Source organism: Hippoglossus hippoglossus, chromosome 4 (assembly GCF_009819705.1).
Source record: "Hippoglossus hippoglossus isolate fHipHip1 chromosome 4, fHipHip1.pri, whole genome shotgun sequence".
In the NCBI taxonomy this organism is placed as follows: Eukaryota; Metazoa; Chordata; class Actinopteri; order Pleuronectiformes; family Pleuronectidae; genus Hippoglossus; species Hippoglossus hippoglossus.
This window is the reverse complement of record NC_047154.1, coordinates 7,709,484-7,853,662: the sequence shown is the minus strand read 5'-3', so window position 1 is coordinate 7,853,662 and position 144,179 is coordinate 7,709,484. Positions and strand designations below refer to the sequence as shown.

Genomic DNA, 144,179 nt, shown 5'->3' with positions numbered 1-144,179 from the left:
ACTCAGAGCTGCAACAACAGCAGTACTGTGCTGGTCATCCTGTCAACACGATGTGCAACATCAGGAGGAAACGTGAGGCCAGAGAACTGAATGAGGTTATGGCAATTCAAATTCAAAACGTAACTCCACGTAAGGTTAGTCCTGGTTTTTGTCCGGCCTGATTTTTTTTTTTTTACTGTCTGATGAAGGTCATCCAAGAAACAGAGTGACGGTTATTATCAGGCATGTTTTCATCATCATCACCCGTATTCAGTGTTTCCAGCAAACGTCATCATGCTGACAGGTTTAGCTCTCCGCTGTGTAAGAACAGTTCGCTCTGAGCTGCTTTGACCAAGAAACGAGAACGAGGAGAAGAGCAGCATACAGTAAAGCTTTTCTACAAGAGCCTAATACCAGTTGCATGACTGGTACATTTTAGGGGAATTTCAGGGAGTTGGCACTTGCAGAGTGACTCTGATGTTTTCTTCTTCACCCAGTTTGAAACTAGAAACACGTCGTTGCAGCACATTAACCAGATCATGCTCTTTCTCCCAACATCTCAGTATATCTACTCTTTTACATTTGTGGAAAAGACTTTGTTCTACTCCATGTTAGTTAACTGAGCAGTCCTTACTGATTAGTCCACTTGTTCCATCGAACTCAATGTGTTTGACCTGTTTTGTAAAAATAATCAAATAATTACTGCGCAGCAATCTGTCTTATTTTATTTTATTTCAATATCAACACACTCTTCTCTTGAACATTTTTTAACTAAACATTGTAAAATAGTTTTACTACGCTCTAAAATAAGATCTTTGAGATTTAGTTGTTGACAGAAATATTTGCATATTTTATGTTTCAACACTATAAGAAGTGCAATAACCAGGGAGCATAAGGCAGTGATGTAAACCTCGCAATAAATAAATATGAGATGGGCTGTTCTGCATTATGAGTATTTTTACTATTGTTAGTGTTATTTACTGCTTCACAACACTGACTCAAAGTGTTAGTCTCAAAGTTTTCATGATGCAGAATTAGAAGTTAGTAAGTGCCACTGTTGTTTTGTGAATAATCATGTACAACCCCCTCGTATATTTTTATTACAACTGAATTCACTATGTGTAAATCAAAGTTGCCACAAATCATCTCTGGGCTCTCTACCATTCCTACTGTCACAACTAATGTCTCTGTTTGTCTCGAGCAGGTTATGTTTTCACCCGTCTGTCGGTTAGTCAGTAGGATTATGCAAAAACCACTAAACGCGTTTCCATGAAACGTAGTGTTAGGATGGAACATGGACGAAAAAAGAACCCATTATATTTTGGTGTTGATCCAGGGATTTTGTTTTTTTGGTCACTTTCTTTAACAAGGCATATTTTTGACATTTTCTCAGATCTTCCTGGGGAATAATTCTTAGATCTTGGTAAAAAAAAAAAAAATACATATTTAATAGATCTGTGAGTGTCATTTCTATTCTGAAATGGAAAATATGATTTCATGGTCTGTATTGTTTTGTAGGCTTAGCTTTATGGCTTAGATTAAATTTAAGGGGACTGTTTGGCCTTGTGGGAGCTATCAGCTCTGTGGTGTGCCATTCCAGTTGTATCATACATTTTATTTCATGAGTTTTAGCCAAAAGACATTTTGTACTTTGTATATGTAAACATTGGTATGGTTGAAATAGATCCTCAGAGACTGCATACCTCCGCCAAGGCTAACGCCCTATTTCGCCATGTTGAAAAATTCAAGATCCACCCATTTATCCAGATCCTCTACAAAATGTTATGGTTTCTCCTTGGGTCATGTCCCACTTTCCACAAAATGTCATGGAAAATGTTATATAGGCTATATATTCTGTATAATGGTGTTGGTAGAGGCAGTAGTTGTATATGCCAGCAGTGTGGTGTGACAGAGGGAGGGGGTTCAGGTTGTCCCCTTTCGCGCTGGAGTTTAATGTTCCTGAGAGACTCCTCCTGGTTGTTCATCACTCAGCTACATGTGTTGAGTGTTTAATCTGTTTGTAACTCTCTATTGTCACCAGTAAAAGTCCGTGGAAAAGATCCCTGCTAGTCTTCCACACGCCACCGCCACCGCCACCAAAAACCTCACTTAGTTATGGATGTTGTGCTTCTAACGGTGCCTTGTTGGGTTCGGTTGTTTTCTGGATCTGTGAAGATGTTGAAATTTATCTCAATGCTTTTCTGATTAAGTTTGAGAGTAAACCTCAGAGCCATGATTCATGTGCATGAGTTGTTTGGCCAAATCAGTTTGTGGTTTATGGTCGGAGATGGGGAGGCTCAGAGATAAGATAAGACTGTTTGGAATGAGTTGTGGTCAGCTCGCTGTCAAAGCTCATTTTGTTTGTTCGGTCATTTGCCCTTTTATCTGTGTGACCTCTCAACTCCCTTGGGCCAAAGGTCACAGGCCTAGCGTTTAAGGAGATTACACAAGCATCCTCTGTCCTGTTTTAACTTTTGCAAGTTTAAGGGGGGGGCTCTCCAGAATTGGTTGTGCAAATAAATATATATGTAATGATGGACTTTTAGTGTTTTTTTCAAAGCAGGATTCATATGAGAGAGAAAGAAGGAAGTGGAGATACAGTACCTCTAAAAACAAACTGTCTGCACCTCACCGAAGAAGAAAATCTAAAACCGCTCTGTAGCTCCTGCTGGGACTTCATGAGCACAAACACACATATCAAACACCTTCACAGACCATCTCTCTCTGTCCATGTATGGCGAAAATATGTGAGGTGTGTTTTGGAGGTGAGTGATAATTTTTCAAACACATGCTGTGCTCCTCATCTGCACACTTGGATCCACAGATCATTTATCCCTCTTTGCTCTCTCACTTCTATATCTGCACCGCTGCCAGTCTCTGCAGTTATTTCTCTTCCTTCTTCCGCCATCCCCCTCCTCTAGTTTCCCCTGTCAGTCTGGGACTGCAAGGCCTGCATGGTAAGTCTACTTCTACTTGCAGCACAGCTTTGATTTCCGCTGGTCCATTTGTAGGATCCTCAGGAGATCAGCTCACTCTTTTTTTCTGTCCTTACCATGAGTAATTCAATCGCCAGATCATTATGCAAAACTCACACGCATCTCCTCAGCATTGTCCTCCTACTTATCCCTCTCTAAATCCTCTTTTCCTGAAGCCCTGTTCTTAGTTATCTTCCAATAAGTCAAAAACACATCATTTCTAACTTTTTAATTTATTTTGGTGATAAAATATGTGCAGTAGAACATTCTCAGAGGTTTGCGTGGCCTCTGGAGGGGTTGTTCATGGTAAGAAAAAAAGAAGAGTGATCCTATTTCACGTTTCCTGCCAGATATGTGCATGAGAAGTTGATGGCATGGAGGTGAAAGGCCATAAAGTGGGGTAGGTGTGTGATGGTCGTTGGATCGGGGGGAGGTAATAAAGGATATGTGAGTGGAGGTGGCAGCAGGGTTGTTTTTCACCACCTCTCCCTGGGTTGGCCTTCTCTCCGGGGCTCAGCAGGAATATTACACACCCTGTCTGATGATCCACATATCACACATTCCTGTGTGAATAAAGAGAGAGGGGGGAAGATGGAACGGGAAGCGAAGACGAGGAGAGTTTTGATACAGACGGGTGGGCATCATTGACAGGGAAAGAATGAGGCTGGCATGCTGTGCATGAGAACACACAATTCAGCCAAAGAGCCACAAATTAAGCTCCACACTGACATACACACGATGATATATATATATATATATATATATATAGAGATGATGCATCATTCCAAGTGTATATGTGCTCATACAAATTCAGGACCCATATTTAGAGCTATATGTGCAATCCATCTCTCTCTCTCTCTCTCTCTCCCTCTATGTTTATGTTTTAGTTGGCAGAGTTCCCCATAGGCCCACCACTTTGGGGAAATGAGGTCTGGTAACTGGACATATCCCCTCGCATATGAGGTCACAGATGCATAAGATTGAACATCACACAAGTACGTCAGCGTGGACAGACTCACATTACACACCTCACAGGCCAAATTATTTAAGTACATGGTCATGTTTTAGCTTCATTGCCAGAACCACTCATATCTCACTTCAAAGGAATAGTTGGATATTTTTAAAAGTTGGAGATATATTTAATTTGCTTTCTTTAGTTACATGAAAAGCTGAAAGTCAACCATATAGGTTATTACCTAACTTTGGATGTGATCCATACCAGTGTAGGCAGGTGTATGTACAACAAACATACAGTTATAGTTGAGGAAAGGTCATGACTTGGTTAGATTTAGGCACCAAAACATCTTGGTTATATTATGGTTTGGGTAAGACCATAATTCATTGAGGTTAGAGAACTGTCGTCATTATGGTTACAGTAATAAACAGGCAAAGTTAGGGTTAGGGAAAATCATTGATATATTAAAACAATCCTGACTTTTGATTTGAAATGGGAAATAAACAGCAGTCCTGTCAAAGTTCAACATTTTGCAAACCCATCCATTTGCCCTGACCTCCAACTGCGGATATTCTCACTACATCGCCTGACTTCCTAAATTGTTCACATCATAGTTACCTCAGTCTCTTGAAGTTGCGTATCACTATCGGTCGACCAATGCTAATGTTTTTTTGAGGGTGCAGTCTCTTTTGTCTCTTTCCAAAGGTAATGAATTGCTCCTACCGTGAAACACTCTAGTGGTACTTGTTGTTTTTAAAAGGTATTAGCATAGACTGTATAATTAGATGGACAACCCCTCCCCACTTCCTCCTACTATCCAGAAATTAAGGTCAAATATCCAATAGCTGCTCCACGTCATGAGGAGCCAGAGTCCACGCATTACTGATCATAATGTGAAGCTACGGTATCCCATCGATACACACACTCATTGATCACGAGTCAGCCTCATTTGGTCCATGTCCCATCTATTAACATGGAAGAGGCTGGGTGTATGACCTATGTTGCAGCCACTTCTGCTGAGCCATAATGTCGGACATCTTTATATATAGTCTATTGGTGTTATTTAAAGAAAGAGTCAGGGTAGCTGATTCCATTTTTGGCTGTGCTAGGCCATCAACATCTCAACTATTGAAATATGATTATGTTTCAGCACTCGCCCATTTTTATCTTTTTTAATTATCTGCAAAGGTTCATCATGCCTGATGTCAAATATCACTTCCCTCCTTCAGTTTCACACCCATGACCACTGAACGAGAAGGGAAATTCCACTCTAGTTGGTATCATATATGAAGAAATAACTTTTTGGTCAGAGAGGAAAATTGCCTCTGATATTTCATATGGAAAATTTGATGGACGATGAAGAGAGTGGGGGAGGCCAGATGGTTGAGATGAGTGATGAAGAGAGGACATGAAGGAGAGAGCGATAAACTCAGAGAGTGAAGGGGGCCAGTAAGAGAGGTGTTGTGGTGATATCATCCTCCCTGAACTGGATGTCCATCTGAGATCAGAAGGGTATCAGTGGGGGTGATGGAGAGAGTGCGGCCTATCTGCTCGTCTCCCGTCATTAAGACATTTCATTTGAGAGGCTGTTGACGTTATCGGAGGCAGAGAGAAAGACAACACAGACAGACAGGAGGATAAATGAAAAGAATTGCTCAGTCTGACCTGTGACCCCACGTCTCGCTGTGTGCAGGGGCAGGAAGAGGAGCATTCTGTGTGCGTCAGACCTTACACAAAAACTCACTCAACCCCTCCACTGCGCTTATCAGCCCATTTACTAAATGATCCTGTTTCCACAGGAAAAGAGGGAGTCAGAGGGAGGTGTGGGGTGTGGTGAGTCCTGCGAACTAACAAAACTTCAAACCTCAGGTTTTTCACATTGGGTGAACATAATGGAGTGAAAAAGGGTCTTTTAGAATATTGAATTAGAATTTAGATAATCAAAATCTATACTCAGAAAAGGGATAGGGATATTTGCTTCCGGAACCCCACTGAGGGAATTGGAAAAAGTGGAAGGGGAGGAGTTTTCCTATTTGGTTAAATGAGAAAATGAGTGGGGTTTAAGCAGATTAAACGAGTTTCATTTTCTGTTCCGTACAGGAGTGGGTAGATGCTACTGTCATGGAGTAAAGGATCATACATTTGTGTTTGTGGAGGTGGAATAATGAATAATTTACTCAGAACTATTGATAATCTCCTCCTGAGGTGGTGCAATGCAAATAGCATTTAATTTGTACATATAAATTCACACTTAAATCCCAGTAAAAACCATTGCAACAACTAGATTAGAAAGAAACTATGGTTAATGGAAATTTGTTTTTCAAGTCATCGCAACCTTTGAGATGTTTACAAACATGAAAAAGAATGAGAAAGAAATGGATACGCTCACAACATCCAACACTTTTAATATTTGGATCAGGGACTGTGAGAAAAATCAAGGCCACCCCAGTCTCTTCCTATCTTGAATTTCCCATTCCCTGTGTTCTGTTCTGTTGTTATATTAATCCATTAGAAAACATCTAGGGTAAATATGGATTTAATTTAAAGTGTGTAATCCTGATCATGGCTCAGGCTAATGGCTGGACAATGCATGAACTGGTATCAGACAGGATGTAACTCCACCAATGACTCAGATCTGTAAACGTGACTCCTCCAGACTAAAAACGTTTATGAGTAAGAGCAACAATTTCTATATTTTTACATGTCACACCTACACCCACTATAATTCACTATACACACACACACACACACTGTTAAAGTTCACTCTGAAATATGACATGTAGGTTTATTAATAATATGCTGTAAACACCTCACTCATTTTATCCATCTAGTTTTGACTTGTATCTGCTGATCTCATGATCACATATAAATAGATGGACCAGTATCACATTATGTTACCAAACACGTAATTGAATTTTCACTGGAAGATGTGTTTTGCACTCTGGGGACAAATTGGATCAGCTCATAAACACACGTGTCTGCCCATTAGCACTGCATAGTTTAACAACAGTTTGAACAGAGGAGCCTCCAAAGTCCATCCATCGATTGCCACTTACTCTTTGAGTCGTAGGGGAGCTGGAGCCAATCCCAGCTGAGATTAGGTAGGAGGTACAGCCTGGAAAGGTCGTCTGCGTATCACAGGGTCAATATACAGAAACCTAAGGAAATTGGAGTACCCAGAATAAAATATGCAAACTCCACTCAAAAAGAACCTGGCCGATCCGGGAACCTTCTTGCTGTGAGGCTATTCTTTTTTGTCTTATTCCATTGTGCACATATAGGATTATTTTAAAAAAATCACTTTTATTCTCTGTTGCTGCATCTACAGTTAAATCCAAGCTTAAGTACAGTATTTAAAAGAAGTGTAAATCATTTCTGACACTTGCTCTGACTCATTTGATGTAACTGTTCTCATGATTCAGGCAACGCTATGTTCTATGGTCCCAAATTGGGGTCCCAGAAGGGAGGGGAACCGGGTTTTTGAGGGATGGACTCAGATCAAAGTCTTCACAGAATACTGGGTTAGAGATGAGTTAGGATCCTCAGTTTGATTGCTGTGACCAACAGGCTCATGACTCCCAATCAATTTAAAAACCTCCAATGGGGAAAACAGGAACCGCATGCTGTAAACGCAACAAATCCAGAGCTAGCAGAAGTTAGGCTTTACATGCAGTCCTGCCTTTAGACACTCTTACACACTGTTACTCACAAATACCTGCACACGCATCATACATGCTGCAGGCACCTATACAGTACATACACATATATACGAACACATTCTTCCACTGTGTGTTCTGTGAGAGCAGTTGTTGGCAGGATCCTGGTTCCCACAAGCACCGCTCCCCGAAGCCAACCCTGTCCCGGCCTTTATCCGCTCACCGTGAGGAGTCAAGAGGAGAAAGGCTGAAGCTCTTAAGTTTGTTTGAGAACCTCTAAGGCCCCAGACTCTGGTCTGACCCGGTCTCAAATCCTCCTCCAAAACACAAACAACAACACCAGTGGATCTGAGCAAATAAGCGTTAGATTACGAGACAGGGTTCAATCGCAGTTCTCATGAGCTTCACTCACAGAGACAGAGGAAAAGGGGAGGAGTGACTGGGTTGGTGGAATTACAGTAAATGTGGCAATAATTTAGATTCCTCATAATGTTGTCAGATGCACCACAAAACACTTCCAGCTTCAGAGAAAATGCTCCTCACTAGAGTCAGATATTGTCAGTGCCTGGGTTTGTGAGCATTGAGCAGGGGAAACTCTCACAAGGACTTGTTATCACTATTAATCATTAGTATCACATCACTGCTCTTGTTTGATGTTGGATGTTGTGGTTACTTTACCACTATAACCCTTTTACATAAAATCCATTGAGGCACTGGGCACAGTACACTGAGACTGCCAGTGCCGCAACACCCCATCTAGTGGACGTCATTATAATTACACCCAACAACAAGTACTGCTCTGGAGCTATTAGCGCTGTATGGATGAAGGAAGCCATTAGTACGAGGGGAGACTTGGTGTTCAGTAAGGTTTCCGGTCTCTCTAAAGAACCCTGAACAAACTTAATGGAAGGCTTGTTGTTCCGTGCCTGCCATTAAGACTAATGGGAAAACATAGTCTGCTAACTCAGCAGTCCTCGATGAGAAACTGTATTCAGGCTGCATACAGTTAGTGTGGAGCAGAGAGAGATTGAGCTGTAAGGACATGTGTGTTGTAAAAAGCTGAAGGAGTTCCGGTAGAGTTCTCTGTTATGACAGCTATCACTTGAGCTGCAAAGAGCACGCTGTGAGACCATCCACCTGACCCCTGCTGCCAGCATCCTGTCAGGCTAACTCTGTCCCTGCTCCTGACTCACAGCACCCGAACTTCACTGTAGACACACTCCCAGGCTCCCACCTGCAGGGCAGACACACTGTCGCTCCCAGTGCACCAACACCCAGCCAGTCAATGAGGTGAAAGTGTGGTCTTCCCTTCATGGCGGTGGGGGGGGGCATGGGAAGGTCCTTCCAGGAACAATAGACTCATAGAGAGGGTTATTTATAGAGAGGAGGGACATGGCAACGAGATGACCAGTGAAGGCTATCTCATAGTTCCTGGCACTGTGAGCGGGTTTGATGGCTGTGCCAGGTGACTGGCGGGGGTCGCTGATAACATCCTCTTCCTCCTCTCCCTCGATGGTCGACGCAGCTTCCTCTGCACATCTACTTTAGTTTTTCCTGCCATACAGTTTAGTGAGTCATGCTGGATGTGTGGTTTGGGGATATCTGTAGCTGCCACATAAATCAGTTTGTTGTCTGGGAAACATATACATGTAGTTGCTTCCATGGTTGTGTGTTCAGCAGTGAGGCTCTTCACAGTGTACATTCTATCAGGGTTGGAATGTATTTCAAAACCCAGAATTTATCGAACTGGTGAAATTTTAAAGTCATTTCAAAGACAAAGAAGGAAAAAAACCTGACTTTAACCTCCACAATTATTCTGTTCTGTGTTTTAATACCTTTTGCGTTATTTGTCCTCCTTGGCAGAAGGGATGCTGTGTGTCAATGGGACCTTTCTGGTAAATAATGAAAATAAATAAAAATCAGTCTTTGGACTTGAAAATCTTGTTTTGAACAGAACAGCTGTCTTTTAAGCTGGTTGAGAGTAGCTAGTCTGGGTTTTGCACACACACAACACATTTTCAAAGTTGTAAACTTCAGACCCAAACAAAGGACATCCGGTAAAGTACGTATGTAAGTTAAATATGGAATAGCTCCCTCTGGAAACACGTTTTCACATGTGCAGAAGTGTAGACCAGCTCTGTAGATTATTCTTACATGCTATTGTTAGATATCTGATGTACATGGGGCCAACAACTTTTATTAAAGTCCTTTTGGGACCGGTTAAAGTCAAAATGCAAGTCATCATAAAAATACAATTACAATGAATTTGAACATTAGCACTGCTGGAGCTGTCTCTATTGTTCATTCTTCTGGGATTTCACCAATAAAAAAATTGGGACTTGAATGTTTTGGCATTTAAATCTCAAGGAGGCTAATTTATGTCATCAGTATTCAAGTCCAAGCTCAGACTCGAGAGTTACGTTAAATTCAATTTTATTTATAAGTAGCCAAATCATAACAGATTATTATTTGAAGGTACTTTATATCACAAGGTCATGTCCTTACAATATTACAGAGAGAAACCCAACACTTCCGATCATAGCCAATTGCAGTATCCTACAAAAATGTATATAACTTCAGTCCAAGTTTAAATTATGCAGCAAAGAAAAAAAACAGCAAAGTAGTAAATGGTCAAACCTGGATTTTTATAGTGGTTAATTAAGTCTTTATGTTGACATGGAAACTAGAGAATACCTTCATATTCTCTTTCCATTAACTGTGTGCAACTGCCAGGTTGTTGAATCTGAATCAACACTGTATCATATGACACCAGAACAGTGAGAGTGGAAAGAAAGTTTCAGCAAGTTGAAAATAACAAAGCAGGGAGAAAGACATTCATCACCACTGAGTCAGGTGGCTCCATGGCCTGCCAGCAACAAGACCAACACAGTTTCCATTTCTCTCTGATGGACGGACGGACAGACAGACGGACAGACTTATGATTTCTGTCTTAGTGCCCCATGGGGAGAATTGCACTGTGGTCACCTGCTGTATTTCACTCAGCACTTCTTGATGACAAGGCTGATACAGTCGTACAAAGTGTGTGCCCCAGAAAGGTAAGAGCTCGATAAGGTGTACGACACAATCAGGTTGTCGGAGCAGTTCACATGTTTGTGTCCTGACAGAGGACACAGAGGTGGGTGGTCAGTGTATGGGTGTGTGGTATGTCTCTCTGTTTACGAGCAGGAACATATCTCCGCTTGGGATAAACCACAGTGTCTCTCTGGCTCCAACCACAGTGACTAAGACTATTCAAACCACATTCCAGCTGCTCTATATCAACATGTGTATAGTTACAATATTTATGCAAATGCCTGCGAGTGGGTGTGTATACTACGGAAGTGCATTATGTACTTATCTTAATGTTGCTATTGTTCTTCAGGATTCCTCTGCAGCCACTTGCATCACTCCTCTCTCATCTGCTTGCTGTAATTGTCTGCAGACTGTCCCCTGCAGATGTCCCAGATCATTCTCTCCTCACTCTCTGTGCTGTGGATTGTTCCCAGCACAGATGCTGGTTGTTTTCTCTGGTGTCCTGGCCTCGCTGGGTTCTGGATCTGGGAGGCCGGAGGCTCATTGAGTGTTTGGGTAATATTTCTGCACCCCAGAGCGCAGACCATTTGGACAACACCTGATCCGGCCGTATCAGTCTCCAAGTCTTGCTTTCCGTACCATGCGTTGCGCAAATCTGCAAATGATGTTAGATGATTGGACAGCGTTGACAAGGACACTTCAAAGTAGAAAACGCATCCAAGGTTCCTCTTGTAGGATATGTACAGTCTGCTGTGGTTTAACACTCATGCTTATCTTTCATCAAAATCATTTTTAAAGCAAGAAAAAGTTTCTTTGAATCTGACCTGACCTCAGAGCATAAACAACCTTGTGTCTGATCGGCCAACATCCTGAATCCTCAGGGAGGCCTGGCATGCTTAACCATGTGTGTTGGTTATCTGTGTGTGTATATGTGCTGTCCCGCTTTCTGTTTTTCTGGTGTCTTTTTGCTGGGTCCAGAGGGGTTCTCCTAGAAGTGCAGACCTCCCTAAAGAAGTCAAAGATCGAGTCCTGAGAGAGAAGACGAGAGCTGAACGAGGGACAGCGAGGGGTTCTGAGCGCAGGAAGGAGATTAAATAAACAGAGGTGGTGATGGCCGACTGTCATATCCAACAGTCCATTGGGCAAAGTTGTGGCGAGCACCAAGGACCGCAACTGATAGTGCAGAGTGTTAATGGACGAGTTTGAAAAGATGGCGTGTAAGTAGATTGGAAGGTGAGTGACGCGGTTTGTATGAGTGGCTGATTAAAGTTAATGGTGCAAAGCGAAGCTGCTAATGAAGTGCACTTTGACAGAATAGCTGAAGTTCTGCATGCCACAGGACTGTCTCTGAAAGGAACCTCATCCCACAAACAGCTTGTAGAGATTATTCACACAGTGTCAGGCATAGATTATATAGACACCTTGTGATGAATGGGTTCTACATACTTTTCCTCGCAGCAGTGTGCCCTGTAAATCTGTGTCAGCCAGTCAGCATGGACCTCCTGAAAAAGTCCAATGGGAGAGAAGGGAGAGAGCGCTCGTAATATTTCTTTTTTATGGCCGTAAACTCTTAATCGGGCTGTTATCACGGAGAGCAAACACACAGCTGACTTCACCTGCCTCCTGCAGTCTCTGTTGTTCACTGTGGGTTCATTTGTAGACCTGATATTTAGAACATCAGATTTGCCTTTAAAAGAAAGTCAATTATCTGCGTGAAGAGTAAACAGCACGTGAAAATGGAGTCTTAGTCCAGCCTCTGGTGGGTATGAAAAATTGTGCACCAACAGCTGGGACAGATACAGTTACGCTCCAGTGAGTCAGCATTACGAGAACGCATTTTTCTTGGATGAAACGATCAACGCTATAAAGAAAGGCTACTACAGAACAGTACGTGCATAGTTGGGTTGACTAATCAGATTTTTCCCACTGTGAATTACACTCTTGGGTCTACTGAAGCTTGCTGACTGTAAAATATGGTGCCTTGGAGGAAACAGGTTAAAAGTTTACTGGAGGATGAAGTTTTATCCACAGATGTTAAGACAGCAGCCTGGCTCTGTGAAGCACAGCTGACAGATAACGTTAGCATGCAAACATGCTAATATCACGCAAATATGTTAACAATGATTACATCTTAGTTTAAAAAGCATGCAAGATAAAGTAAAGTTCAACTAGTGGTAATGTTATTAATTGATTTTACAGATATTTTACAGCTCTCAAGATGTGTGCTGCAAACCGTTTTCTAATAGCTGTGCTGTACATAGACTTTTGATGGTATATATATATATATATATATATATATAAATATTTCCCACATTTCCCCAAAAGTGTCTGCTTTCACTCCTGGATATGCCTTATCTGAGGGGCCACTGTAATTTTCACTATCAGGACACCAAAAGTAGTTCTCTTATGTTTGAAAAGTTCCCCATCGTTTGTAAGTGAGCTTTGAACTTTAAAAACAATTCTCCTTTATCTTCCCACGTTGTCAGTTGTTACCTTATCTTTCATCTTCCAGTATCCATCACCAATCGTCCATTTCATGTGGAAAGATCTTTACCACTGTCCCCACTAACGTACGTGTGTGTGTGTGCGTGTGTGCGTGCGTGCGTGCGTGCGTGCGTGCGTGCGTGCGTGCGTGCGTGCGTGTGCGGTTCAAAGTGATATGATACACACTTTGGGGTTGCAGCGATATATTGTTTCAATTGTGTCGGGAAGTCTTTAATTCAAACCAGCCTCTAAAACAAGCCACACAAACTGGAAATGTACAAATAACTGTAGTGGCGACTAACACAGCATTCTCACATTATCATAGACTCATTCTGCGTGATTCACAGCTTATAGTTAATGCGATTACTCATTTTTCTGTTGTTCAAAGGACATGGAATCATTCAGATCATGGGGAGCTGCTGATTTCCAAAGAACAAATTATTCTTCTGATGCTGATAAAAAATCTGCTGTGGTGAGTGGGGAGGGGGGGGGGCAGTGGGTGAGGCTGTTGGGGGTAATGCCGGCCTCTTGGGTGATTCAATATATTATCTCAAATATTATATAATCACTTGTCTGTCTGATGTTGTTTCTGATCTTTGAGCCATTGCTGCTCTCAAAGTACTGTCTGGGTTTCAGAGGTTCCTATGACTGCTTTCTTTTGATGATCTTTGTGCAAATTTTAAAGACTAGATTTTTATTATCATACTATTAAGATTTACATTAAACCTTGTACACTTTCCCAAATCCTAACTTTAATTTAATCTATTTTGCATTCATCCCAGGTGCCAATAGCTCTCATACAAACGGAAATGTACTGAAATATATATATATATATATATATATATATATATATATAATAAAGATATCTTTGTATATATTTATATACTATGCATGATTTCTGGAGCAAATGGATCAAAGTAAAACATTTTGGGTTTACTGAGTAACCTCTTTGTTGGATCATGACAGTCTTTGATTGACAGCTGGAGTATGGCATGTCTTGTACAACAACGAACAAAAGTCTACATAGTAATGGTTATGAACCAGTGTGATGCTAACAAATTAGGCTGCCTAATTTCTACTCCAAGTGTGTTGTGATTCCCACGAGACGTTACTGTTGGTCCATGGCATTACCTGTTACAGCTCCTGAGACATTAGCTGCGTTTAAAAATCACGCCCCGTCCGAACTACTACAGCCACTAGTTGCCTTACAATAAAAGGTGACTGTGGTTAAGTTACTTGAAAAGACAATCTATGGACCCTTTTTACAGGGGGCCAATCTCGTATTGAACCGTACAAATGACAGAGCTTGCGCTGTCAATTGAAACAAAATCAACAGAGGCGGGGTACAACGACGACAGAGTTAGTTTCTTAGACCAAATTTCCGAGGCAAAATTCACAATATATAACAGTTAAATAAATAATCATATACACACAATATGGGAACATTACTGATAAGGAACATGAACCCAATATTAACTTTTTTCTTTCTAACTGTAAACTGATAAAGTGTGTATATATGAAACTCAGCAGTTTCATATCAGTGGAGTCACATGAAAACTCTCTTACAGAGTCTGCAATGGTTCATACTCAGCAGTTGGCTTCACATCCAGGTCTCCAGCCTCCTCTGTCACAGCCAGAGTTGAAACAAATTCATTTTCTGTAACTCGAGCCTGTAACTGGATTGTTTTCCCTCCTTTGGTCTCAGCAAAGGAGCACATGCAATTAGCTTGACATGAGGTCAACACTTTAAATATGAAAAACATTTGGATTCAAATTGCAGTTTGGGATTTTTCTTTTGTGTTGGGTGGAATACAACGATGGAGACGTGTGGAGACGGAGGGAGGGGTTCTCAGGTGTGGAGAGGGGAAGACTTGGTTTAGCGATTGGCTGTGGATGGTGAAACATAAAAAAAGATGACGTGAAAAGTCTGCGGGTTATGTGGGTCCTCGTGCCATATTGATGTAAGTGCGGACTGGTGGGAGTTGCCGAGGTTACTGAGCCCAGAGAGGGCCTGCATGTATCTGAGCCAGAGGTACTGGAGCCAGACATGTTGTCGGATCCCTCTCTGAAACATATGGTGGCAATCTTTACAGAAAGGAAAGAGAGGGGGGAAATGGAAGTGAAAGGACATGAGGCAGAAGGAGAAGGACGTTCAGGGGGTAAAAGGATTCAGAGGGGATGTAGAAGGTAAGATTGAAGAGGAAAAAAAGGGGAGAAGGGGGTAATTCACTTCCAAGAAGACGTCTGTTTTACATCCAGATAACTGTTCTGAATTTACCAGAAAGTTAAAGATGAGCTCTATGAAACATTTTACTGCACAAATCATACAGTAAATGATGTGTGTCTATACAAACCACATCTGCAGCGGAAGGTGTATATTATGTACATACTCTGTATTTATTTATTATTTGTTTATTCTATTGCCTTTTTATATTCTTATTCTCTTGTCTACCTCATTCTGACATGCCTGCTGCTGTAACAACAGAATGTCCCCGGTGTGTGAATCAATAAAGTCTTATCATATCAAATCTTAAAAATCCCCCAGCTCAGTGTCCCAACTCCTGATCTTTATTGGGTTAGGATCCTCTGGCTTTTTATTAAATTTTTAAATTGTACTATACACTTGAGCAGATCTCCAATGTGAATAATAGCATTAGTACCATTTTGGGTTACATGACACTGTATACAACTACATTTTTGCAGTGAGGGTCTCTTGATTCAGCTGGAGCCGGTCGACACACCACACCCTGCTCAGCTTGGCTCTCACACATGAAAACAGTCATCAAACTGTCACATTAGAGAGCGCGCAGCATAGCTTAGCCCACATTAATTAGGTGATGTAATGTACAGCATAGGAACCTCAAGCCTGCAGCCATTAAGCTGCACTTAAACTATTCAGACTATATAATTTGACGTCATTCATCTTGCTCCATTAGACTCGTATTCCTCCTTCATGAGGCTGAAGTAAAAAAAATCAATGTGTGCCAGTTAATCGCTGATTTGTCTCGGGTTTAATCAATAAAACTGGATAAAAGCGAATGAACACGATAAGTCTGAAGGCATAAATGTGAAATGAGTATAAAGTATGACGCAGTGCTGTTATATGCAGTCATGTAGGTTCTTTATATGTGAGGTTTTCTCACTTAACTGGAATTCAGGTTGGTGTTACACACACATACAGTATGCTTTATAGCAGTATTAGGCAGAGCTGCAGACAGATGTCGTAAGCTCTCGCAGGGTTGTAAAAACACGAAGCAGAGCGCTGCTCTGGGTTGTGTCGGCGTGTTTTCCCGAGAGCTGCGACAACGGGCACATCAAAGAGCAACACTCCTGGGAGGAAGATTTGTTGCTGTGCTGCGGTTTGGCTGTTTTGTTTGAAGTTGGAGAATCAGGTAGAAAGTGTGTGTGTGTGTGTGTGTGTGTGTGTGTGTGTGTGTGTGTGTGTGTGTGTGTGTGTGTGTGTGTGTGTGTGTGTGTGTGTGTGTGTGTGTGTGTGTGTGGGGGAGGGAGGGAGGGAGGGAGGGAGGAAATTTGGCAGAATAAACTTAGGATGACAAAAGTTCACAACTTGAGTTAATGTAGTAAAATCACTGCTGACTTTTCACATATGCTGTAAATGTTCACCATCATGTTAAGGCTGCTGGGTCAAGAACAGGCTGCACTGATCTGGACAACTTACAGAGGAAGAGAGAAGTTATCGTTAGGTTGTTTTTATATTGACTTTTATTGACATTTAATATACATAAAATACATATGTACTTCATGTGTAATTGATTTGTCAGTGGAAAAGAGCTTTTTCAAAGAAGCTATACTTGATAATTATATATCAACAGAAAATAACATGACTTCTGTTATGTGAATAAATTAAACTAGAACCTCTTTTCCACCAAAATCAAAGGGTATACAGTTTTTTTTTTTTAAAACGAGTTCCCATTGCCTCCAGAGGACTTTGCATTTCAGTTTTTTTTATCATGTTCAACGTCATGAATTCCCCCGAAAAACTGAGGCGCTCTCTCTCATCCGTTTCCGTCACTGCTGATCGGAGCAGGAGTCAAATTAAACTCACATCTACCGCAGAGTCATTTGACGTAATTGGATCCATTCCCATTGCAGACAAAAGCCAGATGGGCATGTTGACCAGTGGAAAGGGGCTTAATAGTGATGAACCTTAACAAGAATCATCACCTCTGTCGTTTCCTTCCTCTTTTCAGTATCTTCCAGCTCATTGTTCTGATTTTCAGACCCACATCTTTATTGTTTTGGTTCACTCACTGTGCTCATCACTGTCTTTTCCACTAGGTAGCTGTTTTCAGTTAAAATGCTGATACACTGACTGGACTGTAATAGTTTTTTTTTACATAGGATGGATTGTTTTTCCAATCTCAAAATGAACAATGTATCAAATATCAGTGTGAAAAGGGGTCGATAGTAGTGATGAACACATGGAAAATTATCACCTGAGTCTGCAGCTCATAGTTTAGCTGTCTGATCACAGCTCGATTGATTTGGTTCACTCTCTCTGCTTTCATACTGTTATTTACAACTGCAACAGGAAGCTGTTTTCTGAAAGAATCCTCCGCACACAACCTGCTAAGCACCCAACAGCAGACAGACACAGTTAGAGACTAGCGTGTAAACACAGTAGAGCATTTAACAGAGACAGATCTTTCTCTTCAGTAACTGGTGGAGACCAAAGACCGAGCCACAGGGAAGCATGTGAATTGTAATGTTCCTCTAACTACTGGATGTGTACAAAAAACTACTGTTTGCTAACCAATTTGAAAGGTAATGATATGTCATGGTCATGCTCACAGCTTGTTTCCATTCCCCCAGGGGCCAAAGAATCGTCATTGCAGGTGTATTTTTCTTGCATTTAAGATATAAACTAAATTTAACAGATCGCTTTTTACTTAAAATACTAACATCATGACCAGTACCAGATTTCTTTCCATGACAGTGCTGATCGAATTAAACCAGCTGGCCTCTCTACATGATGGATATCATTTTTCGAGGTCAGATGAAAATAATAACAACGATGAACCTGACATACGAAAGGCTGCACCACCAGTTGAATCTTTCATTATAAAAAACGCATGTGGAGACCAGTGCAGTGGTTAACCACATACACACTCTCACACACAACCCGAGGAGAGATCCTGCTCCTTTATCCACCTCTGAGCTCCTGTGTAATCAGGCCTCCCAGGAAGAGGCTTTCTGGACAAGAGGAAGACGAAAGCTGGCCAGAGATCTGGAATCAGAAAGAAGCTTCCAAGAGACGTCCTGAGGGCTCGGGGCTGGGGGTCCTCGGTGGGGGTGTGCACCTGTACATGTGTCAGAGGCAATCAACCATTGTCCTAGAGTAATAAAGTGATTTCTGAGAACCACATGAGGAAACTGCCTTCGGGATCCAGCAAAATTTTGCTTTTTGGGGGGGTAAGGGGCACTGATTCCATGCAGAGAGAATGTGTGACTCAGATGCTCTGGCACACTATCATATATACAAAAAAGACACAATTGCAACTGCATGCCAGCACACTTCACTGGATGAGGGCAAACTTGCAGACCCTTTCACACAGCTGTCTCTGGAGGTAGGATATCTGGTAACAGCAGGTGGCCACGTCGCTGACAAACTTGGGTGCACTAATGTTTGTGTAAATTGGACCACGTCAGAGTTCTGAGAAAAGCAAGCGCACCCAAGCTGGTTTAACCTTTCGAATGTAACCTCGGGGGCTTGATTCACACCTACGGGAAATTTTGGGAGTCTGCAGCTCATTGAATCTGCGATTGGGAGGAAATCGGAGCACCAAGAAGGTAACACAAGCCGACACGTGTAGAACATGCAAACTCCACGCAGAAAGATCTGAGCCACCTTTGATAAAAGGTTCATCCATGAGTTAATCCTGTGCTAGGATTGGCTCCACCACGCCTGGTGACCCTGAACAGGATAAGTGAGTATTAAACAATGGATGGACTCGACACAGACACTGTGACAGCTGTGATGCCAGAAGTGAAATCTGACCATATGCTGGATTCAGACGTTGCCGTTTCATGCCAGAGGAATTCGGACACGCCTTGGCTTCGCTCGAGTCAAATTGTTGGCTTCTTTGTCCTTTTCTTTCTGATTGTGGAAAACTGAGTCATGGACCTCTCACCTTTTCATGTTTGTTTTTCTGATAAAGCACATTTCTTTTAACATATGGTATTTTAATTTTTCCTTTGTTTATCCACGCACCAATTTTCTATACAGATTATTCTTTAAGCGTCACAAAGGGGCTGGAGCCAATCACAGCTGATATTGGGCAAGAGCTGGGTTACACCCTGGACATGTGGCCAGCCTGGTCAATTTAGAGTCTCATAAATGTCTATGTCTTAGTAAATGGATGAGGCTGGAGACCCAATATCCATGCAGACATGGGGACCAACGTGCCACTGTACATATGAGTTAAAAAATACCTAAATTATGGATTAGGTGGGAGGTTTTCTTCCCATGGTTTCCTGGTGCAGTGAACACATTATTGTGTTGAGTCAGTTTTGACCCAGTGATCTTTTTGTGTACTTAATATTTCCCAATATCAAAATATGCATCACAAATAAATCTATTCCACAACTATATGAGTCACAGATGGAGAAGACATAATCCGTTTTTAGATATGAATAATGTATGGACTTTATGTTTCACCTATGAAGAATGTAGCAGGAGATTGTCTGTGTCCATCATGTTCACAACAACCGCAAAATGCAGGAGACAGGACATAGGATAACATAAATTCCGCTGTGGAAATCACATGTTTTTGTTTACAGCAGATCTACACCGGCTTCAGTTCTTATTGCCAAAAACTCTCGAATCTCGTAGACATCTTCATCTTTTACATGTACTTCGCCTCTTTTTGATCCTGGGATAATTGTACCGAACAAGAGTGAGGTGAAATATCTGTGACACCTCTCAAGTATTTCTTTTAAATAATATTTAATTTGAGTAAATTATGAGTGCCAAAATGAAAAGGTAGCCGAATTTGCCTTTAATTTTCTCAAAAGGTCTACAGTAGAATTGTTCTGTGTATGTCTAAAAGCAGGTATACAGTATTCCTATGGGTCTACCATCCTACATACAGTATCTCTAACTGAAAATTCAAACCTCTCCTGTAAAAATAGATCCTACCAAGTTTGGCCCTTGGGTGGTAAACCACACTGCAGCAGGCATTATCCTCTTTCAGTCAATGAGCAGAGGGACAGGTGTGTAGTGATACTGTACCGCAGTTGTACCTGCTAACGCTGGCGGTTGGCAGGGTTTGGAGAACTCGTCACTATCATTTATAGCGACCGTGTTTGAGCATCAAAGCATTGCCTGCATTATTGGACCTGGGCCCAGCAGCAAGAGGAGAAGGTGTGCATGCCGCACATGACACCATGCTTTCCTGGATCTGTCTGTTTACTGCCCTCCGAATCAATCCACCTGGATACAATATCACGCCAGCGACCCCGGATTTAAAATCAGCCCCCGAATTCCAGCCACTGATCTGCTGATGTATTTGTGACTTGTGCAGCACAGATGCTTTTATCATGCATTAATACAAAACACTTTTCTTTTCCTCTTTTCTCATGGGGTGACTCACAAAGGAGTTATGAGAGTTCTGTTCCTGTGCCTCACCCCTAGTCGAGCGCCCCTCCTCTCATTCAGACTCTTATGGTTACCATTACACTCATGACACACACACGGAGCAGATGAGGGAAATGGGTGTGTCCGACGCTCTTCATTACGCAGGCATGGACCCTGGATTCCCCTCAGTGATGTGGGATTTGTGATTATTGATTGACACACTTCCAGCCGGGTCAGAGTGGGGTTTGGTGGGCCGAGCTGACTAAAGCCCCAGAGGAGGCCGATCCAAGAGTGACTCGGAGGATTAGAATGCCTTCACTGAATCTGTCCGCCTGCAGACTGTGTTGACTGGCATCCCTCCGCCTTAGAGCGTCTGCAACAGCTGAGCTTGTTGCGCCAGCGAAGCGTGAGTGTGTCTCTGCATCTGTCAATGAGCACAGGAACGCTGGTGTGCGAGTCGGAGCGGGGTCTGCTGAGAATCAACGCAGTTTGCCTTGCATCATCATTAAACCTCATAAACATTTTAGCGGGCCTTTAAACAGTGATTCATACCGTTAGTCTTTTCAGACATAAACTCTGGAGAATGTCAGCACAATTGGGTTTGACTTTCACATATGAACAAGGCAGAAATCTCCAGCGCATTCAGGTTGGGGTGGCGGGCAGAGGCAAGATGTAACGTATTTTGTTTACAGCACATCAACACCAGCATTGGCCCATCCACTCGCTGAAAGCAGCTTTGGTGTGGGATCTTCACATTGTCTGTCGTAATAATAATAATATACATTAATGAATCTGGCATGGCTGCTTCTGTTACGAGTTTGTAACATAGTTCAGAGATGAGTGCCTCGATATTTAAATGATCTGTGACTCCTTTTGCCCACAGAAAAGTTAAAATACTCAGCTCACATCTGACATCGATGTATCATAGTTTGAGGAAGAGTAACTTGTTTGAGAAAGTTTCTGGATCATCACAAGAAAGTCAAATGTTTGACAAATAGGAACAATATACAGGAACATCTGAAAAAGCTGGTTGGACAAGATTTTCCTTTTTATCTCTCTGGCATCTGTGACTGATCACTTTCAAAATAAGAGCGGTTCATGTAGGGTAACATTGTCAGAGGAAATATTTCCCTACAGAGTGTGTTCACTACAGTGTGCATATAGACATCTAGTTGAGCTTGTCATGTATATCGGCCCTTTTTAACTTCAGAGAAGTTTTTGGTTTTTTTCTTTTTTTTTACGCCTAGGTTAATGTAAATGGCAGGAGCATTCCTAATACATGACATGCGTGTTTTTGGTGTGGGAGGAAATGTGAACACATGGAGATTGTGCAGATTCACTTCAACAAGGCCCCATTTGGCCCCGATAGAGTTCAAACAAGGATTTCAATGTGAGGCAACAGCACCAAACAGAGAATGCAGAAGTTTTACGATCAAGTCAGGACTAATTTGGCTCTGTTTTTCTTTTGTTTTTTTAGTGTCTAGAGACTTTGGTGACTACACTATGTTCCGATTTTTTCCCAGTTTCACATTACTCTGCTTTCTAAACAGACTTGTGGAAGCGTATGCAGCAACAGCTATTGGTGTGGAACGCCATCACTGCTGTTGCAAAACGTCTCATTTGGCGATGGCGGCACAGTGGAAGGAGAATGTGCAACTAAACATCCTACTCTGGAATGTCTCATTTGCGTCCTCAGACTTCCTCACTGAGGTTTTATGTTTGGTTTTTCTTTTTTCCCTGTGACTCACACTAAAACAACAAATATTCTCCTCAATTTCCCAACACAAAAACACTGAGGACATAAACCAAATCAAAGCAGGGGAACTCGAATGCTAGCTTATTGTATGTTCAGGTCAAATGTGATGACAGGATGGAGTTCTGCTCATTGTCCGCTTTACCCAGTGCTGCAGCTAAGTGCAATTTGTAGTTCTTTCAGTGTTGTAATTGTGCAGCTTATGTTGACACAAAATGGAACTGGTTGTGTTAATGCAGATAGTTCACACATCCAGCCATAATCCTCAGTTTCAGCCACAAAGCAAGTGTGTCGCCATTTGTGATTTTATAAACTCTCCCCTGACAACCACTCCAGGCCTGTGAGTTATAATCAGAATCATTGATGTGAACAGTTAAAAATCGTGACTGTATTGAGCAGCCTTATCGATTCTGAATCAGCACATTGACAGCTCTTCACTTTCCTGCCTGAGGGTAAACGCTGACTAAGCAGGAGCAAAGCGTGTCTGTGCTCCCTGACGTGATGACGGCTGCATGCATACACAAGCACGTGAACACACACACACACACACCCCAAGTCTTCCATGGGGTACAGGAATAGAAATACAGTTTGAATGCCTGTACACAACAACGGCAATGCAAATTGCAAATAATTTCACTAACTAAATACAGGTTTAAAAACATTCTTAAAATGCAAATTAATCACATGAAAAAAACTTGTCTAGTGTGTAAAGACAATAAAAAACACGCAGTGCACCAGGACATGCTTGTATGCAGAAATGCAGTCCAACATCAGTTTTGGAAAACATATTTCTCAATCTGCTTTTCAAGTGTCCAACTGAAACCTTCAAGTGCCTCCTGCAGGAACACAGAGCTAAAGCTGCACACATACACTTTTTGTGATGTGCTCCCTATAGAAGTCTCTATAGAGGTCCCTATATGAGGAAGTAAGGGTTAGTGAATAAGTGGGGGATCTCAGACATCTCTTTTTATCAGACTGGATAGAGGAGGAAGTTGCTCTTCTTTAACCCCTATGGCTTCAAAGTGTGACGTTGTGGGAAACAAAACCTTTGAAAAATGAACATTGGTCCAAATATATAACTCGTAGAAATCCCGTTATTGAAATCTAAGCTAGCATTGACACGTTCAAGGAATTTTAGATACAAATTGCATGATAAATCGCATCTAAATTCAGTTCTGGAAAATGTCATTCCGAACCTGCTTGTCAAGTATCCAAGTGAAGCCTGTAAGTGCCTGCAAACAACACACTGAAACCATTAGACTGAAAAACACAACACTCATTCCGAACTGAACTGCAAGTGAATTATAGATTTATTGGCAGTGAGGAGGATGACAGTGACAGATGGTTGAGCCAGGCTCCTTTTTCTGCTGCAGCAAATCCATTTGCTGCTTTGGGCTTGATTCTCCAAAGATCCACATAAATGTTGCTACAGGTCTGAAAAGAAGGGTGACGGGGGGGGGGTCACAGCGGAGTCAAGATGAACATGTTGTAAGTCTCAAAATAGAGATACAGACCTGAGAGTCACGCTCATTGGTTGATCCAGCTCCTGTCAGAAACAGAAAATAAGTGCTTCAGAAATGATATCTGTTTTTGTCTTTTTAGAAACTCACAAGCAAACAGGAAGTCACTCTGCATGTGGCTTCTGCAGTTTCCATGGAAAGGAGTGGCTAACCAGGAGGCATGGGAAGATTCCCTGGGGACCAAGTTGCTTGTTGACAAGTTTGGTAAACACAGTAACTTTGTAAATAGAGGATCACGCAACAGCTTTTATAGTAATACAACTTAACCATGACCACCATGTGACTCGTGAACTCTGAAGCATGATGACGTAGAATGTATTATTTTACTTACACCACAGATGCAATGTGAGCAGATGCGAGAGATAAATTAAGGGATTAAGGATATTTTCACAGCTGAAAGTCTGGATTATGGTTTGATCAGAGACACCTTTCACATCTATTATTTTGGTACGGACTAAACTTAAAAGTCCAATGTTTTGGACCAAACAAAGTAGATTTGAAAGCGCCCTAAAAAGGCAAGATGGAGATAGAAATGGACTCAAAAAGATAAGAGTTAAAAGTGAAAAACTAAGTGGATAGAACAAGGTGAGTAGACAAGTATGTATGCTAGTTACAGTCTCTCATAATGCTTTGTAAACTATTCCTCAGCCAATAGACTATTGTGGTGCTGGCGGTTGTGAACTAAAGTGATTTGGGGTGAGACATCAAACTCACGAGCTGAAAAGGAATCCCACTCCAGCCCTGCTCCCAAAGCTCAGGTTGTGACCTCATCACCTTTGACCTCTGCCCTTTCAACCAGTGGAGACCATTAGGATGTGAAGTTTGTATAAGAGTAGCATATATCACTAAACACATGTCACTAAACTGAACACTTTCATATTTGTAAAGCAGCATTGACACATGGTAAAGTAATGACAGGGTGTTTTATTTCCCTCAGAGGCTGAGAGGTGGTGAGTATATCATCATCAGTGCCTGAAGATTTAATTAGAGAAATATAAGAAGCAAACACACTCAATTGCCTGTCAACACATCAGCAGGGGGGAAATTAGGGGACTCGTTTTCATACTTGGCAAGAAAAATAAAGAGTCATGTAGACACCAAACAAACACCTGAAATAATACCCAGGAGAGAGGAGCGCTGGATGGCCCTGCTTTGGTCTACGTCCAGAGACATTTAGCAAAAGACTGAACTGATTTTAAATTGAACGCAGCTTTTGTTTCATGTCACAAAGCAGCCACTGTGCTATCTCCACACTCTCGTCCTCCGAGCTCTGTTCCGGCCTATCAGAGGTTCCAGGCTGCCCATAAAGCCAGAGGTCACTGGTTAATGGCTCAATAATGTGAGGACTGTTGTGGTGGTGGTTGGGGGGGGTCAGCATGGGGCCTGAGCCAGCGGGTGATGCAGTGATCACTCTGATTAGGAGATACAAAATGGGATCTTTGTCAGGAGGAGGAAAGGAGAGGAAAGGAGAGGAGGAGATCATGCCTAATATGTTTTTTATCAGTCCTGGCCCTCTTCCATTGTTCCATGGACTGGATGTTCTACAGATGTCAGCTAATTGAATGCCATTATGCAACTCATCGCCACATAGAAGAAAGTCCCTTTTCTTATTTTGGACCTCAGGACTGTTGTCTTTTCTATTACCCAGACGTGTGTGTGTGTGTGTGTGGAGAAAATGGTCTCAGACCACACTATACATACATAATAACAAGTGCAGGTCAGTCCATGTCTAATGCTCCTTCCTGCACATCGCTCATAAACGAGGGTCAGGATCAGGGTGTGAGTGAAATTGGGAAGACTGCTGAGTAAGAAGTTTCCTTTACACCCTGAAGCTGTATATCCCCTTCTGTGTTTATCCTCCGACTGTTCACACACACACACACACAGCTGACGACCAAAACCCTGACTGTAATCTTCAAAGGTCATAAAGATGTGAGACTTTCCTCTGCAGGGCTCACACAGGCATCTCTTCAAAGGTTTCTAAGTGCTTGTGTGGGTGTGTGTGTGTGTCAGAAAGGCAGAGGTGCTGATATCCCCTCTCAGGGCCTGACCTCACACAATGACCACCAGCCACACATAATGACTTCACTCCTCTGTAGCCCGTTAGGAAATGGCCCATTACAGTAACTTGGACAACAAACGTCTTCCTCGGCCCGTAGGTGGGAACTCTACAGTGTAACACATCCACACACACGCACATTCGCACACACACAAACAATACACTAACCAGACTACTTAGTGCATGAACACTTACGTCTGATTCCTTTGAAAATATTTTGCCAAGCTCTGACTGAGTGCTGGATACCGAAAGAAAAAGAGAGGAGGGAGGAAGGGAGAGAAGGGGAGAAGAAAAAGAGACAAAGCGAACAAGTCGGACTTCCCCTACCTCCTTCTGAAAAGCCACGACACTCCCGCTCCATGTGATTTTTCTACTTATAACCACGTTTGACTCATTGCATCGCACATTCATAGGACATTTTGGCATGTCCCATGATACACATTAACCATTAACTCTAAATCACATTTCCTTAGGTATGTCTAAGCAGGGATATAAGTGCTCCTCTGTGACTCTGTGACCAGGGTGGTCATGAGTTATGATTTTACATACCTCTCGCTCCTCTCCAGCACTGGACATTAAGTTCACCGCTTTCGAAAACAGAGAGGGTATTCTTTTCTAAATTGTTTGGTGTGACTCTTGGATGACTAGATAGGTATTCATCCTTGGGGACGCCAAGCTGTTCTGTGGGTGCTCATTTGTGTAAGTGTGTTAGTTTTAGAATCAGCTAATTAAGAGTGCTATGTGGCGTCTTCATTAAAGCAGTGAATTTGGCAAATTAACACAGCGCCAGTATATATTGGTCAGAAGACGGCCCGAGCTCCGACCTCAGACATCCAGAAATTGTCAAATCAAGCCAAGAGTGTTGTTTACTCCGTGAACCGACATTAGGCCCGAACACATTTGCTCCCAGCTCGAGGAACAGAAGAGGAATTGAAGAGAAAAAATTGTGAAAGTAACAGAAGATTGCATCTATTGATTTACCACAGAGACTATGTGGGAAAGATATTCTCAGCGTTAACCTGCTGTAGAGGAAATGTGTCCAGTGTCAATGTGAAAGTTGGATATGGTTTAAAGTGCAGACCCCACAGAGAGAAATTGGGAAATAGAAGGAAAAAGCAAAGCAGGGGTTTTAGTTCTTCTGTGAAATCCTGTAAGAACTGGGCATGGTGGAGGAAAAATAAAAAAAAATGTCTTGGCTAAACCATTGAAGAATGAGGATAGGTGTCAGAAAGGGGCTGTTGTGGGGTTGGAGCATTATTTATGATGAGCACACTGGTCTTAAATATGACGACTTCTCCAGGAACACTTTTACTGCCATGATGGAAACAAGAAATATTATAGCTATAAATGGACATTTTGGGAATATCATAGTGACAGCAAGTCTGAAATGGTCCAACACCTCAGCAGTACTGATTGTTTTTATCCACTTTTCTTTACTGATGCAAAAAAAATAAAAAAACAGATACAGTATGTTACCTCAGTGTTGGAGGGAGGGTGGAATGTTTTTTAAACTTTTGGACAGTTAGCTGGGGAAAAGTGGATCAAAACAATCAGTACAGCTGAGGTGTTGGACCATTTCAGACTATGTCGAGCTAAGCAAACTGTCTTCTGGCTTAAGGTTCACATTTAGGAGACAGATATAATAGGTTTTTTAAAGAAAGAATGAGGCATCCATACTACTACGTTATTATTTGAACATGCATCCACTCCGCTATGGATACAACTGGCGTCCGCACCATCCGGAGTTTTAGAGCGGCTAATATGCAGAAGTTTGTAAACACTGATGGCCCCATTTTAGTTTGAAAACTCAGGGGCTACGTGTTGGTCTGGACGGGCAGACGTAGGGCTCCTATCACATGACCCTCTTCTAGAAGAAAACAACCGGCATTAACGGCGGCTATCCGTGTAGAACGCAACATGAATAATCAATTACAAGCATTGCTGACCCTGTTGTCTTCGCTAACAGCTGTTGTGTAGTTAAATTCAGCATTTTACAACAATATAACTGATTACGTGTAACATGTATAATGCCTCTAATCTGTTAACATGGATGCCAAAATGAAAGCAAGTCGTCCTGTGGCACACATGCGCCGCTTACACAGCCTTTACCAGACAATGGAATCTGATGTGAGTCACAGCAAGAAAGAAAACGTTTCATATCATAGATACAGAGACCGAGTTTGGAGATCAACTTCCAGATGAAATTGATAATCAATTATTCCCAATGAATATTTACCACTTATTCATTTATTATTTTAAATCTGATTGTTCATAATGCTGAATGGTATGCTTGTTTGTAGACACATTTAACACTTGCATGCTTAACTGCATTCTTGGCTTAGCATTTAGAAATTACTGGAAATGTACCAGCTAACCGTAAGAATTATTTGTTAATTATTTATTTCTGTTATACAAACTCATTAGAGATTATTGCGAATTAATTAGGATTGAATGGACCTGTAATCTAAATCATTACCATGTATTCCCAAAAACAGTGCCTATAATAATATAGCACATAGCTATAAAGGATGACAGCTGTGCCAGTGTTATACTTTAACTGATGCCTCACAGTTTTATCTGATGAAAAATAGAAAGTATAATAGTGATTCTCTGATTCTTAAATTAGCCCTATTAGAAAATCTAGCTCTGATCCAGAATCTTGAGTCAAACATGAGCTCTTCCACTGGTAGTAATAATGTAAAATAATACAGCGTGTTCTGGTCATGTTTGGCAGGAAATAGACCAGCCAAGTTTAACCAGCAGCAGGTGGTCTTCTCATTCAGAGAACTCGGTGGTTTGAATACCGAACTGCTAATTCAGGGTCTGGGCCACATTGCACTTAGACTGAGTAAGACAGAAACACTTGCCAGGATAATTATGGGCATCCGAAGAATCTGCAGCTACAGTGTGTGTAGTGTGCAGCAGGCATGGAGTCAGGGGCTGCAGTGACATGGAGTCAACTGTTTGCCGACAGTTATTTCTATGTAGGTCACAGGGTTTTTTATCAGGCCATCCAGGAGACATGCAGAGCTGGATCGGTCCGGAGCTGCACGGAAAGGAAAATACCTGCAACTCTGTCCACAACAAAAAAAAAGTGTGTGTGTGTGTGTGTGTGTGTGTGTGTGTGTTTGGTCTTGTGTGTGTTTGGTGAGAGAGCACCATATACCAAGAAACACTAATACACATGAACTACCACGTTGAAAAACACAAATGATGGATTTACCATGTCCCTGTGAGGTTCTCCAAACTCATCCCTTAACGCACATTCATCTTTCTTTGTGTGTGTTAGTGTGTGCATGTGTCTGTGTGTGTGAGTATTAGTGTGTGTGTGTGTGTGGATGTGTACCTGCGATGATGGAAAGAATGTAGCAAATAATGCCCTTAAATAGCAATGACTGCGTACATAGAAATACAGATTTTTTTCCCCCAGTGAACCAGAGTGTCTGAGTGTCTGTGCATTTTGGAAAAGGAACATGGCTCCCAGTTCATAGTCATATGGAAGCAGGTGTGAGGCTCTGAGCTCCCCAGAAAGAGCAGGCGCACTGTGGTATAAAGCATGAGTGGAGGAACTGGTGGGATAATGACTTGGAGGAGTTCACTGTCATTAAAACGCATTTCGACTGTGTCAAGTCACGATCAAAGTCTGAAAACATGCCAATTTCAATGTGTAGGTTGAGGTCGTTGTTAAAAATGATATTGCAAAAAAGTCTAAATGGATACGTTTTGATTGGTGACATTATTTATATTAATACTTCCAAGGCTTTGAAACAAAAACAATTATGGGGCATCAATCAACCAATGAAAAAACAATGGCTTAGTATTTTTACCAGATAGTTTGAAATTTCAGGAACAACTAATGTCTGCAAGGGTTAGATAAGAACATCAGTACCACTCCAGAGTGTCTGCCCTATGAATTTGGAGCCACAAGATAACAAAACCTATGTAGCAACACTGTCAAAGCATATTAATAAATATATGTAGACACCATCAGTAAAACCTACCACAAATGACAGGGGGAAGCTGCTATATATTCCTTTGGCTGTGAGCAGTAATACCATAACGTTTCCTTTGGTTGTTTGGTCTCACAGTGAGAACAAGAAATTGAGGAACAGAACAGCAACCTTCACAACTTGTTATTTTTACTAGTGCTTAAACCCACTGAACCTAAGGTGTTAATTAATGAGCTGGAGGTGCTGGCAGGTTGATTTTGTCCCCTTCTGACCGTTTCCCAGGGTTTATGTAGGCTAAGATAACTGGTTGCTACCCAAAGGCCATTGCTGTTGTGAACACACAACACAACCTTTTTGAGCTGTCTGAAGCTAACACAAAAGCTACGTGAAGCTTTCCATCAGGCTTCCATACCTTACTGTGTTTCTACATTGTTTCTATGGAGTCAGAACAATGTGATCAGTGTTTAATTGTATGATGTCACCTAAACACGCAGTTGGAACGTCGTTGTGTGAGAGACTTCGGGGACTTTCAGGAAGCCAGCAGTGACTCCTTACATGGAACCACTAAAAAGCTGGTCATCATTACAAAGCTGACGTTGATTTACAGCCATGGACCTGGAGCAGTAAAGAGAATGGCACTGTGGGTGGGTGGGTGTGTGTGTGTGTGTGTGTGTGTGTGTGTGTGTGTGTGTGTGTGTGTGTGTGTGTGTGTGTGTGTGTCTCCTTGTGTGTCTCCTTGTGTGTCTCCTGACGCCTATTTTGCGGAAAAGATCAAATTAGATCCAGTTTTTTTTTAGTTCTTCAGATTTCCCAGTTTGACTCAGCAGGATCATGTTGCCCTTCGTCTGTCTACAGCCAGAATGGCATCACCTCCCACCACTACCACCCAACACACTCTGACAGCTCTTGATATAATGGCATTTTGTGCTCTTAGTGTTTTGCTCAATTCAAGCTTGCAAAATACTGTCTACTGTCCAGTTTTCACAGTGGAGAGTTATGGGAATTATACACGATTTGGTAACTTTGGCCCCTTTCACCTTGTTTCTTTCTGAGGTTGGGTTAACTGTGTCATGCGAAGAGTTGTTTTTCCATGTCGCTGTTGGCAGAGGAGTTTTATGTCCATGTATGGGACAAGTCCAAGACAAGACTCAAGTCAGTCATAAGTCCAAATCAAGCCAAGCTTATTTATTATGAGATTTACAATAAGTGTGCATATGTATTTGCTTTGTTGTTCGGTTATATGGTTTTTGTGGGGATTTTTGTGAAACAGAGCACTTTTTGGGACGCAAGACAAATTCCAGAAGAGCAACCTGCTAATAAAGTGTAATGTAATCTTATTTTATCTCTTATCTTGGCGAACTACAACACTGTCACATGTCACCACCACTAAGTTTCATCCGCTTCCAACTTGTAATTTGATTTGGTCCGCTAACCTCTTCAGCAAAAAGCTTCTTTCTTAGAAAGTTAAATTCACATGACAGTAGATCAGTCTGAGTTCAGCATGATGATGTTCAATGCCCCCAACAACCTCTCTCGTCTAATTTAATATAAGTAACTCTAGTCCGAACTGATTCCTGAGTGTAAGGACTCGTTCCTGCAGCTCGCTACTATAAGAACAGACCCATCTGCAGCTCTGTGTGCACATCTGCATGGGTGCACAATTGAGGCTTTGTTTACTGGTCCAGGCCAAAATTTGAGAGCTGTTAATTTTAGGATTTGATCTGAAATCTGAAGTCTGCAGCTTTGTTCTTTGGAATTCACTTTCATTGTATTAAAAAATGAGTGTCCACTCTATCAGGCTCCCCCTTTAAAATCATATGCAATTCAATCAAACTGTTAGAGCATATTTTATGAAGAATATAATGCATTACAGTCAGAAATGTTTCTAATCTGATGTATGTAAATAAAGTATAAAGATGGGAGACTCTACAGTGTGTTGTTACACTGGTAGCACTGGTATGATGGCTCGCTCTGTGAGTGTTCTGCCCACAGGAAGTTCCCACTGCTCTGGCTATCAGGGCGGAAAATGAGTGTTTGTCACCCACTTTAGTCTCAACTCTCTCTCTTTCTGTCTCCCACACACACTCGTAGACACACGCACACACACACACACACTCGTAGACACACGCACACACACACACAACTATACACAGACATGGGTCATTGGCTCTCATCTCTGTTCCCACATAGCAACAGCAGACTAACAGGGATCTATCTGTTAAATTGAGCCTGAGGTGTTGGATTATTCTGGCTGTAGTTTTAGGAAGTCGGCTCAAACACGCAAATTATTGCATGAGAAAGTTTTTCTTGTCACCATTTTGACATCTGAGTCATTTGGTTGTTGACTTTAATCTTAACTTTTTTCAAAAGCATTAAAATGTTTGTCTGAAATGTAGTTTTGAGTAAACGGGCCAACGTTGTGAGAGTCGAAGATTATTGTTCTTGACTTCTCATGCTGTTTGCTCACGGTTGCACCTGATTTATGATACAGGTGTATGAATCATCTTTTTTTTCACCTTGAGAATTTAAAATAATGACAAATAAAAGCAATCAGCAAAGAAATTACAGTGAAATGATAAAATATTCTTAATGAAACAGTGGCTGTTTTCAGACGTGGAATGGGGTCGGGGCTTTTTCTGGACTTTTTCACACATGAACATGAATTTGGATCTTTATTTTCTTTTAGTTTTTTCAGTTTTTTGTCTGTCGTGTGTTAGAAACATCATCACCCACTCAGCTACTTTTAATCCTGCGGAGGATCTCTTGCTGTATTCTCACATGGGCTCACTCACACATTATCTGGAGATTTTAGTAGAGGGCTTGCAGTCCGAAGAAAGTCTGGAGCCTCTCACTTGAACATTTGTATTCTCACATACAGCCCCTCCTGATAATAAAATTATCCAGAGTTTAGTGGATGTCTGAAGACAGCTAATGTCTCTTTTATGGGATGCTGAAGGTCGGAAATGAGTCGGAAACAAGTGTGATAGTGGATCTGCACACATGCATGTTTATATGACCCCAGTGGGTGTGAGGAGCACTTACACACTCAATATAAGTTCAGCCCGTTTTACAAGCGTTGTTTTATTTTTCCAGTGGAGATTGTTCTCTGTGTTGAGGGAACAAAATAAACAGAAGAGGAAAAGAGAATGGGTGAGTTTTTAAGGGATTGAGTGTGTCATGTGTAAAGCCAGATTTGATCAGCAGAGGAGGAAATGTAAATGTATGTGATGACATGGTGCCGTATAGGGATGACCTAATATCAGCCCCGAGTGAAGAGGTAAAAGGTTGAAGGTGCTTTGAATCATGGAAAGTTTAGAAAAATTATTCTGCTGAGGTTCCTCTGGGGGCAAGAGAATAAAAAATAAAATAAAATACGATCAACTCACAATAATACCATGAAAACTGGACACTGGATTCTAACATGGAACTCCAAATTGAATTGAGGTGACGTCCTTTGTCTTTCTTTTGCCAAGGAAGTGAGAACATTTTTAAATAAAACTGAACTGAACTCTGGGAAAGACAAAAGAAAAGGAAAGTCACGGTTTTGAATACGTGTGTTCTCATAAATCACTCTCGACCTGACACAATTACAGCACCGTCCAAGACTAAGCAGGTCAATCAGGACGCAGGGTGGAGGTGATTATGACCACATCCGAGGTCGGGAGACAAATATCGGCCTCAGTTTAATTAGCTGTGTCATGGCGTGTGGGTGGGAGCATCACTTCTTTTGTTAGCGCTCAGATTATTTTTCTTTAATCTGTTACAAATTTATAAATTGAAACTTTATGTATTCCCCCCCGATTGTCTTCTTTCAATTCAAGCGTGCTTTATTTAAATTAGATCACTGCACTGTTTCAGAGACAAAGCAATATGCTTGCATATTATTTTGGAAGAATGACATCACGACCAGGCTGCACAAAGCATTTCTAAATAAAGGGCTCATAGAAAGAAAAAAAGCATCATGTTTCATCCTTTTCTTTTGCCATGTTTTTCATTGATTTCTCAAATATTTACACATGAGTGTGGTTATTGTCCCCTGCAGGCGTGTGTGATTCATGGGAGACTGAGAATGGGACGTTTTCCAGTGCGATCACTGTGAAGCGAGCTTTGATCAGACAACAGTCCTGCAGCCCGGAGCTACACAAACTGTTGACACAGCCAGGGAGAAGAAGAAAATGTTAACCCCATACAAACTCCTATAACAACAACAAACAAAACTGTAAATACTGTAAAAAGTGTCAAACCTAGAGATGACAATCGTTCCCCATAAGATCTACTGACTCCCAGAGAGAACAGCCTGAAAAGTAGCCCATGTTATTTCATTAATAGAAGCTTTATTACTCCCCAGACGCACAGCCCTTGTCCTCTCTCCGTCTCTTTCCACTCTGTCTGGAGGTCTTGTGCTTCCAGAGCGCTCAGTGTCCCAGAGCTGCTATGTTTTATTGCCTCCCTGCTTTACCTCTCAACAGAATTATTTTTCATTACTGGGTTACAGTCACTAACAGCCTGAAGACTTTGTGATTCAACAGTTTAATCTAAAACTGGGAGGAAAGAAAACCCAGCAGTGTTTCAGGGGAACTGTGATGAGTCTCTGAGGTTTGTCACCAACAAGACATCATATACTGGTCAGCGCAGGGCTCTGTCATCTCTTGTAGTTTGTGTTTTGAGGAGTCAGAGATGTAGCTTTCGCAACTCGAGACATACACTATTGTCCCCCACCCCCCTCCCCCAGCAGAGCCCCTTCATCCAGACCCAAGCAAAGGCACTAAATTTGATTTAACCTTGAACATTTACCAAACTGACTGATTAGGAGCTCGTACACGCTGCTCAAGTTTCTTACTCAACCTCAAGGGCAAAATATGGCACATATTTCTAGTCCCTGTGGACCTGCCTTTTGCTCTTGACTATATTTATATTAAATTAAATTAAATATTTCTATTTTGTGGGAATTTTAGAGGACAGAGAAAAGTAATTTCTTTACATGGAACCTTTGCTTTACACAACAAATAGCTGTGATATTAATGAAATAGAGTGTTTGGGTTCAACTGCACACAGTGTCACTATGATGGTGTCGATACTTTAGCCTGGTTTCCAGGAAAGTCACACAATTTTTGTGAAAAAGCACCAAATTGGTGGGATAAGCAGCAAATGAAAATCTGCCTACTAATTCCACAAACATCTGTCTGTCTGTCTTTGAAATGCATATCTTTCTAACCATTCAAATGATCAGCTTTACACTTGGCATGTATATTCTTAGTCGTCCAGGGAAGTCTAGTGTTGAATTTTGTGCAATTTGGACACACGATACATTAAATCTGAATAAAAATTGAATAAACAGGCAGCCAGCGCCTTGCGGTCAGTGTGGGCTGTGTGCCTTTAGTCTGTGGATTGAGTTGAACATGTTTTCTTTTACGTTCTCCGATAAACTTCTTCAACAGCGTGTCAAAATCGCCGCAAGATCATTTTCATACTTTTTATTTCACCATTTCGGACTGTCGCTGACATTCATGGGTATTCTGGGTGCTGATCTCTGTCATTGCAACAACATTCATAGACACCAGTTAAGTAAATCATTCAAATTTATTTAAAAGCCAGACACGAACTGCAGTATTGAAGCAAATTCCGTTTCATATTATGAAAAAAATTGACTATAAAATCTTCATTTCAGATGAACCAGGTAGGATGAATGCAAAGTTTCCTAACTTCACTCTGCACCATAGACTGTTTATAAAAAGCTCTGCACACAAAATCCAGACCACAAACAATAAACAGTGGCCATATCAAACATTCTAGCACATTTAGTAAAGTACAAGTTGCTATGATCGACCACTGACACCGGAACATACTTGGCTCAGAGCAGTGCACCGCATTGATTTATACAGGCTAAAGAAGTGGCCAAGAATGAATTGAACAAGTTTAGGAATGTGCAACACTCATGCACTCATGCAGAGATCAGGGCTAGTCACCCCATTAAGGGAAAAAATCTTATTTGAATACAAGCCTGCATAGAGTAAAGTACAGACACAGACTCACAAATCAGCATATAGGCGTGAGGCCCATCAGAGAACTGGCAGGAAGATCCGGAATGTTCTGTCCTGTTACTGCTCAGATCAACTTTCCTTGTCCACACGGCCAATGTGATGAGTGCAGAACAGAACAAAGAGGGTTACATGCAGAGAAAAAAACCTGCATGATTGAAAGCAGAGCAATTACTGATGAGGTGGAGGCCACAGCATCTTCTGAGCTGTGCTTTGCAATCACCATTAAAGATTTCCAAAGCTTCAAAACAAGAGTCACAGTTTGAGCTCAATCTTTGGTCCATTTGCAAAGCATACATATGTGCCACATTAAAAAAAAAAACTCACAGACCTGCTAAATACATCTGTGACGGATAGATTGTATAAAGGCTATATTGTATTTCTTTTTTAACACACTGCTCCTTTGGTTCCCTGCTGATTGGCTTTAAGCAGAAGATAATGTAAGGCATGCAATGACAATAAAACCTGGGTATAGTGAAAAGAACAGAAACCAGAACTTCATATGTAAAATTATGGATGTAAAATGTGGGTAATATTTCAGCCTTAGTTGTAATTCTGTGCACATGAATTTATTTAAAGAATTGACACGATTAATTTTGTGCAGAAATATTGGAAAATTCAGACCTGTGGTGCAAGCAGAAACACATCTGGTAATATCCTCTACCCTGCCAGTAGGAGGTTAAAGAATGCCACTAAAAACACTGCAGAAAACGGTAAGATTACATAATTACAAGATCTCTAATCAAATCTCAAATGGTAAAAAATATTGTCATAGCTTTTTTTGTAAATTGTTCAATTTCTCACAAAACACTACTCCCAAGGAGCCTGAAAGGCCTCGTTTGCATTCCTGCCCTGATCAAGTGACACATACACATGCAGTTATTACAGTGACGTAGAGAGATTAAACAATTCTAATATGACATATGAAATATAGGAGAGCGACAAAACTCAAACTTAACACGCAGAAACATCCTGCTCCAGCCTGCAGTCTTGTTTGCGAAGATAGTTTGAGTCGATCATCTGGTTCATCCCGACTTTCAATATGCGATACTGGCTCAAACCGGTGTGGCAGAATACCCAATACCCTTGTTATACTACTGCTTTTCTAACACTTGCTTTAAGTAGTCCAATCACAAAAGAGTGGGCTCGCTGACCAATCACAGCAGACTGGACTTTTTGTGAGGCGGGCCAAGGAAACAAAGAGATTCAGACTGGTGAAAAGAGGCCCCCACAGCAATAGACAGTATGAGATAAATAATATATGTATTAATTATTACAGCATGTAAACCCACTTTGGTGGACCCACGGTCTTAAGATTACAAACCTGTAAATGACCAAAATATGGGCTCTTTAATCATTTCTCCTGCAAGTCCACTCAGGTGCTTTATGTGCAAATTGAAAAACAGGTGGATGGAAAACCACTGAGTCTGACCTACAGGGGACAGATTTGTTGTTACAGATTGAAACAGTGATTTAATAATCGACTCTGTAGCAGGTACACTGGCCCACACCTCTCTTTTGCTATAACAGCTTATTCACATTATTTTGGAAAACCAGATTTTATGCCCTGCAGTAATTGTGAATGTGGTGTGTTGCAACAACTCTGTGCTGATCCTCCACTGTGTGTCCAGTGGAGCAGGGGTGAGCCAGAAGTTTTGTTGTGTTTCTCAGAGTTGAGAACTGCCTGAACTGAAGGAGGGATGAAAAAACAAATTACGCGTATTTCTGAATTTCCACAACTGAAAAAGAGAAAATTTGTCAAATCAATGAACGCTTCTGAATCTAGTTCAGGTGGTTTAAAGGTATCAATGCCTCAGATCCCCTAGCTGGTGTGCACATTTAAACACATGGATCCAAGAGGCATTTAACCATTTATTGTGGTCACAATATGTGGATGGAGGAATGGATGGATGGATGGGACATTTTTCTGGATAATGAACAAGACAAATCATCTCAATGCTACCATTACTTAATAAAATGAAATGTACACAAAGTTACTTAAGCATCCACTAAGTCAACAGGACTGAGGTCATCAGGAACACAAACCTGTCTCATATATATCACCGCCTAACGTTAAGGGCTATTAGGGCACAAGTAGGCATAAAAAACATAAAGTGAGTTGGATGCAAAATTGATAGATTTAATAGAAAGGATAGAATTCGGCAAAATAAACAGAAACAATCTGGTGCACAGCCGCATGGTCTCAATCAAAGAGATACACCCAGGTCAGGGTGAGGGGACTTTAAACTGTGAATCCTTGTGCTAGAGCTTTTTCATGTGTGATCTCTATACAGACCAGTTAACACTTGTGCCTCAGCATTAGCATTCATGACACATAGACTTAATAGCTGAAAATTTGTATTGTGTTGAATGAGGTAATGCTTAAAGTTTATATGATATTCACTGCCACTTGATATCGCACTAACACTGGCATCTTAGACAAAACCTCATGCTTTGTCAGCCACATCTCCCTCACTCTTTGTTTTGTCAGTAAAGTATTGCCTACACAGTCAATGGGGGCTGAAGGCAGCCGCTAAACACACAACCAGAAATACAACAGCATAAAGTTATTCTGTACAGGAGAGCCAAAAACAATGAAGCCAGCTGCTGTGCAGACTGGTGACATAGATCCGTCACGCCTCATTCAGGGCCTGGAGTCTTCTGTGAGACGCTTCAGTCGGTAAATACAGTTTTTTTTAAACTTACTCTGGGGTTGCAGGAGTGTCCTGTGCCTGCTAGTGCAGCTCCATCTCAGCACACTCTTAGTGGGCACGCTGGCATTGTTAACATAGCCGTGTAGTGTGTGTAGCCCATAGTGTATAAAAATAAATTGTAGTCTTGGATTCTGGATTAACAGCACTAAGATTGGCAGATGACAGCAGTGTGTACAGTGTCTGAAAGGTCATCTGCAGGTCGATGATATTGGCTCAGGACGCTATTACTCCACTATATCATTACATAGAAAATAGTTATTAGACCTTTGACCTTTAAGAGAAAATTTAAATAACGTGATCATGTCTATTTAGAAATAACTTATGCTATTGAAATGCTGTATCAAGGGTTCATCCTCACTATTTTAATGCATGACTGTCAACATGTAAATACATATAACAGAGTCATGTGTTTATTTTATAGTTGTTGTATGTGCTTTGATATGTTTTTCAGTCTGAAGGCCACTGAAAACATTATTGGAAGAAATTCGTCAGGGAAATAAGATCCACATGGAATCTGTAATCAATCCGAATCCAACTCTTGTTCATTTGTAAATCAAGAGAGAATCAATCAAACCTCCATCTGATTGATTATTGATTGACTTACTCGTGTGTCCAAAGTCTGTGCAGTCTGTGTTGGGTTTGTCGAGGGACATGCTTGTTGGGATAAATACAGTGGGGGGGGGGGGGGGGGGGGTTGATGGTTTGTGTTTTTTTTAAATGTCAATAAGTTCTCACGAAATAGACCACCACCATTAGCAGAGTGTGCTCACCCCTTCCCCTTTTCTTCCCTCTCCACACTCACTCGCTCTCTATTTGACTTTTGATTCAGTAATGACTGCACCTAATTCAACGCAGGCTGAGCAACGTGACAGACTTAACTCTGTGTGTGTGTGTGTGTGTTGTTGGGACCCAGGGGATGCCTGTTTGACTTCACTCAATCATGACTCTGAACCAAAACGTAATTTAATTCAAAACATTCAATCATTTCAGGGCACAAATATGGCTCCAATGAAACCTAATTCTGTAATCCCTAAGGTAACGATCCAGTAGAGCCCAACTCTCAGTACACACACACACACATACACACACAGGCGTATGGGCAAGGAAAATGAGTGCAGACTTAGCGGCGCATTTTTGTCTTATTGTGTAGCTGTCAAATCAACACAGACTTTAATGTCAAACTGCACTGTTGTGCAATTATGGATCCTACTGTGGTTACAGGCAGAAGTGCAGTGATTGGCCCGTCAAAGCCTGCATCTTTGTAACTGCAGCACAGACTCGTTAGTTGGCTGGCGAGCATCCACAGGATGTGATGAGATCTGGAGGGCATGTAGTGACCTTACAGTCAAATTATGGTCCGCTGGTGAAAAGATACAGCTGGCAACTCGTTGTGTATTGGCAGCAGTAAGGGGCTTAGAATCTATCAAACCTAATTTTTTTGGGCCTGAGCCCGGTCAGTGATGAGTTGGTCAAAAAAAAAAAGAGATAATGTATATTGTGATTTGGCACTATACACATTTTTTTTCAGGCATTTTCACCTTGGTTTGATTTTTCTACACAAAGAAAAATAAATAAAGTAGAACAAAATGCGTCGCTAAAAGCCATGGGTAAAAGATCTTTCCACTCATTGTTTAGTAAGAGAAAGACACCAGGGTGAAAGTCCTGAAGAAGGTCCTGTCTGCTCAAATATCAAGTGAGCAACTTACTTCATTGTTTGTCCAGATCAGACTTTGATCATTGTCTGCTCTTTCACTCATCAGTCTGCGAAATGCACCTGGTTACAGAAGCTTATTCAGGTTAAGGTCACAAATTTCACCCTGAAACAGCGTCAGACTAAGTCTGGATACGACCCTGGATATTTGTGAGCGGACCACTATTCTTAAGGGTTTTGGTAATGTTGTTTTGGTCCCCATTCAAGTGCAATTACTGTGGTCAGGTCTGCACAAATGAATCAGACTAATCAGAGAAAATGAACCATAAACAAATTAAACCAGAATTAACATTGAAAGTTTGAAAAAAAGAGTCTACTCAAGCCTTTGTAGACATGCTGGCCCGCCTGTGAGACTGTACTTAGGCACTGTAGTGTGTACTGTGACCATGGCAACCTGCTATAATATCTGTAAAAAAACAATCACTTGTTATTGGAATCCTTTTTGTGGGCATGAACGTCTGCACAGAATTTCATTGCAATACTTTTAATAGTCTTAAGGATATTTCAGAATGTGTTTAGGGTTGGGTATTGTTTGTTTATTTTCTGATACCGATGATAAATCAATAACTTTAAAACGGCTTTTTCTATAAAAAAACACAAAACGACAGTTGACGATAAGACCAGATTTTTTAATGCTAAGGCAAATTGTAAGTTAAAATGTATCATATGAGTAGTTAACAGTTTAAAGTATGCTGAAGTTAAATATACAAATATAAGTAAGGTACAAAATACTCCAGCTCCAAACTCGTCATCAATTGTCTCCCCACTGCAGGGGTCAGTAATGCGGCTGATCAGCTTGACATGGGTTCACCCCAGCAGTCAAACACGGTGCATCCCTCAGCTTTCAACAGTATCCGTGCATCACCAGGTGCTTTGTTTGTCAAAAATGTGCTGCACATCCCGGTGTCGAAATCCTTCTCCACGTGAAATACAGCCACACTTTCGACCTTTTACCTTAACATTACATTTCATACACCTTTAGGCATTTCGTTGTTGTGTCGACTTGAGGTTGAGGCAGCTTTTAGATAACTGCCGACTGACGTTACGTGCTGCCAGAGCCATCTAGAGAATTTGTTGCCAGCCGAGTTATTTGTAAAGTTAATTAGGCTTGTTTGGTGACGTTAATGTTGCCTGGAAGCAGGGCAACAATTTCAGAACAAAGCTCAGACACTGAAATGAGGCACAGAAATCTGCTTTGTGATTCAGTCGTGTCGGAACCAGTGCCTGATTGTAACCAGATTTCACTACAAAACCCAAATGGTGGATTGACCAACTGATAAGTGACAATCCAACTTACCAACTAGTCAATGGAGCCTGAAATCTAAACGTCTGAAAACAATTGTAGAAATCTGGGAGCTCTCACATCAGTGAGAATGCTGCTGTACCATGGAAATGCCCATGTGCCGTCATAATGAGGTAAACCTTTTAACCCAATTTCCCCACAGAACCGAATTTCTCCACCTCCCACATGTAACGTGTATGCATACATGTCCACATGTGGGCTTGTGTTTAGATGTTTGTGTCTAAGTGTGTATGTCGGTCTGAAACAGGAAACTGAGGGGGAAAATAAATCCCACTTCGGTTGATCCTGTGTAAGGAGGCCACTGACCACAGACAGGCCACAGAGTGAGAGGAGTTCACCGCAGCCTGCATGGTGAAACAGGAGAGTTTTGAGCTGACTGGGCACCCAGCAGTCACCAGCACTGTGGCAAAAGATCTGTGCAACAAGACTGATAGCATGGGCAATGCATAAACACTCTCTTGCATGCACGCAAACACATCTGCATGTCTCATGTGGCTCACAGATGCCTTCTTGGTTGCACACAATCAAACACAGCAGCCTGTGCAGATACAAGCCACTCTATCTAACTGGATGCAAAGTCTTTTATATGAGCACTTTTTATTCTGAGTTTCATTAGCTCCCATACAGACAGAACCAGGATTAATATGCACCAGAGGCCAAGACGCACCTCTGCTCTCCCAGAGAGCAAACAATGGAGCACAGAGGCCACAATTCAGGGATTATCCAACTTTTTTCTGTTCTATTAATCTTCAACAATAAAACATGATGCACTTCTGTGAGTCATTTATTACTTTATCAGCTCCAATCAGCAGGGGTTCATAGTTGAGTAAGAGAAGAAAATGTAGTGTTATTGTGAAGTGAGGGATAAGAGGGATAGCGAGGTTCCCAGGAAATGAAGATACAGGCAACAGTGGCCTGTGGAGAGAGAGAAAGGAGGATGATGGAGCGAGGGGATTGAGAATCGGAGGAGGAGGGAGCGCTTAATCAAAACCATATGCAGGCTGAATCTCCAGTATTGTTCCCAACTCAAACCAGCTGGCCGCTCTTGGCTTATCCATCAAAATAAACATTTTCTCGATGGCCACGAGCAACACGGGCCTGTTAGTCATTAAAAGAGCTTACTTACACCCTGCAGCCTCACACTGACTCCATCACAGCAGCACAGGAATACATTTAGAGGTACAGGGATGCAGAAAATACAAAATGCACATGTATGAAGAGACTACTTTGTCAAATGCAACAGTCTATACCGCTGTTGCATTTATTTCTGTAAGACATATGTTTGCTCATTCCACAAAGACCTTGCCTCTTTTCTAGCTCTTCAACCTGAGTTTTACTGGCTGGAGGACAAAGCATTCTGAAACAATTACTTTGGAGCCCTTGAAGATGAGTCACACATTTGTTTTTTCTCTTTTCCTGGCTTTGTTGCTGCCATTAAAGTTTTCATCAATTTACAAACCACAGAGATGCTTCAAAGGCTTCCTTCAGCTGAATGTCTGTGTGTTGTGGGCCTGTGTTCAGTCTGGAGGCCAAGGAACCTGCTGCCAGTGAAGTCAGTGCTCTTCAGAGCTCAGTCAGTGAGCTGTCTGTGGCTTCTGATCTTCATGGACAGACACAGAGGAGGAAGTGAATTATGAGTTGTGGAAGGTGCTCTCATGTCCTGTTACATTTCTTTAAATCGCATCGCTGTTTTAACACCAAACACTCGTTAACACACACCCGCACTCTGACAGGGGAATGTGCAAGTTAGAAGCAGACATGAGTACATGTGTGTTCCTCATGGTTTAATGAGCACGTACGAGACAGGATGGGTTATATTCACTTCATGCTATTCACTAAAGGACTGTATTAAAAAAACTGGAGGGCACGTGATGTTGCTTCCAGATGTTAACAAAACTAATACAGACAATAGTTGGGGCTTTGCAACAAAGTACATTTACTTTTTTATGTGTATCTGTACTTTCCTTAAAGGGATAGTTCCTCAAAAAATGAAAATGCATGCATTATCTACTAACCACTATGCCGATGGAGGTGTGGGTGGAGTGTTGGAGTCCACAAAACACTTCTGGAGTTTCAGGGGTAAACAGTGTTGCAGCCGAATCCAATACAATTTCAATCAATTGTGACCCCTTCTTCAGACGTGATAAAACAACAGAAAAAACACAACGTTCCTCCATACTGCTCGTGTCGCGTCATCCAAGTGTCTGCAAGCCCCGACATTCAAATTCGACTCAAGACGAAGTCATTTACACCAAGTTTTAAACCTAAATGTCCTCTGATAGCCTCCTTGGAGTTCACGTACCCTCGGGCACCTTTAATTTTTACCACATTTTGCATTTAATTGTGTGAAATGTGAACTCACAATAGGTTATAATCATCAATAATATAAAGACAGCTCAAATAAGGCAGAATACCCTGATTAGGTGACTAATGATGACTAAATAATGACGATTGATTGTTGCGGTTACGGACGTAATCGGTCTTGAAATGAAATGAACTTGAAATCCTAATGTAATTTTCTTCCGTGTTTTTATGTTGCTGCATGACACAGGATGTTTGGGCTGGAGAAAATGTTCTCAGAAGTCTGAAAGTAATTATAAGCAAACTGGACTCAAACCATTTTGAGCAACAGAAATAAAAAATGTTATACTCCTTCTATCTTACTCCCACTAGTGTTTGTTTAAAGAAGTACAAATTGATTTATCATGGCAAGACAAGCTTGGAACACAGTAGTGACACTAAGCATCGCCTTCAGGTTTGCCTATTAACACACTGGAACACTTAGTACTCATTTAGAGTTGTGTCCTTGGTCTTCTGAGAAATTTAAGTCCAATATTTGTTCTCCTTGTCCTGTACCAACTCATTTGGGAAAAAGCTGGCTCTTTATTATCTAAATAATCATCAGCCAGTTGCCAACTTTGTATATCATCACATTTTTTGTGTCGGAAATGTGTCACTTGTCCATGTCACTTGAAAACTGTATCAGTTGCTGACTACACATCAAAAAATGTTCCTTGATCCCCCCCTGATCCGGTTTAGTACCAAAATTCTGATGCAGTACTAAATCCATTCAGTAGTTTTAACATCATCCTGCTAACTTTAAGACAAACCAACAAATTCAGACAAAACTAGAATATCACTAAGAAGTCCCCTTATGAAACCACATTTAAATTCACTAGATCCAGATTTTTATTTGGATCTGCACCAAATTGCACACACTCATAAATATCTGTCCGCTCTGATTTTTTCATCAAGATCCATGGATTATTTTCTGAGAAATCTACAGCAGCTGAAAAATCCAAAATAAAATGGATCCTTCCCTGACCCATATGGCATCCTTCCATCACGTTTTGTAGTAACCCATCAAGTTTTACATTGTACAAACAAACAAACACCAATAAAAACATAACCTCCCTGGCAGAGGTGGTGCTGTAAGAAAAGTCAAAGGATCACCAATGTCATTCAGATTCAGCCACTGGGAATCGTTCTATTAGAAATTTTGTGGCAATCCATTCAGTATTTGTTGAAATGTATCAGTCTGGACCAAAGTGGTGGACAAATCAGATGATGAAAACTCAACAGGAATGTGTCGTAGCAAAAACATTGTGGCATTTACTCTGGATAATCAGAGACCACAGACACAGACCTCAATTTCAACAATTTCCCTGGAAGTGCTTTCAAAGAAATAGTCCATGTGAAAATTGTGGGCGGCGTGGTCTGTGGTTTATTCTAAGTAGATGGGACTTTTGTTTCTGATGAGACACTCGTGGTTTTTTATTGTTGTTTGTGTTGTTTTGATTATCTTGAGCTGCACAAATTAAACTAGACAATGGGCAGCAGATGTTCCAGAGGTAGAGAGATGACCCCCAACAACCGAAACTACCTATACAGCTTTTTTATGCCTCCGCACAGTCAACAGCCAGTGGCTGGAGACATTATGTTTTCAGGTTGTCCGTACGTACGTACCTCTTTCCTTCCGTCTGTCCGTCTGTCCCATTCTCAAGAATGCAATATCACAAGAATGCCTTGAGGGAATTTCTTCAAGTTTGGTCAAAGTATTCACTTGGACTCAAGGATGAACTGATTTGAGTTTGGTGGTCGAAGGTCAAGGTCATAGTGGCACGTCCTACTTCCACACAGAGCATTAACAGACAAACACACCCCTCACATCTGATGCCTCCTCTCTTGACTTCCACTGAAATCTAAAGTCCTTGAAAACAACTGCACTTTCTGTACATTTATGCAACCTAATGTGTTTTATTTCTCTGTCCATGACACACACACACACACACACACACACACACACACACACACACACACACACACAAAGATATGCACACAGTTAACTAAAGTCAGCTGCAGTGAAAAACAAATAAAAACACAATTGACAGCACTAGATAAAGAGCATCAGGGAGGAGAAGGTTATTACGAGGGGGCTCTGACTGAAGCAGCCTGGCCTTGTTGGACTGTGCAGTGCACATTGAAAATGACAGCAGCCTAGACATTAAAGTAAATGCAGAAAACCCACCTAAAGACCAATATTTACTCTTTGATTCTCATCAACCACTGGAGGTGGAGCTGGGGGTTATCAGAATTCTGCACCACCGGGCTCAGAATGTGCCCACAAGGACCGGAGGAGGAAGGAGAAGGAACATAAAGAGGGAAGCACTAAAATCCTGTTCTGGATGATGAACTAATTTGACAAATTGCGTTCATAATATGGTAAAAGATGTGCATTGACCTGTATTGAAAATTATCTTGAGTATACGAATCTGATTTAATAATTGATTTGCTCTGCATTTTAGTTGCTTTCTGGTGAGGAGATTTGATGTCAGGGTGTGCCGCTATATGCAATAAATCTAAGCATATAGATCCTTTATTATCTATGTACATTTATTACAATGACCTTGTGCGTGCTGCAGTAAGCAATGTGACTTTATACATTCACACACAGCTTTTAGGAAGAGTTACACATTTTTATGGTAAATGGTAAATGGTCTCCATTTACAGTATATAGCGCTGTGACCACTCACAGAACATCAACTACATTTTATCATTCACACCTTTCATTCATTCACCCATATCACTTTATCCTTCGCAGATCATCTACACAGTGTTCAGTGTCTTGCCGCCAACTCTTCTTGATGCAGAATGGTAGAGCCGGGGATCGAACCACCTACCCTCTGGTTAGTGGACGACCCTAAACCACAGCCCACCAAGAGGGTCTATAGTTCATGATGTGACATAAAAAATATCCTCAACATTGAAGTAGTGTAGTGAGCAGCACATGTGCTTCACAGATCCCATCCGTCCTGAGTGATCTGATCACATTTGATATCGGTCTGAACATAGCCAATGAAATATTTGACCCAAACCACTCACATGTTGGTCAACTTACCTCAACTCTTAAAGTCTTAACCCACAAAGGGGTTACAGCTACATCCACACAAATATGTTAGCATTTTAAATCAGCATTTAAAAACGTTTGTAAGTTGTTGTTGCATTCACTATAGTCAAGTCCTGACTAAACACAATCCTGGAGTTTTCAAATTAATACAGGGTCAGCAGTGTTCCCAAAAGTCTCCAATTGCAAAGCTGAAAAATCCGGATCTTAAACATAAACACATTAGTGTTAACTTTGCCAAAAATGTTGGGACCCTCCACCAGTCATCCAGAGCCGAAAGGTTATTTCGGCTCTGGATGGAGAACATCAAGCAATTCCAGATGCCTTCACCTGGCACTTAAAAATACCAGGACATGGACAACTGAGAATCTTCACAGATGGAGGCGCTGATGCTCTGCACAGATAAACATGCACAACCTCTGTTATAGACACGGTGCCACACACAGCAGGTATAACAGAGAGGCTGTAAAAGAAAAGAAAGAAAGGAAGTGCAAAGCAAAATAAGAAAAAAGGTGAGTGGGGAAAAGAAGATGAATAGGATAAATGTGGAATAAGCAAAATGGACGTTGAGACAAGAAAGGAAATGAAGATGGAGGCAGATAATGCTCTGATAGGGTATAGTAATCTTTAGGCTGCACAGGAGGAGCGGGGGGTGTAACTGCTTAAAGAGGAAATAGAGGATTGTCCTTCTTTTTTTCCCCATGTGAGCAGAAGAGAGTTTTGTTTGCCACTGTCTATTGTCCTAATGTCCATATGTTTCCTACCATCAAGCAGCTATCTGTCAGACAGCAATGGGCTAATGGGACCTGGTTTAACCTCTGCGAACAGACAAGGGCATACAGTCTGGACAGTTTGGGTGGCCTTGTGCCATTAGTGTGCAGCATCCTTCCTCTCCATAGTCAAGCCACACATTATAGTTCTTTGTCCCATTCTATTTCAGCGTCTCAGAGATGAAGATGGATTTAAAAGTGTCCTGTGTGTGTTTCTGTGTGTTGGGCTCTGAGGGTAGGGCCGGCTCTGCTTGACCACTGAGCTGCTGCGTATCCCCCAGCAGGCTTTGTGTGTTCTATGTCCGGTGCCAAGACAAACAGCACAGGCTTTGAGACCTGGAGAGTCCATATCCTGCTCGGCCTGGACATGTGTGTGTATTTGTGAGTGTTTGTGAGTGCGTGTTTTGTGGGCAAATCAGTGGAGTAGCATATAGATGTGCAAGTGTACACATGTATATACTGTATATATACAGTATATTCATGGACATGTGGCATTCATGTTGAGGCTTTAGCATGCGTGTTTTCTGTTAATGCACTTGTGTGAGACGTCTCAGCCACCATGGAAAACACTAGTATGCACATGTGTTTATATGCAGCCGCTCATGAAGCTGTTGGGCTCAGGTTACAGGAGAGTAGGTTACAGTACAGTCTCAGGTTTAGACCAGGTGAACTCTCTTTTAACCCAGAACAGTAATGACCTCATCACACTACTCAGTATCTGACGGGACTGACAGGGCCCACTGCCTCACATGACTGAGAACTAAGTAGTGAATAGTGTCTAAGGCGGTTGGATTTTCACACATAAATTGCTGTGCATTAGACACACACACACACAACATAAACATCCTGCAGTATGAATGTGCTTCTCTGGGTGTGAAAGTCAACCCTAGTGTAACCCCAGCAGGATTAACACAGCAGCTACTGTTTGCCCATAGAAGGAGCTGCTCATTATGTAACCACCAACAGACAGTGGAGTGTTGTGTATGAGAGGAAATACTATATGTTCTACTGGTATACAGCAATTACTACATCAGTAGATTGTGTCTGAGTAAATTTAGGAATGCAGCGCGTCATATTATATCTTCTGCTGTGGGTTAGAGTAATTAATTATTTCAACTCCTTTTACTGCGACCAGTTTTATAATCTTCTAGTGCATTGTCTGTGAAGCTGGAGTGTGAATCTTTGGTGGGAGACATCACCTCGGCGTCATCTCTGTCTCAATACCAAAGAAAACACACGGTTCCCATGACCTCCTGTGTGCACTGGGACAGATTGCAGTGTGAATCAGTCGAGATAAGAGTCAGCACCCAGAAGTCCGAGGCCTCGGTTCATTGCTGGAAAACGGTGGATTGCTCTCTCCGGGTTGGGTGTGAGTTGCTGCCCCAAGTGACGGGAGGATGGCATGCAAGATGGACAGGAAGCCTGGTGCAGCACGAGCAGTAATGCAGGCATTGTACCAGACTTTTGTGCTGAAGAAGAAGCTGAGCCGCAAGGCCAAGCTTTCGATTTACCGGTCAATCTACGTTCCAACCTTCACCTATGGTCACAGCCAAAATGAGTTTTCTGGGCTTGCCTTAGAGATAGAGTGAGGAGTAAAGACATCCTGAGTGAACTCAGATTAGGACCACTGCTCCCTCACACTGAATATAGATAGAGATTCCTGAATTTGAAGTGAGATTAGAAGATTAACATTAAGCAAAATGAAGTAACAACAGACTTTGCTCCATCATATCCTCCTCACGACGTGATGCGACAGGGCGACTGTTAGATGTGTTACCCAGACCCATCTAACTGTACAGCTCAGCATGACACAACTTCATTTAAAGTAAAATATTGTGTGTGATTCTGTGGTTTCAGAGTCAACTTTGATGTTAAAAGTCTTGTCACAGCCCTTTGAAGAAACAGGGATTTGTAAATGCAGCCTTTCCTTGGCTCTTCGGGGTGCTGAGATGGAAAAGAAAGGGACTCTCAATTGATTCTTAACACAAACTGCTGACTGTTCTCTCTGCGGGACAAACTCTCTCCCACTCTCAAGTTGCTTTCCTGTTGTTAAAATAAAAGACTTGACAGTTTTACTCAGGGTGCAGAGTTCACTGGCAGGTCTCTTGTGTAGCTGTTGACTTCAGAGCTTCTGGCCGAGAGCCTTACTGGCAGAGAGGCCTTCTAGCTTCAGTTTCATTCCCAGTTTGATTAAGATTTAGACAACAAAACTACTTGGTGATGTTTAGAAAAAATAGGGGTAAAATAGACCCTTTCACAAGATCAACCTCGTGCCAAGGTTTTCTGGCAGAAAGCCCTTAGAGGCAAGCTTCCCCCATGTGCCCTCTTTTCTCCTTTAATCTTTCCCCCTGCAAACCAATGGAGCTACCAGGTACCAGGTATCAATCAACAATCAGTCAACTGTCTCTATAGCAGGTACATTCCTTTGCCGGTAGGATTATTTCTCAGTGGTAGAATCATTTCTGCAAATGAATTCAGCAGGCTCTATATCCCCGTGCTGTAAGTTTTTTTTACATGTACGAACGTTTCCTGCAAGTTTCCTGCTGTACTTCAAAGCTGACTTTGTGGTTAAAGAAATATGTAAGGTAAAAACAACAGCTGGAGAAGTCGACCTGTATTCCCCGCTCACTCTGACTCCTACTGCGTGGCACAGACCACTGCAGCCTTTTCATTCATCTTCATATATCATCATTTGCCAGACTGGAAGTGGAAATGGTACTTTTTTCCCCCCAATTAAAGATATGTACAGTAATCGAAACAGGCAAACACCTTTGAAGAGCCTGAGTACTTTCACTTTAATTTTCTGGACTGATAGCATAGGTATTCACAATATAACAGCATTTTGTCAAAGTAAAATAAGTTCTCTAACCCTTTAACAAGCAGTTCAATACTTGGTGGGAGTTAGATGAGATAATCAATACCACTGTTTAATAGCTTGACTTAGCATAAAACCCCACAGCAAAGCAGTGAGGGAGCTATAGGGTTTTTCTAAATCAGGGGCCATAAAGGGGCCACACTTTAAACAGAGGGGTCAATTATACATCCAACATCTATAAACAATTCCTGATTCAGTAAATTCACATTTAAGTCATTCCTTATTTATTGTTAGTTCTATAGCTTTGAGCAAAGCCCCACATCATTGAATCAAATTTGAAAATTCTTGTTCAAGCGCAGTGTTTATTAAAAGAAAGGGTAAAAAAGAGTGTAGATGATAAACATTATTAACAAATTGTCTTGTTTATTGTCAGTATTGTTGGTAAGTTTGTTAGTTGTACTAAAAAGACCACTGACAGGACAGGGGCAATTGATATTTCAGCTGAGGCCAGTGCCCCCCTGGCCCCACCCCTGGATCTGCTCCTGAGGCAAAGGGAAAACAGCTGGCCTTCCTCTATCCCTGGTTCTATCCCTTATTTCTACAGCTCAATAACTAACATGTTATTTGTTTAATCTGAACAAAACTGAGTTCTGTGCTAAACCTTTTTTGGGATCAGTAACATAGCTCATCTTGAAATATGTCTTCACCTGTGACACAAAAAGATATTTTAGCTGGTCTGTGAATTACTGAAGAGGGAGTTTTCATTCTGTTGATTTGATTGTTCCATTTGAAAAATTGCTGAGGCCTGAAGAGACAACACCAAACTGTTTATCGCCAAGGAAAAATGATTTGGAAAAACTATAACAGAATGTTGTGTTTTATTTTATTTATTATTACTTATGTCTGTAATCATCTTGGGACCTTTTTCATTCAGAATTATCTGTCAGACACTAGTGGAGGTCTTTACCCCCAGGTTGGAAACAATTGCAAATTCTTCTGAGTCAGTTGTTGACAGTAGTTGAGTTGGGTTTCGTAAGAAGGGAGAGAACCATATGTAGACCGCTGTACTGTTGATGTCCACCATTAGGATTTGAAGGATGCATCATGTTTGTGTGTGTGTGTGTCTGTGTGTTGGTGTGTGTGTGGTATACGTATAAAAGCCCTGACTTGTGCTTTTAACTTTTCCATCCTAATTACAATCAGCGAGTAAGTCACAAAATTTTCAATGAAACAACAAAAATTTCCATGATAATTTTGAGAAAGTTCAAGTCTCCAGTAGCCTCATATTCTGCGTTCACTCAATGTTGCAAAAGCCAATCAGTGTTGAGAAAGATACTGTAGGAACCTCGACCAGAGGCAGGTCCTGATCCAAGCTAGCACGTAATCAGACCTGCTGGAACTGGTAGTCTTCCAGACGCAGCTCATGGATGACACTGTGAAATTCCCCAAGCTGTGTGCGTCTCCAGACTTGTGGTCTTGTAGACCCACACATGATGGTGCTGGCTTCTCCAGCATTTCCACAGCAGCTACACCACAACATTTGTAGTCACTTCTGCCAGTAGTCTTCCTCTTCTCCGAAGCAAAACAGGCAAATTCTCGTAGGTTGTGTTTCCTCGCGTTGTTGTATGTTTGTGTATATGTTTGTGTCAGAAACAGTTGTTTTTTGTAAATACTAAAACATGATTGCCTGAGAAGCAAAAAACAGCCTCTAACCAGTAATTTATGCGTATTTGACCAAAGCAGAACAACTTATTAAATACACATTAAATGTAAATTGACTCAGAAATGCTTTGCTGAAAAGTTACCATGGAACAAAACCATTTGACTGAATGTCAAATCTGTGTGCTGTTAGAGACTGTACGCGTTTGATGACGTCTGATAATTGATAGAGCTGACGTAACATTGATTTTATTGAAGAAATCGCCTCAAAAATCTCTTTGTAGTCCAAAGAATTACTCAATAGGACCCATTAGGTTTACTGGGAGATAAAAAAGATGGTGTGACTTGATGATGTTGACAGAGCTCATCTCTGGTGGGCTCCAGCTCAGTAACACCTCTGGTTTTCACATTTATCAAACAAACATGGTGGAGGAACGCGTACAGTATTTCCTGGAGCCACATTTTCCTTCTAAGAACACAGGCATCTGTCATGACAGCAATCGTCCCAAAACTAAATAAGGTTACATTCAAGTGACAAAGCCCCCTAGTGGCTGCAGGAGTTAAGACAGGAGCAAAGGAAGATTAAATGTTATAATAGAGCCACAAGGTCTTAACAAAGTAGTAATTTTAACCCAAACCACAATGTTTTTCTAACATAGTGATGTTACATCATTACATTGGTAATGTATCTTTTTTGTTGAAATCCTCTTCACATCCTGATAGCAATCAATAATTAAAGCCAGGACTGTAATGCATGACCAATCATTTAATTTGGAAAGAATTAAATGATCTGCTGGCCTGTCTGTCACTAACCGACCTGCTGCCTGCACACACCCTGATATCGTGCTGCCAATAGAGCCATCAGGTAGGAGTTAAATACGCTTCTGTGTGTTCCTGTGGAGAATGATAGACAAATGACTTGTTTAGTCATTTAGAATGAAAAGTTTCACGAAATAAGACGATGGTACAGTACATTACTTGTAACTTGATGATTTGGGGATGTTGTCAATGGGGATGCTTGTTTACCAAATGTGTGGATCGAAACCATAATCAGCCGTTCATAATGATGTCCTGGAATGTTTACACCGTCATGCTGCATGGTGACAAACAAACACTGAACACAAAACCACCATCACCACACACACACACACACACACACACACACACACACACACAAAATCACATTCAGATGCAAGTACCCTCACTCTCAGACTTCCAACCACTGGGGCTGAGGCTGTTAAATCTAATAGGCCTGTTCATAATGCTGCATTAATGTAAAGCATATATTCTTCACAGTCTCCTTCCACGGAGCTGAAGTGCTGCTGGCCTCAGGCTCTGAGTGATAAAACCTTTTTATATACAGTCTATGGATAAAACACTTGTCAGCGAGGGAGTTGATGATCTCATCTGTTGTTCTATATCTGCAGGTCAGCAATCACACACTCGCACACTCACACACACACAAACACACACACTCACACATATACACACACACACACTGCACAAGGGGTAAGCAATTGTCTTGGACTTGGATTTCTCAACAGTGAGGTCCCAGCGGAGGTGTCAGCGTGTCACGGGTTAGCACTGTGATGGTTGTGGAGGGCTTTGTTGGGGATATAGTTATCCAAAGTGTGCTAATTGCACAGAAACACTGCCTCGTAATGTAAACACACCTGTGTCCTGTGATGATGCCAACTGCACTCCTCCCCCTCATCTCCCCTCCTCTCTCCACCTCCCGTCTCCTTTGTGTTTCTTCATTTTTGTATCCTTAACTTTCTCCCTCTGTGATTTACTCCAGTTAAAGTGTAACGAAAGTCTCTGTTTCCTCCACATTTCCTTTCTCCTGAAATATGCTATATACTTATGAGCAACAAACACATATAACACACACACACATACATTTTTATAGATTTTTATGGACGTCAAGGGAGAATGAAGGCTTTCAGATGCAGAGGTAAGAATGTGAAACCTGAAAGATATATCTGTTGTAAGGAGGGTGTGTGTGTGTGTGTGTGTGTGTGTGTGTGTGTGTGTGTGTGTGTGTGTGTGTGTGTGTGTGTGTGTGTGTGTGTGTGTGTGTGTGTATAAAACCCCCTGCTGATAAACAAAGCTCACATCTGCTCTACATTTATTTTACACATCTTCGGTGTAGCACTCCATCCACTGGGAATGCACGCACACACACACATGTAAATATATACACATTGTTGTTTCTCCATTGTGTTCTCTGTAACATAACCCTGTCATGTCATAATGCCTGGAGGTGCCTGATAACTGTAAAAACGAAGGGGACCTATAAACATGAGATAAGACCCTGCTCCGTGGGGAGGCCTGAGGTCAGCGTGGAAACCCCTGCAAGAGGTTGCGATGAGTTCAGGAGAATTTGACCGGATACTGAATCCAGCTGGAGGTCAAAGGTTAGCGGGTCAGTGTGTCAAGATGGTTAAAGGTCTCTGTGTTTTTTATGTCTGATGTTTCTCATCTGTCACGTTCGCACACTGCTGGGCACTTGAAAAATGTAATTCTATAGGTAATTCTATAACTTTACAAATGACTCAACAGCAAAAGTAATTAGTTAAATTCTATGTTATTCTCCATTACTCAGCTCTGTCAGATTTGCCTTCAAATACTCTAAAGCTTCAGCATCCACACATCACATATTTAAAAGACATCCAGAAGAAAATGAGACATTTAACAAGCGGCTCAATTTAGACAGGGGGACATGTCACAGTAGGAAACATACAGTGTAAATAATACAGTGAATGGTTCAGGTTCAGGGTCCTGGTATTTTTCCCGCTGGCCCACTTTGACATGGTCATGCATTACTGGTAGACTTAAACAGTAAACAGTGTTATCAGTAACACTTGTGCTTTCCCTGCTCTGCATATCAAATTGTCTGTTGTGAATGAGAAATGAGAAATTCAACTGGCTCCTTTCCCCACTCTGCACAGCTGGCCAGTCGCGGCATGAAGTGGATGTGAATGTTGGATTGTCGGTTTCATGTGGTTGCAACACTGATAACAAACCCACCACCAGCTCCTGGTGCCACAGCAAACAAGCCAAACCCCGAATGTCAGAGTAATGGAGCATTAGAGTGATTACTAAATGTAATTTACTGACTGGATTTCAAATTATGCAATGCCTTACAATACAAGTTATTGAAGAAGGAAATAAATGCCCTGATTTATTGAAATTGCACAGCAGAGTGCTCCAGCAGAAAAACTTGGCTTGGCTGAAACAGTGTGGTATCACGAGGTGAGACTCTGCACGGAGCAGCTGAATAGATGCAAGCACACATTCCTGTTAGTTTTGTGGTATGATCTGAATTTTTCTAATGTTTTCTTGGTGATTCCCATGACAATCCTGAATCATATATTTAAAAAATCTGTGTTCAGTGTTCTGATACCTGATAGGACTTTAAATTTAGGGCTGAATTATTCAAAGCAGCTTTCCTGGATCATATTTTGAATAACATTCAAATAAAACACCTCCAATGTTTTATATTAATGTTTTTCTTTCAAAGTTTTAACACCCTAGTAAGATGAAAGTGGTAACACTGTGTTTAAATCTACATTTATAGTAGTTTCTATACATCATGTAAGTGAATGAAAACCCTCACACATCTGTGCTGTTTCTCTCTTTACATGTCTGGAGGTCATTTGGCCTATTCTGACTCCATGATTTCATTTAAAAACTGGACTTAATTTGACCTGTGTACTTGTTGCTAAGTGTGTGTGGCCCCATGTGATTCAACACAAATAGACTTTTCATTAGTATTACAGTATCTTGAACAATCTCTGCAGCCTAATGACGGCCGTGTGAGCGAGCCAAGTAATAGAGAGCTGTGGTGCTGTCATTAGGCTTTACACAAGACCTGATTAATTGAAACGACCTGGGAATTGATCCTGCAACCCAGCTGAGTAGAGTTAAATTGCATTTGTAATAATACACGGACAAAAAAAAGTCACACACATGTGCCAGGAGAGGGAGTAGGACTAAAACAATTGCTGTTACATAACCTCATACACACAGATATGTGAAATGGTGCTTTCTTTATGAGGTCACACTGACAAGAACTAATCCCTGCAGCCTGATCTGCATAACCCGAAACATCCTACAGTAATCGGGGAATGGAAATGGCCCGGACAGACTTCTCTAACAACGTGATGGAGCAGCTCCTGCAGCCAGGATGGGTTTCAATCAACGAAAAGAAACAAACATTTAAATACAACAAATCAAATCCAAAAAGTCCAAGACATCCACTCTTATTTCCTCATCCCAAGCTGTGATTAATCTGTGATTTTGTCAGGTACTCCCTGTGGGTGTGGGCATTCATGTGTTTACAGTTGCCAGCTCATTATGTTGCACTGTGAATGCCAACAAGGGACATTGTTGCCCACTCCTACAGGAAAAAGTCAAAGCCAACAGTTAAGTCACCAGGGAGGAGACGGGGGATACGGACTGTACAGCAATATTTCCATGAACAAGCACTCAAAACCCCTCAGTGGGAGATCTCTTATCAGTTGATCCAAGAAAGGATAAGTAATACATACTGCGCTGAGTCTCGGCCAAATGAGTAGTGTCAATCAAAAGAGCGGCATTTCCCCAAGCCTAGAATAACTGCTGTGAGATCCGATGTGCGTGTTTCTGTTCAGCATCAGCCGCCCGCTATCTGTGTCTGCCTCATGTATGACCTGATGATAATGATCCATCTGCGCCTCACCTCTGACCCTGCAAATCTGCACCAGGTGTGTGTGGTGTGAGCGCAGACGATGGGGAGAGGCATGAACATGTTTATGTGCATGGAGGACCCCTGCCTATGCTGAGTGACAGGTCCTGGTCCCACAGGGGTGATGCTGGGGTGCAGAGCCTGAGGAGTGGAGGGAACTCTCCTGTAGTTTTCAATCCTCTCCTCCTTGGAACCAGCAGGACACGTGTCTGTCCATGTGTTCACCATCCAGACCTGACCCTGCTGAGGGGGAGGTACAGTAAAGTGTCCACAACCTGGTGGCTCTGGAGCAGGGGACATGCACCCAGCAGGTGGTCTGGACAGGGCGAGCTCTCCATGGGGTCACGTGCTGAGGTCACCGACCTCGAATGCGCGGGACATCAGGTAAACAACCCGCTGACAGGAAATCCTGTCTGTCAAAAAGCAGCAAGACAGTGACGTCAGACTCCTGACCCTAGAGTCAGCACGCTTCCCCCGACCCCACCCAGTAACACCATTACAGAGAATCACACATCCACATGCACAAACACAAGCAACAAACACATCTATTTCCTTTTGCATGCAATTACAGCAAATCTTTTGTTCGGAGGGTTAGTTCACCCAAATCCCTTAAAAATGTATTTTTGCTTTCCCCTTCTGTTGTTTAGGCACATAGATATTATTATTTTTGATTTGTCAGCATTCTTAGATACCTGGCTCTGCAATTTTGGCTGGCCCCCCGATATAATAAAAGTGAATAAAATTGAGTTTGTGGTTTTCAAAGAACTGAAAATAAAAATTGAAACAAGGTTAAGGAGTCTACACAATCTGTTTACATAAGGCTTGGGGTTCGTGATATTTATTTTTTTCATTTTGCAAATGGAATAATCCATCAAACAGACAGGAATTTCACTAAAACCGTCTAATGTCAGCCTCATTTTAGCGTTACAACAAAGATGGAGAATTTCTAAAATCAGTAGGATTCCTCCTGTTGGAACCATGAATGTCCATCAGACTGATGTCGAGATATGTGACAGAATAGGAGACAACATTGACCTGTTGGTGGAGCTGTAGGGGAAACCAGAGGATCCCCTCGATGCTGATGTATCAAAACCGTGGACAGAGAACATCTTGCTGCAGAATTCTGTTCTGGTTCTGTTTCCCTCTCTAAACAGCACAATGACCAGCAGAACCTGGCAAACAATGTAAAAGAGTGAGAAAGAGTCGTTATCGCATGTTTCTGTTGTTAAGTCATTAGTCAGTCTTTTGTTGGCCAAGAATGATCAAAGCCCAGAGGCCCTGTGTATTTATGATAGTTCGGGGATATGGTAGCCAGTTGCGAGCTTTGTGTGTGTGTGTGTGTGTGTGTATCTGGGTTTAGGCCTGGTGTTATCACACTGTGGGCTTGACTCAGTGCTCCCACAGGATGCTGTTTTTTTGTTTTTTGTGTTAGTGCTGCAACATTGATGTCGTCTGATCCACAGCCAGACACACAAACAAGCAGAGTGTGTGTTAGGCGTGTGGAAGTACATGTGTGTGCATGTGTGTGTGTTTAAATGTGTTTAGTTTGGACTGGGAGGTAAAGCAGCACATTGCCAGAGAATAAAACAGTCCTGTCTGGCTAGAAGAGGCCTAGTGAGGGTCTCGAGTAACGATCTTAGTCGGTGGGTGGCAGTAAATGTTCTGATCAGTTTGCTGGTCAGGGGCTCCTCAGGGCTCTAACCATAGGATTCAGCAGTTTATTCAAAAGCCAAATGTAGCCCAGCCTCAGCGATGTGTCAAATTGTCTTTCCAAACGGATCTCAAACAAAAAGCACCAACAGGATAAGACTGTTTCCCCCTCTCACACATCCCCTTTATCTGAGCTCCAAACCCCTGAGGAGTCTCTTCAAAGCAGAGACTTCTGCTCCACCACAGCATACACGTTTGGCCCTTTGGCTCTCCTTTCACTTCCCTTCCTTCTCTGTTTCCTCCTCTTCGTCTCCTACTGTCTCTGTCCTCCCCCCTTCCTCCCTCATCTCCTATATGAGAGCAGATGGAAATCTCGTCAGGTGTGATAGTCATTTGTGGGACTGCCCGTCAGCGTTGAGGTGGACATCCGTGTGAGAGTAGCAGTCTGGTGCCTCCGTGGCTACTGGCACTCCCTTAGACAGAGCTATTTCAGAGCTGTGATACCGGAAAACACGCACACAGGCCTGTAAATAGAGCAATGGATGCCCTTTAAAAAGCTGCTCAGTGGGGAGATAGAATTTCTGGATGAGATCCACGACAGGATCCCCTGTTGAGAATGTGGGAATCACCAGAGGAAGAGGTAGAGGAAGAGAGGACAGGACAGGACAGGACAGGAGAGGACAAGAGACATCACTGACAATATCTTAAGGAATATTGCTGAATGTGCATGTCTCCTTTTTATTCATTTGTTTATGTCTGAAATGCAGAAACAGTTACAGCAAAAATGTGCATTTGAAATGTTGAAAATGTACATATATTGTCAAAAACTACATTTAAAATAGACACTTAAATTAGTTTTTCCCTGACTAATGACCCAGAGTGGACATAATAGGGACTATTTTCTCTCAAAAGCAAATACAATGTGTGGCTCTGTATTGTAGGATGCATTGGTGGATTAATCAGGGACATTTTTTTTTTGCTGAGAACAGCTGCCTACAACAGGCTGATGAGAAGGAGGTGAGCGTTAGCCAAGACCAAAGGTGTGGGCCAGAAACACAAAACAATAAGCTGAAAGAGCTGAGCTGCTCTGCTGAGTCAGCTGAAAACCTTCTGTGGGTTTATCATTATGAGCAACACCTTTTGCCTTATGTATACTGCTGTCTTCTTTTAAATATAAACATATTGATGAGGGCAACTTTAACCATTGAGGAGAAGATGAAGATGAAGACATTCTGTTTAAGAGCTAAGTGAACTGCGATAAAACTGATTATTAACAAACTCTTCTATGCACACACATCTATGTTCATAACCCGCAGGTACACACAACACACAGCCAGTCTGTTTTTATCATCTTCCCACTGCTCTTCCCTTCATGGCTGCAGTCAAATGGGCAGGGCAGGGCTTGGTCCGGGCGGGCCTTGGTCCCCTGAGATCGGCTTATCAGCTCTTCCACCTGGTGCATCCTATACCTCTGCCCCTGAACAGCCACTACAGATGGTTATTGTTGTCCTGCTGCTTTGGAAGTGCTGGAAGTTTGGAAGTGACTTATTTACCTGGCCAAAAGCCACCTTTCACTGAAGAGAAAAGCATGTGTGCCTCTCTTTGACTTCCAATAAGTGTGTCTCTTTATATGTGTGCACTTTCAGGATCTACAAGTGAGGGAAGTATCTGTCAATTGTATTATAACACTATTACACAGAGTTCTTGCTGCAACACCTCCACACAGTCATGAGAGCATTACATCATGCTCATCCGAATATAATTGGCAGTTTCTCAAAAGCCTCCGGACACAGATGTGGTCAGGACCAGAGGTCACTCTGTGCAGAGTTGAATCCTACAGCATGGGAGGTACATTATGTTTGAGAGTGTATATGTCACTTCCAATTAGATGTGGTCCCCCACCTCACCACATCCACAGTGTGTTATGAAACAGGATCTTTGACTGTATATAGGTACAAACCAGAGAGGAAAGCACACACCCATCAGCATCCCCATCTGCATCTCAACAGTTCCTGTTTTGGGGACCGACTATATATATAGGAGGTATCACTAATGTACAAGCACACTTGGATGCTAACACAAACACATACACACATGTTCACAATACACACTTGCTGCCAAGCAAAGGAGGAAGGAGGGCTGTTGAGAACCTTTAAACAAAAATACATTTTTAGAAAGGTCCTCTTGAGCAGGGAAACAAAGGAGGGAAGTGGCATGACGTTGCACAGGAGGGAATCTGAGGGTCACCGGTGACATGACGGACACGCCTATGGAGCAACATCGCACATACACATTCTCGCTTCACACACACACACACACTCACAAGTGCCAAACACAGTCAAGGTCAGCCGCGGTTCTCTCAAAATAGCCATTTCCTCGTCTCTCCTACTTCTTTGCGGATATTAGAATCATGAGGATGTTTTGTGTCCACATTGTCTTTCCTTCAGCAGAGGCCACAAGAAATCCAAATGTTTTATCAAGGGATGTTTTGATTATTTGCCCCGATCCACCTGTAGACCTGCGATAAGCTGTGATGTAACATGGAGGGAACATTGTGTCAAATTTCTCTCAGCGGAATGGCCTGACAGAGCCAATTAATGTGGTGTTACTGGCTTTATCACTGGAAGATTTAGGAAGTATTATAACGTCTTTGGTCGCAGTCTGGTTTCCACACTCATCGCAGCACATTTTCAGTCTGGATGAGATGCAGTTTTGTTTACCAAGTATTTACCAAACAACCAAAACACTTCCTCTGCATCTAAACACAGCTCTGTACAGCACTAATGGCCAAGAATAGCAGAGAATACAGCAGAATACAATAGATGTTAGGATGAAGGGGCTAAAATCATAACTTTGCTGCACATGCTTCTGTAAAATATATATGTTCTGGGTGCAATTATGCAAAGTTATATGATAAATAAACAGCTGGAGCCAGACAAACATTAAATAGCTCAGCACAGAAACAAGGGAAAAAGCTAACCTGCATGGCTTTGTCCATATCACACATTTGAATGGTTTTATCTGTACAAACTGGACTATTTCTTGGCTGAGATCAAATCCCAAGTGGGTATTTAAAAGTTGTTGTCTTCTTTAGTACAAAAATAACCTCTTCAGGGTTCATTGTTTTCGGGCAGACTTGAAAGATGATGAACCAATCCTTTAATGCTTCTTGGAGTGATGCTTGATCTGGAAAGGAGGACATGGTGTACATACACATACACAAACATGTACGCACGCACACACACGCACATCTGGTGTAGGTTAGATTTGTTTCACAGTGTATGGATCTCAAAACCAGAGGGGGTAAAACCATCAATCATACCCCCCTCGACTTTTCTCTGTCTTCACGTCGCTTGAAGCTGCAGGGGGAAACATATTATTATTGTTTACCGTGACAGTTAAGGTAAAACTGGTGTTTTTCCCCTGTTTTAGCATGAAATAGAACAAACATGGGCGCTACATGCTGGTTCACTGTACGCAAAGTTGAAATCCCAGTGTGGGGTAGTCTTCATCATCATCGGGACAGCATGAGCTAATCAGAGTAAACTGGACTCTGGTCTGAAGGGTAAATAAGGAGATTCAGTTACATATGATTTGCAAAGGGCAATATAACTGCTTCTGGGGTAAATGTGTTGCTGCTGCACTACCACACACACACACAGAGAGAGAGAGAGAGCTAACAACATTTTCTCATTAATCTAGATGTAAGGCCATACTCCTCCTAATTCAATATTTGGACAGTTCCTCTATGTAAGTGTAGACTCAGCTTTGATTTCATAACGAGGGTGAGGAGACAGGGGTCGGGAGAGTCAAATGTAATAAACAGCGACACACTGCAGGAGAGAGGAAAACAAGGATTCACACTGATCAGTCTCTGATGGATGCAAAGTAAGAATCACATCATACTGATAAGTGAATGTTCCTAACTTTTTCCTGTTATTACGCGACTGACCCGGACAATCTCCTGCTCGTTCCTCTTATGTGGAAGGCAAAGTCTGGAAAATGTCCAGACCCAACAGTTTCTAGAGCTCAGGACTGAAGATACAGCTATATATATTAAAATAAAAGATTTTAATTGAGTTTTAGTGGGAATGTTTGTCTCTGACAGCTAAGTTGTGATTGAAGACCCCTCTGCTCAAAGTGAAACACCTGAACAAATCTTTTCTTCTTCTCTCTCACCAACAGTAATTCACTGCTTCAAAGTAATTACAGATGGATGACGGACATGAAACAGTTGAGACTTCTCTGTGCAGTGGGCCCAACTCAACCAAACACCATTATCAGTATCAGTGACCCTCAGTCACCTGCACTCACACATGATTCACACATAGAAAAGTTTTAAATTCAGGTTTAATGTAATACTTGCTGAACTTAATACTTACATTCTTATATAAAGTATATGGAAAGTACCTCGAATGAGTCATGGTTTTCAGTTGCCTGCCTGTCAAGTCAGTTGAAGCAGCCGTTTGTGCTTTTACAGCTTTGATGGTTTAAAAATGTGTTAGGTCAGAGAATGGTGTGAAAAGTTTGTGATACTAAAGCTAATAGTAATGATGACAGATATGATCTTCTGTAAAACAAAAATATTGTTTTACAGAAGGTCCAGGGGGGTTTGGTAAGGGGGGGGGGGGGGGTCTGTGAGGAATCTAAATAGTGTTTCTCAGTTTTTTCTGATTTTATGACCAAATAAATATAATTGTTTGACATAATGGGAACAGCAACAGGAGGGGTAATGTGATCAGCTGTCTAATTAGCATTCAGTTCAAAGAAACAAGCACTTTCTGTTGGTCAGAAAATAACCATGTGCAACTTTATTTTTCTCCCATCCAGACTCAGGATTCATCCGTTCCAATGCATGTTATTTGCTCTCCATGGAGAGCACAGTGGAGAGCACTGGGAGGTTCAAAGCTGATGAAGTTGTTGTAAGTTCCCTATTTTCCAAGACAGTAAATATTGCTAGATGTTAAAGGTAATGGGAGCACATGATGAGTTCATTATATTTCGTGCCTGAATATAATTACTGAGGACCCAGCGAAGATGGTGTTGTGTCGTGGGAGATATTTTGTGGTTCTAAATGTCTTGTTTCACACTGGGGCAGCGAGGGTCCTCATACCAAGATGAGTCAACTGTGACCTTTTATGCTTTCCGGACACTTATTGCTCATTTGGATGAGCTAATGCACACATGCTTGAAGGAAAACAAAAACACACATGCACATTGAAAAGGACACACACTCACACTCCAGCATAGTGTGAAACGCCTTTTTGCATAATTATAAATTGTTAGTTAGCAGTGAACTTCTGACATTTTATTTATTCCTGATGAGCAGAATCTGACTTTTCTTCACGATAAATTTTCTTTTATACACAGACCTGGTGTTAAATCTCTCAGACGATATAGAAATCTACATGTAAAGGTTGATTTTAGGTTACACTGTCATTTTACTATGAGTAAGAGAGCATAGTCTTGCTACAAAAAGAAGGGGAATCATTTCTTATACAAAAAACGCCTTTAAAGCAGCAATACTTTCACTCGCCACTTAGGGGAAGCAGAGCAAGCTGTAAGCACAGTATTAACATATTCTCACCTTATAAATCCAATATGACATAAATGGAACCGGCATTCATTCTGATCACCTGGCAAATATAGGTCCTGATATTCACTCTCCTTTTGGTCTCCATCAAACCCTTGTTAGAAATGTCTGTATCTTCAGCTGCTAAATGCTCCATTGTGCTAGTTTTTGGCTAGTTGCAAACTTGCGAACTTGACTGTTTGACATATAGTGACGGGCAAGTGAACTTGCAACAATACAAAAGCAGTATTAGAGGTTGTAAAAAACCTTAAATGCTCCATCGAGTGGTTCAGTTGTGTGAAAGGTCTTTGAGCGCACATTATCAACAGACAACATCTTGTGTGCGGTTTTCCGTTGCGTACGTGAACGCGGCTCCGAGGAGGATATCAGAGGACTTTAGGCTTAAAACTTGGTGTAAATGAGGCTGTTTCGAGTCGGATATGAATGTCTGGGCTTCTGGACACTTGGATGACACCACAGGAGCAGTATGGAGGAAGTGTTTTTATTACGTCTGAAGAAGTGGTCACCAGTTACTAATTGTATTGGATTTGGCTGCAACACTGTTTACCCCTAAAACTCCTAAAGTATTTTGTGGACTCAAACACTTCACCCTACCCTCCATCGGCATAGTGGTGCGTAGATAATGAGTACATTTTCATTTTTCAGTAGACTATTCCTTTAATATCATAGATTAAAGCTGCACTAAAGGTAATATCTGCAAATGTGAAAGTGTATACAACTCTATATCATGAAGGATGTACATGTTGTCAAGCATTAAAATGGCTCACTATATCTGTATGTTCTTCCCTAAGAAAACCTATTTCAAATATCAAAAGTCCTCAATGACATTGCACATCTTTCATGACAGAGATTTGAAGTGTTTTTAGTATGAATGTCCTCAGTAGTGTGGTCAGTGTCAGTGTGTGTGTGTGTGTGTGTGTGTGTGTGTGTGCGCGCGCGCTACACACAGTAGAAAGGGCACTGATGGGTCTGGTGCCAAAGAGTCTGAGTGGGTTCTAATGGGGGGTGTAAGAGATGCGAGTGAGTTTAGACATGCTGCTGGACACACTGCACATGAAAGCAAGACTCCTCACAGAGAGTCAAAAATGGGGGGCACAAACAACAGAAGTGCACAGGGTGAGCAGGTCTAAACTAATTTAACACTTTAAACAGGATTGCACAGGGCAGCTCTCAGGTGTTGCTGGTTATGACTTCCTGCAGAGAGATTCTCCTCGGTCCCCATCTCTACCATGGGAGCAGAACTGGATCTGAGGCTGGAGCCGGAGCCTGACACCCTGTCTCTCCTACCTGCTGGGAACAGCTGGGCTCTGTCTCACGTCCAAAATAACGTTGCACCTACAGTTTTGTGCCACAATCCCATCTGGTCTCGTTTTACATTTCTAATAATGGAGTGACAATGTGGACATTGCCCCGACAATCAAAATGGATTGCATTCACCTATAGAGTCCTTTAAATGTGTTCCAAGACCCACATACCTGATGGAAGTTAGCTTTTGGGTTAGAGTTTCAAAGGGAGGGTGAGCTGTGACATGCTCGTGTTCTTGCGTCCTCGCATGTGCGCACAGTGCATGATGAAGGTGTGAGCAGCAGAGAGGAGTGAATGATTGCTGTGCCAAAAGTTGACCTCATGTGGCTTTTCATGCCCTTCTCGTAGAAGGCATTTGAAGTCTGACACAGTCCCTCAGATCTCACATGTGGCTTGTGTTTGCAGTGAAATAACTCCCAGATCTATTGGCTGCTTTGAAATTGATGTAAACACGAACCTCTTTGCCATTTATCTGAGGCCACTTGGCTGTCTTTACAGTTTCACTGCTTTACAGCAGCGTCATGGCATTCAGGGCTGTTTATCCCGTCACGGCCTGTTCGTGTAAAAGTGGGTTAAAGAAAAAGGAATGTGAGAGGTTTTGCAATACTACTCAATATGTTGATGTTGCCCAATTAGGTGAAATGCTAACTTTGAGCAAGGCCGCAGGAACACGGAACAAATGTGGTTTGAAAATGACTTTTTGAGTGTCCTTGTTCGCTCTCATTCATGAACACAGGCGATATTTTCCCAAACTTTTTGCTTGCTTGTCAGTTACACAACACTGCGGTGTGGCATACTGCCTTGTTATTGTTAACAGGCCCAACGTCCATTTTATGGGGAAACAGCTCCTATGTTGCAGCTGATGCTGACATTTGTTTCATAGTTTCTCAGTCACATTTCTGGGAATGTCCTCAGGTCTGTCAGACCAAATCATGTGGATGCTGTATCGTTTCAAAAGATCTGAAATGGAATAATTTCTCTGTTGACTTAGGTCTATTTTGTCCATTTTGCATCATCGTGAAAGTAAGTTGATTTGATCTATAAGTTGAAGCTGCAGTGTAATTTAATCAGAATCATCCCCATGTAACTGATACAAAACCTGGCATTGTATGAGACATATGCTAAGACATCTCTAATGCATTGTTTCAGCCATTGATGTTTGTGCTCATGTCTGTTACCTCTTTACAGCCTTTTCCAGCATAGACACTGACCTTGACAGGATGAGTAAACCTCATGGGGACCTAATAAGGATAGCTGCATAAACCCTGTGTGTGCGTGTGTTTGTGTGTGCAGTGCTGCATGCTAAATATGGGTTTGAGGTCTGAAACATCATTTTCTAGTTGCAGAGGACTCATTGTCTTCACCAAGTCCCCTGATGCTTGTGGTGCTTATTCAACCCTGAGAACCAGCATCTACATTGGGGAATTGTAAAAGAGCTCAAAATGCCTTGTTGGTGACTGAGTACAGCTGATTCACAACTTAAATAGGGTCAAATATGATCATGTTACATAACTGAGAATGGAGAACCACTACAAAATAATGTAGCCAGAGGTACCTAATGGTTCTATAGGGTCTGACTAAACACTGAAATCTTCTGCCTTCACAACTATCATATAAACGTCCAGAATGGGGGCATACCTCCGCCAAGGCCAAATAGCTCCGCTACTGCACAAGAGAACACTTTTGTCCTTAACTGGAAATACATGGAAAAAGAAGATAAAAAAATGCTGTTGCAATCATTTTACATAGGATCCCATATGAACGTGGCAATGTCATTTTTGACGTATATTTCTTTTGTTTCCCTGCTTCCTTTTCTGTAAAGGCAACACCTAGAATAACAGCCCTTTCTTTTGAAAATATGAATAATTGGAGATTGAGAGCGGAGCGGATGTAAAAATGCTATGACAGGTCCTTACATGCTTCCTTCATTTCTTTTCAGCATCACAGCTAAATACATCAGAAGAATTACATCCACTTCATATGCTTGTATAAAATCAACAACATACACATTCCCTCTTTCTGTACTTTCCATTCCACTGTTTTGAAAACCACTAATACATATTTAAAACAATTTAATAAGTTTCCAAAACCAAGCTCTATAGCTGCAGTGTGGTCTAGAGTTTTGCGGTACTTCCCAAAACTGAATAATATAGGAAAGGTTTACCTATGATTAGTATGTTACCTCCGCCTCTATGCTTGACTGTGTGCTGGCACTCACACGTAGCTTTTAGAAAACAGCTCAAAAATAATTTAATAGACCTGATTTCAGAGCCATTGGGAGGGGAGAACAACTCATACCCCAAGGCCCTGGAAAAAGGCAGGGAGAGAGGGAGAGATGGAAGGGATCACGGCACAACGGTAAATAATGTTACAGTATGAATAATGAGATCCCTCTGTGCCGGGGCCTCAACTGGACTAATGACAGAGACCTGTTTTAGATTATGTCTTACACAAACATATACGCGCAAACATGCATACATGGGCATAACGCAAAACACACTCAGATGAGAGGCCCTATCAGTTTAGATTATGTGTTGCCCACGGCAGGAAGAACACAGGGAGGAAACAAAGAGGGCAGCTCACACATCTTCAGTCACTCTTTAACCTTTTACTTTGAATTATCATGTGTGTTTCTTCTGTTTCACTCCATCAGTTTCACTCTTACCACCTATTAAAGGCTGAAACTCAAATGTCCTTCAGCAGTGGGTCAGGTTTTCCAGAGATATATATTTAATACATCAACTATGCATCCATACAAGTTCTTATTGTGGTGCAGGTCTGCCACCTGCTGTCAGCAGTGGGTTCATTTCAAGAAGGCAAACATGCAATGATAAGCACATCATGATTTATTTTATTTTTTTAAACTCCAGTTTTCTTTGTCAGAATCTCCAAATAAAAAAACATCAACAACCATTCAACCATGTTTAATGTCTGTCTCTTTCATCTATAAACTTCAAACTGATTGTGATTTTCAGCAGTCCTCTATACAGTAGCTTTTAAAATAGTGATCTCTTATTAACTTTCGCAGAACGTGGTGCTGTTCACACTCTCCAGGCACATTAGTCTATAAATAAAAAGGATATTGTCTCTGAATGTAGGTTTCAGGTATTAAGTCAAATTCTCCCTTAAGGGAGGTTAGGTGTCTAAATTGAACATAATTAGAGGGCTGGGACATTAAAAAAAAAAAAAATCTATGTACATGGTTCATCATGTTAATTATCTACATATGACAAAAATATCATTATATACACCTCAAACAGTGAAGGGCCGGCCAATCTGCTGTGGTTTTCATTAGAAACAGTCGGTTTCCATCACTCATTTAGGATATGCTGGTCGTTGAACAGATTTATTCAACATAAAGCATATCTGCAGAGGAATGTGGATATACACTGTGCATTCATGTACATCATGGCTGCATATCCTCTGCCAAAACCAGGGATACTGGAGTTAAATCTAAGCTGAGCACTGTGATACTAGTTCATGTTCCTTCAGCTGCTTCCTCCTTGGTCAATTCTAAGTGTCAAAATGGCTCCGACTTGTTGTTTCAGTCTCAGTTAACATCCTGCCCACAGCTTCTGGCTCCACTGCCAACGACAGACTTAGGCAGGGCAGGGTGAGAGAAGGTGAGAAGCCACCGTAACTCTCAGTCTGCCTCTTCTTCCTCCTCATCGCTTCTCCAGTTTTTTGAATCTGGCCTCTGTAAAGAAGGAGAAAGTCAGGGACTTAATCAGTCTACAATCAAGAGCTGCTAAAGTCAAAAATGCAACACGATCCAGTGACATTTGGCTGCATCTGTGGGCTGTAATGTAAAAATATGTAGGTTTGATATGCCTGTGAGACCACAGCACCATCTGTTGGTGGACATCGTAACAGATGTGGATGGACAATAAATGAACTGGGAATCACATCCGAAAAGAGAGCACTTAAAGAAAGACTACCAACACAATAAGTAAGACTAAGTTAATAATATTTAACAAGCAGCACTCATTGGATTGCTAGACTTTAAGAGGGAGAAGGCTCAAAGCATACGGTGTGATAGCCAATGAAGCATCCAAAAACCTACTCTGATTCTCCTGATAAAGAAGAAACTCTGTATTCAGACGATGATTGAATTATAAAAAGAAAATGTTCGACAGCGAGGACAAACAGATTTAAGTTTGCCTCTGGATCACTTCCAATCAGCGCACATCTGCAGCATGGCTTCGCATGGAGTTCAACATTGGTGAACTGCGACTCGCTACATTTGCATATATGTGACCGTGCACTTACACTAGTATTGCACTGTTAGTGTAATTACTCTCATTGCCAGAAGGAGGAGACAAACCTTCTGTATTGCAGGTTTAAATATGATCAGTCCTGCTAATAATATTCTATGGCAGAACATCTTATGCATAGATACACAAGTTCTGCGCCTCTGTCTTACCCAGCTTTTTGGAGTACGCGTCCAGTTTGTAAGCAGCTTGTTCAAGTGCAGATACTTGCTCCTCGATCTGATTTATTTGGTCCAAGTAGGGCTGTAGGCTTGCGTCTGAGGAAAAAACACATCCCATCTACAAGTGAATAACATAGTAATAGGTATAATATATGAATTAGACACATTGAAAATGCATTTTTGTGCAGACTCTGTACATCTCACTCACACTTATTGTTGAGATCCTGCAGGTTACGACTGATATTGATACTAATGTCCTTCATCTCCATGTACTTCAGGCTGGTTAACTTGTTCATGTTCTCCAACAGACGGTAATCCTCGCAGGTGGCTGGGAGGTCAAGGAGAGGTGGAGAGTGTGCATGTGAGAAAAGAAACCAGGAGTAAAGAAGAGTGCAGAATGAACAGGAAACCAGAAATGACTCTTGTACACTGCAGCTGCTTCTGCGTGCAGGAAAAACAAGCGAAGTGTGACAACACCTGTGAGTTCTCCTTGCAGGAAGATGGCCATCTTGTCAAACATGTCAGTGCACAGCTCGTTGATGTCCGGCTCTGCAGGCTCCACAGCCTCCTCTGCTGTCTCCACACCACCATCACCTGCACAGTCATGTGAGGCAGCAAGAATACACAGAAATCACCAAGTTCAAGCATAACAACCAAAATTAGATTTAAAATTTTAACAAAGTCACATTTGAGAAAAACATAATGTGAGGGGAAACTGGTAGACAACTTGTACCACGCTAAAAACGGAATGTTATTGATTGCTGTGCGCTATTAGCATTAGCATGCTGGGGAACATGACCCACTGTTGGTGTGGGGCTTCCTGGGAGCGGGCGCCGGGCTGGCCGCTGCATCCTCCGGGACTTCTGCCTGACTGCTGGGGCTCGCGGCCGGTGTCAGGGCCGCTGTGTGGGCCGATGGAGTCCGGGAGATGTTGTCCATGGCTGAAGCCTCGTCCCCGGTCGCTGCCATTTTATTTCCGTTTTGTTCTCCGTGTCACATGAGCGGAGCGGTCACGTGACGTCCACCCGCCACCACAGAGCACCGGCCCTGCTCGCGCGCATTGCCACGCCCTTAGGTTGACTGAGGCTGTGTCCTCACCCTTTACAGTCCGTGGTCCTGACTGTGATTACTGCACATAACTTCATTAAATCCTTCAAAGAAAATGGTTGATGATCCGTGGGATTCATATTGAAAGGCACAATCTGTAGTTTTACGTTGAGCACAAATTACATTATGACAATTTGTTGTATATCTCAACCAGTTACTACTGAATCTATAAATATATTCATGGAAAACAACTGCTACTTAGCCAATAATTGTATTTGAATAGTTGTTAACTAATCAATTGATGTGTTATTAATAATAATAATAATATCCTCACTATATTTTGCACTAATTTGAGTTTGAAATGTGAATAAGTGTTGTAATAATAATTACACTTAATCTACTTATTATTATCACAATAATAATCCAAATTACCCATATCAGTGTTCATTATTCTCCCATGTATAGCTTTATGTTTTGTTGCCCAATACCAATAAGAAGCCTAGACAACACTCAAATCCATATCTTGTGTGTGTCTTTGTCTTGCACTGTTCTTACTTTCTTTCGATCCATTTTTGCAAACATTGTGGCTCAACTCCTGATATTTCAACTGCTGTATGAATAAATCTCATTTGGCTTACGAATTCCTTGCAATGTGATTCAACTATAACTGCATTCGTACGTATTGCAAATTGCGAATGGCATTTCCATTACAAATGTAGGACCAATAACCCCATTCAAATCAGTGTGATGCTCACCTTATCTGCAATAAGTAGCTAAACTGGTGCTCAAATACACAGTAAATATTTTTCTGTTGACACTTTGGACACAGATGGTTTTACCGGTGAATATTTGAAGTAACTTTGGCCTGATTGTGTGAAATGTTAAACATGCAACACTCATCTTAAGTCATGGACGATGAAACTATTAATTTCCAGTATATATATATATAATATATTATTATTATTATTATTTGTATATATATATATGTGTATTTTTTTTGTCTGCAAAATTCTTCATTCCATTATATTTTATTTTTTTTACTATTTCAGCTTCCTTGCATTACTGATGTTTATCAGAAAGTGTAAACGACTCTGATGTTAAACAGTAAATCCCACATCTATAGGAGTTTTCGCAAAGCGCGCTCCCGTACGGAGCATGCGGTTCTTGGCAGGCAAAACTCGGCGCAACACCTGTGTCGGCGCTGTTGTGGGGGAAGTCAGATCGTGACAGGCTAACAGCAGCGGACTGTAAACATGGCGGCGTGCACAGCCACAGGGCTGCGCCGAACACCCAGTTACTATTAGGCCGAGAGACGGAGACACCCCGACAATGGAGACCGAAGAGGAGCAGCACATAACGACGCTCCTCTGCATGGGCTTCCCAGACCCCGACGTGATACGGAAGGCGCTCCGGCTGGCAAAGAATGACATCAACGAGGCTGTGGCGCTCCTGACGAACGAAAGCCCCGGACTCGGGTATGGATACGAGCCGATGGAGAGTGGGCCTGCCCCGGGCTCGGGCTCGAGTGGAGACGGGGAAAACAGCGGGCGGACGGGGACAGGAGGGTTTGACCCGCCGCCTGCGTACCACGATGTGGTGGATAGCGAGGTAAGAGCGAGCATCCAGCGGAGGAGCCAGGGAGGAGAACGGGACTAATTACAACTTAAAGGGAGATGGAGGGCTCGCCCATTTAACTAGCTAGACTTAGCAGCTGCAGGGCTACATGCACCGAGCACAACGCGCTGTCAGAGCAGGAGGTGAATTACTCCACAGTCCGCAGGGACCAGGCATGTCACTGGGTCATAGTAACCGGGTAACTGGACGTTAACATGGAGCTCAGCTACTTCAATCACGAGGCTAAATAGCATTAATAAACTTACAAGCTAACATAGCTAGCTAGCTGCTAGCTTAGCGTCATTTGGGAGTTGAACCCGCCAGTGAGTGGAGCAGGGGGGGACGGCACAGAGGCATCACTCCGGAGGATTTCAATCACACACTTGAACTGGGTGTGATCTGGTGGCGAGGATCCGGTCGGTCTGTTATCCCGCGGTCAGATGTTTGGATGCGTTTCAGTCTGCTTAGCATAGGTTAGCTAACGTTAGCTAGCAGGTTCTCTGACAGCCTCGACCCTGCTCATGTCCTGCACACATTGCGGTCCACTCGAACCGGACTCACAAGCGGTTTCTCAATTTCTTTGTCACACGTGGCCATTTTGATGATTCTCTTGCACACACTGTCAGCTGTCAACATGTGTTTGTGAGTGATAATTCGCGTGTGATCCTTCCAGGCCAGTCACTGGTTCTTTGACAGCTATTTGACAGTTGTCAGTAATCTACCTGCTGGCCCTCTCACTTGGTGTCAGTGTGGTGTTGTAACAGTGATCTCTGCTGCTTATAAATACACAATAATAAATAAAGTAGTACACATGACATGGCAGGATTGATTTGACTGACACCTCGAGGAGCTCGTGGCCCCAAACCTGTTTCTTTCACAGATCTCGTCAAGCTGGAATGTGCAGTCAAAAGATAATAAAGCCTTCTTTGGCAGATCATTCATTCAGATATTCACCCACATGTTGTATCCCTTTGATGGTAAACTGGTTGTGCTGCTGAGATCCAACACTGTGTGTGGGGGTCAGTACAACAGGTACGAATGAACAAGATCCTTTCCGTTTTATTTCCTCTCTTCCTCTCTAAAATCAACCAGTCAATAGAGGAATATATGCAAGCTGGAGCCTTAAGTGCCAGAGCTTGTATACATACTTTTGAGACGTCTACAAAAATCACATTTGTGGTGAGACTAAGAAAGTAACAAGTGAAGATAAAAGTGCTGTATTTCCTCCCTTCTCTTCCTCTTCCTGCTGTATTTATGCTTAAGACACATGTCACAGGGCTTTGGCCTCATGTTATGCTCCTAAATATAGCCCCTGTAGACTCCCGGACATACACAAACACATTGCAGCTTTTTGCAGAGGGGGTCCCAGGAGGGTTGCAGGGTGCATAGTAACAGAGAGGCGATGAGCTACCTCATGTACCTTACAACAAAGTGTTGCAACGTATCTGCAGGTTTGATTTCACGTTTAATGGAGACATGTAAGAGGTTCCACTGTTGTAAAAGAGAGAGAGATTTATATTTAAATAAAAGGACTAGATTTTTACACTAAAGTTAAATCAAGAGGGGTTTTCTTTGTGAAACTGTAAGATGGGAAATCTTGCATACATAGATCGTGTTCTATGACTTGTGTTAACATAGTGTCTCTCTCTCTCCGTCCTCTCATCCATCCCGCCTGTCATTTCTAGTTTTCTGAGAAAGGGAAGGAATGAAATATGATGCTTCTCTGTTGCTTCCTCCTCCCATTCCCTCCCCTCCAGTTCGCCTCTACTTAATGTCCCGTCCATCAATTTATATTATCCTGCAAATGTATCAGTATGCAGTGCACTAACGCATGCACTTAATACATTGTCCATTAATTATGCTAATATAACTATAGGTATAACCCTAGGCAGTGCCCCCAGTTACAATAGACAAATTAATTGTAATAGTTTTGGAGAATTAGAATGTAGTGTGAGCTGAATCCCAGGACTCAGTCTTGTTGAAAGATACTTTTTCATGCAAGAAGAAACATAAATTACTTGATTTCAAATAGGACATGCATCAGTGATGCTTTAGTGTGCTGAGCCATTCCACTGGGCAGCACTGTTTCAGAGGAGGGAGTTCTGCAGTTTGATCATGAATATTCAAATGACTTCATGAATGTGTAAGCAACTTAATGATGTAAATAATTCAAAAATCCTTTGTCTGCTGTTGCTTTCACCACACACACTCACAGACTCAGCAAAGCAGCCGCTTGCTGAGATTGAACTTGTTCTGAGCCACAAATGCAGAAGTTGACTTGAGTGGGTTGAATTTTAACTTGCCTTTCATAACCCGTTCAGATGTGACAGGAGAAAGCTGTCACAGTGAATACTATCATATTGCTCTCAAGAGTGTCATGTTATGTGGCAGCTTGCTCATTACCCTTGACTTTGGCTCTCACTCCCTGTCTTGCACATCAGAACCCTTTTCATATAATCGCACAGTGTGTGGATTTGCCTTGAAAGCAGAGGGAAAAATAAAGCAGATATGAAGGTCAGATCATAGAGGAGAGGACACACATTCTTACTGCTCATCTCCCAAAGGGAGGAAATGAATCAAGCATCGTCCTGCTTGACTTTATCTTTGCTGGAGGCCATTTGGATTATCTTAGAAAGGCACAGACTGTTGCTGTCATTGTAAAACAATGAGACCAGCTGTTTGAAATGAAGTCACTCACTGCATTAGATTGTGACTTTGTCATGTGCCTGTATTCTAGAGGAGCAATGATGAGAATGGGAACTGCTCTGGGGGAAGCATGGAGTTCCCCACCACCAACCTGTATGAGCTGGAGAGTCGAGTCTTCACTGATCACTGGTCGATACCTTACAAGAGAGAGGAGTCCCTGGGCAAGTGCCTGATCGCATCCACCTGCCTCGCCAGGCACAGTAAGAATGTTTTTTATGTCTACATGAAACTAAATGCTTTCCATCTTTGTTACTATGTGGGTGGCATGTTTTGTTTGGACCGTCTGGTGTTTTTCACATGTTATTTTAAAACCTCGTGTTAACATGGCTCAATCTGCATCTCTTTTGCCACTGCCATTTTTTTCTTCCCAAGTATAAATGTGGGTAAAATATGTCAATCCATCATCTCCCCATCTGTCAGGTCTCGCTGACGCTGATGAGAACTGCAAGCGGTTTATTGATCGCTGCATGCCGGAGGCCTTTAAAAAGGTGGGCAACAAAGAAACAGAGCAAGTGAGTTGTGTCATTAATCAATATTTTCACTGACTTTAATCTTGTCTGTCTATTTGCTCTCCGTCCTCAGTTGCTGACGAGCAGTGCTGTACACAAATGGGGCACAGAGATTCATGAGGGGATCTACAACATGCTCATGTTGCTGGTGGAGCTGGTGGCAGAGAGGGTCAAGCAAGACCCTGTTCCTGTAAACCTGATGGGAGTCCTGACTATGGTGTGTTCTCTCTTACTCTGTCTCTCTTGTCTTTTGATACCTCTACGCTGTCTTTTGTTTCTGGAAATATTTTAAATCTTTTAAGAAACTATGTTGCTGGAAAAAAATGAACATCTGGCTCAATATTCGATCATAGTCGGTGGTAGTAAGCTCCTTGATGCTTCTTGAGCACTGAATCAGCCCTTCAGTTAGTTTCTTTCCATTTGCAAGACAATTTTTTTAATACAGCATTTAAAAAGTGATCTGCTGCTATAAACAAAAGCCTTTTGGGGTGAAAATTAAGGTCAAATTTATCAATTTGCCAAAGATATTTGTCCTAGTTTTAAGAAGAAATTCTTATTTTTTCCTCCCTCAGTTATACACATGAAATTGCGTGTTTAAAACCTTTCTTCAGCATGTATTTATTTTCTGTATCTTTGTTGTCGTCCAGGCCTTCAACCCCGATAATGAGTACCATTTTAAGAATCGGATGAAGGCCTCTCAAAGGAACTGGGCTGAAGTGTTTGGAGAAGAGGCCAACATGTTTGCTGTCTCTCCTAGCAACACCTATCAGAAAGTAAGGGACTACTCTTTCATCTGGACTCATCCTTTACTTTTATTACTGTGAAGTTTTATTTGAGCGTTCAATTTGCCAATTTTTCTGGATGCACTCACAAGTTTGAAAACATTTGCTATTATTTCTATGCACACTTCATATAACCTTTTGTTCACAGTGTAAAGTCATGTTCACGGGCAGACAGACGAGTTCTTCATCCCCTGTGTTGTATAACAGATCCACAGGGGCTCAGCAGAACATGTGTGAATGACACACAACAGCTGTCAGAAAACTTAGCTTGTGTGTGTGTCACAGTAACTTATTGTTCCAATTCCTTGCTGATTAAACCCATTGAAAACATAATGTTTTGTTTCAGGAGCCTCATGGTTGGCTGGTTGATTTGGTGAATCGGGTGAGTAACGAGCAGTCACCCATATATATTCTCCATATATTTCATATTTCACAGTTTTGCCTCTAATCCACCTTGTTTCATGTTTGTATGTCCAGTTTGGAGAGTTGGGAGGATTCACTGCCATCCAGGTCTAAGCTCAAACACTGAGGAAATCGAGATTGCCCGTAAGACTTTTCTTTAACCTTTGTCTTTTTGCTCTCTTTACAAATGTCCTCGCGTATCTTTGGCTTGATGAAATAGTTCCCACTCTGGTGATGGTTTGAGAGAGGGACTGTAGACAGACTTTAGAGATGGTCTTATACAGGGGAAAGGTCACCATGTTCACCCCCACTGCTCTCAGCTCCAGGGTGCTGAATGTCTCTCTTTCCCCCTCTGGTTAAGACTCACTTACACACAAACACGCTCCTCAGCCTCCCGCTGCGTCTGATGGTTGAAATGCTCTGTTGTGTTATGTGTTCTGAGGCATCTTTGTACTGATGCCTCCTTCTGGGAACCTAGCCGGAACCACAGCAGCACATAGCCATTGATTCAATGTGTGCATGTGTGTGTGTGTGCACCCAGCACACATGCTTCCTCTAACATTAGCATATTAATAAGGCAGTGACTGGTTGCAGACCAATGTAGCTCTTCTCAATGGCGGTGGGAGCTCAGTAGAGTGTGTAAGTTGTCAGATACCTAACGTACTCCGAGCTTTGGAGAGAGAGTGACTGAGAGTGAAAGGAAAAAAAGATAATGGGAGGAGTGTTCCCTCCTCTACTGACTCCCAAGTATAACTCATTCATTTGTCTGCTTTGAGCAGGAAATCAAGTGCAGGGGGAGGGGGTTTGCTGAGTGAATAAAGGAGGAGGATGGTGGAAGAGCTGCTCTCAGGGAAGCCAGAGATAGCAGATAGTCAGGAACATAAGTCAGGAACATGGGAACCACTCAGTAAGCTCCTATGATTTAGCACTAAATGACCAGTGACAGCTGTGCTCGGTTATCACAAACTCAGCCGCACATCTGGCTCCCTCTCTGTTACTCACAATGCACAGTTTCAGTTTAAATACAGTTTAATCTCTGGCCTGAACATTTAAAATCTTGGAGGAGCTTTTCAGTGCTGTTGTTATTTGTGTTTTCTTGATGAGCCGATAAAAGATGTAAGACATATTATCTTGATTACAAAAACAGAGAGATGGAGTGAATTATTCTTATGATAGTGAGACACACCACAGTTGTTACAGATTTTTGTTTTCTTGTCATGTCTGAGTTATTCTGTCTCTTTCCATCTGCCTACACAGTGTGTATCAGCTCTGGTCCAGCCTCTCGGAGTTTGTTGCAGAATACCTGAACTCCAGCCTTGTCCAGGTAACCTTTCTTGTCTGTACACACACACCTATTTAGCCTATTTAATTCTGTGTCCCCCCCTTTGTTCCTGCTGTGTTTATGTGTATGCGGCCTCTTAGTGTGTATTTTGTTCAAAATGATCAGCTTTGTTTGTTTACATGGCTTTTATGCTCCATTTTGATGTATTCTTGTTTTCTAGCCGATGCTTGATCCAGTCATCCACAAGATGATCAAATATGTACAGAACTTGGAGGAAAAGGATCTTAAAGACAAGGTAGGCTTGATTTTCACAATTACCCCCCCAGCTATCAGACTTCTTACTTGGACAGTTGGATCAGGAAGGTTATTACAAATCTTCCATTGTGAAATACATAACATGGTTTATTTAAGATAGGGATTTAAACCAGGTCTTTGTGATTTGATTGCATAGCGCTGCAGTAGTTGTGGTTTAGTGAAAAATGGGTCATTACAGAGCTGCAGAGAGCTACAGAGCGATACAAAGTTACGGCACTGTAGAGAACTGTCGACCTCCACTTACATCTGACTCACCTGAATTGTTAAATTAGAAGCATGAGGACTAGGAAAGCCATGGTGTGGTAATTTTCCCTCCGGTAATAAACTTGTGACTTGTAACACCCGGTGTTAAAAATTACACTGGACGTATAACAAGAAAAGGAGTAGATTGGATCAGTGTCTGTACAGGTGTTGTTAAATTGCTACAAGACTGTGACCATCCTCTTCTCATAATGATTGTAAAAGATCTTTAAGAAGTTTTGCGCTTCATTGTAAAGTGTACAGTGCCCTGCATCTCTCTCTCTGGAACACACTGACCCGTCATCAGTGAGAACAACATTAAAAACTCTTTAAAATATCTATAACCAAATCCTCCTCATCCTGGTTGGTCAACTCTCCTCTTGTCTTGTGATTCTGTCACTCTGTGATGTGACCCTACTGCTGAGCAGAGCTGAGACTACTGAAGTCTTTTTTTATGTCTATAAAAAAAACGAAACACAACATGTGGTTGATCGTCAGTTTATATATAATCACATTGTGTAACACTGACTACCACCGCAATCCTAATGAGGACTAGAAATGAACAAATAACAGCACAACCATGCTGTTTTGGGAATGTCAACAGAAATGTAAAACTCATTTACCAGCTAATATCGACACAAAGACGATATCAACATGGATTCTGTGAACTACACACTAATGATTTGTGTGTTTTTATAATGATAGGACAATTTATGTGTTTTCTGTAACGTTTTAGTTACTAGTTATCACATAGTCAATCTTTGTGTGTCTTGTAACCCTAGCGCCTGGTGAGCATCCCAGACCTCCTGTCGGCCATCAAGCTGCTGTGTATGAGGTTCCAGAGGGAACTGGTCGCTGTGGTGGATGATCTGCGGCTGGACACGCTGCTGCGTATGCTCAAAACTCCCCACTTCTCCACCAAGATGAACTCCCTCAAAGAGGTCTGCTCTTATATGTTCTATAGTATAAGTATACTGCTCTGTCAGGTTATGGATTTTTCTAGGTGCTTCCATTTTGGACCCAATGTCGCACTTTTTTTAATATGTGTTTGTTTCTCAGGTGACAAAGTTAATAGAAGAGAGCACGGTGTCCAAGACGGTGAAAAACGCTATTGACACAGATAAACTGCTGGACTGGCTTGTAGAGAACTCAGTTCTGTCAATAGCACTGGAAGGTAAGAAAATACACACGTGTATGGCCACAACTCAACTTATTTTTACAGTCTTTTAAGGAAGTGCTTAAAAAAACACATGGACAAATAAGTAATTTATATTAATTACGTAAAATAATAGAAAAGAATATTTGGTTCAAGGTTGCCTTTATTCACTGTGGTGCTTTAATTGTTTCTCTGTACCAGGTAACATCGATCAAGCTCAGTACTGTGAGAGGATTAAGGGAATCATTGAGCTGCTGGGCAGTAAACTTTCTCTGGATGAACTCTCTAAGATCTGGAGAATACAGGTCAGCACCAGTGGGCACATCACAGTAGATCTATATCTGTGGTATTATTATGTTTTCATGAAGCACACTCAACAGGTTTATCTTCTTTAATGTAAAAAGTAAAACCCTGTAAACTGACGTATCCATGATGGATGTATTGATTCTTGTGTGGGCGTTTCAGGCGGGCCAGTCATCAACTGTGATAGAAAACATTCATACAATCATCGCTGCTGCTGCTGTGAAGTTCAGCTTTGATCAACTCACTCACCTCTTTGTGCTCATACAGAAGGTCAGTGCAACAAAGACTCTGTAACAGGACTCCTGAGAAATAAATCAATATCAAGTGGCTTGTAAGACAGAGCTATCAGGTCATATTTATGATATTATTTATGATGTGTTTTCATGTGATTTAGAGCTGGGAGGTTGAGAGCGACCGTGTGAGACAGAAGCTGCTCAGTCTGATAGGGAGGATCGGCAGAGAAGCTCGCTCTGAAACCACAACTGGAAAGGTATGTTGATATATATCTGTCCTTCTGGTGAAGACATTGAGAAGTGTTAGAAAATAGTTATGGAAATCTACAGTACATTAGGTTTCCTTATTAAAGTGTATGAAAACGTGTGTGTGTGTGTCCGTTCAGGTGCTGGAGGTGCTGTGGGAGTTGGCTCATCTTCCCTCCCTGCCTACCAGTCTAGTTCAGCAGGCGTTGGAGGAGCACCTGGGGATTCTGAGTGATGCTTATGCTGTCAAAGAGGCGGTGAAACGCAGTTACATCATTAAATGTATTGAGGACATTAAGAAGGTGAGACAGATGCTCCAGTTGTTCAGTTTTATCTATGTAGTTATGGGGCAAGGGTATTGATTAGTGTAGCTTGGTTGTTGAGTATGTGTATATATTTATTTTCTGATTCCATATCTGAAGCCAGTGACTGTTTATCGTGCAGCTCAGCTTTAAAGCGAACGTTACATTGGGCCCCTACATTTTTGCTCCTGTTGTGGCAGTTGGTCTAAAGTTAACAAGTCCCTGTTAGTTCTAGATATTAAGCTTCAACTTCTGTTTGTGTACCTTGGTCATCTGAGTGTGTCCCAGACTCGCATCCTTAGAGCAGCAGTGACATTAGGGATTTGAGGCAGTTTTTTTTCTATTAAGGTGAAAATATTTTGTAGTCCTTCAGGTCATGACAGAAAAGAGGCCAATGCCACATCACCCCTTCCTTTTTAATCTTTCTTCTCCATTTCTCTCATCCACAGTTGTTGTTTGAGTCGGCTGCGGTTATTTATTATGATGATTTCAGACTAACTTTTCCATAATCCCTTCATTAATCCCTCTTATTGTAGTATTAAGGCAGTAATGTATTAACAGACTACAGTGTAATTATTAATTCATATTATTAATGCATTTGTTGACTATAACTTGTTCTCTGGGTACCCATAAGTAAAAGCTGATGTATAAACACAACATAATTGTAAAGAAAATATTCTCTCATAGGAGAAGTTAGAACTCTAAATTAATGAATGCTTTAATATGCATTTATATTTGCTCATACCTACATAATATATTTTCATAGTCTTGATTTATTCATAGATACTTAAGAAGGACTTATTTCGTTTTGCAGATGCAGTCTGCTGTTAAACAATTATAAATTAAACTCTGTTTTGGGCCTCTGAATCTAAAATATCCATAAAATGTAACAGGTTTTCATCACACACCTCTGAATATGTCTGTTGTCAATTTGCCAGTAGAGCTATATCTCCAATATGGTCGACTAGTAAACCTAAATACCACAAAGCTATCTTTGATATTTTTAGTTGCACTGTGCTTCTTTTGCTGTGACATGATGTCTAAATATATGCTGTGAAAAAATGACTGTTTGTGAAGCCATACACTTCTCATTCTTCCTATCAACCTCCAATAAAATGTCTCTAGACTCACACTCAGGAGGACAGTAAAGGCAGCGACACTCAAAGCTCTTTTCTTTCTGGCTCTTGGAGCAAGAAGAAAGCTAACGCTTTGGCCAAAGTAAGAAAAGGAACCCGTATAATTTCTAATTCCACTGACCAATCTGTATCCAATCTCACTGCTTCACGCCTGCAAACCAATCGCGGATGAGGGCTAAACTACAAAGGGTTTTCTTTTGTCACAGGTTGATAATTTCACACTTTGATTGTAACATCAGGTTGTTTAACAAGGTGTGTGTTAATTTTCTGCTTTGGCACTGACTAATGATTTACACAGTGGTGTTGATCTTGGGTGAGAGTAGAATCAAATGAGTGATTTAGCTGCTGGATGAGTGGACAGCTTTGGTGGAAGTGCTAGCACGGTTACTTAAAGGTCCAGTGTGTCGGATTTAGAGGGATCTATCTGCAGAAGTCCTAATTTAACATTCATAATGATGTTTTCATTAGGGTTCAATCTGCCATGTTGAACCGTCATGTTTCTACAGTAGCAGTAGAACAGACAAACCAAACAGTGGCTTTAGAGAGGGCCCTGCATGTTTTTGTCTTACCTGAAGGCTCACGTTGTTTCTCCTACAGGCTTGGACAGGCAGGGGTGAGGGGAGGGGGATTCAGTTGGTAACAGTCTACAACTTCAGTGCTAGATAATAGAAAATCCCACACACTGAACCTTTAAGCTAAAAGGAATCTAATCAGTCATGAATCAGAGTTTTACATAGGAAGTACCTGTTTGATATTTGATTTTAACAGTTGGACAAATACAGATATATTTTTGCCAAATTCTTTACGTCCCTGGCTCTGGTTTCATTTTCATGACGTCTCGACAAAGTCTTAACTACAAAATGGTGCGTCTGTGATGACAAAGCAGTGACATACAATAATGAAATTTGATGAGTAGCGAACGTCACAGACCTCTGTTTATGTAGCATATCAATTTGTGTTTGCTGTACTTAGGCGAATATCATTATCGTGTGTGTGTGTCACAACAGGCCTCTCAGCAGAGCAGTCCTCAGGCAGTCTGGGTTGTTCCTGCTCTCCGTCAGCTGCACGAGATCACCCGTTCTTTCATCAAGCAGACCTATCAAAAACAGGACAAGGTACACACACAGTAACAAACACACACATCATCAACATGATCTGTTGCACATTCATGCGGGTGTTGCCATGGTAACCTTTCCTTGCCACCCCACAGAGCATCATCCAGGACCTGAAGAAGAACTTTGAGATCGTCAAACTGATCACAGGATCCCTCGTGTGCTGCCATCGACTGGCCGCGACTGCTGCGGGAAATAATGGACTTTCAGGCTCGACCCTGGTGGATGGGCGATACACCTACCAGGAGGTCCTTTTTTTCATTTCTTTAATGATTATCTTTACTGCTCTGAAGCAGAGCTGAAGCGCTGCTCGTACAAATGATTGATGATACAATTTATTATTTGACATTAATATGAGTCTCTATCCGAGCTGGACTGGGTTTTACACAGTGCACAGGCATTAATCAAACTCAAACAGCACAGTGTTATATGTTGACAGTGTGTGATCAGGGGTCGAGCTTACACATGGCTCTCTGACTCTATGTTTAGTATCTGGACAGCCACCTGCGCTTCCTGGCCTTCTTCCTCCAGGAGGCCAGCCTCTACCTTGTCTGGAATAGGGCCAAAGAGCTCTGGGAGTGCCTGGTGTCGGGGCCGGACGTCTGTGAACTTGACCGTGAGGTATGGAAACAGTTATGCAAATTAAACTCTTGTCCTTGGCCATTTGTTTGTCATTGCTAGCACCTTTCTTCTCAATTACTGCTTCGGAGAAAACAAATGCGGAAAATCAGGAAACATAAGACCTGTGCTACATTGTTGTCAGTTAAAATTTTACCAAATTATTGAGCATTTTAGAGAAGTAGATGAAAGCTTTTCGATCCTGGTGTTTGATGTAGTCTAAGAAATAATTATTAATTTGATGAGATAAGAGAGAGAGTGGTCATAGGAGGCACCTTTTACAGATCTGTTGTCTAAGACTGATTCAATCTGTGGCTCTTATCATTAGCATCCTTCCTCTGTCCCAATGTGGGGTCGTGTTTGTCGACAGTTCAGTGCACATGTTTACAGAGGAACTAACTAATTAAAATTACAGCAGCGTCTGCAACAGCTGCTCTCTGTGAACCAAAGTAAAATGGGCAGTTGACCATCTGGACGACCCACAATACAGTGCACCCCAAATCCTGTATCCACAAATGAAGTTAATGAACCTTCAACATAGCTCGTTCCGATGTGTGCAGATGTGTTTCGAGTGGTTCACCAAAGGACAGCATGACCTTGAGAGTGATGTTCAGCAGCAGCTCTTCAAAGAGAAGATCTTAAAACTTGAGCCTTATGAGATCACCATGAACGGTGAGAAACTCTGCTCAGAGATACACTATTGACCAACTATCTTAATTTTGTTTATTAACAAGTGTGTGATGTTTACATTTAATGCCCCTCACAGGTTTTAATCTGTTTAAGACCTTCTTTGAGAATGTTAATCTATGTGATCATCGCCTGAAACGTCAAGGAACTCAGCTGGTCAGTCCTCACAAACATGCTAACAGCTAACTTATTTCTACAGCTAAAATTCATTAAAAATATGTGTACAGTAAAAGACGCCTTCATGATGTCATGTCATCTGATTACAGTGTGTTGAGCGCCTTGACCTGGCAGGGATGGATTTTATCTGGCGCATCGCCATGGAAACCCCTGATGAAGAAATAGCTAATGAAGCAATCCAGCTCATAATCACATACAGCTACACCAACCTCAATCCCAAGATGAAGAAGGTCAGTGTATATGTGTACACAACAAATACAAATGGAAGATATAACTGAACCATTCCAGTGTTGATATTTGCCAGTGAATTCCTGTGACCAACCTGATTCACATATAATGTTAACACTTCATCCATTGCAGGATTCTGTAACTTTGCATAAGAAGTTCATTGCTGATTGTTACAAGAGACTAGAGGTAAGTAGATGAATATGTTCATGTTTCTGTGTCGTTTTGCAGAAATCAAAACCTGATAAGACATTTCTCTTCCTTTTTCTGTTCAGGCAGCGAGTTCGGCTCTGGGTGGTCCAACTTTGACACATGCTGTGACTAGGGCAACCAAGATGCTGACAGCCACCGCCATGCCGACTGTGGCCACATCTGTACAATCACCATCCAGGTACAGAGGGGGGTTTGGGTAAGAACATAGTTACTAACCCTAATACAACATGTTTGTGTTTAGTCATTTATTTAACATCTCTTCTTTAGAATACAGTTGTTCCCTGTTATTCAGTCTTATTGATGCTCTTCTTTGTGTGTTCTTCTCTAGATCCACTAAGCTGGTAATAATCGAAAGACTGCTGCTATTGGCTGAGCGCTACGTCCTCACTATAGAGGTAGGCCATGCAGTCTTCCCACTAAGGGTCTCATTGTTAATTTGACAATAAATGTGTGTGTTAAACCAGGGCATAAACAAGTAGCACATGTTCTTGTGTCTTACACAAAAACACTTGCTACTTAATTTTAACAATGTTTTTTCTTGTCAACATCTATGTAGCACATCAGCTAAAAACTTCATGATTTTCACATATTTAAATCTTTTTTATGTTGCTGAGTATTTTTGTGGGTTTCTCTGTAGGACATGTACTCAGTTCCTCGCACTATTCTACCTCATGGGGCCTCGTACAATGGACACCCTGTCACTCTTCACATCACCTATGAGTCAACCAAAGACACGTTCACCTTAGAGGTATTGTAAGACTTTTCCCTCAAGTTCTGTCTTACACATTAATTATGTAGCATAAAATCAACAGAGGAAGTACCTCCGCTCACTGCTTGTGCGTGTGTGTGTCCTGCAGACCCACAGTAATGAGACAATAGGAAGTATCCGGTGGAAGATATCTGAGCACTTGACCTGTCCGGTGGATAATGTCCAGATCTTTGCCAATGATAGTGTGGTAAGTCTTGTAAGTCTCCATTATTTTTTTTTATTCTATTTAAGCTCTCTCCCTCATCAAATTATTTTTTTCCTCTCCCAATCATGTGTTTCCCCTGAAGCCAGTACAAACTATAAATCGCTGCACAGTTAATTCCTCTAAGCAGGGTCCTATATCCTCTTGTTTTTGCTGGGTTGCCCCTCGGCATCTTTTGTGTCACAGGGGAAACACACCCTTCAACTACCTTCCTTACTGTTTGTTTTTTTCTTTCACTCCATCCCGTCACTGCCCCTGCACCGTCTTTTAGCTGACCATGAATCGGGACCAGAAGCTGCTGTCACAGCTTGGTTTTAACGATGAACAGAGCCTGACTGTGAAGAGCTCCGGCACTGGCACCCCATCTGGCAGCTCCGAGTCCTCGGCCTCAGCCTCTAGCAGTTCCAGCTCCGCGGTCTTCAACTCTGCCTACGCCTTGGAGCAGGTACCATGTCAGACATGACTTTAGAATGTGGACACACTCAAGTGTTTGCATTGGTTCTAATGTGTCTATGTTCTTCTATCTCCAGGAGAAGTCCCTGCCTGGTGTTGTGATGGCTTTAGTGTGTAATGTGTTTGAGATGCTTTACCAGCTGGCTAACCTTGATGAATCCAGGTGAGATTTTCCCAAGGAAGTACTTCAACCATCTTAAATGCTATAAGTGTCTTAATTAAGATTCATATTCTAGCTACCAAACTGTCATTGAAATCAAATACTTTGAAAGAAATGCTCTTGCATTGATTAGCTGATTTTATTAACCTAGTGTGACACAGTAGCTAGAGCAGGACGTCAGACAGCTTTTCCATACTGCATGTATTTATGTTATCCCCAGAATCACCCTTCGTGTGAGGAAGCTGCTGCTGTTGATCCCAACAGACCCAGAGGTGCAGGATGCTCTGGACAACTTTGTTCCCAAAGAATCCAGTGTCTGGAGCCACCAGGTACATCAAACTGTCTGTTAAGATGCTGTAACCTCCTCAGGTCAAGCAATTTCCACCATGGTCTATTTTCTACCTAATTTGTTCTTTCCCAATGCCTGTATTCTCCATCTGTCTCAATTATTTTCTAATATTCCTGGATGTCTTTATTGTAGAAGACACTGTTCAGCCAGGGTACAGGCTCTCGATCTCCATCCATGGCCTCCAAGCAGCAGCACCAGCCCAGCGCTGCATCTATATTGGAGACACTGTTCAGATCCTCGGCACCTGGCATGTCCACCTTCAGAGTGCTGTACAACCTGGAGGTAGGCACACATGTGAACATGCAAAGCACTTAATTCATAACACATATTTTTTAATTTTAATGGTAGATGAGTGAGTATGACATCTGTTTTCCCTCTCCTTATCTGTGTGTTAGGTGTTGAGTTCAAAGCTCATGCCCACATCTGATGATGAGATGGCCAAAACCAGCAGCAAGTCCTTCTGTGAGAACTTCCTGAAAGCAGGAGGTCTCAGGTAATAGCACAAAGTATAGAACTGTTAAAAAAAAGTACCATCACAATGTTTTTGCTGTTCCACTGTGGGTAGTGTTAGCTGACGTAATAAGCTATTAATACAAGCACATATATGCCACTTATTATGCTTTTGACTAAAAGGCTTCAGAGTAAAGAATAATATAGTTTATTCTTAAGTACTGACAGTGATGTCCCTGTGTATTGCCTCTGCAGTCTGGTGGTGAATGTGATGCAAAGGGACTCCATCCCGTCAGAGGTGGACTACGAGACCAGACAGGGAGTCTACTCAATCTGTCTTCAGCTGGCCAGGTTCAAAATGCCTCATGAACACACACACATACACAAGGAGGGATATTCTGTCAAGTCGTCCATGCTTACCTGGCTGTATTTTCAGGTTCCTTCTGGTTGGTCAGAGCATGCCTGCATCACTGGATGATGATGTCATCAGAGATGGCGAGGCGCTGTCATCCCGTCCGTTTCGTAATGCAGGAAGAGCAGGGCGGCAGCTGTCTCTCTGTGGAACGCCAGAGAAGTCGTCCTACAGGCAGATGTCTTTGTCTGAGCGCTCGTCCATAAGAGTGGAGGAGATTGTACCTGCTGCTCGTGTGGCCATTCAGGTACTGGACTAACACACAGTCATCTCTAAAACCTCATTGAACATGTAAGTGTAGAATATTTTCAAGTACAATGTTTGTTCTGTCTCTTATCCAGACCATGGAGGTGGGTGATTTCACCTCCACTGTGGCCTGCTTCATGCGTCTGACCTGGGCAGCGGCAGCTGGCCGGTTGGATCTGGTTGGCAGCCCTCAGCCAATCAGAGAGACCCACACATCCCTTCTTCCACAGGGAGTTCGCACCAGAGTCAGCAGTACAGGTGGGACAGAAAACACACTCAAAACCTTTCATGTTTTTCATATGTCCTTGTTCTTCACATTATTCCTTCTACATTTATGAAGTGAGAACTTTTTGTGGCATCAACTACACGTTTACAGTCAGGAGGTGTTGTAATCATCCTGGACAACTTAACTCCTGATTTCTCACCTACAGTGACATTCAATGTTTAGTTGCGAGCATTTGCTATGCTAAAAGCAAAAGCTAAAGTAATGAAAGATAAACAAATGTTCTCTGTGTGTGTGTGTGTGTGTGTGTGTGTGTGTGTGTGTTTGCAGGAAGTAACTGCAGCTCCAGCAGTGAGGGGGAGACCATCCCGACAGCGTTGCATGCAGGGATATGTGTCAGACAGCAGAGTGTCTCCATCAAAGACACCATCATCGCCCGCGAGGCTCTGTCACTGCTGGTTACCTGTCTGCAGCTACGCTCTCAGCAGCTGTGTAAGACTCACACAGGAGTGCAAACACACCACACATACTATAATTAGTAAACATCATTGGTCCAGTGTACAGTGTTAGGATACTACACTGTGTAGATTTATCTATAGGTCATCTTTAGGTTGTTTGCAGAGTTCTACAATAAAACAAAATCTTGTGCTTGGTTTCTCCAGGTTCTTTTTACAACCTTCCCTCTGTCAATGATTTCATTATTGATGTTCTGCTGGGATCTCCAAGTGGAGAGGTAAAAAAACTCATAATAGACTGCATATAAGAAATACTGCATATATCCTTACCACTCCAGTGTGTGCTCACACATGCTTTCTCTGTCACTTCCTCTGTCAGATCCGCCGTGTGGCTTGTGATCAGCTGTACACTCTCAGCCAGTCTGACACCTCAGGCTTCCCTGAAGTCCAGAAACCCAACCTGTTCCTGCTCTCAGTCATTCTCACTGCTCAACTGCCACTGTGGAGTCCCACATCGGTCATGAGAGGAGTCAACCAGAGGTACTTAAGCCAAGAAAGACAAGAAAGACAAGACATACAAGACATACATCACTTACACTTTCACTGGGGTCTTTTGTTGATGGTGCTTTCTCTCCCCAGGCTGCTGTCCCAGTGCACTGAGTACTTTGACCTAAGATGTCAGCTTCTGGATGACCTAACCAGTAAGCCAATACATTTCTCCTCAATCACTTCTATCAGTTCTTGGATATGAAGATGTAAGAATTGTTATGTACAGAATCTAAAGGTGACTGTTTTTCTTTCTCTTACCTTATCTTCTCCCCCCCTTTTCTCCACCTACCTGACCTGCTGTAGCATCCGAGATGGAGGCGTTAAAAGTGAGCGCAGCCACCATGCTGGAGGATGAGATCTCCTGGCTGGACAACTTTGAGCCCAGCTGGAGCTCTGAGATGGAGACCAGCGAGGCAGACAATGTCCTCCTGGCTGGACACCTCCGCCTCATCAAGACCTTGCTCTCACTCTGTGGCAATGAGAAGGAACATCTTGGTGAGCACAAATAAACACGCATATACCAAATGCATTTATAAGATTGTATATTGAAAACACTAATATATGATGGCAATGTGCAAATGTATGTTTTCCAGGTCCATCTCTGATCCAGCAGTTGTTGGACGACTTCCTGTTTCGAGCCTCACGCATCATTATTAACAGCTCCAACCCCACACCATCCCCAGCTCCCAGCCATGACTTCCATCCCAAGTATGGCATGACATTGTAAAAAAAGAAGTGATTGATTTGAAAAAGTTTTTGCCATTTAATGGACAAATCACTGCAAACCGCTGTGTGTGTGTGTGTGTGTGTGTGTGTGTGTGTGTGTGTGTGTGTGTGTGTGTGTGTGTGTGTGTGTGTGTGTGTGTGTGTGTGTGTGTGTGTGTGTGTGTGTGTGTGTGTGTGTGTGTGTGTGTGTGTGTGTGTGTGTGTGTGTGTGTGTGTGTGTGTGTGTGTGTGTGTGTGTGTGTGTGGTCAGGTGCAGCACAGCCAGCAGCAGACTGGCAGCCTACGAGGTGCTGGTGATGCTGGCTGACAGCTCTCTCTCAAACCTCCGGCTCATCACCAAAGAGTTACTGTCCATGCATCACCAGTCTGATCCTTCTCTCTGCAAGGAGTTCGATGTAACTAATTTCTTACAATATTTGTTGCTATATATAGTTATAGTTACTGTGCTTCAAATGTCAAACTAACTCCGGTCTCTTTCTCAGTATCTGCCTCCTGTAGAGAGCCGATCAGTCTCAGGTTTTGTCGGGCTGAAGAACGGAGGAGCCACATGTTACATGAATGCTGTGTTCCAGCAGCTCTACATGCAGCCAGGTCTGCCAGAGGTACGTGATTCCTAAATGTAGTTTACTTCCTGTATTTCTCAAAGTGTTTGTGCACTTTATGTTCGAGACAGTGAATCTAACTCCAGTGACTGCATATGTTTGCTTTAAGGCTTTCCTCTCCATTGAGGATGACACAGACCAGCCTGAGGAAAGTGTCTTCTACCAGGTGCAGTCTTTGTTTGGACATCTGATGGAGAGCAAACTGCAATACTATATACCTGAGAACTTCTGGAAGGTAAACAGCTCTTTAATTTAACATCGATGATTCTAATCCACTTACTTTATTGTTATTTCAGGTATTATTCAATACGATGATAAATGAGAATTGATTTATATGGTGAACTGAACAATATTTGAACTTAGCAGAGTTTTGATCGTTCAGTGTGTCTGTTTCTGTATCTAGACTGTCTATCTATATAAAATTACCCTGATGTAAATGTGTTGTGTCTGTTGCAGATCTTCAAGATGTGGAACAAGGAGTTGTATGTGAGGGAACAGCAGGATGCTTACGAGTTCTTCACCAGCCTGGTGGACCAGCTGGACGAGCATCTAAAGGTAGAATTCACACACACACACTTCACAAATTTAAATAACAAAGATTACTGTGCAACAGCTCAGTAATAATGTGATAATATGATTTCTTAACACCAGAAAATGGGTCGAGAGCAGATCTTCAAAAACACATTTCAGGGAATCTTCTCTGACCAGAAGATTTGTAAAGACTGTCCACACAGGTCAGAGTTTTATTTTTCACTCTTATTGTTTCATTTTGAGAGGCATCACAGATTATCTTAACCATTGACCTTTTGTTGCACAGGTACGAGCGTGAAGAAACCTTCATGGCGTTGAACCTTGGAGTAACTTCATGTCAGAGTCTAGAGATCTCATTAGACCAGTTTGTCAGAGGAGAGGTGCTTGAGGGTAGCAACGCCTACTACTGTGAGAAATGCAAGGAGAAGGTCGGTATACTGCTCTGCCCGTTCTTTATTTTACTACACTGATTTTACATGCATTTAACAAGCTTCTTTTTTTTGTCATCTCCAAACAGAGAACCACAGTGAAAAGGACATGTATCAAATCCCTACCCAGCGTTCTCTGCATTCACCTCATGCGCTTCGGCTTCGACTGGGAAAGCGGACGCTCCATCAAATACGATGAACAGATTAGGGTACACAGAATTTCTAATCCCACGATCTCACACTTCTGTTCATTTTTTACAGCAGACTAAAGCCCAGAAATGAAATACAAATATGATTAATGGTCTGTACGATTTGTTGTTGGTGGTGAACAGTTCCCCTGGGTGTTGAACATGGAGCCCTACACTGTCTCTGGAATGGCTCGTCAGGACTGCAGTGGAGAGGGTGGCGAGGGGCGAGGAGATGGGACGTCAGGAGGGTCGCCCAGGAAGAAAGTCACAATTTCTGAGAACTACGAGCTTGTGGGAGTTGTTGTCCACAGCGGTCAGGCACATGCCGGACACTACTACTCCTTCATTAAAGACAGGCGGTAAGAGACGCTGTAGTCAGTATTTAAAGGGATAGCTAGTGCTTTGCAGAGCTGCTTTATGGATTGTATTTTCCAGCTTCTGTTCCTACTGTACGTAAGAAGTTCCACTAAACACTGGTTGGGTAACCAGTGTTTAGTGGAACACATTAATCTTTTACTCTAGTTTTCCAGGCAGAGTTTAGAGGACCTCCTGGGGCACATGAGCGCAGCATCAGACTTTGTTTGGGCTTCTAGTTTAGTTTGTAAGCGTCTCCAGATGTCTGGCTCTGGAAGCTGGGAATGTAAAGAGACCACAGGCATAATATTTGGCACTGTGCTCTCGCTCACTGGCTTGTTCCTATCCCGGTTTAAGATTACAGGATGTTGATCTTTTTCCAGGATATTAGACACATTCTTGAGTCAGATATTCTTTAAATTAGATCGACATATATGTAGGTTCAGAGCTTCAGACAGGGACAGGCTGGATGGCCACAGGTAGACATTACATCCTGTCAGAAAACCTACTATCACACCCTCCAGGAAATACATGATATCAAGGTTCTTCGGTTACTAATGTATTTATTCCTTCTTTGTCTTTATTGCACTTCACCGTCATCAAATCCACCATCGAACTGTTCAATAACAGCATTACAATGTATAAGAAACACAAATTCATAACATTAACAATGTAGAAAACGAATAACAAATACACGGCACACAAACGTAAACAAACATACGGTACCTCGCTGGCTGCACACAACCAGGAGGGAAAGAGTCCACTTGAAAATGTATCAACTTAACGTCACTTTTAACTTGATAACTTTTAAGCAGTGTTTGTACTTTACCTGTTTCACATGTCTTCTGTGAAGTGTCTATGCTCAACATGGAACTTAACGCAGTTACTTCTTGGCGTCCTCAGCACAAAATGAATCAATACAAAACAAAGCGATATTCATTGAAACAACAAATCAACATTAATGGAAATGAATCCAATGCATACATATAAACAAAACATATCCCAAGAATGACATGAATATTATTCATGGAAGTTAAACCTACACTGTTTCATTTTCAGTATATATACATATATCAGGTGTACTGTAGGTGGTACCATCTCATCTATTGTCATTCAAGTGAAAACAATTTTCTGTATCTGATATATGTAAATCATGTGAGAAAATAAGTTGATTTTCTTTCTGCCTATTGCTTATTTACTGCCTATTTGTTTATTATTAAGTTTTTGCTGAATCACTTTTTCGGAGGTGCATATTTGAAGCTAAACCTGACATTCCCCTTTTCCTTTTATTTATCAAATCATCGTTCATTGCTCACTGTTTATCGTCGTCTGTCTTTGTCTTGCAGTGGTAGTGCCCGGGGTCGTTGGTACAAGTTCAACGACAATGTGGTGGAGGAGTTTGATATGAATGATGAAACTCTGGAGTACGAGTGTTTCGGTGGAGAGTACCGCCCCAAAGTCTACGACCAGTGTAAGTAAAATGCATAAACTGTATATAAAAGACATGGCTTTTTCATGATTCACAAAATGGATGAATCTTGATGTATGTCCTTGTGCGTTTATAGCCAACCCGTACCCTGATGTGCGGAGGAGATACTGGAATGCCTACATGTTGTTCTATCAGAAGATCAGCGACCAAAACTCACCGGTCCAGCCCAAAAAAAGTAGAGTCAGCATCATGAGGCAAGAAGCAGAGGACCTTACACTGTGAGTCTGTTCTCTGTCATTTAAAATATTCACCTCATAAACCTTCTCAGTGGGTCACTGACCATTTCCATAATGTGAAGCAGAAAGTAAAGAGTTGTAGGTAGCCTTTCTGCCACTGATGGGGAATTTAGAACCAGTTTAGCACAAAAACAATTACAGCTGAAAGGCTGTTGATAAGAGCAGCCAGGACCTTTGCTGCTCCTATCAACAGCCTTTCAGCTGTAATTGTTTTTGCACTTTTCAGTTCCATAACATCTAAATGCTGCACCAGCTATTATTTTACAGCTGTGTTGTTTTGTATTTCCTAGGTCTGCCCCATCCTCTCCTGATGTTTCCCCGCAGTCCTCTCCTCGCCCCCCACGGGCCAACAATGACCGTCTCACCCTCCTCACCCGTCTGGTCCGCAAAGGAGAGAAGAAGGGCTTATTTGTAGAGAAGATGCCTGCCAGCATCTATCAGGTAAAGTGACGTTGAACTGCCTGACTGTCTCCACAGCACCTCCACATGTGAATCACCTTAAATGTTCACTAATCATGGTCGTATCTGACCGTTTGTCTGTTGTATAGATGGTGCGAGATGAAAATCTCAAGTTCATGAGGAACAGAGACGTCTACAACAGCGACTACTTCAACTTCACACTCTCGCTCACCTCCGTCAATGCAGTAAGTGTCTGTGTTTGTTTGCCTGATTATGTATAAATACATAGTAGAGCTGCAGAGTGATTTAACACAAGGTTTATATACCACATTACAACACAAGAGGGCTGGGTATCACCACTGATTTCCAAAATCGATTCACAAGGTCTTGATTCAATGTCCGATTCAAATCAATTCAATGTCGAGTCAGTGAGAGATATTTCAGTGTAAATTGTATTATTGTCATAATATATGATTATATAAATCCTGTATGTGTGAGTGTAAACTCCGTCTCGCTCCTTCTTCAGAGACATGAGATGAGAGAAGCGACTCACTACCTCACTAAAATGTTGCTGCTGTTCTCATGTAAAATGGTGTCACTCATGGGAAAAGGCCTATAGTAAGATATCGATTCCTCCTTTTTATGAATCGATATCAGATAATTTAAATGAAAATCCATTTTAATCAGAGAATCGATTAATTTTTTTAACCCAGCACTAATGATAAATCATCACTTTATACAGTGTAAAAGCAATGTTATACAATATAACGATAGCAGATATGAATCATACAGGAAGCACATCAGCGGTCAGTTTAGGGCTTTTGAATAAGATGTTTCTAAAACCTTTTGTGTATCACAGACAAAGCTGAAGCATCCTGACTACCAGCCCATGGCCAAAGAGAGTCTCCAGCTGGCTGTTCACTTTCTCTTCCACACATACCTGCACACCAAAAAGAAACTCCGGTATGTAAACATGCAAACATAGATCAACATCTGTGAATACTCCCTGAGAAGCATCAGTGTTATATCTGCACTGCTCCTGTATCTCCTGCAGGGTGGACACGGAGGAGTGGATGGCCACAGTAGATGTGTTGCTGTCTAAGAGCAGTGAGGCGTGTCAGTGGATGGTGCAGTACCTGGTCGGACCAGAGGGACGTGAGATCACCAGGTCAGTGAAGTACTCACTGGATATAAGTGATCATATAAGTGATAATAACGACAGTCCTTGATCCATCAGTTTGAGAAAAGGTTTCTCAAATACTTGTCAGTGTATTAGTGAGACTGCATTTTCCAAGCTGCTCCTCAAACAGCAGAAACAACAGTGCACAATAACGTCTTTATGTTTTATGCAGTTCCTGAATAGTGCAATGCTGTGATTGAACTGTGATTTTTTTTTTTTTTTTTTTTTACTTTTTTTTGTAGGGGCCTTGACATAGTTTTAATCACTGCAGCATTTTTCTACCTGACCGAGGGATATGCGATACCACAGACTTGGCAGCTCCCAGCATTTGCTCCTTTATTCTAATCAATACACATTCAACTCTCTGGTAGAGGTCAAATAATTCCACCCTGGTAAAGCTGCTGCAGCTATTAAATCTGCACTTTTATTCAAGTACACATACTTACATACTTGAGCTGTACCTGAGACTCCTCACTTATACTCTATAATGGACATTGCACATTGACAGCTGCAGAAACCACAGGCGTGTAGATGTTCTTATTGTACTACCCTTCTAGTAAGCTGTCACAGTCACCGGTGCCCTTGTAGCGATCACAACAAATTGGAGGGTGCAAGCAGGTCTGCACAGAGCCTCACGTAATTTCTCTGATGACATGGGGCCTCATTCATAACAGTTGCCTACCCACAAAACGAGGCCTTAAAGATGCGTATGCCACTTCTCACGCAAATGTTGGGATTTATAAAAACAAGCTTGACCCATGCGTGTGAACATTTTGGAGACAGGAAAATAGCGAAGCAGACGCGAGGAGGTGAACTGAAGCAGATTATTGATGCACTTCATCATTAACATTAAAAACAACACCGTTATTTGTGCTCACACAACATAACTCATCCATAAGATCCCTCAATTGAAAAAGATATTAAACAACTTTCAGCAAATTATGTTTAGATACCATTAAACAGCGGAGTTGCAGAGTCATTAATTCTTTTTTAATAACATCTTCAAACACTGTGCGTGTATCATCAAGGACACGTGTGTAAAATCGCTGCAGTGAACGTGACTGTGCCATCACAGAGCACACTGGGGATCACGCAAAAAATGTAAAAGATTTACTTTCAAACGTCCATTTCCCAGAGTGGAGGTTAGGATCCCACTGATCCCAGTTATCGGTCCGATGGCTCTAAATATAAAAATACTGCTGTGACCCTTGTGCGTAATGGATTCAACGGCACTGATAGAGGATTGCGCGAGAGGAAGGATGAGGAGGGAAACGAGTGTTCAGTGATCACAAAGATTTTTTTATCCCATGATGATGACTCATCAGCTGATATAGATTCTATAGATCCGTGACCTTGGATCTTTGTGCCTAATGAGTCCAGTATTACACAGATCAACCCGACGGAACCGATCCAAACCAGTACAAACACAACAACTCACCACTCTGGTTTATTAGCCGACAGGTATATGTGTGGTATATTAACACTATATAATATTTACCTTTCTATGTAAAGCCTCTTTCAATAATTTTAAATATATAGTTCTATTAAATTTTATAGATATCATGGCTTGTGATGTATATGGGTGACTGAAGTTTATCTACCTTTTTTATAATGGCTTGAGAGAGCTGCCCAAAAAGTATAGTTTACTTTTTTTACCACTACAGCCCTGCTGATTACAATATTGACCTCACTCTGACCCTTGAGAATGTGGAAAGTATAACACCAGCCTAACACTGTCCTTAGCTCCATGTAACACGGTTCAATTACAGAAACACAAACCATGTGCCTCTGGATCTGAATTACATCTGCACTGACAGCAGCCGTATCATATACTTTCTGGATGCTGATTGGCTGAAAGAGAAGGTCACTCTGTGGAATGTAAGCATGTAGAGACAGAGGAGGGTTTATGTGCCTGTGTGTGGGTTTTTAGAGGTGTTGTCTCACACTACTGTGTTTAGGCATGGTGTGATCATATCATCCTGAAACATGATTGGTTGTCGAACATCATCAGACCGGCCCCCTTAACATACCGCATGGCTCTTCCCACAGAGAGGAGATGCACAGTGTCACACTCAGTGTCTCTAAACCAAACCAACAAGTGTTTTCTCTTACATGACACCTTGCTGCGGTTTTTCTTCAGCGTTTTCCCGCAGATTATCACCTCTCTCCAAAAAGACTTCTCAGGATTTTGACTCACTATTACCACATTAGTTACTGGCCTCTATTCATTCTACTCATCATTTACACACAGGGATGTTTAAAATTAACCATGTAACTGTCATCTGGGAAAGTATTCTGAGCAATTAATCTACTATATAACTATCAGTTAAACGTGTATATATTACTATATTTAACATTTTCAGGCATGCATTCCTGGCACATCTGTACCTTCTGTATCACCAGATGTTCTTCGCTGCAGGTCTGGTCACAGTTAACAGACTGAGCACCAGACTCAGCATGTGGACATGTTGCCATTTTTTATTAAAAAAAACGGTGAACTATACTAGTTGGCTATGCTGAGGAGTTGGATCGAGTTCTGCCTGCTGAGGACTGACAAAAACATATTGAATGTTTTGACAGTCCACTGGGCCACTAATGCAGCGGCACTGTCTGACTGTGACCAATGGGTCAATGTGTTTTTGAAAGCTCTACAATGCAGCTAGAACTACAAGTCTTTTATGTTATTATGAGATGGTTAAAAAGAAATTTAGTCGCTGTGAAGTAGTGGCAGGTTAAATTAGACAATGAGCAGTCGCCTCAGTCTATGTAATTAATGCGAAACATTCTGTTGGTCTGTTTTACTTTTCACAGCTGCAGGTGTGTGATGATGTGTAACTCCTTGTGCTCTATTGATAATGCTGCTGTTTACACATGTACAAATGAACCTCTTGTTATAAAAAGATGTATTGTATTTTAACTAGTGTCAGTTATTAGTTAGAAGAAGTATTCAAACATGAATATCCCTATTTATGTATCATTATATTGTCATTCTACCATCCTCAGGGTTTGTCTGTTAGAGTGCAGCATGAGGGAGGTGAGGGTGGTCGTCGCAGCCATCCTCGAAAAGACCCTGGAGAGCGCACTTCACTTCGGAGACCCAGGATTGGACGGTTTGACCGACGCCCTGCTGTCCTTACTGGACAAAGATGTCCCTGAGAATGTGAAAAACTGTGCTCAGTACTTCAGCCTCTTCAGTAACTTTGCTCAGAGGGTAAGAAACAAATTCACAGATTCAGTTGATTCTACTCTCTTTAGGGTGCCAAGTATAAACATGAAATCACAGCAGGATGACTGAGTGTTTTGTCTTTGTGTTCACTCTCTCAGGGTTGTGGTCCTTGTCAGTTGTTGTTGAAACACTCAGCTTATCGCCGGATGCTCATGTTCCTGTTGGGACCAAACAGGCAGAATAACCAGGTACAATTGCACATTGTAAAGTGTATAGAAGTATCATTGAAAAAATGTCCTCTTTGGACTCTGTCCATTAAACCTTTAAAATTATTTCTTTGTAATCATTGTAAATTGCTTGAGTAAGGATCCAGAAAATGTTATAATGCTAATTCAGTTTTGAATTGTTCATTATTTTAGTTAAAATTTTTTATAAACTCGCGATATATTGATTTAAGGTGCAATTATGACTTATAAAAGCTTTTATCGGCTAAATGTTACTGATCGGTCTCAAATTTTGTCTGTGACAGAACCGGCGCTGGAGTCCAGCACAGGCTCGGGAATTCCTTCACCTCCACAGCACTCTGGCCCTCATCACCCTGCAGTCTGACCTCGGCCCACAGCGGACACACTGTGAGACATTTAAATCTTTTTCTCAGTCATGTAAAGTCCCACCTGGCGCGGCTGATGATTTTTCTACAGGTCAGCTCTCCGTCTGACTCTTTATTGTCACCTGTTGTCCTTCGTAGCTCCAGGTGGTTTTAAGCTGCGTGTGGTTAACGTCCCGTCATCCAGCCCACTCCTCCCCCTCCACACGGATATCCTGACCTCACTCTTCACTCCAGAGGGACAGCCTTACCTTCTAGAGGTAACATACAAACAGGATTTTAAACTTATTCAGATTTGATTGAAATATACTTTAAATTTGCTTCCACTGAAGACAGGAACAACCATTCTTTCACAGGAATCTAGAAGAATCAGGCCGTTTGTTTATGTGGACATACATTGATTGGCTCTGAATCTGTTTGGTTGATGTTCTCCTTATTTTTCTATCTACCAGGTAATGTTTGCCATGCGTGAGTTGTCAGGCCCGCTGTCTCTCCTCATAGAAATGGTGACCTACTGCTCATTCTGTAATGAGCCCTTCTCCCTGGGTGTGCTGCAGCTACTCAAGGTAAAAAATTTAAAAAAAATTTAAGAAATGTCACAGAACCAGTTGACAGACATGTTGTGGTTAATTATTCTTCACATTTTGATAAAAAACATACCGTAAATCTTCTGGATCCGTTGTGTCTTACTCACAGATTCAGCTGGAGACGGCTCCACCTCATGAACTGAAGAACATTTTTCAGATGCTCCAGGAGCTACTAGTGAGTGACGGTCATCAGTCATCAATGACCCTTCGACTATTGATTATTTAATAGTTCTATGATGGCTATTATGATCATTGTTGCTAACCTCAGTTAAATCTTCACCTCAGGTAGCTGAAGACCCTCTGCAAACCCAGAGACTCAAACATGCTTTTGAGTCAGACAAAGGCCTGTTAGGTATGTCTTCATTTGTTGTTGTTTTCACTCTCATGCCCATGGCAGGCACACCAGAGACCAGTGGACTCAAATACTGTTGATAGACTGCCATGCTACTTGGCAAGAAAGATTTAATGAAAATATAAAACTCTCTGTTTCTTTCTTCCAGCCTTGATGCACCAGAGCAACAACATGGACAGCAGACGCTGCTACCAGTGTGTGAAGTTCCTGGTTACATTAGCCCAGAAGTGAGTACAGTACTTACTGTGTTAAAGGGCAGAGGTCGGGGTCGAGCAGGAATAAGAACTTTTAGATGTGATTCATTGAGGGTGATTCATTTTTAATTTAATTTTTTAACAGATTAACAGGTAAACATAATTCTGAAGATTCTTTAAATTTTCCCACCAGATGTCCTCCAGCCAAGGAATACTTCAAGGACTTGTCTGGTCACTGGAGCTGGGCAGTGCAGTGGCTACAGAAAAAGGTGAGCTTATAAAATGCTGTCTCACTTATTACCAGAGGATTCATATTTGAGCCTTTTTTGGGTATATTTCAGAGTGACAGAGAAAGATGGGAAATGACTTGTTATAAAGATCCCAGGCTGAAATCAGACCGTGGGTTCCAAACTGTGAATAGATTTGAACTAACCTGACTCGCCAAAGACATTATACAGACATTACAAGGCTCTGATGAAAACTGAGCAGACACTTAGATAAATCATTGGATGAACCATGCGTCTATCACTGTTTATAATGGCTGCGGAAGTCTGTCGAGAGAATTGCAAAACCACCTTTTCCGTATAGAGAAAATCTGTCAGTGTCATTAGTCTGTGCTCTTGTTTTATTTAAGAAATAGTCTCCACTTCTGATATAGCTATAACTAAACTTTTGTAGATGGCACCATTGTTGTTTACAGGCTTTCATGTTTTACTGTTGTCATAATTAAGACCACTTTTACACCAAAATTAGCAGGTATACAAGGGTTGAATAAATCTGCTAAGCAAAGTCGATCGCACCAACACCCGGAAGTTCCATGCGCGTCATTACGTCATGCAGAACAGGCATCGCACAGTCTAAACTGCCAAATGGAGAAGGAGTAGAAGAAATTGGCGTGTTCACATGGGTTTTGACCTGTTGAATGCCAATTGTACATACCTCCTGTAAATATTAGAAGCACTTCCTGGTCAGGAATCCCTCCTGTAGATAAATACTGTTTATTTAATCCTGTGTGCTTTATGTTTTTGACCCTCAGATGACAGAACACTACTGGACTCCACAGAGCAACGTCTCCAATGAGACATCCACCAACAAAACCTTCCAACGCACTATCTCCGCACAGGTACACACAAACAAACACACACAGAACTATTGTAATATTATATATCAGCACTACATGACCACATCGAGTTCCGCCAACACCAGTATCAAACACACAGACAAACGCGTACACACTTGCTGTTTATTTTTCTCCTCTGCTCTCAGTCTTACTCACCTCTGTCTGTGTATGTGTGTGTGCTTGTGTGTGTGTGTGTCAAACTCTGCAGGATACCTTGGCCTATGCTACAGCGTTGTTGAACGAGAAGGAGCAGTCTGGCAGCAGTAACGGCTCTGACGGCAGCCCAGCAAATGAAAACGCCGAGCGCAGCCTCCGACAGGTAGCCCTCAGACGCGGGCCCGCCCGCCACTCAGCACAGTGGGCGTATTTTGTGACTCATTTCATAACAACCACACAGGCGCAGTTCAGGCCAAAATAAGTGGAACATCTCAGTGGTTTCTGTCAAGAGCTATAAAGGCAGGTTGTTACCTCCCACGGCTGCTCTATTCTTCTGTGACTCCTGCTGAGCCTGTCAGGATGCCCACACCACACAAGACTGTCAGACTTGTTCTGGCATAGATATGAATACAGCTTATAACAAGTGTCATGCATTGAAATTATAATCCTGCTGTCACTCCCTAGTACATAGATATTTAACGTTTTGGTCTTTTTTCTCATAGAAACAGAGCATGCTTCTCTTCTGCTCATATTGACTGTGTCCTTGTGTCTCTTTCCCAGGGATCAGAGTCTCCCATGATGCTTGGCGATTCCAAGAGCGATCTAGAAGACGTTGACCCATAGCGCCTCCAGCCAGCAGGATCCCTCCAAAGGAGCGGCGGCACAGCTCCGGGGCAGCCAGTCGAAAGGGCTGCACTTTGCCTCTGATTGGTCGGGACATTTAGGACTCCACAACATGCCAATCAGAACACTTATTCTCTCGGTCGCCACGGCAACGAAGGAGCTATGAATAAATCATGAATTACTTCCTTTTAGAGCCGCTGAGGCGATGATGGAGATGCATTATCATTAAGGGCAGCAGAGTTGAAAACAGTGAGAAGTGCAAAAACCCTCCACAATCAACGGATGACTTGAGTTTATCCTTTTATTCATTCATTGACTCAGAATGACAGCAAGGTGTCGGATGGGTTTTGGTTGTGTTTTAACAATTTTCTGCTCATATTTGCCAATGTATCTACACAGACATATTCATATTGTAAAGACTTGTTCCATAGATGTAATTTCCCGTGTAAGATAATATTTTAAAGTCTCCTGTGCTCTTCTCCACAGCCATGCAAATTGCGAGAGGTCAGGTTAGTTGCTCTAGAGGAACTTGCAGACACACACACACACACACGTGTACTTGTACAGGAACAACTCCACACAGGAACAACTCCACACAGGAGCACTTGGGAGGGGGTGGGGTTCAGCATGCACTTTATAGTCCAGCCCCGTCTATTGTGAGCAGCGCTGCTCAGTTCCTCTAGAGCCTCCACACGCTCATGCCCTCTTCCTCTTTTTGCTTTTATCAACTTTTATTTTCAGTGCCACTTACGCAGTCACATGGATGCCCTGATAGCAACGCCACTCCGCCTGTGACTTAACCTTTGACCCCCTGGTGACCACACAGCGTGGCCGCGGGGACGCAGTACAGGGCCGGTCCTGTCCAAGAAACTGGACAGATCCAGGCCCTCAGCAAATCTTTAAACAAGCAGTGCCATGGTCAGCACTCTCCCTCCTCTTCTTCTTCTTCTCGCTGACAGACAGAGACAGCCTCTTGTGCTGGATTTTACTCCTCTCATTGCTGTGTTTTATTTTCTTTGCCACTTTGTCTTTGACTCTTGATGGATTGAATACTGGAGAGGATGTTTAGGGACCCGAGCCTTATGCAAGATTCGCTGACCTGGAAGTGCACAGATCAGCCATGGTGGGCCATCAGTGCCAACTGAGTGGGAGCTCAGGAGATTGTTTTGTCTTTTTAGGTGCCAAGGTTACACACATACATACACACACATACACACACAAATGTTTTAGTGAAAAACATGCCAACGTGTGTCACTTATTCACTTCACTCACTATCACAAAGAACAGGTCCTCCTCGCCTCACTGTTACCTCTGCTTTATCAGGTTTGATTTTGTATTTTTTTTTTGTTTTTCTTTCCAGTGGAGTTTTCTTTTTGCTTTGCCTTTTTTGCTTTGGTCGACCTTTTGGAAACACACACAGAAGCCGAACCCAAATGTAGCTCTAGTTTCCCTCAAGATCAACACCCGTGTGTCGCCAACCCTCAATCATCGGGAGACTTGAAGTGCCTTAACCTCCCGATCTCTCTCTCTCTCTTTCTCTGTCTTTCTCTCTCGCTCTCTTTCTCTTTCGCTCTCTCTCTCTTACCTTGTCCCAGCTGTGACACTGTACCGTCACATCTCTGAGGAGGTGTGCTCACGTCTTCTCCACCTGTCCTCACCGTGACACCAAATGGTCTTGCTTTAGGAAGGCAACAGGGCTTCTTCATCCCCATCAGTCCCAAAATGATACAGGGACGATTTCCCTCTGTGTGTTGTGACGGAAGGACTGTAGGAATGTATTTGTTGGTTGGTGATTCTGTGTGTGTTTGGGGGGGGAGGGGGGTGGGTGGGGCTGCAGGTTTCATCTTAATAAAACAGGGTTCAGGTGACGGGATGTTGAGTTTTTCGGTGGAAGTCAAACGCTGCTTCTTTTCACTCTGCACCCACGCGGAGACACTTTGTAGATACTGATTCATGCTAGGGTAGTTTTAAGGAAGCCACACTTTCACTCGGACGTTGTGAAGTCATGAGCCGGAACTAGCCTATCAGATTAGCTCTCAGCTTTAACGGGTCGATGTTTACAGTGTGAAGACCTTACGAAGTGATCATGCTAAATGGGTTTCTGTCGGGAGCCGTCACGTGATCAATCCACTGAGGCTCCCTCCATTTCTCCTCTCTCTCTCTCTCACTTGATGTGAATGTCACGTCGTGCTCTCCGGCACGTTTGCATGTGTGGCAGTAAGTGGTTGGTGAAGTTTGTCTTTTCTGTGTGACAGACAGAAAGAAAAAAACATCCCCCTGTGTTGTTTGCTGTGTAGTTTGGTCATTAGCACTTCCTGTCATAAACACCCCCCCCCCCCCCCCCCCCCCCCCTCTCTCTCTCTCTCTCTCTGTGGCTGGTTACGTGCTGTCTGATGGAGCTGCATGCGATCTGTGCCAAGCGATACACGGCATCAAGAGTCGCATACAGCTGGAAGTCTCCTCGGTGTAGCCCCCTCTGTCCCATCACCACAACTACGTGAAGAAAGAAAGAGGGAAAAAAAGGCTTCGAATTTCTATTTTAATCCTGGGATGCAGGAAGGGGTGGGTACGTGCGTGGGTGGGGGTTGACATCTGTACGGGTTTTTACTGTCATTTTGAAAATTCACTGCTGCCATCACAGGATTCTGTAATGCATGTTAAAACTCAAGTTTTAATTTGTACACCAGAGTTTGATTAAGGGGAAATTTGATATAAAATAAACTGGAATGCACAACCTTTTGTAAACATGGTTTTTATGTATGTTTACAGATGTTGCATGCTTTATTTCATGATGCTTCAAATAATATTTGAGCTTTTTGTGTGTTGACTACAAGATTTCCCCTCATCCCATACCATTGTTCAGACAATACATGAACACCTCCTGTTAATATTCTTGTTAAAAAAGGATCCCTTCACTGATGAGGTGTTTGTCATGAATCAGTCACATCAACGTAGCTCTAATCATGTTTCCTGCTGCAATCAAACCTCATTCCACTCATCAGTGCACCACAGCTGCCAGAGTTAGATGGATATCCCTGTGGTGCTCCCACACTGAAGTCATCCATCTGTGTGACTCAGTAACAACTGGAATGGCACTCAGTACAACTCATACCTCTCACCAAATTTCACACACTCATACATATCTGTCCTTTTGATGTGTGTTTTTCCATCAAGATCTATGTGTTGTTTTTTGGGAATTTCACAAAAGTGTTGATAAATTACTAAAATAAACCTAGATCTGCGCCCCACAATTCAATAGGTTCTTTCAAACCAATAACACATCCTTCCATCAAGTTTCATAGTGCTCTGTCCAGTAGTTTTTGTGTAATCCTGCCAAATAACACAAGCAAATAAGAACCAACTAAATGCCCAATCTGTTTTAAAGAATTTTTTTAAATATCCTGGATTCGCCCCCTAATCAAATCTGAAAAGCATCAACACTGTCAGGTATTATGTCGGCAAGGACTGAAAACTCAGGGTTAAACATGAAATTACCTCAATAAGCACAAATCCTGCTATGTAGTACAGATCCTGGTAAAATAATGGGACTGGAGCCAGGGGCAACTGACTCGGACAGTTGTGTTCTCACGTACAGCTCCTCTGGATGCTTCAGGAGAATGTCCGGAGTTCAGTGCCAGTCAGAGCATCTCCAGGTATCAGGGAATCTGTGAATATCTGTTCAGTAGTATGTACTTGTCTTGTTTCATGTGCAGCTGCCGTCACAAACCACAAAACAACGTGAGCACAGAGCGACATGTTTATTCAGGAGGCTGCTAATCAGAGCTGTGACTGAGCCGTCCTCCTCCACCTGCAGTCACAGCCCTCTGTTACATTCAGAAGATACAGTACGTGCTGAAGGAGTCAGTCTCTGCGACAGGTTTAAATATTATCTATATGGTTGAGTTGCATTCAGCTGCTTCACTCTGGTAAAGTTCATGCAGATACACTGTCAAACGGAGCCATTGATGATGATCCTACAAGTTCTAAATTCTCCTTATGTCAGGCTGATTATTTGAATATCCTTTGGTTAGAGTGTGTGTTTTGCCTTTACCTGTTAAAGTGTTCTACATTAGCTCATATATACAGTATGGTCCATATAACTATATCCTGTCCTATAAAAGACAGAGCTACCACTTAAATCTATCTATTCTACTTCAAATCACTGTCTAGAGAGTAAACAGGCAGTAAATCATCAACAAAAAAAAACACTCAAAAGCTCTTTTTATTTTGTTTTGTAAAAAGATACAAAAATATTTGGTTGAATTTTACAAACTATATGGTATATGGTAAATATATGTTATATCATATTTGTTCTAATCCTATAGCTCAAACACACACCGAGTTGTGTCTCAATTCAGGGGCTGCATCTTTCGGACCATGCGGTCGTCCCGGCTCATGAAGACCGCCTCCTTTGTGGGCTGTGGAGAATGTGGAGGCTGAACTGAAATGAGATGATCTGGTCTACACAGGCTTTCTGTGATCTGCGTCTCTAGCTCAAGCCCCCCCAAAAAATGTATATGCCCCTTGGTTTTTTTCACTAACGTTTGCACCATTAGTTGTTCGGTTGAGTTGATTTGATCTTGTCGCTTTCGCAACCGGTCTTCAAATGCAGCCACTGAAGGATGCAGCCTTTGAATTAAGACACAGCTCGTGACTTTCACGGGAGATTTTTCAGTCACGTAAGTGTGAAGGTGTGTTCACGGGTCTGAATGACATCACAGCTGATGAGCGATAAAGACATCAACACTACTAGAGAGACATCTAAGCTGTTTGCGAGGTGTAAGACATCACAGAGGAGTGGGGTCGGGTCATTGTGGCGCTGTGGCTGCCCCCTCTGTTGCTCTTATGCGGCAGCAGACGGCAACGGCTGCTACCCCGTCAGCTGCTGTTGCACCGCGGATACTGCAACTGTTGCCCTTAGCAACAGGCCCCGAGACAGCAGAGGCCTGAGAGACGGCTCTACAGTCCGTCAGAGTCCAACCGGAGGGACAGGACACCTGGACCTGCAAGAGAGCAGCAGTGATGTTAACAGGTAAAGTTGCAGCGTGATTGTCAAACACATTACTTCTCTTTATGTCTAAATTACTCACGTGGTCTTGATCAGCTGATATGTTCTCCAACAGGTGGCACTCCAGATGTGGAGCGTGGCAGCACACGGCCTGTGCCGTTACCCCGTCTTTAACAACGCAGCGCTTCCGATCGCGGAGATGTGGACGGGAATTAGACGCGACCTCAGCAGGGGACCAAGAAGAGCAACCTACAGAGGAAGCAGCTGCATGTTTAGTTTAAATAGCAAAAAAAAAACCATTGTCTGTTCTTTCGTTCTCAGGTCTTCATACACAGACTATGGTTTTCAGACAAGAACTGATCCACCCCCCACACAGGAAACATCACAATGGCCCCAAATAAAGAGAATAATGTTAAGTAAGAAAGCCCTGCTCTTAATACCACGCATGCTTTTATTTTTAGTGACAGAGGGATCATTTTCCTCTCGGGGGGATTGTCATGGTAATTGACCATGGTGTTCTAAATGCAGCTACTTCAGAAGCGTGTACTTGATTTAAAGGGCAGTTTGCATTACAGTTCAGTATAGTAGAGATACAAATCTTTAACTCTGCAACAGTTGTCTGGTTTAAAGGAGCAGTTAGTGAGAAATATGTTCAAATATGCTCATTGTCCTTGTCAAGAGCCACACAAAATATGAAGCTGGAGGTAAGAGATAATAAAGGCTCTTTCCACTGGTCAAAAAACCAACTCATCTGTTTTTTGTCTGAAATGGGACCTGATACAATCGTCATTCCCCCCAAGGTCAAGTGACTCTGCAGTAGACACAGGTTGCTGGCAGCTCTGATCGGCAGTGATAGAAACCTGACACTACGGTGAACACTCCAGTGAACACGCTAAGACACTCTGGTGAACAGGCTAAGACACTTCGGTGAACACGCTGAGTCGGGGTGAGTTCAGTTTGACGTTCCACGTGACACATGAAACATTTAAAAAGGCAAACTCCTCTACTGTGTATACCCATTCATTTTGATGTAAAAGAGGTATAAATCTAAATTAACACAAAGAGTGGTAACGGGCACACAGCTAGCAGCAAGGCTCTGTCCGAAGACAGAATTTGAGTATAATAGCATCTTTAAATCTAAGTAATGTTATATCTTGTTTTTTTAATCCCCTCAAAAACTAAGTGTAACAACAAAAAGGTGTGTGTTTACTGTAGGTTTTGCAGTTGACTATTTCCTGTTTGGGAGCTGGGATTTATATACTGAGACATATAATGCTCATATTCAGGTTCATAATTTTAAATTCTATCATCACTTGAAAAGGTTTAGATGCTCTAATATTCAGAAAAGGCACCACTTTCCTCATGGTGTCCATTGCTGCAGCTCCTCTTTTCAGCCTCTGTCTAAAACTCTTGGATTTAGCTCCTGTTTCTTTAAGGCCCCCCTCCTGGTAAAGCCCAGTCTGCTCTGATTGGCCGGCTGCTTCACTCTGTTGTGATTGGTCAGCCCCTTCCAGCATGTGTAGAAAATGTTGGCCTCCACTCAGACTAGCTGCTATGTGTGAATTATGCTAATTTGGGCCATCATGATGTCACATGACATGACTACAGGAAAAACATATACTAGACCACTAGAGGAAAGAAAAACTGAAAAAGCATCATAAGTCATTGTTAAATAAACAAATACAATATAACCTGTTATTTGTTTTTTGGACAGTGCAAGGCTGTTTCCTGTTTCCGGTCTATGAATTTTTTTTTGCCCTAGTTTAACAGATGTTAGAAAGTGGTATCAATCTTCTCATCTAATTCAGCAAGAACATGACCTGTTCCTTTAAACTCCACCCAACAAAACAACATCCCCAGTCAGACTCCAGTAGATGTGACTTACCTGTCAGGTGGTGCTGTGGGTCGACACACTCAGCATCTTTGCCGGGCTCAGGACTAGCGTGGGCCTGGCACCGCAGACCACCTATCGCACAACAACGGGCCACAGCATACACACCATTGCCCCTCGCACCATTGTAGGCAACACACCATTGTAGGCAAAACGTCAAAAAAGTCGCTAGAAAGCACCTAAAAACACAGTTTTGTATTTCGTCCAAAATATGAGAAAAAAAAATGAAAAAAAGTCATACTTTGGAATGACGTCCAAAATAGGTTAAAAACGTCAAAAAGTCGCTAGAAAGCACCTAAAAACACAGTTTTGTATTTCGTCCAAAATATGAGAAAAAAAATGAAAAAAAGTCATACTTTGGAATGACCTCCAAAATAGGTTAAAAACGTCAAAAAGTCGCTAGAAAGCACCTAAAAACACAGTTTTGTATTTCGTCCAAAATATGAGAAAAAAAAGGAAAAAAAAGTCATACTTTGGAATGACGTCCAAAATAGGTTAAAAACGTCAAAAAGTCGCTAGAAAGCACCTAAAAACACAGTTTTGTATTTCGTCCAAAATATGAGAAAAAAAAATGAAAAAAAGTCATACTTTGGAATGACGTCCAAAATAGGTTAAAAACGTCAAAAAGTCGCTAGAAAGCACCTAAAAACACAGTTTTGTATTTCGTCCAAAATATGAGGAAAAAAAATGAAAAAAAGTCATACTTTGGAATGACGTCCAAAATAGGTTAAAAACGTCAAAAAGTCGCTAGAAAGCACCTAAAAACACAGTTTTGTATTTCGTCCAAAATATGAGAAAAAAAAATGAAAAAAAGTCATACTTTGGAATGACGTCCAAAATAGGTTAAAAACGTCAAAAAGTCGCTAGAAAGCACCTAAAAACACAGTTTTGTATTTCGTCCAAAATATGAGAAAAAAAATGAAAAAAAGTCATACTTTGGAATGACCTCCAAAATAGGTTAAAAACGTCAAAAAGTCACTAGAAAGCACCTAAAAACACAGTTTTGTATTTCGTCCAAAATATGAGAAAAAAAAATGAAAAAAAGTCATACTTTGGTATGACGTCCAAAATAGGTTAAAAACGTCAAAAAGTCGCTAGAAAGCACCTAAAAACACAGTTTTGTATTTCGTCCAAAATATGAGAAAAAAAAATGAAAAAAAGTCATACTTTGGAATGACCTCCAAAATAGGTTAAAAACGTCAAAAAGTCGCTAGAAAGCACCTAAAAACACAGTTTTGTATTTCGTCCAAAATATGAGAAAAAAAAATGAAAAAAAGTCATACTTTGTAATGACGTCCAAAATAGGATAAAAACGTCAAAAAGTCGCTAGAAAGCACCTAAAAACACAGTTTTGTATTTCGTCCAAAATATGAGAAAAAAAAATGAAAAAAAGTCATACTTTGGAATGACGTCCAAAATAGGTTAAAAACGTCAAAAAGTCGCTAGAAAGCACCTAAAAACACAGTTTTGTATTTCGTCCAAAATATGAGAAAAAAAATGAAAAAAAGTCATACTTTGGAATGACCTCCAAAATAGGTTAAAAACGTCAAAAAGTCGCTAGAAAGCACCTAAAAACACAGTTTTGTATTTCGTCCAAAATATGAGAAAAAAAAATGAAAAAAAGTCATACTTTGGAATGACGTCCAAAATAGGTTAAAAACGTCAAAAAGTCGCTAGAAAGCACCTAAAAACACAGTTTTGTATTTCGTCCAAAATATGAGAAAAAAAAATGAAAAAAAGTCATACTTTGGAATGACGTCCAAAATAGGTTAAAAACGTCAAAAAGTCGCTAGAAAGCACCTAAAAACACAGTTTTGTATTTCGTCCAAAATATGAGAAAAAAAAATGAAAAAAAGTCATACTTTGGAATGACGTCCAAAATAGGTTAAAAACGTCAAATAGTCGCTAGAAAGCACCTAAAAACACAGTTTTGTATTTCGTCCAAAATATGAGGAAAAAAAATGAAAAAAAGTCATACTTTGGTATGACCTCCAAAATAGGTTAAAAACGTCAAAAAGTCGCTAGAAAGCACCTAAAAACACAGTTTTGTATTTCGTCCAAAATATGAGGAAAAAAAAATCATACTTTGGAATGACCTCCAAAATAGGTTAAAAACGTCAAAAAGTCGCTAGAAAGCACCTAAAAACACAGTTTTGTATTTCGTCCAAAATATGAGAAAAAAAAATGAAAAAAAGTCATACTTTGGAATGACCTCCAAAATAGGTTAAAAACGTCAAAAAGTCACTAGAAAGCACCTAAAAACACAGTTTTGTATTTCGTCCAAAATATGAGAAAAAAAAATGAAAAAAAGTCATACTTTGGAATGACGTCCAAAATAGGTTAAAAACGTCAAAAAGTCGCTAGAAAGCACCTAAAAACACAGTTTTGTATTTCGTCCAAAATATGAGGAAAAAAAAATCATACTTTGGAATGACCTCCAAAATAGGTTAAAAACGTCAAAAAGTCGCTAGAAAGCACCTAAAAACACAGTTTTGTATTTCGTCCAAAATATGAGGAAAAAAAAATCATACTTTGGAATGACCTCCAAATTAGGTTAAAAACGTCAAAAAGTCACTAGAAAGCACCTAAAAACACAGTTTTGTATTTCGTCCAAAATATGAGGAAAAAAAATGAAAAAAAATCATACTTTGGAATGACCTCCATCTGCTCGCTGTGCATCTTAAACACAAAGATAGAGATTTGTCAGCATCTAAATCGGTTATTTTAGAGTTGACGTTTATTTGGACTCACAGCGATGGTTTCTCCGACCCGAACACCGTCAGGAGCGTAGCTGCTGCAACCCATCATCTCCTCCCCCTGACGACAGCGACTCACAGGTGCTCGCGACCCCTGACCTCTCTGACCACACGGACCGACACAGAAGCTCCCCATCTGCACACACATTGTAAATGATAGAACTACATATTGTGTGTATTGTGTTGCTCTTTTTTGTGAGTTACTGACTTGTTGTGCTGCTGGTAGGAGGCATGGCTGCTACCAGGTTTGGAGTAGTGAGACGATGTGCGTCAGACAGAGAGAGGAGGTTGATTGTGTTGCTGACGGAGTAACGCAGCATCGTGTGCAGGACCTGCACCGGTGACATGTCCTGATTGGACGAAAGGATCACTGCTGCTACACCTACACAGACACACAAATCAAAATAAGAAGCCCTTACTGCAACTACAAAGGTTGATCGCTTTGCTTTTAGTTTCTTGTTAATTGTCTGTGTAGTACTGTGTGTGTGTTAGCCCACACCTGCGGTGTGAGCAGCAGCTTGGGATGTGCCCCCTCTGGTGGTAAAGCCGGTGCTGCAGTCGCTGCTGGCACTAACGATGTCATCGCCGGGTGCAAACAAATCAACGCAGCGGCCGAAGTTGGTGCCACCTGCTCCCTGTGACATGAGCTGGTCCGCTGCATTAACTGCCCCGACTGTGATGACCTGAACACGCAGAGAAGTTGAGGTAAAGGTTGTGTATCTGGTGTGTACAGGGCACCACTGTGTTCTTTAATGAAGTATTGTGTGACCTCGGACTCTGAAGCAGGCGAGTAGAGGCAGGCATCATCTCTGTAATTGCCTGCAGCAGCGACCACCACAGCACCGTTAGCCACCATGTCCCGACAGGCCGCGTTTAATGAACGACTGAAGCCAGCGAGGAAAGGCAGTAGGACAACCACTGCATCCACCGGACGGGTCAGTAAAGTAGCTCGGATGTACTCCAGACCTGAACGTGACAAGAGAAGGATGTTCAGTGAAGAGATGCACTGCAGGAAAATGGAAATGTTGCATTGGCCCTCCATTTGCGTTGTGAAAAATAATGATTGCATATAATTGCTTTTCATGTGAAAGCAGAAGGACATTTGGAGAGAGCATTCCTCCACCAAGGCTAACATCCTATCTCATCGTGTTAAAGAAAGATAAATCCTTGCTCCGCAAATTTATCCAGATTCCCCTCCAAATATAATGGGCTCTTCTTTGGGTGAAAAGAACCTTCTTTGTTCTTTGGGAAATCGGTTAAGAAGTGTTTGCGTACTCCTGCTAACTACCAAACAAACACTGATGAAAATAAATGATAACATCCTTGGCCGAGGGAATGATTCCTGTGAGTGGCATGAATGCAAAGAGCTTCTGGGATTACTGAAGGTGAGTATCTCAGACAGACTGAGTCCTACCTGCCAGGGCTCCTGATACCGTCCCTTTCCCTTGACAGTTGAGCACACGGACCAGCTTGATACCAGCGCCTCGAGCAACACCCGAATCCAACCCACTCACAACCCCAGCTATGTGTGTGCCGTGAATGTCACACATACTGGCCTATAGAGGAGAGAGGGTTGGACAAAATGGTGAAATAGATCTATGAAGAGTGTGTAAGTGTGTGTGTGTAAGTGTGTGTGTGTAACCTGTCTATGAACTCTGACTCCGTCCTCCTCAGGGACGTTGTTGAAGTCTGTGATGAGCACTCGTCCCTGAACCTCTCTGTGAGAACTCTGAACACGACCATCCATCAGATACACCTCTGCCTTCCCTCCATCATCTGCAGGGGACAGACAGTGTGCGGCTTTGGATAATTATTACTTCAGGTGTGTGTGTGTGTTTACTAGGCAGGTACAGAGACAAACTCACTAGGAGGTTGATACGTTCCATTTTCCGAGGTGAAACCATACGGCCGCAGTAACCTCTGAAGGTTCCAGGGGGCACTCTGAGCAAAGATAGATGAATCCTCCTCAATGTAGTGGACATGGGGGAGCTTCACAGCCTGACAGGAGCACATTCAAAGATGATTGTGAGTGCGAGGCAAAGACATAAAAGCATGCAGACGAGGCTGATTGAAAAAGGACGACGCTGTTAATTTGCAGACACAGAGGATCAAAGTGGGACATTTGTGGAACACCACCTTATAATCTACATCGGACTGAGGGATGTAACTCCTGGATAATCTCCGAACATTCTCCGTAGAGTTGTCCGAGTGAGAGGCTGGATATTCTAGTAAGTGGGTGTGTTGTTAACGTTTTGCACATAAAACATAAACAAAGCAAATATGTCAGGATGAAAAAGCGGTGCCATAGACATAGAAAATGCCGGCGAAGATGTCAAGAGAGCTTTTCGTAATATAGGCCAACGCCAGTTTTGATGTGTTGTGAACAAAACGTGATCTCTTCAGTGGAATTAATTCATTAAATCTTGCCTCATTGCAGCACCACCTCTCACCTGAACACAAGTTTTGTGTTGTTGTGAACGCGTCTGAGCGGAGAATCTCCCACTAGATTGTTTGTGTGTGAACTCCGGGGAAAGTCTGGACCCAATTGTGCGGACAACTTCCAGAGTTCATGTCTGAAAACGGCTTAATGGAATGATTTGGTCTGTCCATCATTTTGTGGGATTCCTCAGGGATCTATTCTTGGTCCACTTAAATACACTATCTACAAACTATCTGCTGAACACTGATATATCCCCAGGTTTCTCATGTCAGCCTAAGACCCATATAAGATAGACTTAAATTACTTTGTTGATGCCTTCTATGTGTCACAACAACATTGCAGTTAAATGATTGTATAGGATTATGACCATAACCCTAAACCATTACCCTCTGTGTCCCAGCACCTAACAATATAATGTCTAGTTCAGTGTGTACTCTATCTAGATGTTAAACCACATGCTCATAATCTTTTCTTTTGACTTTGAGCTGTCACTTGTGTTTGCAGTTGATTAATGTCGTGCAGTTTTACTTCAGACAAGTGAGGCATAACACCGACATTGGTTTGTTTCACTGATTCGCTGATTTAGAGAAGGTCATCTATCCTTTATCTCCTCCAGACTGAATTATTGTAAAGCACTTTATTTTGGTCGTAGGAGACAAAGTATCTGCAGACTACAGACAAACACTGCCTGGCGTTTACCAAGCTGGAAGACCATATTACTTCAGTGTGAATAGTCAACTGTCAGTTTGATTTAAGAATATTTGGACTGTTTCTTTCGAGCCTTGCTGATCTGCTAATTCCTTACAAGCCTGTTCACTGTACCAGAGATTTACTGGCTCTTATGGATCATATGGAAGCTTTTGCTCTGTGGGATCTATTATCCTCATCAAAACCCATTTAATCTGTTGGCATTTTCCCAACCAAGTGGGAACATTTTCTACCTTCTATCTTTAAAATAGTTCACTTTAACCATCTCTCAGGATTTAGTTTCACTATAAAATACTTAATATTACAGTTTTTTCTTCTTTTGCCTTCAAAGGTCTAAATATTTCCATTATGAAGAATTTAAAACAATAACACATGACACAAATGTTTGAACAAAATAAATAACTTTTGTTGATATTAAAGGAAAGGTTGGTAAACCACATTTTTTCATGTTTTTTGGTTTGTTTCAGTTGAGCAGAGCATCCGGTGAAGCAGTTACCAGGGGAAGGACGTCACTGCTCATTTTGACCAGGAAGCCATGCAGGGCTCCAGAGAAGGTCTGCAGGATCTCCAGCAGGTGACCTCTCCTGGACGCTTTGGCTGTCAGCCTCCTGATGGTCCTCTGGAGCTGAGACTCGTGTGTCGCCGGACGCAGCATGACCAGGTATTGACCGGGTATGCGCCATGCTGCCTGGATTACAGCAGAGAGAACAGTAGGTGCAGGTGCTCTGTTTGCATTGCATGTACAAGAGAAACTACACATGCTTGCAAGAGGTTCAAGATCCTGGTAAATTATATAAAGCTGTAGATTTGTCTCCTGCTTATAAAAGAACTGCTGCATCTGTATCAGACCAGCAGGACTCCTCGCTGCTCAGATCAGGGACTATTGGCTGCTCCTCGCTGCAGATTAAAGACCAGAGGAGACTTCAACTCTTTGGATTTCTATTTTACTCAACGTGCTGTAGACTAAGTGGACATTTTAAAAAAGCAGTTTAAGACTCATCTATTTAAACTCTTTGTGTTTGAAGAACTTTGTGACCAAGGTATATACATGTATTATTATTGTCTTTATTATTATATTTAGATATTCTGTTAAGAGCCTCATGGACAGTATATGTTATTTTTTAGAATGTTTTTTTTCTGTTCATATTTGCTATATAGAACAAAATTGTCCTAATATTGAATAAATACTAATACATTTGCTCATATTTAGATGAAGGTCAATGGGTTTTCTCTTCAACATGAATTTATTTCTCTGGATCAAGCATTCGGCAGAGATGATCACATTAATCCAACATCTTTTAAAAGGCTATAAAACATCTAGATACAATAAATGTATAATTACAGAGTTAATGTGTAGCCCCGTCATTAATAAAGATCTGGATCTGTACAATAAAGAGATTAAGATTTTAAACTTTATTCATAAATTTAAAGTTATAAGTGTTGGTGGTGCATGTGGAGAGGATGCGGCTCAGCGGCTCTCACACTCGTCTTACCTTGTTGCACCTGAGGAGCTCGGCTCCGGGTCCAGGCTGAGTCAGGTCCAGGACCAGCTCATCGTCCTCGGTGAGGTCCGGTGCGCTCACGGCAACCCAGTCTCATCAGAAAACGTACACCACCTACGTTGGTCCACTTGGAAAAACGTAGTATTCTCACAATTTGGCCTCTCAGATTGTGAGATACCTACGTTTTTGTCTGCCCATTGTTTTGCATTGGCCTGTGCCCACGTCACGTGACTCTCAAGATCCCGTCTGCGAAAACGAAAACATGGCGGACATTCCTTGTATTTTCAGATAAAAATGTCATTTTATAATATAGTTTGGGCATTAAAATACATTCTGACACCATTTCTAGCGAGAAATATGCTCTTTGCTTCCACAATCTTCAGCCAGTTCATGCTTACGATCTATATTTTATTAGTTATCACGAATATTTTTCAGATCTCGCCAGAAAAATCGTAGTAATGTAACGTTTTTATCGTTGCTATGGTGGTTGCTGTGAACGCTGCCATGCCGTAAACCACGTCGTAGCGTGCTGTTTGAATCATCGTCCGTGCGTTGCGTCGTTCAGTGAGCGTGAACGTTATTCACGTTATTTGATATTAATATTTGATGATAGATTACACCTCTAATTCGAAGGATCTAAGAAGTCCCCGCAACTACATTCATACCGAGGCGGGCCCGAGTGCGCATGCGTGAGCGGACCCGTCATCTTGGACGGCTTAGTATAGCGAGTGCACATTTTTACAGTATATATGCCTATTGTGTATTTGATAAATTTGATATGGACTGATGATGAACATTAAGATTATTTTTCGTATATCATTAATACATTTTTTATCTTTACTTTTTTCTTATAACTTTGTATTTGTATTTCTGCTATGTAAAGAGTTGTTTGTACATACTGTTAATCTTCATGTGCTCTGTAATAGCGATGAATAATAACAAATCTGCTGTCTACTTGAATTTTAATTTTTTTATTTTGTATTACTGTATAGAGATGATAGACATACTGTATAAGGCAATATATCAATTATATAATTTATATATAAAATTCAGCAAACAATTCCAGCAGCAAATGGTTTCAGCAGTTCACACAAGGCGTTGGGGTTTGAAGGGTTTTTAATACATACAAAACAAATTTGACTACATTCCTAAAATATAAATTAACAGTAAGCTAAAGAAACAGCAAGATAGTCTTTTCAATTAAACAAATACAAATAATAGTAATATTACATTATTAATATATACTGTATATACAGTATATATTGTATATACAGTATATATACTGTATATATATTGACATGCTCTGTTGTAATACATCTATATATCTATCTATATATGTGTATATATATATATATATATATATATAAGTAATATTAACAAAAACTTCTTGAAAAATAAACACTTGAACAATTGAACCTTTTATGTCACATTTGTGTGTGTGTATGCGTTTTGTGTATATTCATGTTGTGTGTATGTATGTCAACTCCCGGTGTTCTCCTTTGGCACACACTGCAAGCGCCACGTCTTCCCACTGTAATTAACCAAGAATTTTTTTTACATTAGCATTGAATGGAATTCAAAACTTGACAAGGAAGAAGGGCAACGAGACACAGCGAGCTATAAATGCCATATGCATTTAACATGCACACAGTAAGCTGATTAGTGTAAATGACCTGATTATTGTAAGAGTCAATTGTCAAGACAATAGTTTATACTTTCAAATAAATAAATAGCACCACATTAGCAGCAACAATTTACATAAAAGTAAAGAAATGCATAATGTTATATAAGAAAAACTAACGATATATAATACTAATTTCTTAATTGTAATATTGCAGTAAACATTAAGTAATTTTAGGGACAATCAAATCCAATTAAGAGACATTGTACATACCACATGGAACAGGGCTCCCGCTCCACCAGTTCCATTACGTTCCCCTGAAACACATTAAAACATGTTTACCATTAAAAGCAAACCTATGGTCAGATGACTTTACAGTTTGAAGTTGTGGTGATTGTAAATCCAGTTAGTATCTCTGTAGTACAACATTTTTTTGTATATTACAACTACATTTTTTGACCTCAAATTACAACAAATAAAACCTTCAACCTTTTGCTTTTCAGTACCTTCTTCACCGGGTAATACTTCTCTCCTCCAGTGATTGAATGGTTGCTTCTGAAAGAGCAAAACAAGAGTACACTTACTCTCAATCTGACCTCATATATTTTAATATTAGCATTGTTGCACAATTTGATAATCAATTGTCAGTGAACATCCTAATACTCCTACCAGAGCTATGCATTTAGCACATGCATCATGGAGATCATGGGAACCTACTGGAAATGCTAAAAAACTGGGTGTGTCAATCTAGGGCTGCAACAACTAATCGATTAACAGTCGACTTCCACTCCAACAAAAAACAATAGTGTTTGGGGTTCCACAGGGCTCCTTCCTGTGCACTTTTAACTTGACATGATTCCCCTTGGCTTTATCATCAGCAAAAATAACATGATTACGTTGACCAGCAACATTTCATCTCATTATCCGCTGATGACTTCAAACCCATTAACTATTCAGCTGGTTGGAAAGAAATAACCACTAGATGGCAGCAAACCTTATTTGGCTTTAGAACAGGGAAAAAAACAGATCATGCTTATGGGTTTTAAATCATAGACACTAGGGCTGTACAAGATATCTAAAAATTACGGTCATCGCAATATCAACATGGGCGATGTACATATCACAAAAGACTGCTTGGACTGCGATAAATGGTGTTCAATGTGCCATGTATTCACGCTCTGCATGTCAATATATTTGGCCAATTAGATGGAGCCCTGCTGCCCTAGATAATAAATTAAAGATATTCAGTTCATTGTGCGCCGGCTCTGTCAAATTTCGTACTGCCTCCTTAAAAAATTGTTAGTAATCACGCTTGTCCCGGGCCAAATTGATGTCTATAAATGGATGATTATATAAAAGAATTGCACAGCTTCTTTAATATAGTCCCAGAATCTGAGGGAAAGGTAACGGCGCACAAACACAGACTCCGCTGCTCACTTTTCTCACTTTAGTCGCCCTACGACATATGTTTGTGAGTCCAAATCCACTAAAAATATGTGAAAAGATAAAAAATCTAAAGAGTAAACATGAATGATGAGCTCAGTTTTAGGGATCATATCCATTCACACACTCAGATATATATATATATATATATATATATATATATATATGAATATAATACTCCAATGTATTACCACAATATCACAACTCTAGCAAAACAAAACAAATTTCCATTTACATAATGTGATGTAGTGTCATGACAATTGTAGAAACAAAGTTCACAAACATCAGTCATCTTTAGGAAGATTTCAAAGGTTAGTTACTCTGACCTACATGTGTGTATTATTTACTTGTGTAACACCTTAGTAAAAATACGTTATTGTGTTCGTTTTCTAAAAATGTCACCACAACATACCCTGATTCAACATGGCACTGGGAGGCTGCATGTCAGGACTGGTGGAGGGTTGTTTGAGAGGACAAGTGGCCAGTTGGCTGATGGGTGGCTGGTTGGCAGGGATGATGGAGGGTTGGTGAGTGGAGGGATGCTGGTTACTCCAACCTCAATGGAACAAAAACACATTAATATCAGAGTAATGTTTTGTGGTGCATACTAGCATATTCATTATTTTCAATACATATAAATAAAATACATCCATACAACTTAATTTGATCTATGCTTTAAATGTGGTGTTTATGACTTTTGCAGTAGACTGAGCTATATGTTGAGATTTCACATTCAAGTTAGTATACACATACACACTACACTATACTATACATTCCTAACGTTTCACACCAAACTGAAACGTTAGGAACCAATATAAACTCTGCTCCATGGTAATTATTAACAAATGCCTAATACTTTTCAATACTGAAATATTAAAATTCATAATTGCTCGTCCCATACCTGTCCAGGAGCATCAGCTGTTGTGGAGCGTGTCAGGATTCCCGCGATGATGACAATGCCCGCCCCCTACTCTGGTTCTGATTGGCTAACCCCTGACCCTAACTCTGACGGTCCTCATTCCTAAACACCAATACATAGCTCTGGCGCCAATCAGGATTACTAGCCAATCAGAGGGAGAGTAGGGCGGGTGATGACTTGAAGACCCCAATGCAGCATGGTCCCTGGTTTTCAGGATTACAGTATAGAGTACCTAGTAGGTGCATGTTTTAAGAGGACCCAAATATGAACTACTAAGACGTCACATTGTTTCTCTTGAGCTCATGGAAATGACCTTCACCTTCCACCTACTGTCACCTGAACCATACCGTACTGGGTGTGATTTGAGGTTTTGACTGTTCATACCTGGACTATATCTTCACTCCAAGTGGTGGGACAGCCTCACACTTGGATGTAAACCAATTTTAGAACATATTTGCTTATACTGGAGATCTTTTAAAGTAATGTCCCAGAAATGATTTCTGATAGAAACCCCTGCCTCATTACCGCTTACCAGCTACTGATTTAAAGTGAAACATCTATTGCTGTACTGCTGTGTTCATTTCTTTGATGTTAAGAATGTTTCTCATACGACCTTATCAGATTGCATTGTGAAACATCTGGGTCACCTAATTTTAGTGTAAACAAGAGGGTGGACTCTGACTTATGACTGGATGTATTTAGCACTGATACACAAGCTTGATGTTACACATCTTAAACAATATGATATGGGCGCCACTTAGACAACCAGACCTGTGTGCTTTGCTGTGACTATAAATGACTGAAACCTCAGATAAAGAAAGTAATTCTCTGACTTCAGTAGCTGAGGTACTCTCTACAGAATGTAATGTGCCCATTCTACTTCAAATCCATTTGATCCTTTTGTGTTTATTTTGCTTAAAGCAGAGCATTCACTGCTTTAACTCAATCAGCATCTTATCTGCCAATAACATGGTGTAGAAGTGCAAGGAAATCCCAATGTTATGATCAATGTCATTTATTATGCACAAAAATGACATTAAGGCAGTTGCTGGAAATGATATGATCAACAATTCTCATGCAAAAAAATACAAAAATAGTGTTTGGGAGAGGGGGTTTCAGAGGGAGGGGGCAGCTATGGAGAAAGTTCTGTCACTCCAGGTTTGCTGCTTGGTGTGATGGAGACAGGAGGTTAGCATCAGGAGCGGAGGCTGCAGGAGGGAGTGTGGAGCTGGAGCACAGTGGTACAGCTTCACTTGAGAAGAACTGAAGGACACAAACAAACCATAGTGTTAAATTCTGAAGATGGTTCCCTCTGATGATTGCTATGCTAAAGATAACAGCTACCCAACACAAAGCTAAGGCCTTCCTAAGGCTGCCAGGGAGTAGCAACAGTAGCAGTGCAGCAACAGAGTTATTCACACGTTTACCTAATCACAGCACTCGCAGTTCTTGAGCAGCGAAGAAGTAACTCTCCATGTTTTCCTCTTCAGAGGAGGAGTCATCCAAAGACATTGTTGGCGTTCCAGAATATGTCGGACCCACTGCAGCCTGCTGAGCTTGAACTTTGTGCAATCTTCTCTTGAGCACGCAGAGTAGACCCTCATGTCCCGTCTCCGTAAATGCCTCAGTACTGCCTGAGAATATATGATAAAAAACAAAACGTTTTAATAGTGCGTTTGTGTGTATGTATATATATATACACACATACAAGGCTTTCTTTTCTACAGAAATCTTTTTCCTGAGTTGATGTCTCTGCTTATTGCCATCTAGAATGTGAAACCAAACACTAACATTTTAATGCCTCTGCAATAGCCAGTTGCCGGAGGCATAACTGTATGTTTTCGGGTTGTCCATCTGACTATTTGCCTTAAAGTCAAAAGGTCAAGGCCACAATGACCTCATCTTACGGTTTCAGTTGTCGAGGTTACAGTGACATTTATATGAGAAAAAGTATGTAGAGATATGTACACAGAAACTGCACTGGTTAGCGGAGTCATACAACCGCAGTGCGGTAATTCTAGTTTTGTTTTTTTTATAAATGGGTTAGCTATTTTTACAATCTACAAATAGTAATCAATACATTTTGTCACAGTATGTTACACAAAGAAATTGGCATTAAAGTTGGCATCTTGTTGTCTCACCAGCCTGACGATACAGCTGAAATCTTTGCTGCTTAATGCTCAAATAGAGTCCTCAATGGCGTTCTCTAAGTCATTTTGATTGGTTGGTCCTTGTGAAGAGGAGAATAAAATGAATTAGTGCCAATATCAGTTTACAATCAAACCTTTTTGTGTAGACCTTGTGTAAACAGAGTCAAAGGACATTGTGCAACAATGACATACATTTTTTCCACAGTACCTGTCGTCCACTGCTGAACATCTGACACCCATTACTGGACTGTGTCTTCCTGTAGAGTGGTGATGTTCTCAAGGTCCTTTGCACAGTCTGTCAAAACAAAATCAGAGTTACAAAATGTTAATGCTGCACAACCCTTTGCAGATACGGCTAGTATTTGCACACCACATCGGAGCAAAACAAAACTGCAGTCTGTGAAGCAAGCAGTTTTTGTAGATATAAGGGAAGTGCAAATATTTCTGCACGGAACATATTCAGTCCCTTAAGCAAAAAAACAATGGCCGACAGCAACCTCAACGCCTTCGTCTACTTACAGACTAGTGAGTCTCGTGCTGCCGCCCACTGACCGATATAACATCGCTCTTTTCTAAAACTAATGAAGGCAAATTCACACATGTAGACAGAAATAAACAGTATAAATTAAAAAGGTGTAAATATTGCTAACATGATGTTTGATGGGGTCATCATTATACATAACAGAGGAAAACTTTGCACATCTATTTCATGAGACAGGCGACAGGTGCGTAGGAGAAGGATAAATTCAGAAGGTGGTGGGGTTTTTGTTTTCTACTTTCCAAACATCATTATTCATAAATAAAATTGGTAGGGTACAAGAAAACGTTGCGTCGTAAAATAAGGGACAATGTAATATAACTTTACGTGTTTTGTCGTCTCATGGATGTAGTCAACCAAGGAAGACACCTCAGAATCCTTGGCCAGAACAACAAAAAATCAATCAAGTCTCAAACATATAAAAATATATACATATTTACAAATGTACTGTTTATGGCACTCTAAATTGTTTACCCTGGTTGGCTCTTAAAGCCGTATAGTTTACGGATCCCATCCACTGCAAAAGCCAACATGGAGGGTGTGCACGCAGGGCACTGAATGCTGCACCTGAGACAGCCTCTCAACTTCAAATTTGGCATAGGTCTATTCCAGTAATGCATTCTGCATGGTATCCCCACATATCTTAATCTGCTAGAAAAAGACAAAAATCCAACACTATATTATAGTAAATATATGGGAAACATATTGCAAGCAGTGGGTAATTAGTTCCATTTTATACTCACCGACCTAAGACTTTTGTGCGATGTTCAGGCATGCTAACAAAAGCTTGCCGTGACATTCCCAGAGCCGCAATCTTGAGATCCTCATATTTAGTGAACCAATCCACTGCATACAAGGTTTTAAAATTGACTGTTGCTGGCCAGTACCCACTTTCAACTAGATCAGCAATGTCCACTGAAAAAGTCTTTGAGTGTATCGCCCTGAAATTCAAAGACAAAAAGCAATTATTTCAATGCACAAGCAATCTTAAATGACATTACTGCATACATTTTTTTCCCCAAAAAACATTTAGATTCCTTCCAATCAAATTTACTTGCCTTCCTGTGGAAAAAGTTGTTTTCCCAGTTGAACAATCACAGCAGGGAAGCATGCTTGGTCAAAAATCAACCATTCTAGGAAGCAAGGGAAAAATAATTTGATGTACTAAATTCCAGTAACATCAACGTTAGTCAGCGGAGGTATTCTTTCAGTGTGATATTAACTTATATTTCACCCAGCGTACTTTGGGGATTTAATAAAAAAAATATATTTAGTATATTATATAAAATGGTGTTTGTGGTATGTAACTTAAAAGTACCTCTTTAAGGGTAGGAGAATTTCTCTCCCTCATCTTCCTCGATGTATGTGGATGGTGGCAGTGGCTTAAACCCGGCTTCTGTTTCTCTCCAGGTCTCCTTCTCTTTGGGAGAGGCTGCCCTTCCTGTTCCTCATCAAGCCAAACAAACTGTTCGGTCCCAGTTTTTGACATTGCTGAAACTCCTGTAGCTTCACTTGGATCCTCCTTGATTTAAAAACAGAACATACCAATTGTTACTTAAAATGTATCGCAACGCCCGAACATCTTGTTTTGAAAACATTATTGTCATATTGCATACTATAAATTAAACCAAATTGATCTGATATTGTGGAGTAATGGTAGACAAATACATCCCTTGTTAATCTAAAGCATTCATAAATCAAAGTTCAATCATAAACCATCCTTAATTTGAAAGACGAAATCAAACTATCACACTCCAAAAATAGGGAAGCTCTCAAAACTTAGAATGAATGTATAGTAAAGGCCCCACAATGGGCCTTTCACCCTGCACCCTACACTGTATCGTGTAGAACTATTTTATGGGCTGATTCGTGGTTTCTGTTAGTTTCCTTATACCATTACATTATCTGTTTATGTTTATATTTATATTGTAGCGTCCCTCAATGATGAGCTAAGCGTCTGGAACTGGTCTCACCAACCATGTATTCACATCCCAGGTAACACAGGCTACAATGGGCCGTAGCCTGAGTACAAACAATAGAATATTAGCAAATGAATAGCATCCATTGTCTGTATCGACAGACTCCACATTCGCTGTGTCAGCACTCGGACTGTAAACCCAGATCGTTACAATATTTAAAAACAAAACAAAATAAACTACTTACCTGACAGAAGGATTATAACATCGTCGTCTTCCAAGCGCTCCATGTTTATGACGTAGCTTTGTGTTAAATGGACCGAAAAGTTAAAAAAAACTTTATTTACGACAGTCACACGACAGGTCCGCTCACGCATGCGCACTCGGGCCCGCCTCGGTATGAATGTAGTTGCGGGGACTTCTTAGATCCTTCGAATTAGAGGTGTAATCTATCATCAAATATTAATATCAAATAACGTGAATAACGTTCACGCTCACTGAACGACGCAACGCACGGACGATGATTCAAACAGCACGCTACGACGTGGTTTACGGCATGGCAGCGTTCACAGCAACCACCATAGCAACGATAAAAACGTTACATTACTACGATTTTTCTGGCGAGATCTGAAAAATATTCGTGATAACTAATAAAATATAGATCGTAAGCATGAACTGGCTGAAGATTGTGGAAGCAAAGAGCATATTTCCCGCTAGAAATGGTGTCAGAATGTATTTTAATGCCCAAACTATATTATAAAATGACATTTTTATCTGAAAATACAAGGAATGTCCGCCATGTTTTCGTTTTCGCAGACGGGAACTTGAGAGTCACGTGACGTGGGCACAGGCCAATGCAAAACAATGGGCAGACAAAAACGTAGGTATCTCACAATCTGAGAGGCCAAATTGTGAGAATACTACGTTTTTCCAAGTGGACCAACGTAGGTGGTGTACGTTTTCTGATGAGACTGGGTTGCTCACGGCCAAAGATGCGCACAAACACAGCGCCCAGCCAATCCACGTCCAGGCGGAGGTGCGCCGCATATTCCTCACACCTCCAGTCAAATGATCGGGGAAACTATTAAATCCCACAATTTGCCCAAATGAGAGCTTTTAATTTCAGACTGACGTGTCCAGATGTTTGATGTCCCGCGCGTCCTCTGCGTCTCGCGGCCAGAAAACCCGTCTGTTCTGATGTTTAGGAAGAAAAAGAACATGGAACAATTGATTGTTATAATTCGAGGCGGAGACTGGTGACGTCCTCGGGGCTCACGCCACCGCTTTTGTATCGAATGATTCTCCTCCGTCAAAAACACCTCTTACTGCGGAGGAGTCATGTTTCATGCTCCCTCCAGACCTGCCTGTGATTATTGCATGTTAATCTGAAAAAAAAAAAACACTTCCTCTGCTCATGTTGATTGGTTGATGCTGTGTTAAGAAGTGCACTTAATGAGAACAATGTGAGTTTCATGCCAGTGCAAGGATATACCTGAGCAAATGCTGCATGGCTGTGCGCACTGAGGATGACCAGGGATCTTATGTGTGTTGATTATATAATTCATTTTTAATTGACTCTCTTCTATTTGAAGTCAGCAGAGAACCACTCCTCAACGATACCTTAGTTACAATGAGACATAAAATATGTAATATAATAATAATTCATAATAATATAATATAGCACTATTCAAAACAGCCTGTGCTTCACAAAGAGGACAAACAAAACCCACAAAAGCAAAACATGAAATACATGAAGCGAATTAAAACAATATCATTTAAAGTCAAAGACAGCAGATACAAATATACAAGTTCATTTAATGTAATAGCAAAAGAAAAGGATAAAAGTAAAACAAACAATCAAGAGAAAGCCAATTGATAAAATACATTTTTGAGGTAGGGGGATTTAAAAGCAGACAATAACAATTCAGGGTTCCTCGGGTAAACGATTCCAGAGGGTTAGGTCCCTGTCAGCAAAGGCTCTGTCACCTTTGGTCTTCAGTCTTGACCGACTAATAGGGCCTCGTGGGCTGGTGAGTACTGGTTTAGAGTCTGATTTAGGGGCCATTCAGTTGTACAGACTAATCCACATAATGTCACTCATCATACTCCACCTGAGAAAACACTTACAGGAACCAGCTGGACCAGCTTTGTCCAGTCTGAGAAAATAACCCTGGTTATGTCATCAAGGGGTATCATGGATTTATCTTGATGATTTCAGTGTGTAAGTGTAACACTGTGGGGAGAAAGGCGTTATATCCTATATGCAGAGTGGCTCTTTTGTGTGGGGCTGCTGCACAAAGGAAAAAGGGTTATTGCCCCAGGTGCATGGTTCAAAAGGGTTGTTAATCTCTTAATTAACCAGAAGTGCTCTCAGTAGAGCACAATCCTCCACCAGGACCCAACAGTCTCCTGTAATTAAAACAAGCCTTATAGCTAAGGCCACATTTTGTTTCTCAGCTACACATTGGTGGTATCCTTACAGGGTTCTTGTCCTATTTGTTACCATACAGCAGCTGAAAAAGAAATTGAGACCCCTTGAATATGTCTGAGTTTTTTCATCAATGTTAAAAATTCCAGGATCGGCCCCCTGATCTGGCTCTGCACCAACATGGACTTATAGTGCATCCTTTCAAGAAGATTCAATATAATCTGTTCAGTAGTTGTTGCAGAAACCTGCTGACAAACGCAGATGAAAACATAACCTCCTTGGTGGAGGTCATTACAACCAATTGCAATCTCCCTTCCCCTTTAGCAGCCAGGTGCACTTACACTTGGTTTGCTATAAGGTAATCAAATCCAGGCACATCTGTTTAAGAGAGAACAGTTCTCTGCAGAGAAAACGCATCTGTGTTTAACATGCACTATGCATGTTGTGCACTCCTCCATGTAGGTGTTTAGTACTATCTTGATAATGCTTCCTTAAGATGACAGTGAAACACTGTGCCACTGACGTGAGTCCAGGTTTTATATGGTCAAAAGCACAAGTGCTTTCCACTGCCTCAAGATAACAATGCGTCACCATGGGAGCTTAGATGTGCGAATGTGTATATATATATATATATATTTGCTGTAAAAAAACAAGGTTCGGTTGTGTCGGTGTAATGCTGTTATTAAGTTTGTGTTTACCCAGTTCACGAGAATTGTCCCTGTGAAGGACCCACCTCCTGTGAAACCTGACATAGGAATTTTCTGAAAGCTCAGAGTTCACAGGTTGTGACGTGTTTGCTGATGTTTTCAGAAATAGGATAACAATAATGACAACGTAAGTCTCTGTGGTTGCTGGACTTTAATAACATAATAGGACCATCATGTCCCTCCAATGTGTGTGTGTGTGTGTGTGTGTGTGCATGTGTGTGTGTGTGTGGTGTGATGGAGAGTCACTCACTGTCCCTCTGGTTTCTTTCTCTCTCATAGTAAATATTGCCATCTTCTGGAACTACTGTGCAATTTAATCTGCATCCTCATCGACTTTTCATCTTGTTACTTCACAGCTCTGCTTGAATGTCACTCTGCAGAATGATCCATCCATCCATCACAAGACTTCAAAATACCACCCAAGACAAATTCTTTTTAAAGCAGAGTATTTTTATGTCTTAAAAATGGCTGTAGGGAATCTTAGGGCACGTCACAGTGACAAGAAGCGGTAGAAAACAGTTCATAAAGAATCACTTATTTCTATTATTTGTACAAATTTAAACGGCACTTAGTGTGAGTGATGTCATCATTCAGGTCATAAAATCGCATCAAACAGCGGACCCTCATCTCCGTGCAGACTTCAGTGTGGTACCCTGCAGTGCCTCAGACCAGGTGCAGTGTGGGACAGCTGTGACACTGGCTCATCAGTCTGCTGCTGTTCGACTTTTGGCCACAGAAACCTGGTAGAGCATCAGCATGCCTAAAATTAAATCAAAAGAAGGGGGCCAGGGGGGAGAGATGAAAGCAGCAGGCGGGCTCCAGCATTTTGTCCTAATTTTCTTACTGTTTTTTAAATTGGAGGCAGGGTTTTGCTGATCAAGCACGTCTTTATCTGGCTGCTGAGCAGCAGTCATGAGATCATAAACACTCACATGAGGAGGAGCTGCTTGGTTCAGACCTCTTTTCAACAACTGGCAATGCAACAATAACTGGGGGAAGTATGGAGTGGAACTAAGCTGAGTGAATATGATTTATGTAGGAAAAATAAACCAAGAATAGTTTGATGATGATGTTGTGTTGACCTTTATCTCACTAAAAATAAACTTATGAGTTGCCTTGTGTGCTAAATGTGGTGCAGGGCATTTATAGGCATCTGAAGGGGGGCATGCCAGAAGAAAATTGAAAACCACTGAATCAAAGAAAAAATAATGGTCCTTGTTATGGGATGGGTGGGTATTACGTATTCACTGTCTCTGTCTTTATATTGCAAAGTAATCTCTCTTTTTCTGCTACAACCGCGGACTGAATATAAAGATGGACAACATAACTGCTCTTCCAAAGTAAAGCCAAAGTGTCCTGATCGCCCCCTGGTGGCTGGCTGCAGTATAGATCATAATCCCCACCTCCTCAATGTTAGCGGATGGGTCACGGCATGAACTAAAAATTCAATGTACACGTCAACTGAATTTTTCTCAAAGACGGTTTCTGTCATTTTAGGTAGTTCTTATCCCACTGATGTGCGTAAAGTGCTCCTTTTTTTGTGAAACGTGATGATTGACAGCTAAGACTGACTCATGATTGGTGGAGCATGTGTATCAGCGGGACCTGGATACTATGGCTCTGCACCATGATGATGCACAGACTGTCTCCAAATGGCAGCACAAGATGGCCGAGTTTGTATCAAGGATATTTTGTATTTTGGCATCATTTCTAGAAAGTGGGAGGGGATGCGTGGTCCATCTTAATATTCAGTCGATGGGTTTAACAGGACAATTTCGCTGTTTTTTATTCTATTCCACTTCTCCTTCACTCTCTCATTCACCTCCCTCCTCTGCTTTGTTGTCATTACATCACCAATCATTTTCCTGTAAATTATACAGCTTAGTATCAACAGTGTATTAGTACAGACCCCCACTTCAGACACATTACCCTGCTGCTGTCGCCATGTGGCCCGCTAGATGATGGCTGAGCTCCACCACTGACAGACCACAGGACGACTGAAGATTTAATGAGCGTCCCCTTGTCTGTGGGCCATTAGTGTTTGTGAATGTGCAACAGTACCTTTGGTCTGTTGCGTCAGCTGAAGTACAAACTAGATCCTCTGGATTTTTCTCCTGAATCTGAGCAGCCAAAGTGACCTGAACACACACTCTCCATTAACAAATCAATTCTTGCCTGCTTGAAAGCATTCACAGGATTAATTCTTTCTAACACACAGTGTGTATCTACCTTGGGATAGCACTGGCAGAGGCTCCATGTAGTCCCGACACACACCATGGTGACACCCAGGACACACATTGTGGCATAGACGTGTGGTCGCTCCTGAGTCATGATGAAGAGGCCGACCGCCACCACACACAGGCCTGCCACTATCAGCCCGTACCGATACGGTTTCCCCTCTACCATCTCTGCGAGCACCTGCTGGCTAAAGCTACAGCGAGAAAAGATCTGGTGTTGTTGTGTCAGGACTTGAAGGTGAGGGGGGAGAAAACGCAGCCGGGGTTCCGCTCTGCTGCTTATTACAGCCTGCAGACAGCTGGGTCAGGTCAGGTATAAAATTGCAGGTGAGTGTGTTTACCTAATAGGTCACCTTGCCTCGAGCTGCAGGCAAAAAGGACACTCGCAACTCAGCTGCTGCACAGCACTGAGTTAGTGTTTGTTTGGTTTGGGATATTATTTAAAACAAGACGGCGTAACCCTTCCCCACATCGCTTCTCCCTTAAATATAAACAACCCATCCAATGCACCATCATTATTTCTAAGAGCGACACCACCCAAAGAGAGCTCCGGTCATTATCTGGAGTTTATAGTAACATCACAACACTAAACAGTGGACATACTGGTAACAAAGCAGAGAGATAAATAAAACTATACTGTTAACATTCTGCTGTCACTGGTTAAGGCACCTTGCGTTGGAGTAAGCACAGAATCCTGTGCAGCGTTATGAAAGGAAAGAGTGCAGATACGAAGAGGAGCCTTGAGGAAGGACCTTGCGTTTGAAGAGAAGTGCTGTGCAGCCACAGTAATAGATCACATAAGTTCAAGCAGGCCAAAACAAATCAGAATTAGCTGTCTACAGGAGGCTCAGAGCCAATCTGTTGACACGCTTCTCTTGAGTTTGTTGTGAAAGCTACATGACGCTGGTCTGAACACGGACGCTTAGTGTACAGTGAAGCAGCTGTAGTGGTCATTTCAATCCTTTCCACCAACAATCCCAACAACACACATGTAGTTGACATGGAGGCCACACTGTGGTTCAGTTCGTACATCTTTAACCAGCTGCGGTCTCTTCTTGCTCCTTGGCTTGTTCTTGGGATCAGCGTGGCTGTGTTAAGGCACAAGAGGCCCGTTTGCAGCGAGTTCACCGATAGCACCAAGTGTTGGTTGAAGGTTCTCACTGAGAAGACAGAAGGCACTGGCACAAAGTAAAGATGTCCAACCAGAGGTTACAGCTGCTCGCTTTGCTCCTGGCTTTTCATCACTGTGTCGTAGGATGGAGGCGGCTCCATAGTCCAGGGAGGTGGGGTGGACGGGAGGGAGGGTTCAGGCTCCGGTCTCTGTCTGACAGAGTCCGCGGACATCTCCCGACGAATTCGATCCAACCTCCTGAAGGCAAGGAAAGCAAAGAGAAGTTACTAACTTCCAACCAACTCATCATTTCAGCTTTTATAAACTGACAATCAGCTCCTTTCAGTGATTACAGTCCACCTAACCCCTAAAATGTCAGCACTAACACCTCAGCCAATAATCAATTTGTAACAATATTTACCCTGTAACTTAGAACACAAATCTTCAACTCATTTCAGCAACCACACTTCATATCCTTTCATCTCTTTTCACTTAAACTGATTACAGACTCCTTTCTGTGATTACATTTCATCTAATACTTTAACTCTTTTAAATTTTTTTGTTTTATTAACCAGACTTATAACTCCACTTTGTCTATATACGGATTGAACTCGTGACGTTGAGACTGTGGGAGACACGTACACACACATCCTCACCTCTTTTCTATTCTTTGGTTATTTTTGTTAACTATGTAAACATGTAAAGTCAAGTCCAACATGTCCTTCAGTGTTCTTCTATTTACTGTTCCAAACAAACAGTGGATTCTGCTTATTGTTACAGTCCTAGTTCCAAACCTGTTGTGTGTTCGCTCAGTGATTCAAACTTGTGTCCAATGACGACTGTTTCAGTCACTTAGAGAAATAGTTAACTAATCAGAACCAAGCAGACAGGCTTAAAAATAGAGACACCCTCTACCTACCTAGCTAGCTACCCATCTACATTCATGAGAAATATAAAAGCAGAAATTGTGACAAGTGTTTACTGTTTACGAGACGGGCACAGTAGAAGTACAAGTACACCGTACAAGTCCACATTCAGAAATAACAACTTTTAAATATTTATTTTTTCCACCTAAAAAATGTCAACTTCTCTTAGCAACTGATTGATGCAGATATGAATGAAGTGAAGCAAAATGAAATGGACGGAACCAGGCTGCTTCAACTTCAGCTCACTATGCTGCATTTCTTTCCTCCATCCTTCCTGCACACTCCTCTGACAATCTCCCTTCAGCTGCTTCTTCATTCACATTTCCCGCTGAAGGTGCATTCTCCAGCTTGCACGTTTTATTTTCCCAGTGGGGATTTTATTTCATTATTGTAATACCTAAAACAAACATTTAAATGGTTTGTCCACTTTCTGAGCCTCAGTCTTGAAAGTACTGCTTGTTGTGAGTTTGGTCAGCTCAGTGTGTGGAGGTAGAAAGGCTCTTGATGATGGAAGCAGTGCTCCTGGCAGCTCTCTTCCACAGGAGAACTCGTCTTGTCTCAATTCGCAGGCTATCGCAGATCGCCTCAGACAGTGCCAGGGGGAGTCTGTCAGCCACATGCATGTGTCTGCTGTTTTCTCCATGACCTACTTCTATAATCAGTTCATAATCACAAAATCCGCTGCTCTCCGATTCTTAGTGTCACAGTGTTTTCAAGTTGCTGGAGCCCTCCTCTGTTCTTTGTCAAACTTGGCTCTTAACCTAGCACATGATGGTGTGTCCAAGAGATCTGTTCAACAACAACAGTGTTTGTCAGTTCTTCTCCCAGGATGGTGAGCTCTGCAATTTGTCCCTATGTGTGTGTGTGTGTGTGTGTGTGTGTGTATTTATCTTGAAAAACACAAGTGAAGCTGGAAGTTACTCACTTTGAATGTTAAAATAACAACTGTATGTGAATATGGACCACATGGCTGCTCCCCAAAAGTGAACCCAAAGCATCTTAATTGCCCCCTGGTGGCTGGCTGCAGTATATGTCATATACCCCACCTCCTCCTTGTTAGTGGATGAGACCAAAGGACCAAACTTGTAGCCAAACTACACGTCATATAACTTTTCCTCAAAGATTGTTGACATTTATGTTCATTTATTATTGACATTTAGGTTCCTGAAGTATGTCTAAGTACACATCTTTCCTGACAGTTTGGTTTTAATTAGTTACTCAAATGGGGTGAATTGTCATGATAAACAGCAAAGACTGCAGCTCCATCCCCGATTGCTACTAGACAGTCAATGCGAAATGGCGGTCAAATCATAACCCTATGATTTAAAATGTGGCAGAGTTTGTTTGATAACCACGATGTATTTAATAAGTCTGTTGTCCAAAGTGCAAACTTTTTCATGCCCCCCTTGGGATGAATTGTAATACCTTCATTTCATGTCTAGCATCATTAGATCAAAACTTTAACTTTAAACTTTGGTTTCACCACCAAATCCATTTAAAACTCTTTTCCATCCATATCAGCAGCATTTTGTGAGATTTCACTAATATTAGCATACTAACACACAAAACTAAGTCAGTGAATTTGATAAACATACCGTCTAACCATCACTATGTTAGTATTATTACTTTTAGTACATTAGTACTTTTAGGATTTAGCTCAAAGCACTGCTTTGCCTATAGAGCCTCACAAAGACGCTCTTTTAGACAATTCCCTGTGGTAGTTGGTCGCTTTACAATCTGTTAGCAGATGTCCGTAAAAAGTGAATCTTACAAACATTACTTTGGTGTCTATCAGATGTATTTATGTGATCGTTCAATAGCTCACTAATTGTTGGCTAGACTGCACTTGGGCTATGGTTAGACGTAAACTTTCACTGTTTCAGCCTAGACGTCAGGTTTACGTACAGGCTGACATATAATTAAATCCCTGTCTATCTGTCTCACGTTACAGTGCACATGCTCCTCTGTGCACGAGGACCTTTTCTGTCAGGGCCCCCTCTTTGGAACAACCTCCCTGAGGAGATCTGTCTGGAAAACCCCTTTTAAATTTATCTTACAGACAAATTCTCATAAGCATGCTATCTCTTAGTTCTGATCTTACCAACAATTTAAATAATTTTACAATGTTTTATTTTATCTTGTTTTTATTAGTAACACTTTCTATTTTTGCATTTGTGCTGTAATGCTGTGTGATCTTCAAATTACTTATTACTTACTTACTTAGTTTCCCATTCTTTGCTTTTTTGTTTGCCTTCAATTTGTCATTTTTAACTTGTAAAGTACTTTATAACTGTGTTTTGAAAGGTGCTATAATTATTTTAATTAGGGCCCGAGCACCGAACAGTGGGAGGCCCTATTGAAATGAATTGGCTTTTTGAGGGCTTTAACATGCTCAAATCGTTACCAAAGTTTGCAGAAAATTAGAAAGTGGTGAAAATTTACGTATTCTGGAGTAATTTGAAATGGGCGTGGCAAAATGGCTCAACAGCGCCCCGTGGAACGCAGCCCCTGAGTTCACATTGACCGATCTTCACAAAAATCGATACACAGGTGTATCATGACCAGACAAACAAAAAAGTCTCAAGGAGCATTTTGAAAAACGCAACAGGAAGCCCGCCATTTTGCACTTAGTGGCCATTTTTCACATTTTTCACATTTTTACTTTGACGAACTTGTCCCAGGGCTTTCATCTGATCAACTTCAAATTGAGATGAGTGTCATCTAAACAACATGGATAATTATAATTATTATTGAAGCCGTGAAGTGGTCTTTTTTACCCCATCATACATCCTTCTGTCTCCCTCTGATTAACCCTGGGACTCCACTGAGGGCCCCTAACCCCAGGTGGAGAACCATCCCACACACTTTCTTAGACTAACTACATTAAAACATCTTATGAGACCAAGTATCTAAAGCCCTGTCACTAGTCGTATGCAACACGGTGAGCACTGAGTGGACCACCTCTGTATAGCCAGAGCCTGCGGCGGGCTGAAGCGTGTGCCTGTGCGGGGGTGGAGGAGGAAGTGTCCGGGCACCGCCACCTGGATGTTCTGCATGGCCATGCAGAGCACACTGACCAGCAGGCTCAGACCCCCCAGACCCAGGAAGACCCCGAGCACGAAGAACGGGGCGGACTGAAAGGGCAGGGCCACGCCCAGGACCATGACCCCGCCGGCAATCATCAGAAAAACGCCCAGAAACAGCAGCATCCCCTTGGGGTGCGACATCTCCTCCGCTGCTGCAGCTGCACCTACACCTCCGCGGCGGTCTGCAGGGGGGGAGGAGAGAGGAGAGAGGGGAGAGGAGGAGGGAGTGGAGGTGAGATGGAGAAACAGATGTGACTCCCGGGTGAATGCAACATGTTTTCAGACAATCTCTACCTGAGAGGAAGTGAGGAGCCGATCAGCGGAAAAACTTCTTCATCCCTCTTCTAGTTCCCATCAACTTCAGCTGTTGTCGTGATGCGGCTTCCTGGAAGAAATGAAGAAGCGACAAACTCCGGGAAACAGAGAGCGCCTCAGACAGCGCTCGGAGCCGCCGCCTCCCCTCGCTCATGATCCGCCTCCCCGCCGCCGCGTCGCCCGCGCTGCCTCTTCTTCGTCGTTTCTTTTTGTCTTTTTTTAAGGGCGGTTGGCAACCAGTGTAATCGGTACATTACCGCCACCTACTGTTCCGGAGTGTGGAGCAGAGATTAAATTCCAACTATTAATTCAGTTTGAATGGAAGTGTATTACATTCACTGGGAAAATAACTATCCGCTGTGTTTTCCTCAATTAAAGGGATAGTGAAGTGTTTGAGTCCACTAAACACTTTTGAAGTCTCAGGGATAAACAGTGTCGCAGCCAAATCCAATACAACTGAAGTAAATGGTGACCAATTCTTCATGTATTCTTCATAACATGCCTCCATGCTGCTCCTGTGGTGTCATCCACGTGTCCATAAGCCCCGATATTCAAATTCAACTTGAAACGCGTCATTTGCACCGTGTGTTTAGCCTAATTGTCCTCTGTTATCCTCCTCCTACTGCTGCAGTGAGAACTTGGGAGTTTCGCGAGAACTCCCCATAGCTGAAGTAACTAAGAGGAGGATAACAGCAGGCATTCAGGCATTTAGGCTGTTTATTAAATGTTATTAATATTTAGGATATCATGGGTCCAAATTGCACCATATTCAAAACTGCTCTTCCTTGAGCCGTTAACAACACACTTACCAAGTGTGAAGCTGATAAGATGAATGGTTTGCAAGATATGTACCCCTCATACAGACAGACAGACAGTCAAATGTTTGTGTAATTAGTAGGTAAATGAAAAGGAGAAGCAGTTTATTCTATATAGTGTCATATTGAAGCCATAGACACAGTATTATTATGGCTCCACCATTTTGTCAAATGGAAAATCCCAAAAAGATTTCAGCCCACTTTAGGCTGTAATTTTGACACTCCAGCAATGGATTGTAGCCTCAAATCACAGAGTGCAGATGTTTGACGATGAGGATGTGATATTACTCTAGTGCAGATTTCGCTGCTTAAGATATTTTGTCCTTCGTCACTGTTTAATTAAATAAAGTTAGTTAAGTCAATTATACACATAATCAGAGGGGTTGACAACATTTCACAAGATTTTCCCTTGATAATTTTTCTTTCCCAGGAATAAAGCAGATGTTTATAAATCATTTCTATCCGCTCTCCTGTGGCAGTGGTGTGTGTGTGCGTGCAGAGGTTCCAAGCTGACTAACTCTAAGATAGTTTCACTTTCATAGTGTTTATTGCATCATCTTTATTTCTTTGATTATTAATGATTATTGGTTTGTTGCATTGTGTTACATTCATATGATGCAGGTATTTGTTAAAGAGATTTACATTTTGACTTCTTCCTTGTTGGCCTATTCAAGCCATGTTGGGAGTTTGGGTTTTTTCAACAACTTCCAAGTTTGACTTTTCACATTTGATTATAAATCATGACATGAATCAATAGAGAGATTCAACCACTTCTCTAACGTTGAAAGCTAAAGACTCTCACCAGCACCTGAATGTCTCACACCAAGTTTTTTATGTGATTTTAATGTGACAAATTACCTTCCCCAAACAATTTGAAGATCTCTGCAATATCATTTGCAAATTGCATTGACAAGTATGGTTATCAACGGGAGTCTGGAAAGATAGAAAAACACGATAAAGATGTACAAAACAGTAAAAATACTGATGTGATCCTTTAAAACAGTGAGATTCTATCCTTACAACAGGTCAAGTTGTGATACTAATGGCCGGTGGTGGAGTGAGCAGTGGAAAGACATCTGGTCAGATGAGTCATAGTTCCGCTGCTTTCAACAAACGGATGAGTACATGTGGGGCACTCAAACTGAAAGACCTCCACAGGCTGGGTGTGCTGCCCAAAATGGATTTTCACATCCATCCTGTGGTGGAGCATATTAATCCTGCTGGGAGGAAAACAATTCTTCAGTGACATTCTTGCCTCTCCCACTGGATTCCCAAGGATCACAGCATATAGACTAGAAATAGAGAAAACTATCTGCAGCCAGTTAAAGCCAGGATTTCGTCTGTGCTCCTCTTACCATGGCAACTAATCCCCAAAACCCACGTAAATATGGTAAATTAACATAATTTAAACTTCTGCTGGTTTTAAAGCTCCATGTGAAACCACAAATTCAGTTTAAAACTCAAGTTTTGTATCAGTGTCAGATTCTTTGTAAAGCCCTTTGATTACCGCACTAAAACAAGCATTTATTCGTTTTTATATTAATTGTGATTCAATTCTAATTAAAAACAGCTAATTATGACAACTGAGATTAGGCCTGTCGTAGCAGTTTGACTTTTTCATCATTAAATACAATGTGGGGCAAGGAGATCATCAAATATATATAAAAAAACAAAACACAGTCATTATCCACATTCAGATGAATTGAACATTATTTTTGATCTTTTGTGTAAAATATCGAAACTGTTTGATTAAATGAATCCTCTTCAGTGTGACCATGCATGACATGGAAGTCTGTAATTTGGCTGTGCTGTATATAAAATGGTCACAGACTCAGGTACCAGAAAGTGTAGCCAATGCAGAAGTTTGTGAAACTTGTATTTCCTCTTGGATGACCAGCAGAGGTCTTTACCACTGGTTGATAAAAGAAGTCAGTTTCTCTAGAATTCTGTGAGAAAATTACCTAACTTGTTTTTTAACATAAGTAAATATTTTCACACTGAGTTTATGGTTGAAATCACTAGTTTTAAGTCTTTCTCAATACTACCATCCGATGTGTGCAGTTTGCAGGTGTAGGTGGGCGTGCCGTCTCCTCCAGCTCTCAGTCAGGCTCCACCCCTCTGCTCCTTCAAGTATGGTTACTGCTGGTTTAAAAAAAACAAGATGGCGATGGCCTAGGTGCCAAACTCGAGGCTTCAAAACACCAGTCCACTGACCAATGGGAGACGCCTTGGTGGGTTGCCGCTTAGTAACTCCCAGTAATACCAAAAGTTGTTGTTTTTACACAAAGTTTTTTGTCAACCAAACTTGGTACAAGTTGTGCGCGATGTTTGTTTAAACACTTGTATAATGTTCCTTAAGACACAGCGAATTGGTGGCTCATTGACCACACATCTTTATTTTCACCATATATTTGAATATTTGCTAACACCTGCTTTGTTATTACAGAAATCATGCTAGGACCCAAGAAAGAAGCATGCTCCAACTGTTTGAATACGTTTGTTGCTGTCAAAATACAGTTTCCATACAGTCTGAGTGATCTCAGTCTCTGGTTCATTCATCTTTTTGTTCTGATGAACAGAGTGGTGTGGCGTCCACGTCATCCAGCGTCACACCTCAAAGCTGATCTCTCTTGAGCGTCCAGACAGCAGCTCTGTCGCCAGGTGCGTGTCTGAGTACGCACGCCGCAGGTGTGTGGAGCTGCACGTGGTCTTGATGGCAACCTCATAGGGAGGCGGGGGTCCCAGCCAAGGAGGAGGGTGAGGCGTTGGACTGAAACCACCAGAGTCCATCGGAGGGTAGTCGAACTCCTCGCCACGAGTTCCATGCCTTTGGTGTTCCATCGTCCTGCAGAAAACAGAGGCAGAAAGAACACAGGTGAAATAAACCCATGTTGAAGATACTAGATATCAGATCCTAAATGTCAGGTGGATGTGATCTGTTCATTGATATCTGTAATTCCTTTCATGGGTTTCACAGAGCTATATTGAACCAATATATTGGACTATATTGTGTAAGCAAGGTTTATTTGCTGATATTTTACAAGTTAATTTTAGAAACTAGCACACATCTAACCAGACATGTTCGGTTTCAATGGCTTTCATTAGCATCTCTGGATTGTGAAAGCATTTTTGAATCCCACTGAGTTAAAGGAACAGTTGGCAAATACACTTTCATAATGCTTGTGAATTAAATATGATGCAAGCAGCTAGTTAGCTTAGCCTTGCATTAAAAAAATGGAAACATGGGGAAACAGCTAGTATAACAAGTTGTTGTGGACAACATTGTATTTTTTAACTACACAGCCAACCTAAAATAATATTTTCCAGCATTGAATCCCCCGAGGAACAAACAAGTTGTTGTATTTGACACGATTAATGGAGGAAGATCTAAATTATATTAATATTTTTATAATAATGTGCTGCCAAATACAAACAAGCACCTTTGTAAGTACTAAACAATACCTCTTATTGCATCAGTGGAGAAAATAACACTGACAACCAATGTGAACAGGTGCTTAAAAGTAAGTCGGTATTCATAAAATTAAGGAAAAGGAAGTCCCTGAACACTACTTCCTGTTCTTCAATAGCTCACTTCCTGCAACTACTTGTTTTTGACAGTAGATGGTACTAAAGAGAATACAAAAAAAATATGTATTGGCCTCATGCATACGAATTAACATGTTTTATCTTCTCTGTTTAATATTTCTTGTTTAATTTTACACTTTTCATTTGTTTTAGAGGTTGAACCAATAGGCATAGATACTTTAAAATATGTGTTAGTTCCGCAGACAGGACTTGACGTCCAGGAGACAATTTGTTGGGAAGCAGGATGTTAAACGTTTCTCCTACCACTAGGATGTAATTCTTCTGAAGCAGATTGTTAAATCATTCTTTGAGCTGCCATCTCAATTATAGTCCAAAAAGGATAATTTTGACATCCTGTTTTAAGTAATCATGAAAGAGTCATTGTTCTTTCCCCCCTCTACACAATATATATTCAGTATCTTAGAGAGATCACTCTAGCTACACAAGGAGCATAAGACAAGGTCAAAGAAACCCATTGAAAATTCCATTTTGCAACCAAAACTTTGTGTTACGTCTGTGTGCACAAAACCTTTTCACATATGCACAAAATATTTCTACAGCAGCACAACTTTCATTCACATATATGAACTATAATTTGTAAGATTGCTTTTTTGTTTTACAAATTCACATTAAGTCATATTTGTAAATGCAATTACTCACATGCACTCAGAAGGTTATTTACAAATGCAGGCTGTGAAATCATTTGTGAACATCCTTTCACATCATTTATTAATGACCATACACTGCTTATGCTACACTTTTACATTCTGCATTCCTTTTTTTTTTACATTTCCAACTCTTCATACCACTTAAACTGCTCCTTCCTACAAATTCAAGTCAGCAATTCGGTTTAGCTTTAGTCTAACATTTAGATAACTGAGGGCAGTATTTGAATCAGTTTCTATTATTCAAGCGCAGTTTTTCCAGGGATTAGATTTAAAGGTCCTTATGTATATTTGAAAAGATGACAAGTTAGAAGGAAAAGATAGAAAAGACAGAAGGAATTATTGGAAAAGGTGCGGCCATGTTCTGTGTACAAGCCCCTGGTACAGTTATTTGTGTGCATGTAAAGCTCTATCCCAAAAGACATTAATGAAAACTGATATAAGAAACCTTGATTTGATCAAAACAGGAAGAATGGATTAGATATCATTGTTATCCTGTGTTTATCTCCAGTAACATCAATAGTTTGAGTCTTATATTTCTTCCTCTAGGATGAAATTGATGACACTTACTAATATAGCTTGACCTGTGAAAAGCAGCATTATGTAAAAGACTGGCATCTTTCACCCACCTGGGCAGAAACACTGACTGGGACTCTGGGAAGCGGCTCCCTGGGGGTGTGAAGAGGGGATGGCTGCCAAAGTTGGGGTTGTCATATGGATAATGTGGGCACTCTGGGTCGAACTCCCGGTGGTTGTAGTTTACGGCACTGTTCACTGCCCAGAAAAGCCCCAGGATGAGCATGACCACCCCCAGCACCACGCAGCAGAGGGAGAAAGCCTGCAGGCGGCTCTGGGACGAGGCCAGGAAGGCTGTGGATCCCCCGGTCACAATGAGGAAGGCTCCGATGAGGATAGCTCCGTGGTGCAGGGAAGGCATCCTCCTCCGGGACCGTGGGTGTTTCTGAGGTTACTGTGCAGGCTGGGATGGCTGGGATAGAGTCACTCACACACCAACAGTCCCACACAGTGCGCTTCCCATGCGCTCTGACACTCACCAGACATCCAAGTGATTTACTCCACACTTACAGAAATCCTGTTATGACAAGGAAAATCTCACGGAATCTTAATTTGTTTCCATCATTTCCATCCATAATGATAAAAAGTCATCTCAGATCCAGTAGAAAAGATGGACTTGATGATTTCTTGGAAAATGATGAAAAATAAATCAGTGGAGGCTTGGATGCGCATCAGGCTAATGTGGAGTAGCTGTGTGTTTATCATGAGGGCAGATAGACGAGAGGACAGCAGAGCCCATTAAGAAATCTTTACTGGTGCCCCACCCTCCCTCTGTCTAATGTGTCTGAAGGGTACCACTTTAGCCCTGTGTGTGTGTGTGTGTGTGTGTGTGTGTGTGTGTGTGTGTGTGTGTGTGTGTGTGTGTGTGTGTGTGTGTGTGTGTGTGTGTGTGTGTGTGTGTGTGTGTGTGTGTGTGTGTGTGTGTGTGAGAGAGAGAGAGAGAGAAAGTGTTCTTTCTAATATCTTTAAACATATTTGTTATTTGACATTTTGAAATACAGTGACATGTAGGCGTCTACCCTTTAACAAAATATGATGTGTTGTAAGCTCATGGTATTAGTTTACTAAATTCAAAATACAACGTTTTGGCAGTTTTGTCTTGAAAGACCACATTATGAAACAAATCTCATCATAACCTAAGATTCTTGACAAGTCTAAGTGTCTAATAAAGAGGCTCAGTTTTCAAGACTTGAAATATCCCTACAACTGTTATAATTTATAATATAATTTGAATCACCTTTAAACAATATTAAAGGGTTAATTAGTATTTTACTAACCCATAGCCATTTAGTTTACACGTTTATTTAGACTTACAAGTCTGTCACGACTGGATTTGATGTGATCTTGCAGGCTCTAAATCAGAATCTATCTACAACTGAGAACTCTGAGGTCATGTCCTTTGTGTTATTTATGTTTGTTAGGTTTGTCAGTTAGTCAACCAGGTTACAAGAAACAAAAAAAATGTATATTCTATATTTTAAATACCTTAAGTTTTTTTTACCATAAACAAAATATGGATAAATTAAATATCGAGTGCATTAGTATATACAAACATATAATATAAATTAAACAAATAAATCAAAACAGAGCGTGAAATAGACACAGCAATAAGTCTACAGCTAGTGGCTTAGTGTGGTTGTATCCAGACCATAGACTGTATAAAGACAGACAACACGTCTCCACTTCCTCCCATTGGACAAAAAGGAAGCTAAAATATCGTGGATACTAGCATTTCCTCTTTCAAATTTGATGCCATAATTGACAACATTGACTTGTCATCAAGTCCGTGCAGCAGTGATCGTGGGGTGCGGCTGTGGTATTGAGGTCATGTCGAAAAACATCAAAGTCACACTCAGCTGTCATTCATGACATTTGACCAAATTTTTTTATCATCAGTTAACTTAAAGATATGAACTTTCTTGGAACAGTGAATGCTTTAAAAGTGTCAGTGTGTCGAGAACTAATGACAGAAACCATCTTTTTGAAAACTTCATTTCCTGTGGACTAACATGGACTTTTTATTGGTCCCATCCACTAACAATAAAGAGGTGGGGTTTAGGGTTAGGTTTAGGGCAGTGGTCAATCAAGATAATTCGGCTTCACTTTTGGGGAGCAATTATGTCGTCTATCTTTTTATACGCATCTATGATATATAGACACTGTGCTTTGAGCTAAATGCCAACACCAGCATACTATCATGTTCACAAATATTTTGTGATACTTAGCAGGTTGTAGTTTAG

At 41.6% G+C, this 144,179-nt stretch overlaps 6 protein-coding genes, 2 long non-coding RNA genes and 1 pseudogene across 10 annotated transcripts; 3 read left to right on the top strand and 6 right to left on the bottom strand.

The window, feature by feature from the left end:
* Positions 1-68,842: 68,842 nt before the first annotated feature.
* bloc1s2 (biogenesis of lysosomal organelles complex-1, subunit 2) lies at positions 68,843-71,117 on the bottom strand. 2 transcript variants are annotated; one of them, XM_034582532.1, is made up of 5 exons: positions 70,888-71,113; positions 70,562-70,678; positions 70,293-70,412; positions 70,076-70,180; positions 68,843-69,349 (listed from the first exon to the last, which is right to left on the bottom strand). In XM_034582532.1, the coding sequence occupies exons 1-5, from the start codon at positions 71,051-71,053 to the stop codon at positions 69,318-69,320; spliced, it is 540 nt and encodes a 179-aa protein (XP_034438423.1). In that variant the 5' UTR covers positions 71,054-71,113; the 3' UTR covers positions 68,843-69,317. The 2 variants fall into 2 exon arrangements, with proteins under 2 accessions (XP_034438423.1, XP_034438422.1); XM_034582531.1 differs by lacking the exon at positions 68,843-69,349 and adding an exon at positions 69,600-70,014 and having other exon boundaries at positions 70,051-70,180; positions 70,888-71,117.
* Positions 71,118-72,302: 1,185 nt separating this feature from the next.
* LOC117760539 lies at positions 72,303-77,959 on the top strand (annotated as a pseudogene).
* Positions 77,960-78,037: 78 nt separating this feature from the next.
* On the top strand, positions 78,038-104,018 carry usp24 (ubiquitin specific peptidase 24). Its single transcript, XM_034583644.1, has 61 exons — positions 78,038-78,051; positions 78,402-78,468; positions 78,647-78,721; positions 79,764-79,922; positions 80,041-80,155; positions 80,339-80,442; positions 80,603-80,710; positions 80,835-80,930; positions 81,060-81,221; positions 82,347-82,439; positions 83,365-83,472; positions 83,568-83,717; positions 83,959-84,090; positions 84,648-84,759; positions 84,854-84,930; positions 85,041-85,181; positions 85,312-85,365; positions 85,452-85,567; positions 85,718-85,784; positions 86,027-86,137; positions 86,247-86,345; positions 86,632-86,805; positions 86,891-86,976; positions 87,194-87,302; positions 87,455-87,604; positions 87,718-87,815; positions 88,028-88,123; positions 88,209-88,431; positions 88,526-88,688; positions 88,984-89,145; positions 89,316-89,386; positions 89,488-89,648; positions 89,748-89,809; positions 89,961-90,152; positions 90,251-90,365; positions 90,634-90,778; positions 90,866-90,985; positions 91,095-91,220; positions 91,442-91,540; positions 91,637-91,719; positions 91,803-91,944; positions 92,034-92,153; positions 92,277-92,491; positions 93,833-93,957; positions 94,052-94,193; positions 94,502-94,652; positions 94,760-94,855; positions 95,470-95,573; positions 95,665-95,778; positions 98,794-99,001; positions 99,115-99,204; positions 99,486-99,588; positions 99,705-99,823; positions 100,016-100,129; positions 100,260-100,325; positions 100,436-100,502; positions 100,651-100,729; positions 100,890-100,965; positions 101,733-101,819; positions 102,025-102,135; positions 102,534-104,018. The coding sequence occupies exons 1-61, from the start codon at positions 78,038-78,040 to the stop codon at positions 102,594-102,596; spliced, it is 6,987 nt and encodes a 2,328-aa protein (XP_034439535.1). The 3' UTR covers positions 102,597-104,018.
* A 2,321-nt stretch (positions 104,019-106,339) lies between these two features.
* Positions 106,340-126,758, bottom strand: pcsk9 (proprotein convertase subtilisin/kexin type 9). Its single transcript, XM_034583083.1, is given in 14 exon segments — positions 106,340-107,599; positions 107,687-107,853; positions 109,490-109,635; positions 112,227-112,331; positions 112,333-112,387; positions 112,460-112,633; positions 112,751-112,934; positions 113,021-113,217; positions 113,666-113,807; positions 113,894-114,027; positions 114,117-114,249; positions 115,896-116,087; positions 116,893-116,985; positions 126,476-126,758. Coding segments are annotated over 14 exon segments (1,977 nt in total). The 5' UTR covers positions 126,536-126,758; the 3' UTR covers positions 106,340-107,404.
* LOC117760226 lies at positions 109,365-133,416 on the top strand. The gene is made up of 3 exons (XR_004613644.1): positions 109,365-109,376; positions 114,816-114,822; positions 133,339-133,416. It is a non-coding gene; the product is annotated as an uncharacterized LOC117760226 (long non-coding RNA).
* On the bottom strand, positions 118,320-119,167 carry LOC117760225. Its single transcript, XR_004613643.1, has 3 exons — positions 119,029-119,167; positions 118,796-118,839; positions 118,320-118,432 (listed from the first exon to the last, which is right to left on the bottom strand). It is a non-coding gene; the product is annotated as an uncharacterized LOC117760225 (long non-coding RNA).
* On the bottom strand, positions 129,062-131,276 carry bsnd (barttin CLCNK type accessory subunit beta). The gene is made up of 3 exons (XM_034583082.1): positions 130,853-131,276; positions 130,685-130,761; positions 129,062-129,383 (listed from the first exon to the last, which is right to left on the bottom strand). Exons 1-3 carry the CDS (start codon positions 131,027-131,029, stop codon positions 129,287-129,289), a joined length of 351 nt encoding a protein of 116 aa, XP_034438973.1. The 5' UTR covers positions 131,030-131,276; the 3' UTR covers positions 129,062-129,286.
* Positions 131,413-136,515, bottom strand: si:dkeyp-51f12.3 (uncharacterized protein LOC107988041 homolog). The gene is made up of 3 exons (XM_034583080.1): positions 136,278-136,515; positions 135,859-136,165; positions 131,413-132,229 (listed from the first exon to the last, which is right to left on the bottom strand). The coding sequence occupies exons 2-3, from the start codon at positions 136,122-136,124 to the stop codon at positions 132,070-132,072; spliced, it is 426 nt and encodes a 141-aa protein (XP_034438971.1). The 5' UTR covers positions 136,125-136,165; positions 136,278-136,515; the 3' UTR covers positions 131,413-132,069.
* A 2,978-nt stretch (positions 136,516-139,493) lies between these two features.
* si:dkeyp-51f12.2 lies at positions 139,494-142,680 on the bottom strand. Of its 2 annotated transcripts, none has more exons than XM_034582365.1 (2): positions 141,993-142,680; positions 139,494-139,961 (listed from the first exon to the last, which is right to left on the bottom strand). In XM_034582365.1, the coding sequence occupies exons 1-2, from the start codon at positions 142,298-142,300 to the stop codon at positions 139,721-139,723; spliced, it is 549 nt and encodes a 182-aa protein (XP_034438256.1). In that variant the 5' UTR covers positions 142,301-142,680; the 3' UTR covers positions 139,494-139,720. The 2 variants fall into 2 exon arrangements, with proteins under 2 accessions (XP_034438256.1, XP_034438258.1); XM_034582367.1 differs by having other exon boundaries at positions 139,494-139,958.
* Positions 142,681-144,179: the final 1,499 nt, after the last annotated feature.

What these genes read in the sequence shown, in the direction of transcription:
- bsnd (XM_034583082.1), bottom strand. Translation starts at nt 131,029, where the DNA reads ATGGTAGAGGGGAAACCGTATCGGTACGGGCTGATAGTGGCAGGCCTG. An exon ending in TCTGCCAGTGCTATCCCAAG is followed by an intron (nt 130,762 to 130,852) that starts GTAGATACACAC and finishes GTGTGTGTTCAG; the next exon opens with GTCACTTTGGCTGCTCAGAT. An exon ending in GCTGACGCAACAGACCAAAG is followed by an intron (nt 129,384 to 130,684) that starts GTACTGTTGCAC and finishes ATTTAATTTTAG; the next exon opens with GCATGCTGATGCTCTACCAG.
- si:dkeyp-51f12.3 (XM_034583080.1), bottom strand. Translation starts at nt 136,124, where the DNA reads ATGTCGCACCCCAAGGGGATGCTGCTGTTTCTGGGCGTTTTTCTGATG. An exon ending in CAGGCTCTGGCTATACAGAG is followed by an intron (nt 132,230 to 135,858) that starts GTGGTCCACTCA and finishes CCTTGCCTTCAG; the next exon opens with GAGGTTGGATCGAATTCGTC.
- si:dkeyp-51f12.2 (XM_034582365.1), bottom strand. Translation starts at nt 142,300, where the DNA reads ATGCCTTCCCTGCACCACGGAGCTATCCTCATCGGAGCCTTCCTCATT. An exon ending in CAGTCAGTGTTTCTGCCCAG is followed by an intron (nt 139,962 to 141,992) that starts GTGGGTGAAAGA and finishes CTCTGTTTTCTG; the next exon opens with CAGGACGATGGAACACCAAA.
- usp24 (XM_034583644.1), top strand. An exon ending in ATTGTTACAAGAGACTAGAG is followed by an intron (nt 85,366 to 85,451) that starts GTAAGTAGATGA and finishes TTTTCTGTTCAG; the next exon opens with GCAGCGAGTTCGGCTCTGGG. An exon ending in TGTAAAGACTGTCCACACAG is followed by an intron (nt 91,720 to 91,802) that starts GTCAGAGTTTTA and finishes TTTGTTGCACAG; the next exon opens with GTACGAGCGTGAAGAAACCT.
- bloc1s2 (XM_034582531.1), bottom strand. Translation starts at nt 71,053, where the DNA reads ATGGCAGCGACCGGGGACGAGGCTTCAGCCATGGACAACATCTCCCGG. An exon ending in CAGGAAGCCCCACACCAACA is followed by an intron (nt 70,679 to 70,887) that starts GTGGGTCATGTT and finishes ATGACTGTGCAG; the next exon opens with GTGATGGTGGTGTGGAGACA. An exon ending in GCAGGATCTCAACAATAAGT is followed by an intron (nt 70,181 to 70,292) that starts GTGAGTGAGATG and finishes TTTTTTCCTCAG; the next exon opens with ACGCAAGCCTACAGCCCTAC.